Below are 144,179 nucleotides of genomic sequence, written 5' to 3' on the forward strand. Positions count from 1 at the left end.
AAAGCATTTAAAAAAAATATTATTTAAGTAAACTAAAATTGAAATTTCTTGTAAAAAAAAAAACCTGGAAATTTTAGTGTAATATACTGTATGAGGGTAGCACGAATTGCCAAAAATGCGATGCAAGAGAAACTCAAATATACCCTATATTAGACAAAAAGGAGGGCCTCATGCACATTCTAACCAAATTGTCTTGTACTGGTAGTCCTAGACTTATAAAGGCTATTCACTAAAAGCAAAGCCTGCCAAAAATTACAAGCAGGGTCATCAAGGTCACCATTGAAGTTACCAACTGTATTACCTCATTCAAATATTGTGAGAAAAGTATAGTTGTGGTACTCCTACACTCCTAAAAAATATGCAAAGCGCAAAGCCTTCCAAACATTACCAGCAGGGTCATCAATAAATCCTTGAAGGCAACAAGTGGATGGCCTCATTAAAATATTAAGAATGTGAACACCTGTAGCAGGCAAATTTGGGTTTTTATTTCAAACTAACACAATACGTTCTATATTGTATTTGACAATAGTCAACTTTTTTTAACAAAAATATTTTGTGAACAGTACCAAGCAGTTTTTTTTTTTAATTTTGAGCCACCGTAGGTTTACACAAAGCATGGTAAACTGTATGCATGAATCATTGAATCTATAAATATTTTGGAAAAGTTTATATTTAGAGTTTACTATGCCGGCGAAATGTAAGAAGAACTGTGTTAGAGTACATGGATGATGAATTGAATCCCTAAAAAGATTTGGAAGGGTTTTTATGAGTTTAACCCTCCATCAGGAACAACTTATCTGACAGGTGCAGCTCTTATAGTTTCATTTCTCCCTCTTCAGATAGTCAGGAAATTCCCCACCCCCCAATACCTTCCTGACTCCATGCTTTGTGAAACCTGATATCACAGTTGTACAGTTGTACTGCATCGATACAGGAGAGCAGATATAACTGTGCTGGCTTCTCAGACACATTGTTACCAAACAAGTCACACTATATTAGATTGGTATTTTAAGTTTTTAGTCATCACAATTGTTATTTTAGTTTGTTTTATGGATGGATAGTGTAGAGTTTATGGATATTGCATAGAAATGAGTAAAGCTTTCTTACAAATGAAAGTGTGCTTCTCAAGCACATTGTTCCCTAACACATATTCTCTCTCTTGCTTCAGGTTATCTGCTGAAATGGAGAGGAAAATGTCTGATTTGTCAAAATTCTTCATGTTGATGAAGTGGAGATGTTGTTAGATGATGGTGATGCAGACCCCACACTGCATGAGGATTTAGGAGAAGAAAGTGAGATCGATTCTCATGATGAGGTTGAATTGATTTTGAAACAAAGCAAGATGGTGAAATTAATGAGGATGAAAAAGTTATAGAAGCATTTTACATGGGAAGAAACAAATGGAGCAATAAGCCACCCATACAGACTAAACGTAGAGAACCTCAAAACATTCTCACTCATCTTCCTGCAGTTAAAGGAACAGCAAGTTATGCTAAAATTGCAGCTGAATGCTGGAAACGTTAATTCACAGATGACATTCTGGACTCCATTGTCTCATACACAAACCGATATATAGACATTACAATAGACAAGTTCATCTGCAACAGAATCATAAAGCCCACAGATAAAATATACTGCTCAAAAAAATAAAGGCAAAACTAAAATCCCACATCCTAGATATCACTGAATGAAATATTCCAGTTGTAAATGTTTATTCATTACATAGTGGAATGTGTTGAGAACAATAAAACCTAAAAATGATCAACATAAATCACAACTAATATCCTACAGAGGTCTGGAGTTGGAATGATGCTCAAAATCAAAGTGGAAAATGAAGTTACAGGCTGATCCAACTTCAGTGGAAATCCCTCAAGATAAGGAAATGATCCTCAGTAGTGTGTGTGGCCTCCACGTGTCTGTATGACCTCCCTACAATGCCTGGGCATGCTCCTGATAAGGCAGCCAATTGTCTCCTGAGGGATCTCCTCCCAGACCTGGACTAAAGCATCTGCCAACTCCAGGAAAGTCTGTGGTGCAATGTGACGTTGGTGGATGGGGTGAGATATGATGTCCCAGATGTGTTCAATCATATTCAGATCTGGGGAACGGGTGGGCCTGTCCATAACTTCAATGCATTCATCTTGCATGAACTGCTAACACACTCCAGCCACATGAGGTCTGGCATTGTCCTGCATTAGGAGGAATCCAGGGTCAACAGCACCAGCATATGTTCTCACAAGGGGTCTGAGGATCTCATCTTGGTACCTAACAGCAGTCAGGCTACCTCAGGCGAGCACATGGTGGGCTGTGCGGCCCTCCAAAGAAATGTCACCCCACCCCACACCATTACTGACCCACTGCCAAACCGGTTATGCTGAAGGATGTTGCAGGCAGCTGATCACTCTCCACAATGTCTCCAGACTCTGACACATCTTCACATGTGCTCAATGTGAACCTGCTTTCATTTGAGAAGAGCACTGGACACCAGTGGCAATTTTTCCAATCCTGGTGTTCTGTGGCAAATACCAAACATCTTGCACGGAGTTGGGCTGTGAGCACAACCCCCATCTGTGGACATCGGGCACTCAGATCATCCTCATGGAGTCGGTGTCTAACCGTTTGTGCAGACACATGCACATTTGTGGCCTGCTCCAGGTCATTTTGCAGAGCTATGGCAATGCTTCTCTTGTTCTTCCTTGCACAAAGGCTGAGGTAGCAGTCCTACTGCTGGGTTTTTGCCCCCCTCCACGTCTCCTGGTGTACTGGCCTGTCTCCTGGTAGCACTTCCAGTCTCTGGACACTACGCTGACAGACACAGCAAACCTTCTTGCCACAGCTCGCATTGATGTGCCATCGTGGATGAGCTGCACTACCTGAGCCACTTGCGTAGGTTGTAGAGTCCGTCTCATGCTACCACGAGTGTGAAAGCACAACTAACATTCAAAAGTGACCAAAACATCAGCCAGAAAGCATTGGTACTGAGATGTGGTCTGTGGTCCCCACCTGCAGAACCACTCCCCTATTGAGTGTGTCTTGATAATTGCCAATAATTTCCATCTGTTGTCTATTCCATTTGCACAACAGCATGTGAAATTGATTTTCAAACAGTGTTGCTTCCTAAGTGGACAGTTTGATTTCACAGAAGTTTGATTTACTTTGAGTGATATTCTGTTGTTTAAGTGTTCCCTTTATTTTTTGAGCAGTATAGAACTGAGGTCTTTTTTGGATTGTTATACCTTAAAAAAGAAACCACTCAAAACAAATAATTCAGGATCCTAGAAACAACCAAAAAACCAAATACAACAAGGATCCTTAAAATATAACTTTTAATAATTAAAGCTAAAAACTGTTTGTTCCAATATGTGAAACATAGGTATTTAAAAAAATGCAGCTCATGAAAGCCAAATGCGAACTAACTTGCCCTTTCAGGTGCCCTATTCCTGGTCCCTACCTGACAGCGGAGGTTGGCACCCTAAGTTTCTGCGGTAGGCGCCCCCGCTCCTCGATGACTGGCCCTAGTAGCCCTAAATAAACCCTATATTCCCTAGAAGAGACATACCAGATATCACTACCCCAGAAAAAATGAAAAAAATATAAAAAATAAAAAAAAATACACAAATTAGAATAGAAAAAAATCAAAAAAATAAACATAGCAAAAAAAACACAAAATTGTTGTTTGCCAGCAGACAAAAAAGTCCCTAAGAGGAAATAGTACAAAGTCACACCCCAATGGGTAAAAATACCAATGTCTTGTTTATCCACAAAATATCAGCGGGCCACTCCATCCTACATTTATGCTTTAAGAAAAACATGTAGTTCTGCAAGTCCAAAAGTTTCTCAAAAGTCAAATGACTCCCAGATGTATGATGTTCTCAATAGGACAGTGGCCCACATCAGCACAGAGACATCCCAGCGAAAAACAGGACCACCAGAGCAGGTTAAAAATCTGTCCAAAAACACCCCATCCAGCTCCGTTAGTCTCCTGCTGGGATATCCTTCCTATTCTGCCCGACACGTTTCCCCCCCGTTAGAATCCTGGGGGTTCATCAGGGGACATGGATCAATGCCACAGAGATATAAAGGTGCAGGATACCTGCACCTTTATATCTCTGTGGCATTGATCCAGGATTCTGGAGAAACGCGTCGGGCAGAATAGGGAGGATATCCCGGCAGGAGACTAACGGAGTTAGATGATCGTATAACCACCCACAACGCCTCTGGGACACAGATGAGTAGAAGCGTTTGATACAGCATTGAACTATGGGGTGTTTTTGGACAGTTTTTTAACCTGCTCTGGTGGTCTCCTGTTTTTCGCTGGGATCTAAAAACCAGATGGTGAAGGGAGGAGTGCTCAATCAGTAAACTAACATAGAAATGACAGAAAAATGACTGGCACATCCAAACTAGTGTGAATAGGTTCATACCAGGAGCAGCTACCTCCATATATAATAGCTTACTGACTGAGCACTCCTCCCTTCACCATCTGGTTTTTAATTACATCTAATCACACTTGGTTCCGGCCAACCCATATGTAGGCTTTGCTTAGAGAGGTGTCCATATTCACCTAAGCATGCAGACATTAGCCTTCGGTAAGTGTTCACATTTGGACAGGGAGGTCAGGTACCCATCAGTTTAATGAGACCACCTTGACGATGGTTGATGGGCTCACACTATTTGGCCAAATTCTGTGCTAAGCGTCTCAAAATTTTTTTCCTAATGTTCAAAAATCCATTTAACTATTCATATTTCATGTATTTCATATTTAATAATAATAATAATAATAATCTTTATTTTTATATAGCGCTAACATATTCCGCAGCGCTTTACAGTTTGCACACATTATCATCACTGTCCCCGATGGGGCTCACAATCTAGAATCCCTATCAGTATGTCTTTGGAATGTGGGAGGAAACCGGAGTGCCCGGAGGAAACCCACGCAAACACGGAGAGAACATACAAACTCTTTGCAGATGTTGTCCTGGGTGGGATTAGAACCCAGGACCCCAGCGCTGCAAGGCTGCAGTGCTAACCACTACGCCACCGTGTTTTGGCACGATAGAGTGCAACCTTTTTTTGTATATTATATATGGAGGTAGCTGCTCCTGGTATGCACCTATTCACACTAGTTTGGATGTTCCAGTCGCTTTTCTGTCATTTCTATGTTAGTTAAAACATGATTGGATAGATTTATTACCTTTAGCATTTCTTTTTCTGTGATTGTTTCTTGTCCCTGAAATTGTTAGGACGATTTGACCTTTTGACCATTGGGGTCATTCACTGTAGGCCTGGAGTCTTCTTGAAGATCCTCCTCTCCTGGTGTCAAGCGTTTGCCTAAAAAACTCTCTCCACATTCTCCTTCTGAGATAGTCGAAATGCTTGATTTTGACACTGAACGATTTCTTTGTTTAAAAGTTCTGAATTTCCAGCGGTAAACTTTATTTGCCTGATAATCTCCAAGGTCTCTTTGGAATTCTTTGACTTTATTTTGTTAAATTTCAACTTCCCACTTATCAAGATCTTGTTCTAATGTCGTATCAAATTAGTTACTGAACTTGTATTATTATTTTCCCCAAAAGAACCAAATAGTGTCATCCATTGATGCCATTGGGGAGTGTTCTGCCCATTAATGTGCAGCAAGATAATTCACAATGTAGTACCAGTTGTCACCATTAGAGGTCGTTAGGTACCCATTTGTCCTGTTCCTGTATTCAGGAGCATTTCTCTTTAAGCCCTGTGTTGTAGCCATTTTCCTCCGGTGAGCATTCGTGAACATTGTATTACTTATACACTATGTGCCACATACAGAGCTCCTGTGTATAATGTCACTAGTGATCGCTGTATTACCTGTAAACTGACATTATAGACAGAGCTACTGTGTATGATGTCACTGGTGATCCTGCATTTTTGATGACCAGCAAAGCAAAATTGACAGCTGGGACTGCAACCCTCAGGTGTCAGCAAGGCTGGTTATCAGGAATAGAGGGGTTCCCACTCTGAATTTTTAAATTATTTAACTAAATAATATAAAAAAAGTCATGGGGTCCCCCCATTTTCGACAACCAACCAAGCTAAAGCAAACAGCTGGGGCTGCTATTCTTAGTCTGATAAGGGGCTATGGACATTGGCCCACCCAGCAAACAAATAGCAGCCCAATGTGAGGCTGTGGGCTGCTATTTTTAGGCTGGAGGAGCAGTATCTATGCCTGAGAATACCAGTCCCAGCTTTCTGTTTTAGTTTGGATGGTTGTCAAAAGTGGGGGAGACCCGCAGCCAATTTTTAAATTATTTAATTAAATAAATTTAAAAAAATGGTGGGAACCCCTCTATTCTTGATAACCAGTCTTGCTAACGCTGTCAGCTGAGGGTTGTAGCCCCCAGCTGTGAGTTTTACCTGGCTGGTTATCAAAAAAAATTGGAACCCACATAATTTTTTTAATTTAGTAATTTATTTAAAATCTCACGATGCGGCACTGAGCTCAGAGATCACTGCAGTTCACTGTGTGAAATTTCTTTTGCATCTTGGCACCATCCACATTGAAAACTCTTCATCCCAACACATGGATTATGGAGTGCGACAGAATAATGAACAGGTGAGGGATATTGTTGGTTTTTTATTTATGTTTTATTACAGGAGAAGAGGGATTCAATGGAATGGGTGTTAAGTGAGCATAACTGTGTATGTTAATTTTTAATAAAAAAGTAATTTACCTGAAATAACACATCATCAGAGGTGGCAAAAGAAGCAGGGTGTGTGACAATGTGATAGCAAAAACACCCTACAGCTTCTATCGCTAACCTCAAACAAATTATCATCAAAAGGTTGGTGTTGGTGTCCCTCACCTTGCTTCTCTCACTGCATCATGATGGCGATTCTTTTGAAAGTGGTAACAGAAGCTGTGGGGGTGCAGCAACCCACTCCGAATTTTTCACTTACTTCTAATGACATTTTATTTCAAATAAACAGGCAATGGGACAGAATCAGAGACTGTGGCGGCAGCTAACTAAGGAAGTTGTAACAGAAGTGTGGTGTCGGTTATGGAATCTGCTGTCCCTTCTCTATCACCCCCATTTAACAAGATAGGGTAGATAATTATAATGGGTTTTATAGGTACCTGACAACTAGTGTTGAGCATTCCGATACTGCAAGTATCGGGTATCAGCTGATACTTGCTGTATCGGAATTCCGATACCGAGTTCCGATATTTTTGTGATATCGTAAATCGGTATCGGAGTGTGCGGTGCGTATGGTTCCAAGGGTCTGAAGGAGAGGAAACTCTCCTTCAGGCTCTTAGATTCATATTAATGTAAAAAATAAAAAATAAAAACAAAAAATATGGCTATCCTCACCACTCCGACGAACCCTGGCTGTCACCGCTGCGAGCATCCGCCTTCGTTCCTGAGACTGTAGTGAGTGAAGGACCTTCGATGACGTCACGGTCAGGTGAGCGGTCACGTGAGCGGTCAGGTGATTGGTCACCTGACCATGACGTCATCGAAGGTCCTTCACTCTCTGCAATTCTCAGGAACGGAAGCGGACGCTTGCAGCGGTGACAGCCAGGGTTCTACGGAGGGGTGAGTATAGCCATATTTTTTATTTTTATTCTTTATTTTTTACATTAATATGGATCCCAAGGCCTGAAGGAGAGTTTCCTCTCCTTCAGACCCTGGGAACCATTGAGGATACATTCCGATATTTGTGTCTCATTGACTTGTATTGGTATTGGGTATCGGTATCGGCGAGTTCCGATATTTTGCCGGTATCGGCCGATACCATCCGATACCGATACTTTCAAATATCGGAAAGTATCGCTCAACACTACTGACAACCCCTTTTATGATCTTTGCTTGTTCATGAAAGTGCAGTCTGCGGCATAAACAGGCTTTTAAATGTCGACCAATGCCAATGCCTGTTGTTTTATGGACACAGTTGGCCAGTGTAAAAAGCACACCTTGGTCAACTACATGATGCAAACAGTATGTAATGAGTTAATCCTCAAAGCCACAAAAGGAAATGTTTACAATAGATTTATCGCCTAAATGGAACTTTTAATTACAACTAATAACTTGGAATTTAACATTGTTTAAGAATGTAATTTCAACAGCAGTTTGTGATATTTCCTTTTCCTTAATTGACACTGTCTTAATGAGCCTAGATAAACACAAACCTGATATCCCAGAACTGTGAACAGCCTTTTTAGAAGTAATAATGTACATGAAAGAAATGGAAATAATAATAAGGAAAACATATTCAGCGCTACTAATTTCCATGGAAACAATTTGGCAGCTTCATACATAAACTGAAAAGCTATTAGGAAACAATTGGTTTGTTAAGAGAATGTTAATTATTAAATATCACAGGAGATTTAACGAAATGTGCCAGTTTATGCCAATTACAGCTTTGTAATGGTTTTGCTAATTATCTGTCATTGGAGGCTTGGCTGAGCATTCTACTGCCTGTGGAATAGTCTGCTCACAAATATTAGGATTGACAGCTAAAATTGTAGAGTAGAAAAAAATTGTTAAACAATGAATGAAAATGTGCACCCAACCAAACATTCAAGTTGGAATTACAGTTCATTGTATATCTTAATATTCATTCATTCATCCTTAAATAATTTACTAATCAGTAATGTATGTGTAATATATGTGTAATAAGTACATTCAACTACTTATTAGTTGCCGACTTCTGCCATTTCCAGCACTGCTCTGGGCCTCTCCTGCATCACGTGACTACAGTTCTTTTCACCATGCTAATGCTGAAGACCGATATGTAAACCTACGATACCTTTGTTCGGGGTTTCATATACTTATAATTGCTTAAATGACCTTGCTCCATGCAGAAAATGCTGTGTAAGCCAGCAAGTCCTAACTCTGATCATGTGATGAAGGAGAGCAAGAGAACAGAGCTGGAAATGAGAGAATATGGTGACTAGTAAATTATTCACTGCACTCATTAAACAAGTTGCTTCTCTTAATTCAACTCTAAAATGCCTCTTATAATGAAAATTGCAGTCTCAAAATTAATCATAACTAGAGTCGACTCTTTAGTACCTAGTGGAATGTCATTTGTACATTAATACCTAATGCAAGTGTCACGGCGGAAGCGCGCATGCACTACTCACTGTGCTCACTGCACTGCTTCTTCCCTTGTCAGACCACCATACTGAGTCCTTATGCAGCTCTTCCAAACCTGCTTTCTCCACCTGGCTATAGGGAGGAATTGCATGAGTGAGCCAATCTCAAATTCGGCATAAACCTTGCACATTCAGATTCATGTTCAGATTCCTAAACATTTTCCTCAAATTCGGAAAATTCAGCTGAAGCTGGATAAATGATCATGTGTCACAAATGCTTTTAGTACTTTTGCTATCTTAGTGGTGCTGTATAATGACTGAGGTTATGTGTTTGATCAGGAGAGGGGTGGAGACACATCTGTGGCGTGTCAGACTGTTAAGGCCCCTTCACATTAAGCGACGCTGCAGCGATACCGACAACGATTCGGATCACTGCAGCGTCGCTGTTTGGTCGCTGGAGAGCGGTCACACAGACCGCTCTCCAGCAACCAACGATGCCGGTAACCAGGGTAAACATCGGGTAACTAAGCGCAGGGCCGCGCTTAGTAACCCGATGTTTACCCTGGTTACCTTCCTAAAAGTAAAAAAAACAAACACTACATACTTACCTACAGCCGTCTGTCCTCCAGCGCTGTGCTCTGCACTCCTCCTGTACTGGCTGTGAGCACAGCGGCCGGAAAGCAGAGCGGTGACGTCACCGCTGTGCTTTCCGGCTGACCGACGCTCACAGCCAGTACAGGAGGAGTGCAGAGCATAGCGCCGGGGACAGACGGCTGTAGGTAAGTATGTACTGTTTGTTTTTTTTACTTTTAGGATGGTAACCAGGGTAAACATCGGGTTACTAAGCGCGGCCCTGCGCTTAGTTACCCGATGTTTACCCTGGTTACCAGTGAAGACATCGCTGGATCGGTGTCACACACGCCGATTCAGCGATGTCAGCAGGGAGTCCAGCGACGAAATAAAGTTCTGGACTTTCTTCAGCGACCAACGATCTCCCAGCAGAGGCCTGATCGTTGGTCGCTGTCACACACAACGATTTTATTAACGATATCGTTGCTACGTCACAAAAAGCAACGATATCGTTAACAATATCGTTATGTGTGAAGGTACCTTTACTCTTTTTTATTTTTAATTAACTTAATGTGTGGAGATTCCGGCAGGCAATCAGGGCACAGAAGCCATCCACAATGTCCAGGCACAAGAGATTATGTCATTGCCTGCCAAAGTCACATGTCACTTTCCATATAAAAAGCGGACATGTGGCTCGGGCACCATTTTATGAGTGTAACAGCGTAGTGAGGATGCTGCTGCTGTAAGTAGTTAGATAGCTAGCTAGAAGTTTTATTCTCAGCTAGTTCAGATAGATAGGATTCGGTGTCAAATTGACGCTCCAGCATAAAAATCTAGAGTGCTAATTCTGTGTTGCAGACACAAGTCGCCACTTCAGCATATAGATCCATAGTGCTGCTGATTATGTGGTGCAATGACTAGTCGCCACTACATCATATAAAGCCTTTGTGGTAATTGTGTGGTCCAGCCACCAGCCAACATTTCACCATATCAATCCTTTGTGCTTATTGTGTGGTCCAGCCACCAGTCCACATTTCACCATATCAATCCTTTGTGCTAATTGTGTGGTCCAGCCACCAGTCCACACTTCACCATATCAATCAATCATTTGTGCTAATTGTGTGGTCCAGCCACCAGTCCACATTTCACCATATCAATCAATCATTTGTGCTAATTGTGTGGTCCAGCCACCAGTCCACATTTCACCATATCAATCAATCATTTGTGCTAATTGTGTGGTCCAGCCACCAGTCCACATTTCACCATATCAATCATTTGTGTTAATTGTGTGGTCCAGCCACCAGTCCACATTTCACCATATCAATCAATCATTTGTGCTAATTGTGTGGTCCAGCCACCAGTCCACATTTCACCATATCAATCATTTGTGCTAATTGTGTGGTCCAGCCACCAGTCCACATTTCACCATATCAATCAATCATTTGTGCTAATTGTGTGGTCCAGCCACCAGTCCACATTTCACCATATCAATCAATCATTTGTGCTAATTGTTTGGTCCAGCCACCAGTCCACATTTCACCATATCAATCATTTGTGCTAATTGTGTGGTCCAGCCACCAGTCCACATTTCACCATATCAATCATTTGTGCTAATTGTGTGGTCCAGCCACCAGTCCACATTTCACCATATCAATCATTTGTGCTAATTGTGTGGTCCAGCCACCAGTCCACATTTCACCATATCAATCAATCATTTGTGCTAATTGTGTGGTCCAGCCACCAGTCCACATTTCACCATATCAATCAATCATTTGTGCTAATTGTTTGGTCCAGCCACCAGTCCACATTTCACCATATCAATCATTTGTGCTAATTGTGTGGTCCAGCCACCAGTCCACATTTCACCATATCAATCATTTGTGCTAATTGTGTGGTCCAGCCACCAGTCCACATTTCAGCATCTAAATCCTTTGCGCTGATTGTGTGGTCCAGCTGCTATTCCACATTTCTGAATATAAATCTGTTGTGCTAATTCTGTGGCTCAGAAATACTATCTCAGCAAATAAATACTGATTGTTAACAGTGATGAGCGAATATACTCGTTGCTCGGGTATTTGTTAAGCTACGTTCACACTAGCGTTGCGCCGCCCTGCGTCGGCGACGCAACGCGCGACGCACGGAAAAACGCGCGCAAACGCGCGCAAAAACGCATTAAACCGCACCTTACACCCATACGGCCTTAATAGGCTTAGTGGCGCACGTCACTGCCAGGGGGTCAGCCCAGCTACAAAGTCCAATCCATAACAAACGTCATTGTACCGAAACGTCGCCGCAGATATCAGATTAAATCTGTAAGTCATTTTTCACTGACCGGTGTGGCGCTGTCTTCTTCTTTGTTATGGATTGGACTTTGTAGCTGGGCTGACCCCCTGGCAGTGACGTGCGCCACTAAGCCTATTAAGGCCGTATGGGTGTAAGGTGCGGTTTAACGCATTTTTTTTGATTTTTACGTGTTGTGGGTCCTGTTTTACCTGCACCTTTCCCCGGACTTGTTATGGATACATATGCTAGTACGAGTGGCAGTGAGCTAGCATCTGCCTGTTTTTATTATACTGATGAAGATGCTGCTAGAATTATTTCAGACGCTGGAGCAGACAATTCGTTTTTGAACCAGCCTTCACCTGTGATGCTGAAAAACAGGTGGGAGATTGAGAATAAAAAACTTATCTCATTAGAATTGCATGCCGGGACATTGGTGGAATACTATAAGGCGAAGAGAATCCCTAGGGGATTAAGGCCTAATGTGAGACCCACCCTAATGCCAAATAACACCCAATTTTGTGCCAAGTTTGAGGCCATTGGTAATAAGTATGCATTTGACATCATGCTGCTTAATATAGAGTTTTTAAAGAAGGAAATTGAGTCCCTTAAAACTAAGGTGGAAGAGATTAAGAATAGTCTCGTACCATTAGTTTCTATTACGGACTTTAGCTCAATTAACTCTAAGATCGAAGAGAACCTTTTGAAATATCGGACCGGATTGGAAGATACTAAGAGGTCCAAGTGGTTCAGAGATCTTGAGGACTATAACAATGGCAAAATATATGGCTGGCAATTCAGAAATTCTTTACCTAATAAAATGAAGTCGGGCCCTGGGCGGTCCAAGAATCACCCTAGGAGGTGGGGAAGACCTCAGAAACAATCAGCCCCACAGAACTCATTTGGGTTCACAGGTGGGGAATCGGACTCTACGGATGATGGTGTTGCTGCAAGCATTGGTCCTGTCGGTTTTTTAGCCAAAGAGGCGGGACCTATATCCCAAGGAAGCGCAGTGGCCACAGGGGTGGCAGGAGACACAAGAAAAGGGAGCCAAGGCTTGACAACGAGATCCAAGGGGAGGACGAAGTGAGTGCTCCGACATCCTTGGTGGTAAATATATCTTCACTTTCCCTCTCAGATATCCAGATTAAGCTATTATCTAAGGGATTATCGTTTTGTCCTACCAGTCGGATTGACTGGTTTACTCTGGATAATGACTTGTTCTCTTTCTTTAGACGGTTGAGACTATCTTTGTTTTTCTCAGGTAAGGAGGGTGTTGTGTCCTCGACTCCATTGGAGGGCCTTTCACTCAGCAAATTGGGTCTCCACAACAAGAGTGATTTTGTTCCTCCAGAACATGACCCTGTTGTTGAGACGTTTTCTAAATTTGTTAAGGCTGATATTGCCAAATTGAGGAAAAGTAATTTGAAATTTGGTAAATCCAATTTAATGTTTGCTGAGCGTAAGGAAATTGGAGCACTGAGGAAGAACAAATCCATCACCATCAAGCCAGCCGATAAAGGCGGGGCTTTGGTGGTGATGGATACCTCTCAGTATGTTAGTGAGATAAGGTCACAACTTTCTGATGGTGATATCTATGAGAAGCTACGTGTGAATCCTGTTCAGGAATTTAAACTAGAGTTAGAGGCAATCATTGATGAGGCCTTAAGTATGGGTATTATTGATGTCAAATTGGCAAAGTTTTTGAAGGTTGAGCATCCAGTAGTCCCCATATTATATACATTACCTAAGATCCATAAGGATCTGCGGAGACCTCCTGGCCGACCAATTGTGTCGGGCAGGGGGTCACTGAGTAATAAGGTGGCTATTTTTCTTGATCAGCTGTTGAGGGATTTTGCTGTGTCTACCCCTTCATATGTAAGGGACACCAGTGATTTCATTAAGTCCCTTGAAGGAATACATGTGGTTGAGTCCACGTGGTTGGTTTCTTTTGATGTGTCTTCCCTTTATACTTCCATCGAACATGCCAGGGGTTTGTATGCCGTCGGTGTGGCGCTCGCCGGCTCTGACATGGCCCCGAGCTGTATACGGTTCATCCTGGCGCTGCTGGAGTTCATTCTGGGGAGGAATTTTTTTCTCTTCGGTGATGATTACTTCCTGCAGCGCCACGGGACGGCCATGGGGTCCAATGTGGCCCCCACATATGCTAATATCTATATGGCCGTTCTGGAGGATGAATACGTGTACAGTTCACGTTTTTGGTGCCATGTCAGGGGTTGGCGACGCTACATCGACGACATTTTCCTGGTATGGGATGGGGATAGGGATGAGCTCGAATCCTTCCTTATCCATCTGAACAGTGTCCACCCTGGCCTTGGTTTTACCATGGAGTGTTCTCGGGACAGGATCCAGTTTCTTGATACCTGTGTTTACAAGACTGGGGGTTGTTTACAGACTGATCTATATGTCAAGGAAACGGATAGGAACAATCTTCTTTACTTCTCCAGTGAGCATCCACGCAGGATGATTGAGTCCTTGCCTTGGAGTCAGCTGTTGAGGGTGAGGAGGATTGTTTCCTGTGAGGACTCTGTAGACGATAGATTGGAAGAAATGTGTTGTAAATTTTTATCAAGGGGATATCCTAGGGTTGACCTTGAGAAATTTAAGCAGCGGGCTTTGGTTACCAGACGTGAGGATCTTTTGGTTCCGAAGGATAGGATTGAGAGAAATAAAAGAATCCCATTTGTGAGTACGTATAATCGCTTGAGTTCTAGGATCTCGGGTATTATACGAAAACATTGGTCCCTGCTGAACAAGGGTCATTCTAATGTTGTTGAGTTTCAAACACCTCCATTATTTTCGTATAGGAGGAACAAGAACTTGAAGGATGAATTAGTTTCTTCTGATATCGGCAGCTCAAAAAGGGATTTACAGATGACATTGAGCCGACCTAGTCTTGGTAATTTTCCGTGTTTGGGTTGTGCTAGTTGCAGTAACATGCTCAAGGGGGCCTTTTTTTGTCACCCTTATACCGGTAGAAGATATGATATTAAGAGGCGGTATACGTGTAGGAGCAGTTATGTTGTGTATGTCTTGACCTGCCCTTGTGGTCTTTTCTATGTGGGGGAGACTGTTGTGAATTCTGTGGCTGAATTCACTCCTGTGGTCACAAGTGGTACTGCAGCTTCTGAGCTTCCTCCCTCAGGTGTTCTGGTGAGCTCGTTAACTGCTTCATTACTTAACTCCGCCTGATGCTGCTATCCTTGCTCCTTGTCAATGTTTCAGTGTTGGATCTGAGCTTCTCCTGATTGTTCCTGTGACCTGCTGCTCTGTATAGCTAAGTGCTTCCTGCTCTGTGTTCACTTTTTTTTTTCCCCTAGACATTTGGGTGATTCTGGACACAGGTGTGGACATGGATATTCAGGGTCTGTGCTCTTCAATGGATAATCTCGTTATAAATGTACAAAAAATTCAAGATACTATTGATCAGAAATCTATGTTAGAACCAAGAATTCCTATTCCTGATTTGTTTTTTGGAGATAGAACTAAGTTTCTAAGTTTCAAAAATAATTGTAAGCTATTTCTGGCCTTGAAACCTCATTCTTCTGGTAATCCTATTCAACAGGTTTTGATTATTATTTCTTTTTTGCGCGGCGACCCTCAAGACTGGGCATTTTCTCTTGCGCCAGGAGACCCTGCATTGAGTAGTGTCGATGCGTTTTTCCTGGCGCTCGGATTGCTGTACGATGAGCCTAATTCAGTGGATCAGGCTGAGAAAAATTTGCTGGCTTTGTGCCAGGGTCAGGATGATATAGAAGTATATTGTCAGAAATTTAGGAAATGGTCAGTACTCACTCAGTGGAATGAATCTGCGCTGGCAGCTTTGTTCAGAAAGGGTCTCTCTGAGGCTCTTAAGGATGTCATGGTGGGATTTCCTATGCCTGCTGGTTTGAATGAGTCTTTGTCTTTGGCCATTCAGATCGGTCGACGCTTGCGCGAGCGTAAATCTGTGCACCATTTGGCGGTACTGCCTGAGGTTAAACCTGAGCCTATGCAGTGCGATAGGACTATGACTAGAGTTGAACGGCAGGAATACAGACGTCTGAATGGTCTGTGTTTCTACTGTGGTGATTCCACTCATGCTATTTCTGATTGTCCTAAGCGCACTAAGCGGTCCACTATGTCTGCCGTCATTGGTACTGTACAGCCCAAATTCCTTCTGTCCATTACCTTGATATGCTCTTTGTCGTCGTTTTCTGTCATGGCGTTTGTGGATTTGGGCGCTGCCCTGAATCTGATGGATTGGAATTCCATGTCGGTATCCAGCTGGGGTTGTCAGGGGGTACATGGTGATGTTCCATTTTTGTCTATTTCGTCATCCACCCCTTCTGAGGTCCCAGAGTTCTTGTCTGATTATCAGGATGTATTTGAAGAGCCCAAGTCCGATGCTCTACCTCCGCATAGGGATTGTGATTGTGCTATCAATTTGATTCCTGGTGGTAAATTCCCTAAAGGTCGATTATTTAATTTATCCGTGCCCGAACACGCCGCTATGCGCAGTTATGTGTAGGAATCCCTGGAGAAGAGACATATTCGCCCATCGTCATCACCACTGGGAGCAGGGTTCTTCTTTGTAGCCAAGAAGGATGGTTCGCTGAGACCGTGTATTGATTACCGCCTTCTTAATAAGATCACTGTTAAATTTCAGTATCCCTTGCCATTGTTATCTGACTTGTTTGCTCGGATTAAGGGGGCTAGTTGGTTCACTAAGATAGATCTTCGTGGTGCGTATAATCTGGTGAGAATCAGGCAAGGAGATGAATGGAAAACTGCATTCAATACGCCCGAGGGTCATTTTGAGTATCTAGTGATGCCGTTCGGACTTGCCAATGCTCCATCTGTGTTTCAGTCTTTTATGCATGATATCTTCCGTGAGTATCTGGATAAATTCCTGATTGTTTACTTGGATGACATTTTGATCTTCTCAGATGATTGGGAGTCTCATGTGAAGCAGGTCAGAATGGTTTTTCAGGTCCTGCGTGCTAACTCTTTGTTTGTGAAGGGATCAAAGTGTCTCTTCGGTGTGCAGAAAGTTTCATTTTTGGGGTTCATCTTTACCCCTTCTACTATCAAGATGGATCCAGTTAAGGTCCAAGCCATCCAGGATTGGATTCAGCCGACATCTCTGAAAAGTCTGCAAAAGTTCCTGGGCTTTGCTAATTTTTATCGTCGCTTCATCTTTAATTTTTCTAGCATTGCCAAACCATTGACCGATTTGACCAAGAAGGGTGCTGATTTGGTTAATTGGTCTTCTGCTGCTGTGGAAGCTTTTCAGGAGTTGAAGCGTCGTTTTTGTTCTGCCCCTGTGTTGTGTCAGCCAGATGTTTCTCTTCCGTTCCAGGTCGAGGTTGATGCTTCTGAGATTGGAGCAGGGGCGGTTTTGTCACAGAGAGGTTCTGATTGCTCAGTGATGAAACCATGTGCTTTCTTTTCCAGGAAGTTTTCGCCCGCTGAGCGTAAATATGATGTGGGCAATCGAGAGTTGCTGGCCATGAAGTGGGCATTCGAGGAGTGGCGTCATTGGCTTGAAGGAGCTAAGCATCGCGTGGTGGTATTGACTGATCATAAGAACTTGACTTATCTCGAGTCTGCCAAGCGCTTGAATCCTAGACAGGCCCGTTGGTCGTTATTTTTTGCCCACTTCGACTTTGTGATTTCGTACCTTCCGGGCTCTAAAAATGTGAAGGCGGATGCTCTGTCTAGGAGTTTTGTGCCCGACTCTCCGGGTTTATCTGAGCCAGCGGGTATCCTCAAGGAAGGAGTCATTGTGTCTGCCATCTCCCCTGATTTGCGGCGGGTGCTGCAAAAATTTCAGGCGAATAAACCTGATCGTTGTCCAGCAGAGAAACTGTTCGTCCCTGATAGGTGGACTAATAAACTTATCTCTGAACTTCATTGTTCGGTGTTGGCTAGTCATCCTGGAATCTTTGGTACCAGAGAGTTAGTGGCTAGATCCTTCTGGTGGCCATCTCTGTCACGGGATGTACGTACTTTTGTGCAGTCCTGTGGGATTTGTGCTAGGGCTAAGCCCTGCTGTACTCGTGCCAGTGGGTTGCTTTTGCCCTTGCCGGTCCCAAAGAGGCCTTGGACACATATTTCGATGGATTTCATTTCTGACCTTCCCGTTTCTCAAAAGATGTCAGTCATTTGGGTGGTCTGTGATCGCTTTTCTAAAATGGTCCATCTGGTGCCCTTGGCTAAATTGCCTTCCTCCTCTGATTTGGTACCTTTGTTCTTTCAGCATGTGGTTCGGTTGCATGGCATTCCTGAGAATATTGTTTCTGACAGAGGTTCCCAGTTTGTTTCAAAGGTTCTGGCGAGCCTTTTGTGGTAGGATGGGCATTGACCTATCCTTTTCCTCGGCTTTCCATCCTCAGACTAATGGCCAGACCGAACGAACCAATCAGACCTTGGAAACATATCTGAGATGTTTTGTTTCTGCAGACCAGGATGATTGGGTGTCCTTTTTGCCGTTGGCTGAGTTCGCCCTTAATAATCGGGCCAGCTCGGCTACCTTGGTTTCTCCATTTTTTTGCAATTCTGGGTTCCATCCTCGTTTCTCTTCAGGACAGGTTGAGTCTTCGGACTGTCCTGGTGTGGATTCTGTGGTGGATAGGTTGCAGCAGATCTGGACTCAGGTAGTGGACAATTTGATCTTGTCCCAGGAGAAAGCTCAACTTTTCGCTAATCGCAGACGCCGTGTGGGTCCCCGACTTCGTGTTGGGGATCTGGTTTGGTTATCTTCTCGTCATATTCCTATGAAGGTTTCCTCTCCTAAATTTAAACCTCGTTTTATTGGTCCGTATAGGATTTCTGAGGTTCTCAATCCTGTGTCTTTTCGTTTGACCCTCCCAGACTCCTTTTCCATACATAATGTATTCCATAGGTCGTTGTTGCGGAGATACGTGGCACCTATGGTTCCATCTGTTGAGCCTCCTGCCCCGGTTTTGGTGGAGGGGGAATTGGAGTATATTGTGGAGAAGATTTTGGATTCTCGTGTTTCTAGACGGAAACTCCAGTATCTGGTTAAATGGAAGGGTTATGCTCAGGAAGATAATTCCTGGGTTTTTGCCTCTGATGTTCATGCTTCCGATCTTGTTCGTGCCTTTCATGCGGCTCATCCTGGTCGGCCTGGGGGCTCTGGTGAGGGTTCGGTGACCCCTCCTCAAGGGGGGGGTACTGTTGTGAATTCTGTGGCTGAATTCACTCCTGTGGTCACAAGTGGTACTGCAGCTTCTGAGCTTCCTCCCTCAGGTGTTCTGGTGAGCTCGTTAACTGCTTCATTACTTAACTCCGCCTGATGCTGCTATCCTTGCTCCTTGTCAATGTTTCAGTGTTGGATCTGAGCTTCTCCTGATTGTTCCTGTGACCTGCTGCTCTGTATAGCTAAGTGCTTTTTGCTTTTTTGTTGCTTTTTTTCTGTCCAGCTTGTCTTTTGTTTTGCTGGTAGCTCTGAGACGCAAAGGGTGTACCGCCGTGCCGTTAGTTCGGCACGGTGGGGTTTTTTTGCCCCCTTTGCGTGGTTTTGCTTTAGGGTTTTTTGTAGACTGCAAAGTTCCCTTTACTATCCTCGCTCTGTCCTAGAATATCGGGCCCCACTTTGCTGAATCTATTTCATCCCTACGTTTTGTCTTTTCATCTTACTCACAGTCATTATATGTGGGGGGCTGCCTTTTCCTTTGGGGAATTTCTCTGGGGCAAGTCAGGCCTATTTTTCTATCTTCAGGCTAGCTAGTTTCTTAGGCTGTGCCGAGTTGCCTAGGTAGTTGTTAGGCGCAATCCACAGCCGCTTTTAGTTGTGTTTAGGATAGGATCAGGTGTGCAGTCTACAGAGTTTCCACGTCTCAGAGCTCGTTCTTGTATTTTTGGGTATTTGTCAGATCACTGTGTGCGCTCTGATCGCTAAGCACACTGTGTTTCTGGATTGCCTTCATAACACCTGTCATTAGCAAACATAACAGGAGACCACGATGGAGGTCAGGGCGAGAATTAGCAAACACAAGAGCACGATTAGAACGAAGTTGTTGGATTTACCTGTTCCGAGGCACTTTCATGATAAGGGACATTCGGTCAATCAACTAAGGTATAGGGTGATTGATGATGTACCAGTGATGCGCCGGGGTGGTGATCGTATTACCCTTTTGAAAAGGAAGGAACTAAGGTGGATCTTTGAGCTGGATACCCTACACCCTAGGGGGATGAACTTGGACTATCAACAAAGTTGTTGTCTCTAGTGACCTGTTTATATTTCTTGCAGTATTCTTCAGGTATATTGTTTTTAACCATCTTTGTTATATATATTTGCTATATCTAAATAAGTTTTGTAATTCTGTATGTGTATGATGTATCTGTATTAGCAATGATGGGCTCTATCAGACCAGCTATTTGAACATGATTGACAATTCCCCCGATATTTAATATTCTGTGTTCATTATATGACTTGCCCCCCCCTCATATTCCCCCTCCACTCCCCCCCCCTTTTTTTTGAGGGGAGCTATTGTACTACTTGGTGTGTCCATGCATGATGCACTTGTTAGTTCACTGTGCTTGGTTCACACCAGGGAGACAAATTAGCATATATGGAGAGGTCTATTGTAAGTTGGAGGAATTTATCTTCTATGATGCAGATATTTTGCATTTTTGTCAGTATATGTTGGTTAGATCTGAGATATAGGTGCTGTTAGGATACGGATGTTATTGTCCCTGTATAGCTGATCAAGCAACTGCTGCTCGGAGATGGTGAATCTGTGCAATGCTGTTACAGTTTAAATATAATGTTTAAGGCTACGTTCACATTGGCGTTCCACTAATGTGCGTCGCTGTTGCGTTTTTTTTTTTTGTTTTTTTTTGTTGCGTTTTCCGACGCGTGCGTCGTTTCCGGCACTAGCGTCGGACGCAGGAAGGTGCAACAAGTTGCATTTTTCGTGCGTCCGATTTTCGTCGAGGGGCGGCGCATGCGTCGCAGGGCGCAGCGTTTTTGCGTGCGTTTGCGCGCGTTTTTTTGTGCGTCGTGCGTTGCGTCGCCGACGCAGCGGCGCGCAGCGCTAATGTGGACGTAGCCTAAGGGATTTGTGTTATATTATATATAGCTGCTTTTTTCCTAATTATCTCATGAGTCTCAGCTTTGAATCAATAGACTTTTTTATATTGCCGGATTGCCATATATTATGGAGAAGTATCTACAATCGTCAGCGCATGGAAGTCTTGTGGGACATGGATGTCACTGCCCCTGTATGGCTGATCAAGCAACCGCTGTTGGAAGATGGTGAATCTGCACAGTGCTGTTACATCTGCGGACTTCTTCTTGGAATTTGTCTGTGTTATACGCAGGAGAGATCACATTGGACTTACATGGCTATTGTTTTTACCCCTGCGATCATGTGAAGGACGTTCGAGTATTTGATTGGACGACGGTTACCATGGCTTCATTCTGGGGGTGGAGTTATGTCCTGGAGTTTGTGGCCATCATGCTCAGTGGGGTTTTATTGCAGGAATGAACTGGACTTGCGCAGCAATCTTATCCACCCCTGCGTTCACATGACTCTTGATCGACTTCCAATTGGATTATGGCCGTGATGACATCATTCGGAGGGTTGGCCTGTATCCTAGCTACGGGGCATGCTACTGATCTATTGGAGGACTGCGGTTTGTTTATATCACCATGTGGGGGATCTGGATTACATTGTAGTGGGCTGGTTCTTTGGATTTTTGGCAATCAGGGCTAGTATGTCTTTGTTAGATGATGCAGCATTGTTTCTATGTGTTTGTAATGTATTTTCTATATATGTAAATGTATTTATGTGTATTCATTTGTGTTTACCTTTATGGTGCTATACTCCTATTGGTGGATTATGTAATGAGGGGTGGTGCTAGTAGTATATAATGGTGGTTGGAACATGTGTCAGACTGTGCTTGATAAAGGTCATTGTACCGAAACGTCGCCGCAGATGGCAGATTAAATCTGTAAGTCATTTTTCACTGACCGGTGTGGCGCTGTCTTCTTCTTTGTTATGGATTGGACTTTGTAGCTGGGCTGACCCCCTGTCAGTGACGTGCGCCACTAAGCCTATTAAGGCCGTATGGGTGTAAGGTGCGGTTTAACGCATTTTTTTTTATTTTTAATTGTTAATTTAGTGACAGACGACTGACAGGTCTGGGCCTATGGTTGTGAAACAGCTGGTTAAAAGAGGGGAAGGGTATTTCCAACATGAGTGGGAAAAAATGAGACAGTGGTGGAAGGGGGAATATGCGTGGTGTATATGGGGTAGGTGAGTCGGTCACAGTTCGGTAAATCATCGCGTTTCCACTAATGCTACTGTATGACTGTGGCTAGGATAGTGGTGCCTCATAATAAGCGAGTGACACGGGGGATGTGTTTGATGAGGGGAGGGGTTGTGGACAGGTTAAAGGAGTGTCTAAAGAGATTTCAGGAGCAGTGCACACTTTTTTTTACTTTTTTTTCTTCTCTTAACTTTATGTGTGTTGATTGCGGCAGCCAATTAGGGCGCAGAAACCATCCACAACGTCATGACACAAGGTCATGACACAGATTGGTTGTCAAAAATGACATGTCCCTGGCCATTTTGTTTTGCTGGTGTCATTTGTTCAAAGTCACAGTGCAGAGAGGTAGCTCATGTGCTTGTGCTGGTGCTGCTGAAAGTGATCTTGTCCTGTGTGAAACCAATCTTCCAGCAACGAAGTAGATTGTGAAAAACTGTGTGGCAGCTTCCGGAAGTCCCATTAACTACTCCAAATCATTTGTGTGACGTCGGGAAGACGTGAACAAGAGTGGACCCTCTGGGTCACGGCACTGAGGATCCAACGGGCGAGCGAACCTGGGAACAACCCCTATACCAGGACTGTGAGGAGCAGGCCCGAGGGAGTCAGATGCCGCAACAGCTGGAAGCAAGAGGGACGGCTCAAGAGAGAAAAAGCACAGGACGAAGTAACAGCGATGCTTGAGTCAGAGGGGAATAGGAATACGGACAAAGCCAAATAACCTGGACGGAACAAGGAACAGGCCAAAAGCATGTATGGAATACACACGATAATCAGGTGCCGCCATAATGGCGGAACTGCCTGATATATCCTGTGCTGAAGGCTGATTGGGAGGCAGGGACTGCTGGGAAGGAACAGAAGTGGTTAACTGCAGGGAAGAGCGCGCCCGCGACCTAAGGGGTTTGCAAGGAGCTGACACAGGTCGGGAGAAAGGATGAGAACGTGCAGCATGCTGAGGCCCCCTAGTGGCTGCAAGGGAGGACGGAGGAAGCACGCGACGCTGGAAGGAAGGAGACGGAGCAGAACCCCCGGGAACAGCAGCGTCAGAGATGGCAGCGAGGCGTCCAGAGCGGCGAGGAGGAAGCGAGAGAACGGACCCTGGAGCAGGAGTAACGACAGTGCGACGCCTGGAGAGGTAAGTAGCGGCAGAAGCAGAGGAAGTAGCAGCAGAAGCAGGCGTAGCAGCGGCCATGACAGTTTGTGAGAAAACTGTGTTTCAGTGGCAAATCAGCAGGCCAGATTTCCACTTAAAAACCATTAGGCCTATTATAGTGGTGCAATCACGAGGCCCAATTAGCTACTCCAAATCGTTCGTGCTAAAGCTGTGTTTGTGTGGCAAATGAGAAGGCTATATTTCCACTTCAAAATCGTTAGGCATGACAGTGTTGTTCAGGTACACTTTCTAAGAAAATAAATAGTGATTATTCATTTAGTGACAGGTGACTGACAGCTGTTGGCCTAAGGTTGTGAAACAGCAGAATACAAGAGGGGAAGGCTATTTACAACATGAGTGGGAAAAAGGAAGGCCATGATCGAAGTGTGAATAGGCTTGGTGTTTGACATGTACGCGGGTTAGGTGTTAATGTGAATGAAAGCTTAAGTGAGTAAACACCGTCTCATCTTATCCAAAGACCACTGACAACATCTGTTACTGGCCGGGCTACTCGACTCCCTTTCTTTGGCAGCTGCACAGTGGTACGCCTTGTAGATGAGGCTCAGAAAGTGCATCTGCTCCAGTGGATGGCAAGTGCTGCATTAAGTGGCCTCTCCTCCTCTTTAATATGACAAACAGGACAATCCTCAGTAGTGAGATCAAATTACCCTTGTTTCCCTACTCGTCAAAACTTTCCAAACGCCCAGCTGATTGTGGGGAAACTCAGACTGGCTACTCTAGAGAGCTGTTAAAACATTGTATTCCATGAGCATCACAGGTCTTCTCTGTAGAATTACAGAATCCAGAGTAGGAAAGCATATGCACCGATGCCAAAAAAATTTTCATAATGCATCCGTGGCTCGACAAAGTAGGGTCCGAACAGAATCCAGATCTTTGTCACGAGACGTTAACCACCAAGGGTTGAGGTGACCCTGATGAGAGTCAGATAGATTAGATAGAAATTATGATGAAAGTTAGGTGGTCTACACTTTCAGAGAACAGCTAGATGCCTTTATTCGTCAGGACACCACCAGCAGTGCTGAAGACATGTTCTGAGGGAACTCTGGCTGCCGAGCATGACAAAACCTCCAAGGCACTACAAGCGAACTAAGGCCACCCTTCCAATTTTGAAGACCAAAATTCAAAAGGATCTATACATCCCCGATGGCATTGATATTGAGCTCCAGGTACACCTGCACCATCCTCTCCAGTCATTTACAACGTGTCAGACTCTGTTCTGCCAGTGCACAGATAGGTCTAAATAATGTGAGAATTGACTCATAGTATTTGCTTATGCCACTTAAACTGCTACTGCCACTGCTGCTAATGTTTTTTTATGGAATAATAAAACACAGCAGTATCCTATATAAGCCAAAATATATGCAAACGCTGAAGACATTGAATCTAAACTGTGTTATTAATCAGTAAGTTATTGTTAGGGCCAGCGGAACGCACCAAGAAAATAGAGATGTTTATTATAAATGGTGTGTTCGCAGCCTGGGGTCCACCATGCAGGAGGAACCTGCTGCTAGCGAATGGCGGCACTGTTAGGCGGCATAGGCATGCTCTGTTACTCCACAGAGTAGCCATGAAAGGGAAGCACTGCGCCCTGTTAGCCTCACAGGAGCACAAGCTTACTGCCAAGCTGACACCAGTCAGTGGTTATGCAACATGCAATCTCCTCACCGGAGAAGCCGGTATTCTAGAGGCTTATTTCAGCCGGGTCCCTGAAAACACTCATACAATCTCCTCACCGGAGGTGCCGGTATTCTAGGGGCTTATTTCAGCTGGGTCCCTGAACACACTCATACATAACAACACTGGCGCAAAGCACATATATGAATTGATACTAGTGCATGGCCGTGCGGCCATGCGAGCCTTAAATAGTTGCAGCACATTTAGGACCTTTAAAAGAAGGACCAATGGAGAGCTGCAGTACCTGAGCATGTGACCCCAGATCTCCACTGAGAGATGTTGCCCTGGGCATGCTCAGAGTACAAAGCAGGATTTAGTCCTAGCACCTACAAGGACCTTAGCTGCAGTATCTGATCATGTGACCCTCGATCTCCACTGAGAGATCTTACTCTGGGCATGCTCAGAATGTGAAAAGCAGGACTTAGCCCCAGAAGCATCCGCTCGCCGCTGCCCAGCACTGACTTCAATGGCAGAAGCAGGAAATGCATCAGTAACTCTTAGCACAGAGTCAGACTGAGCGAGACGCTGGGATCGACGTCTCCGCTGAGCAGGCTCCACTGTGGCAGGAGAAGAATGGGAGACCGCAGCGGAGATGGCCCGAGATTCCCCCTGTGCAGAGGCAGGAACTCGACCCCTAACAGTTATGCTTACAAAAATGAAGGTTCTTAGTGCATAAATTGGCCAATTCATATATGCCTATCAACCATAGCAAGGTGACCTCCATCTGATGGGTCTTATTCTACTGTACATAACTTTTTTGAGCTATCAGCCTACAGTTAAATGGACAAGCATGTGTCTACAGGGCTATGAGCCTATAATTTAAATAGGTAACAAAAACTGATTAAAATCACCTGCTGGTGAATGGGAGAAGTTCAGATTCAGGCTGGAGGCAGTCACACCTCCAATAGTAAAATAATAGAGATAAAACCTGACCAGCACTAATGTTTTTACGATGATGCCTTGACATTCCCGGGCAGGACGTCTAGAACTGGGATTCACACTGTGTGCATTACTGTTGTCTTAGGGAAAACCACTGTTAAGATTGTCAAAAAACGTGTTTTGATTCTCCAGCATGTGCGCATCTCTTTCCTGGGGGTTAAGCATCTGGCTAAATTTACTCTTCTACCATGGATCTAAGCCTAAAAATACAAGCATAATGTTGAAGATAGTGGAGCAAGAAGGCACTCATATGTCAATTGCTTCCATGAGGTCAAAGTCCATGGTGTATTAGTGGTGGGACAACACTCAAGGTTGCTTCCTTCATCCCTTGCCGCCAACTACAGACAACAGAGAGGGGATCATTATTAGGGTTGAACGAAACGGATCTGTCATTTTCATAAGTCGCCAACTTTTGGCAAAGTCGGGTTTCATGAAACCCGACCTGATCACTGTGTGGGGTCGGCCACGCGGTACACGACTTTCGCGCCATAGTCGCGTTTCAATGATGCAAAAAGCGCCATTTCTCAGCCAATGAAGGTGGACACAGAGTGTGGGCAGCGTGATGACATAGGTCTCAGTCCCCACCATCTAAGAGAAGGGCATTACAGTGATTGGCTTGCTTTCTGTGGCGTCCCAGGGGCTATAAAGGGGCGTGCACACCGACCGCCATCTTACTGCTGCTGATCTGAGTATAGGGAGAGATTGCTGCCGCTTTGTCAGAAGCAGGGATAACGTTAGGCAGGGTACATTAACCCCCAAACCGCTTGTGCTGTAGCGATTTCCACTGTCCAACACCACCTTTTGTTTGCAGGGACAGTGGAGGCTACATTTTTTTTCCTCAGTGCTGTAGCTCATTGGGCTGCCCTAGAAGGCTCCCTGATAGCTGCATTGCTGTTTGTACGCCGCTGTGCAAGCCAACTGATTTTTTTCAAAGCACAAATCCTGTTGCTCCTTCCTTTCTGCACAGCTATCTTGTTTGTTTGTCCACACTTTTGACTTTTTTGTGCAGCAGTCCACTTCTTGTTATTGCTGCCTGCCATACTTTGCTGAGATTACTGCAGGGAGATAGTAATTGTAGTACAGTCCCTTTTTTTTTTCGTTATATCTCTTCAAGCCACTTTCTGCCACAGAAAATATACTCTAATACAGTGGCCCAGATTTATTCACTAGTCTCCCTGAAGAAAAAAAAAAAGGGTGCAGATTAAAATTGGCAAATCCTCATCAGTGGCAGTCCTGTGTGTGGCATCTGTGTCTCATATTCTGGCACAGAAAACATACAAACTAACAGTGGGCCTGATTTCATGCCAATTCTCCCATAAATAAAAAAAAAATAGTGGGAGATTAAGATTGACAATTCTGCCTCAGTGCCAGTGCTGTGTGTGGCATCTGTCTCTAATTTTGTGCCACAGAAAGCCTAGTGTGTAATACTGGGCCAGATTTTTTTAAAATTCTCCCAGGAAAAAAAATAGTAGGAGATTAAGATTGGCATTTCTGCCTCAGTGCCAGTGCTGTGTGTGGCATCTGTCTCTAATTTTGTGCCACAGAAAGCCTAGTGTGTAATACTGGGCCAGATTTTTTTTAAATTCTCCAAAGGAAAAAAAAAAAGTGGGAGATTAAGATTGGCATTTCTGCCTCAGTGCCAGTCCTATGTGTGGCATCTGTCTCTCATTTTGTGCCACAGAAAACCTAGTGTGTAACACTGGGCCTGATTTCTTGACAATTCTCCCACAATAAAGTTACAAAAAAAGTGGGAGATTAAGACTGGCAATTCTGCCTCAGTGCCAGTCGTGTGTGTGGCATCTGTCTTTCATTTTATGCCACAGAACATATACTGTATAAGAGTGGGCCACATTTCTTCAATATTCTCCCAGAAAAAAATAAAAAGGGGGAGATTTCTATTGGTAGTGTCTGCATCTGCGTCAGTGTTATGAACAGGTGATTCAGAACCACAATGGACCTAGTGGTTAAGAGCACACAAAGTGACCTGATAGCTACCAACATAGGACGAGCTCTGAGACATGGGAACTCTGCTGACCGCAATCCCTAATCCTATCATACCACACTAGAGGTAGCCGTGGATTGCTCCTAACGCTCCCTATGCAACTCGGCACAGCCTGAGAAACTAGCTAGCCCTGAAGATAGAAAAATAAGCCTACCTTGCCTCAGAGAAATTCCCCAAAGGAAAAGGCAGCCCCCCACATATAATGACTGTGAGTTAAGATGAAAATACAAACACAGAGATGAAATAGATTTTAGCAAAGTGAGGCCCGACTTACTGAATAGACCGAGGATAGGAAAGATAGCTTTGCGGTCAGCACAAAAACCTACAAACAACCACGCAGAGGGGGCAAAAAGACCCTCCGCACCGACTAACGGTACGGAGGTGCTCCCTTCTGCATCTCAGAGCTTCCAGCAAGCAAGAAAAACCAATATAGCAAGCTGGACAGAAAATATAGCAAACAAAAAGTAACACAAGCAAAACTTAGCTTATGCAGGGCAGACAGGCCACAAGAACGATCCAGGAGAGAGCTAGACCAATACTGGAACATTGACTGGAGGCCAGGAACGAAGAACTAGGTGGAGTTAAATAGAGCAGCACCTAACGACTTAACCTCCTCACCTGAGGAAGGAAACTCAGAAGCCGCAGCCCCACTCACATCTACCAGAGGAAGCTCATAGACAGAACCAGCCGAAGTACCACTCATGACCACAGGAGGGAGCTTGACCACAGAATTCACAACAGTACCCCCCCTTGAGGAGGGGTCACCGAACTCTCACCAGAGGCCCCAGGCCGACCAGGATGAGCCAAATGAAAGGCACGAACCAGATCGGCAGCATGAACATCAGAGGCAAAAACCCAGGAATTATCTTCCTGACCATAACCCATCCACTTAACCAGGTACTGGAGTTTCCGTCTCGAAATACGAGAATCCAAAATCTTCTCCACTATATACTCCAACTCCCCCTCAACCAAAACCGGGGCAGGAGGATCAACGGATGGAACCACAGGTGCCACGTATCTCCGCAACAATGACCTATGGAATACGTTATGGATGGAAAAAGAAGCTGGAAGGGTCAAACGAAAAGACACAGGATTAAGAACCTCAGAAATCCTATACGGACCAATGAAACGGGGCTTAAACTTAGGAGAGGAAACTTTCATAGGAATATAACGAGATGACAACCAAACCAAATCCCCAACACGAAGTCGGGGACCCACACAGCGCCTGCGGTTAGCAAAACGTTGAGCCTTCTCCTGAGACAATATCAAATTGTCCACTACATGAGTCCAAATCTGCTACAACCTATCCACCACAGCATCCACACCAGGACAGTCAGAAGACTCAACCTGCCCTGAAGAGAAACGAGGATGGAAACCAGAATTGCAGAAAAACGGCGAAACCAAAGTAGCCGAGCTGGCCCGATTATTAAGGGCGAACTCAGCCAAAGGCAAAAAGGACACCCAATCATCCTGATCAGCAGAAACAAAACATCTCAGATATGTTTCCAAGGTCTGATTGGTTCGTTCAGTCTGGCCATTTGTCTGAGGATGGAAAGCCGAGGAAAAAGACAAATCAATGCCCATCCTAGCACAAAAAGCTCGACAAAACCTCGAAACAAACTGGGAACCTCTGTCAGAAACGATGTTCTCCGGAATGCCATGCAAACGAACCACATGCTGGAAGAACAATGGCACCAAATCAGAGGAGGAAGGCAATTTAGACAAGGGTACCAAATGGACCATCTTAGAGAAGCGATCACAAACCACCCAAATGACCGACATTTTTTGAGGGACGGGGAGATCCGAAATAAAATCCATAGAGATATGTGTCCAGGGCCTCTTCGGGACTGGCAAGGGCAAAAGCAACCCACTGGCACGAGAACAGCAGGGCTTAGCCCGAGCACAAATCCCACAGGACTGCACAAACGAACGCACATCCCGTGACAGAGACGGCCACCAAAAGGATCTAGCCACCAAATCTCTGGTGCCAAAGATTCCAGGATGACCAGCCAACACCGAACAATGAACCTCAGAGATAACTCTACTCGTCCATTTATCAGGAACAAACAGTTTCTCCGCTGGGCAACGGTCAGGTCTATTAGCCTGAAATTTTTGCAGCACCCGCCGCAAATCAGGGGAGATGGCAGACAAAATTACCCCCTCTTTGAGAATACCTGCCGGCTCAGGCAAACCCGGAGATTCGGGCACAAAACTCCTAGACAGGGCATCCGCCTTCACATTTTTAGAGCCCGGAAGGTACGAAACCACAAAGTCAAAACGGGAGAAAAACAGCGACCAACCAGCCTGTCTAGGATTCAACCGTTTGGCAGACTCGAGATAAGTCAAGTTCTTGTGATCAGTCAAGACCACCACGTGATGCTTAGCTCCTTCAAGCCAATGACGCCACTCCTCGAATGCCCACTTCATGGCCAGCAACTGTCGATTGCCAACATCATAATTACGCTCAGCAGGCGAAAACTTCCTGGAAAAGAAGGCGCATGGTTTCATCACCGAGCCATCAGAAATTCTTTGCGACAAAACTGCCCCTGCTCCAATCTCAGAAGCATCAACCTCGACCTGGAACGGGAGCGAAACATCTGGTTGGCACAACACAGGGGCAGAAGAAAAATGACGCTTCAACTCTTGAAAAGCTTCCACAGCAGCAGAAGACCAATTGACCACATCAGCACCCTTCTTGGTTAAATCAGTCAACGGTTTAGCAATATTAGAAAAATTATTGATGAAGCGACGATAAAAATTAGCAAAGCCCAGGAACTTTTGCAGACTCTTCAGAGATGTCGGCTGAGTCCAATCATAAATGGCCTGAACTTTAACAGGGTCCATCTCGATAGTAGAAGGGGAAAAAATGAAACCCAAAAATGAAACCTTCTGAACACCAAAGAGACACTTTGACCCCTTCAAAAACAAAGAATTCGCACGCAGGACCTGGAACACCATTCTGACCTGCTTCACGTGAGACTCCCAATCATCCGAGAAGACCAAAATATCATCCAAGTATACAATCAGGAATTTATCCAGGTACTCTCGGAAGATGTCATGCATAAAGGACTGAAACACTGATGGAGCATTAGAAAGCCCGAATGGCATAACCAGGTACTCAAAATGGCCCTCGGGCGTATTAAATGCTGTTTTCCATTCATCGCCCTGTTTAATACGCACAAGATTATACGCACCACGAAGATCTATCTTGGTGAACCAACTAGCCCCCTTAATCCGAGCAAACAAATCAGACAGCAGCGGCAAGGGGTACTGAAATTTGACTGTGATTTTATTTAGATGGCGGAAATCAATACAAGGTCTCAACGAACCATCCTTCTTGGCCACAAAAAAGAACCCTGCCCCCAATGGCGACGACGAGGGGCGAATATGACCCTTCTCCAAGGATTCCTTTACGTAACTCCGCATAGCGGCGTGCTCAGGTACAGACAAATTAAACAGTCGACCTTTAGGAAACTTACTACCAGGAATCAAATCGATAGCACAATCGCAATCCCTATGCGGAGGTAGGGCACCGGACTTGGGCTCATCAAATACATCCCGGTAATCTGACAAGAACTCTGGGACCTCGGAAGGGGTGGATGATGAAATAGACAGAAATGGAACATTACCATGTACCCCCTGACAACCCCAGCTGGACACAGACATTGATTTCCAATCCAATACTGGGTTATGGACTTGTAGCCATGGCAACCCCAACACGACCACATCATGCAGATTCTGCAACACCAAAAAGCGAATATCCTCCTGATGCACAGGAGCCATGCACATGGTCAGTTGGGTCCAATACTGAGGCTTATTCTTGGCCAAAGGCGTAGCATCAATTCCTCTCAATGGAATAGGATGCTGCAAGGGCTCCAAGAAAAACCCACAGCGCCTAGCAAACTCCAAGTCCATCAAATTCAGGGCAGCGCCTGAATCCACAAATGCCATGACAGAAAAGGATGACAAAGAGCAGATCAAAGTAACGGACAAAAGAAATTTCGACTGTACCGTACCAATGGTGGCAGACCTAGCGAAACGCTTAATACACTTAGGACAATCAGAGATAGCATGAGTAGAATCACCACAGTAAAAACACAGCCCATTCCGTCGTCTGTGTTCTTGCCGTTCAGCTGTGGTCAAAGTCCTATTACATTGCATAGGCTCAGGTTTATGCTCAGGTAATAGCGACAAATGGTGCACAGTTTTACGCTCACGCAAGCGTCGATCGATCTGAATGGCCAAAGACATGGACTCATTCAGACCAGCAGGCATAGGAAATCCCACCATGGCATCCTTAAGGGCTTCAGAGAGACCCTTTCTGAAAATTGCTGCCAGAGCACATTCCATTGAGTGAGCACAGACCACTTCCTAAATTTCTGACAATATATCTCTACCTCATCCTGACCCTGACACAGAGCCAGCAAGATTTTCTCTGCCTGATCCACTGAATTAGGTTCATCATAAAGCAACCCGAGCGCCAGAAAAAACGCATCAATATCACATAATGCAGGATCTCCTGGCGCAAGGGAAAATGCCCAGTCTTGAGGGTCGCCACGTAATAAAGAAATAATGATCTTTACTTGTTGAACTGGGTCACCAGAGGAGCGGGGTTTCAAAGCCAGAAATAGTTTACAATTATTTTTGAAATTCAGAAACTTAGCTCTATCTCCAGAAAATAACTCAGGAATAGGAATTTTAGGTTCTAACATAGGATTCTGAACCACTAAATCTTGAATGTTCTGTACACATATAGCGAGATTATCCATCAAAGAGGACAGACCTTGAATGTCCATGTCTACACCTGTGTTCTGAACCACCCTGATGTAAAGGGGAAAAAAAAAGACAAAACACAGTGCAAAGAAAAAAAAATGGTCTCAGAACTTCTCTTTTCCCTCTATTGAGAAGCATTAGTACTTTGGGCCTCCAGTACTGTTATGAACAGGTGATTCAGAACCACAATGGACCTAGTGGTTAAAAGCACACAAAGTGACCTGATAGTTACCAACATAGGACGAGCTCTTAGACGTGGGAACTCTGCTGACCGCAATCCCTAATCCTATCATACCACACTAGAGGTAGCTGTGGATTGCTCCTAACGCTCCCTATGCAACTCGGTATAGCCTGAGAAACTAGCTAGCCCTGAAGATAGAAAAATAAGCCTACCTTCCCTCAGAGAAATTCCCCAAAGGAAAAGGCAGCCCCCCACATATAATGACTGTGAGTTAAGATGAAAATACAAACACAGAGATGAAATAGATTTTGGCAAAGTGAGGCCCGACTTACTGAATAGACCGAGGATAGGAAAGATAGCTTTGCGGTCAGCACAAAAACCTACAAACAACCACGCAGAGGGGGCAAAAAGACCCTCCGCACCGACTAACGGTACGGAGGTGCTCCCTCTGCGTCTCAGAGCTTCCAGCAAGCAAGAAAAACCAATATAGCAAGCTGGACAGAAAATATAGCAAACAAAAAGTAACACAAGCAAAACTTAGCTTATGCAGGGCAGACAGGCCACAAGAACGATCCAGGAGAGAGCTAGACCAATACTGGAACATTGACTGGAGGCCAGGAATGAAGAACTAGGTGGAGTTAAATAGAGCAGCACCTAACGACTTAACCTCCTCACCTGAGGAAGGAAACTCAGAAGCCGCAGCCCCACTCACATCTACCAGAGGAAGCTCATAGACAGAACCAGCCGAAGTACCACTCATGACCACAGGAGGGAGCTTGACCACAGAATTCACAACACGTCAGTCCTGTTAGTGGCATATCTGTCTGCCACTGAAGCTGTGTACTGATATACATTGGGCCTGATTTTCCCTGCAGTCTCACCCACCTATAAAGGGATATATAAATCCAACAGAAGTTTGAGTTCACCATGTAACTGGTTTTACAGTAACAAATAGCGTTAGTTTGGTTACGTTTTTAAAACAATGAAGAAGTCTGGTGGAAGAGGTCAGGGCCGTGGGCGGTCATTGCCAGCAGGTAATGATGGTAGTGTTGGTGGAGCATCAGGTGGTCGTGGGAAAAGCAATATAGCACCTAAGTCTTGAGTTGTTGAGCCAGGTTCGTCGTCTGGCTACAAAAGACCTCGAACGCTCCCTTTTCTGGGAGTAGGAAAACCGCTTTTAAAGCCGGAGCAGCAAGAACAAGTTTTGGCTTTCCTTGCTGACTTATCCTCCAGCTCTTTCGCCTCCTCTTCTTAAACTGCTAAATGTAAAAGCAGTGCGTCGTTAGTAAATGTTTACGGTCAGGGACAAGTCGCTTCCTTGTCTTCTTCACCAAGAACAACAGAGAAGGATGCGTCAGGCGACACAACGGCTTACTCCATGGAGCTCTTTACACATACCGTTCCTGGGTTAGAAAGACAATAGTTAACAGGCCATGCCCATTACAAGTTGAATCGGACATGGAGTGCACAGATGCACAGCCACAGCCAGATTACTATGCTGTTCCTTTGACTCAGACCAGAGCATTGCCCTCGCAGTGCACTGATCCAGAATCAGACCCTGATGAGACTATGGTGCCCCGTCACGAACGCTATACCACCAGCTTACACGGTGACACAGACGAAGTTGCACACGAGATAGAAGAGGAGGTCATAGATGACCCAGTTGTTGACCCCGATTGGCAGCCATTGGGGGAACACGGTGCAGGCGGAAGTAGCTATGAAGCGGAGGAGGAGGAGCCGCAGCAGGCATCAACATCGCAACAGGTTCCATCTACCGGGCCCATATCTGGCCAAAAACGCGTGGCAAAACCAAAACCAGTTATAGGACAGCGTGGCCATCCGGTTAAAGAAGCTCAGTCTGCAATGCCTGAAAAGGTATCCGATAGTAGAAAGAGTGCAGTCTGGCATTTTTTTAAACAACATCCAAATGATCAGTGCAAAGTCATCTGTCAAAAATGTTCAACTACCTTAAGCAGAGGTCAGAATCTTAAAAGTCTAAATACAAGTTGCATGCATAGACATTTAACCGCCATGCATTTGCAAGCCTGGACCAACTACCAAACGTCCCTTAAGGTTGTAGCACCCTCGGCCAATGAAGCTAGTCAGCAACGCTACATTTCTTCCCTCACTGTAAGCCCACCATTTCCCGCACTACCTGCAGTAAATGTGCTGGTTTTGTCGCCAGGCTAAAGCAGTCAGGGAATCATCAGGTTTGTGGTAGGAAACACTGCATGTAGGGAACCAGCAAGAATACCATCTCCAACCCTCTCTTAGTCTTCCATGTCCACCGGCACCCCCGCTAGTTCCACGATCTGCAGCTCTCCAGTCCAGCTCACCCTACATGATACTCTCGTTAGGAAAAGGAAGTACTCATCCTCGCATCCGCGAACACAGGGTTTCAACGCCCACATTGCTAGACTAATCTCATTAGAGATAATGCCCTACCGGTTAGTTGAAAGCGAAGCTTTCAAAGCCCTGATGGACTACGCTGTACCACGCTATGAGCTACCCAGTCGACACTTCTTTTCGAGAAAAGCCATCCCAGCCCTCCAACAGTATGTAAAAGACCGCATCGTCCATGCACTCAGGCAATCTGTGAGTACAAAGGTGCACCTGACAATAGATGCATGGACCAGTAGGCATGGCCAGGGACGTTATGTGTCCATCACGGCACACTGGGTTAATGTGGTGGATGCAGGGTCCACAGGGGACAGCAATATTGGGACAGTTCTGCCTTGCCCACGGTCTAGGAAACAGTTGGCTGTAGGCGTTCACCCCCCCTCCTCCTCCTCATCGTCCTCCTGCAGAAGCGAGAGCTCGTCCACAGACCGCAGTCACACGACCACTCCATCCGCAGCTGCCACTGTTGCACACAAGGTGTCCCATTATGGGACAGCTAGTGGCAAGCGTCAGCAGGCTGTTTTGGCAATGAAGTGTTTGGTCGACAACAGACACACCGCAGAAGTTCTGTCCGAGTTCTTGCAGCAAGAAACTCATTCATGGCTGGGCAGTGTACATTTTGAGGCAGGCAAGGTAGTGAGTGATAACAGAAGGAATTTTATGGCTGCCATAGCCCTTTCCCAACTGAAACACATTCCTTGCCTGGCTCACACCTTAAACCTGGTGGTGCAGTGCCTGAAAAGTTATCCGGGGTTACCCGACCTGCTCCTCAAAGTGCACAGACTTTGCTCGCATACACTCCAGCCGTATGCAGAACCATCAGCGGTCTTTGAACCTCCCCAGCATCGCTTAATCATCGATGTTGCAGCAAGGTGGAACTCCACACTGCACATGCTTCAGAGACTGTGCGAACAGAGACATGCTGTTATGTATTTGTGGGAGGATACACATACACGAGCAGGTGGTTGGATGGCAGACATGGAGTTGTCAGGTGTGCAGTGGTCGAAGGTACAAGACCTGTGTCAAGTCCTTCAGTGTTTTGAGGAATGCACATGGCTGGTTATTGCAGACAATGCCATAATAAGCATGAGCATCCCCCTAATGCGTCTGCTGATGCAAAGTTTGACGCACATAAAGGAGCAGGTGTCTGCAGTCAAGGAAGAGGGAAGCCTTGATGACAGTCAGCCATTGTCTGGTCAGGGCAGTCTACAGGACGAGGTAGCGGGCAAAGAGGAGGAGGACAAGGAGGATGATGGGGATGAGTATTTTTTGAATGAGGAAGCTTCTCCGGGGCCAATAGAAACTAGTGGCGTTGCAAGGCCGGGTTCAGGTTTTTTGAGGGAGACAAGTGACGTAGATTTGCCTGAAACTGCCCCTCAACCCAGCACAACTGAAGATTTGACAACTGGAACTTTGGCCCACATGGCGGATTATGCCTTATGTATCCTCAAAAGGGACCCATACATTATTAAAATGATGACCGATGACTAGTGTTGAGCGATACCATCCGATATTTGAAAGTATCGGTATCGGATGGTATCGGCCGATATCCGAAAAATATCGGACATCGCCGATACCGATATCCGATACCAATACAAGTCAATGGGACACAAATATTGGAAGGTATCCTCTATGGTTCTTAGGAATGAGCGCGTTAATGACCTTCGATGACGTCACGGCTTGTGATTGGTCACGTGAGCGGTCACATGACCGCTCAGCGACCAATCACAAGCCGCAACGTCATCGAAAGTCCTTAACGCGCTCATTCTTAGGAACGGAAGCATGGCGGTTGCAGCGGTGACAACCAGGGCCCGTCCGAGGGTAAGTATATCAATATTTTTTATTTTTATTCTTTATTTTACACATGAATCTTAATCCCGATACCAATTCATGATATCACAAAAATATCAGAACTCGGTATCGGAATTCCGATACCGCAAATATCAGCCGATACCCAATTCTTGCGGTATCGGAATGCTCAACACTACCGATGACGATTACTGGTTTTCCTGCCTCCTTGATCCTCGCTACAAAGGCAAATTGCAAAATATTATGCCACATGAGAACCTCGAACAAATATTAGCAACCAAACAAGCAACTCTTGTAGACCGTTTGATTCAGGCATTCCCAGCACACAGCGCCGGTGATGGTTCTCACACGAGCTGCAGGGGGCAACAGGGCAGAAGTGTTAGAGGTGCACAAATCACAAGTGGCGTTGGACAGAGGGGTTTTCTGACCAGGTTGTGGAGTGATTTCACAATGACTGCAGACAGGACAGGTACTGCAGCATCAATTCAAAGTGACAGGAGACAACATTTGTCCAGTATGGTTACTAACTATTTTTCATCCCTTATCGATGTTCTCCCTCAACCGTCATTCCCATTTGATTACTGGGCATCCAAAATAGACACCTGGCCTGGATTGGCAGAATATGCATTGCAGGAGCTTGCTTGCCCAGCAGCTAGTGTTCTATCAGAAAGAGTATTCAGTGCTGCTGGTTCAATATTGACCGAAAAAAGGACTCGTCTGGCTACCCAAAATGTTGATGATCTAACCTTCATTAAAATGAACCACTCATGGATTTCAAATTATTTTGCCCCACCTTTCCCGGCTGACACCTAGCTTTCCTATGAAAAGGTCTTGCTTGTGGACTGATCTTACAGACTGTTCCAATCTCTTAATTTGCAGCAGCTGTTTGTCCAGCATACGACATGTTTACACCTCCCTAAAGGGGCTAACTCCCCCCACGGGGCCGTGGTCTCGCCACTTGGCGCAAGCACCCGTGAGAGTGCCGTTTGTCTGAAGAGGTGGGTGTGCCCGCTTTTGGACGACGGCACTGCCACTGGGTCCCTCAGAGTACAATAAAGTGTCTCTGGTGGTGGTGGCGCACACCCAACGCCAGACACACTGTTGTAACATGAGGGGCCCTGGGCCTGTACTGCCGGCCACAAGAGAGTTCCCCCCAGCTCAAACAGTGCTCTATCACTTGCAAAATTATCTCTCACAGCTCCACCAATGTTTAGTCTATGCGCTGACATCCTTCAATGCCTGGCACTGACAATACCAATTTCTTGACATGTATGATGCTAGTTAAAATAGTCAGGGTCAGTGTCCTATATTGACACCAGTAAATACTTAGTGCCAAATTACTATGTCTGAAACTCAGCAGAGGAGCCCACCCCTGTACCTAAGTAAGCCACCTTTTTTGGGGGGTTTTGTTGTTTTGCGAGACATTAACATCTATTTATTTTTTGGGAGTACTAACTGTGTCAGACACTCCTTCCAATCGTCCTCCGCTGACCACACCAATGCTGCTTGTGTACCCCTGCCACATAATCGAAGGCGCTTTGAGCCTATTTTTTTAAATTTTAGGCCTACTAAGTGTGTCTGCGGTCCATCCTTCAAATTGTCCTCCACTAACCACACCAATGCTGCCTGTGTACCCCTGCAAGATAATTCAAACAGCTTTTAGCCTATTTTTGAAAATTTTAGGCCTACTAAGTCTGTCTGCGGTCCCTCCTTCCATTTGTCCTCCGCTGAGCACACCAATGCCGACCGTGTACCCATGTAACTTTTTTCAACCTGCAGTGAGCCTACTTTGTGGTGTAAGGCCCACTAGCAGTATCTGTCTGCGCCACTTAATACAGCTGTCCTACTCTAAAAAAAAAAAAAAAAAAAAAAAGGCTGGTTTTCAGCCTGTCAGAATTATAAAACTACATTGAGGCCACAAGTTTCGTTGTGGTCTAACAAACTGAGTCTTCCGCTCCAAGGTGTTCTCTATGTTGCCTCTCCCTCGCTTCTATGTTGAATCAATTATCAGGTTTTCAGCCTATCGGAATTTTACAACTGCAGTGGGGCTACTAGTTGGGTTGGGGCCTACTAACGGTGTATGAAACAACACTGCATTAGGCCTACAAGTTGGGTCTGGGATGTAGAGACCGTGTCTGCCGCTCTAAGGTGTTGTCCAGGTTGCCTCTCCCTAGCTTCTATCTTGAAGCTCTTGTTAAGTAGTTGTTGAAACAACACTGCATTAGGCCTACAAGTTGGGTCTGGGTTGTAGAGACGGTGTCTGCCGCTCCAAGGTGTTCTCCAGGTTGCCTCTCCCTAGCTTCTATCTTCAAGCTCTCGTTAAGTAGTTGTTGAAACAACACTGCATTAGGCCTACAAGTTGGGTCTGGGTTCTGCAAATGGTGTCTTCCGCTCCAAGGTGTTCTCCAGGTTGCCTTTCCCTAGCTTCTATCTTCAGGCTCTCGTTAAATTGTTTTTAATATAACACTGTATTTGGCCTACTTGTTTTGTTGGCCCTACTAACGGTGTCTGCCACTCCTTGATGTTCTCCTACACTGAACAAACCAGTGCCGCCTGTTTACTTCTGTTACCAATTTTGAACTGCATTTAGCCTACTTACTGATTTGGGCCTACTCACTGTGTCAGCCTCTCATTACAGTTGTACTCCACTGAACAAAGCAATGCGCCCTGGTTAGTCCTGTTACCAATTTTGAACTGCATTTAGCCCACTATATTCTTTGGGCCTATATCTGTGTTTCCTCCTCATCCTGCTCATTGCCCAGCCAGTGATAGATGAGTCTGCTGGTACATTGACCCAGAAAGCTACATTCCCCGTGCACGCTACACAGCAAGAATGTGACCCTGCTGAAAGTCAGGTTCCCCTTCCCGCATACCATACCACCTTACACGGGGACAAAGAGGAAGGTGCAGATGAAAGTGCAGGTTCCTTCATCAGGTGGGGGGAAAACTCGTTGGCGACATCACTGGCACAGGGCCCCTCATAGTACGCAAAAGTGTTTCTGCCGGTGGGAGGTGCCCCCGCCGTGCAAACACACCGCCGTACTTTGAGGGGCCCTGCGCCAGTGCCAATGCCAACGAGTGGGCCCCCCCTGCTTGCTCAGGATCACAGCACTTGCAAAGTTTAAATACTTACCTCTCCCTGCTCCACTGCCGTGACGTGGTCCAGATTTCCTGGGCCCACTAAATACTTGAACCAGCCCTACCCCCCACAACTTTAGCCAAATGACCCCCAATTTCCAATGCCTTACTATTATTATAAGGTAAATTAAGATTGACAAGCTTCAGTAACAAGACTGGATGTTTTTGCCATTAAAATGGGCACTGTACGTGTTTTGCTGGCCTGCACTCACTGCCGACTATGCTTCCCCATTGACTTGCATTGGGTTTCGTGTTTCGGTCGATCCCCAACTTTTCGCGATAATCAGCCAATTTCACTCCACTCGACTTTTGAGATAGTCGGGTTTTGCGAAACCCGACTCAACCCTAAAAAACTAAAAGTCGCTCAACCCTAATCATTATCATCTTAATCTCCTGACTGTTGCACTTCCATCACCTCATCCATTTGTTAATCAGGTCCTGTACATTCCCTAACAGTTGGTCTAGTACCAGGAGTCCCCCTCGATCACTGTAGGCAACCCTCCTATGGCACCTTCCTGTGCCACAGCAGTCCAGAAAGTTGAGACATTATTATCCCTTCTGCATCCTCCTCTGCTTCCACCTCTTCATCTGGGACCACTACCTCCTCTCCCAGGCTATTCAAAATGTGCTCCAGCATGTAGATGACCAGAATAGTTATGCTGATGAAGACATCATCAGCGCTAAATATCTAAGTAGCCATTTCAAAATTGTGAAGAAGGGTGCAGAGTCCTTCATCTGTGCACACTCCATAAGCGTGATTTGCACCATGTACGTACTGTGTTGGCCCCCGCTATTCAAAATGACATACTGCACAATGGCTTGTCGCTGCTTCCACAGTTGCTGCAAGATGTGCAGAGTAGAATTCCAACATGTTGGAACATCGCAAATCAAATGGTTAACTGATAGGCTGAAAGACATTTATGTAGCAGTACATGTCAATTACCTGTGGGGTGTGATCAACAGAAGTGAGCACACAGCGACCATGCTTTCTGCAGCCATGCATCCATGCCGGGTAAGTGGCAGATACAATTCTGTACCACTAGGTTGAGAACGTGAGCCATAAAAAGCCAAGTGTGTACGGTTGCCAGAGTGTAGGTTCACCTTCAAGTTTGCCCAATTATCACACACAGGCTTCCAAAGCTCCAGGTTCAGTGGAGTCGGCCATTGCTCTAACTTCACCTGGATAGCTGTCCATAACTCCCGAGCAGTGTGACTGCAATCTCCATGTCATATTAATTTGAACACTTCCTGAATGCGGTGAGCACAGGCTGTGCATTTCAGAGGTGAGGGATTCTCTCTGCACTGTTGAAACGCATGTCTGATTGAGGGAGAGGTTTAAGGAGGCTCTATTGCAGATGGAGGAGCCATAAGCAGTGGAGGAACTGTTAGAAACAGAGGTTTGACCCCCAAGCCTTGGAGATTCAAAGATTTCTGGAGCAGACCCTTGACTCCTTGCCCCACAGCCACCAGTGCCCAATCAGTGAGATGTAATGCCCCAGCCCATGTTTTCTTGTCAAGGTGTCAGTAGTGAAATGCACCCTGGCAGACATAGATTATTTAAGGGAATGGGTGATGTCTGCGAAATGCTGGTGTAAAGCAGGCACGGCTTTCTTAGAGAAGTAATTGTAACTGGGCAACTGTTGCTGAAGGACTGCAAAGGTAATTAACTTTCTGAAATAATCTGTATCCACCTGGCGGAAAGGTAGCATTTCCATGGCCAATAGATTGGAAATGGTGGAGTTCAAGCTCTTAGCTTTGGCATGTGTAGGAGGAAACATTCTTTTACATGACCACAACTGCAGGAACGAGGGCTGGCTGCTGTGCTAAGACAGAATGTATGGAGAGAACAGGACAAACTGCTGGACTGTGAGTGAGGTGCAGCAAGAGATGTTATGGTAGATTTATAAAGATCTGCTGTGCTAGGTGACACCAAAACAGCAGTCATATCCTCTTACAAAATAGCTTACAGGCTCTCACTCACACTGACAGTAAGGGGTAAACAAAGTGGAGTTTCCGCTGGCAGTGAGAATTCTTGGCACAGTGATGGATGAGGAAAAAGCAACAGATGTGGTTGATGGGACGACCGGTAGTTGGCGAGGAACGCTTGTTTGCATTTTAGCAGAGTGAGATTCCAGCACTAAGGCATGTTGATAGCCCATGTGCCGGTTCATGCATGTAGTCATCAAATTGTTGCCTCTACTGACTCATTTTTTGCAAAGTCTGCAGATAACATGAGTTGGGTCATCCTTTGCTGTCTCAAAAAAGGCCCTGGCTAGGCATTCCTTGCAGCTTCTGAAAACTCGCAACCGCTGCTGGCCACAGCCAGAAATGTGGCTGAGAATGCAGTCCTTGTCGTGGTTGCATCACTTCATGTATGTGCGGGGGTTGACAAGGGTAATTGGGATACCACCTCTGAGGATTGCACTGTGTGTGATGTTAAGTTGGAGAAAGAGGAAGAGAGACCCTTGACACTCGCAGGATGCACATGCTCTTTCTGGCCCTCATCTACAAGGCATACCACTGTGCGGCTGCCAAAAAAGGAAGTTGAGAAGCCCATCCAGTAGCAGATGTTGTCAGTTGTCTTTGGATAGGGCTAGACAATATTTGTTCAGTAGAGCTTTCAGTAAAAATACCACCTAACCCACGTACACGTCGAGCACCAAGCCTATTCCACCTTCCACCATGACCTTACTTTTTCCCACTCATGTTGTATGTACCTTTCCCGTCTTCTATCCTGCTCTTTCACAACCCTAGGTCCAGACCTGTCAGTCACCTATCACTAAATGAACAATTACTATTTATTTTCTGAGATAGTGTGTCTGAACAACACTATTAGCGCTAACAATTTTTATTAGCAAATGGGGCCTTCTGATTCCTGACTGCAACACAGTTTTAGCCCAAATGATTTTTATTAGCAAATGGGGCCTCCTGACTGAACCCCAATATTAGGCTAAACTATTTGGATTAGCAAATTATGCCTCCTGACTCCTGACTGCAGCACAGTTTTATCTCAAACAATTTTAATTAGCAAGTGGGTCCTCATGTCTGAACCTTAATATTAAGTCTAATGATTTTGATTCGCAAATGGGGCCTCCTGATTCCTGACTACAGCATAGTTTTAGCCCAAACGATTATGAGTAGGAAATGTGGATTCCTACATGCTCAACACTATTAGCACAAACTAGCTAAATGCTCGAAGATCAATTCCACATATGACAGGATCTTATCTTACTAAATGACGAGTTCATTTGCAGTAGCAGCAAGAGCTGCCTCTCTGCACTGTAAGGGTATGTGCACACGTTGCGGATTTGCCTGTGGAATTTTCTGTGTGGATTCTGCATCTCTTGGCAGAAAACGCAGGTCAAAATCGGCGTGTTTTTTATGCGGCTTTTGTGCGTTTTTGTTGCGGATTTACTGCAGATTCTGTGCAGATTTCATGCCTTTTTACCCCTGCGGATTTCTATTATGGAAAGGGTGCAGAAACGCTGCAGATCCGCACAAAGAATTGACAGGCTCCTTCTTTTATTCCCTTGCGTTTTCCATGCGGAATTTTCTGCACAATTAGCACAGCATTTTCTTTTCCATTGATTTACATTGTACTGTAAATCCCTTGCAGATCTGCAGCGTTTCTACGTGGAAAAAAACACTGCGGATCCGCAGGAAATCTGCAGCATGCGCACATAACCTTACGCTGAGAAAATGGCGTCAGCAAAGCAAGATGTCAGATTTTTATATGGAGAGGGACGTTTGACTTTGGCAGCCTATCACAGAAGCCCTTGAGTCATGACGCTGAGGATGGTTTCTGCTCGCTGATTGACTGCAGGAATGTAAACACATTAAGTTATTAAAAAAAATGCACTCCACGGCTCCTTTGACCTATACACACCTCCTCCCCTCAACAAAATGTACCCAAGAAGATGTAATATGTTTTGGATGAGCAATATAGTATCAAAAAATTTGAATACTTTTTTTAGGATTATATACCAACAAAATGTACTCAAGAATAGAGATGAGCGCATATTTCAGTGTTTGGTTCGCATTACGTTTGCCAAATTTGCAATATTCACCGATTAATTTGCAGCAGATGGACACCCAACCAGGAGTGTTCAAATTTAAAGAAATGAGGGCCTTACACCACAGAAACTGACATCAATTTCACCACAGAAGAAATAGTATAATAGGGACTGACAGGTCTTCCACTACACCCAATCCAGCAGATGGACACCCAACCAGGAGTGTTCACATTTCCAAAAATTATTGGCAGACACCACCAAAGTGGCATCAATTTCACCACAGTAGGAATGATATAATAGGGACTGACAGGTCTTTCCTTACACCCAATCCAGCAGTGGACACCCTACAAGGAGTGTTCTCATTTTAAGAAATGAGAGTCTTACACCACAGAAGTGGCATCAATTTCACCACAGTAGAACTAGTATAAAAGGACTGACAGGTCTTTCACTGTACCCAATCCAGCAGATGCACACCCTTCAAGGTGTGTTCACATTTAAAGAAAAATGGAAGTTAGGCGGTCTACAATTACAGGGGATAGCCGGATGTGCTTATCCATCGGGACACCACCAGCAGCGCTGAAGACAAGTTCTGAGAGAACGTTGGCTGCCGGGCATGATAGAACCTCCAAGGCATGTGAGATGAGCTCAAACCACTCCTCCATTTTTGAAGACCAAAATGTGAAAGGATCTAAACCCTCCCTGATGGTATTGATATTTAGTTCTGGATACTCCTGCACCATCCTCTCCATTCGTTCACCACATGTAGGACTTGGACTCTGTTGTGCTTCTGCATAAGTTGGTCTAAAAAAATGTCAAAGGATTCATAGAAATTTCTTATTCCACATTCACCACTGCTGCTTGATGAATTGACGGGCTGGAGTTTGGAAGTCTACAGCTTTATTGAAAACTGTGTGCTTCACTGCCGTCTTAGGGAAACGCTCTCTTAGGCTTTGTGCTCATATTGAGAAATACTGCTGAAATGTCAGCATCATTTCCGCAACTCCCTGCCGCGGGTAAAATGCATGAGGAATTTGCATGCTTTTTCCCGCAAAACACAAGCGTTTTGAAAGCGTTTTTACCTTGCAAAATGCTTGCGCTTTTCAAAGCAATTTGAAGCATCACTTGGAAAAGTGATTGACAGGTTGGTCACACTTGTCAAGCTTGACAAGTGTGACCAACTTTTTACTATTGATGCTGTCTATGCAGCATCAATAGTAAAAGAATGTTAAAAATAATTAAAAAATAAAACATATGGTTATTCTCACCTGCCTACGGTACCTGATCTCCTCAGCGACGTTCCCAGTATGTTCTGTTCCCAGGGAAGCTTTGCGCAAAGGACCTTTGTGATGTCACGGTCACATGACTGCGATGTCATCTCAGGTGATTTGCGCAGTGCATTACTTGGAACAGAAACAGCCGACCGTACCGCTGTGTGCCAGGAGGACTCAGGGGGCCATCAGAAGGTAAGTGTATCCCTAATTTTTATTTTAATTCTTTTTTTTTACAGGAATATGGTACCCAGGGCCTGGAGGACAGTTTCCTCTCCTCCAGACCCTGGGTACCATCCGCACATGAAGCGGTCACTTTTGATAGTTCAGCATTCTCGGGTTCCTTTCTATAGCAGGAATCATCTGACAAAATTTGATTTTATAATGTAGATCTAATAAAGTAGCAACCAAGTTGTCAGCATTACTCCTAATCATAACAATACGGGCAACATGTTGCAGATAATGCAAGAAGAAGGCACTCATATGTCGGGCACAACCATGAGGTCCGAGACCATGCTGTGCTGGAGACTGGATAACAATGAGGCTTGTTTACTCCATCCCCTCCCACCAACCATGAACAACAGAGAGGGGAGTATTATCCTCTTCATCTGACAGTTGCTCATACATCTCTTCCTCCTACATTTTGTCCTCGGATCTTGCACCTTTGATAACTGTTGATCTGTTATCACCAGCCCCCCTCGGTCGCAGTAATCCACCTGCCTGTGTGATGACCGTCTTGAACTTAGAGTCAATGTTATCCCTTCAGCAGTCTCCTCTGCTTCTTCCTCTTCTCCTGGGACCATCATCTCCACCCACAAGCTATTCAAAGTCTGCTCCAGCATATAGATGACTCGAATACTGATGCTGATGGTGGCGTCGTCAGTGCTAACCATCTTAGTAGCCATTTCAAATCTGTGCAGAAGGGTGCAGAGGTCCTTAATCTGTGCCCACTCTGTAAACGTGATATGCGCCACGTCTGTACTGTGTTGGCTCAGGCTATATGACATGACATACTGCATCAGGGCTCGTTGCTGTTGCAACAGTCACTGCAACATGTACAGAGTGGAATTCCACAATGTTGGCACATCACATATCAATCTGTTAACGGCATGTACAAAGACCTATGTCTCCATGCAAGTAGATGAGCAGATGGGTGCGAACAGCAGAAATAAACACACAGCTTACGTGCTTTCTGGAGCAGCTCATCCAGGTCAGGATAGTGGCTGAGAAAATGCCTCGTCGGAGGGCCGCCATCAGGTTTGCATCGTTATCGGACATGGCCTTCCCTGGATGCAAGTTCAGCGGAGATAGCCATTGATCATATTCAGCCTGGAGAGCTGTCCACAACTCTTCAGCTGTATGACTGCGATCTCAAAGGCATATAAATTTTGAAACTGCCTGATTGCGGTGAGCCCTGGCTGTGCAGTATGGAGGTGGTAGGGGTTCGCTATGTACTGTTGGAATGCATATCTCGTGAAGGCAGAGGTAGAGGCCTAGAAGAGATAGAGAAGGCAGAAGCAGTGGAGGAAGTGTTAAATGTAGAGGTTTGGCCTGCAAGCCTTGGAGATTCCAAGACTTCTGAAGCAGTGCCTGTCCCCACAGCCACCAGAGTTGCCCAGTGCCCAGTCAGTTAGATGTAACACCCTTGGCAATGCTTACTCATCAAAGTGTCTGTGGTGAAATGCACGGGTGATGCTGTCTGCGACATGCTGGTGTAGCGCACACAGGTTTAGACAAGCACTTTCTCCCTACAATATGAAATGTCACAAATCTTTGCAATGTCATCAGTGTGCCGAGCCTGGTGGGGCACGTCCTTTTATAATCCCTGATAATGTCAGACGGCCAGCCAATCACAGTAATGCCACAACCAAGATGGAGACCAGAGCAAAAATAAATATAAAATAATACAAATTTATTGGCAATTGTTAAAAGGATAGAAACAATGAAAGTGAAAGATGACATCAGAGTACCACGTCATGTCAGAAGGTGTAGAAAATATGATGCCACCATGCAAAAAAAGAGAAACAATCAATCAATTATGTATAAAAATATATATACGATACATACACTTACATACACTATAATCAAAATTTATAAAATATTTGACTCAATGTAGAATGTTATGATTATAGATGAGGGCTATATGTAGAAAATCTCTTAATATCCAGTCATAGTGAAAGATAACATATTGAGCATATGTCCTCCTTAAATGAAATCCAAAAACATTTTTGCAGAGATGTAATTAGGACGCAAAAGAATTCAAAATGGCAACAGAATTATAAATAGTACCGTAAAATGTATAGAACTATTGGTACAGCCTATCATTATATAGACCACCATATCAAATAAATTCAATGAAATAGTCACAAAAAAGTCCATATAGTAAAGTGCAAAATGCTATATTACAATCTACCATGAAACATATAACCACAGTGGAGTGTCCCCCAAATAAGGGGACCAAGAGGGAGTACGTATGTAAATAAAGGTATAAGTGCCTGAAGTTTTAAAAGGAAACCCTCTAATAGTTAATGGAACTGTTAATTAGCATACAGATGGTAGATATGGTAGACATGAGTGGTCTGAGACCCACCTGCTGTAGACGTGGAGAGGAAAGAGACCCCAACGCGCGTTTCACCCACTGCTTCTTCATGCCCCCCATTTCTCTTTGGTTTTGTTATCTAGTTATATCGCTGAGCGCATTTACCTTATGGCCCCTTCTTTGGTTTACACAACCAAGATGGCTGCGACATTACAGTGACTCACAGGAAATCCCTGCATGCTTATTGGCTGCATAACAGAGGCCAAAGATGCAGAGCAGGCATTCAAGTTTAAACCCAAGCACCGCCCATTGCTAGTCAAGTAACCAGCACATCCAAGCACCATGATTCTCAAGTGATAAGCGAGTATCACCAAGCATGTTCTCTCATCCTTAGTGTTTAGACTTTTACTTCTAACTCCGTGGCTGGACAGACGTCATAAATATTTTCATTGTCTGTCAGGCAATTAAGGGCTGGAGAAGAGGTCGTGAGGAGTGCAAATCGGCCAGTTTAGATATTCCACTCCTTCTTGGTGGTCATTTAACAACTGTGTTGCTTTGTTTGTACATAGGCTGACTTGCAACAGTAGTCCAGCGGTTTGCATAATGCTTCATACCACTATAACCTGGCCAATTATGCCTTACATCTGAGAGTTTCCTCTCCTCTATATTTAAACAGACATAATATACTGTATATCAGGAGAACAGATTGGTCCTCTGAATACAAAACAATATATAGTTTGTCTATGTTTTTCCTGTAATATAAATATATATAAATATCCACTACTGGTTAGCTTTGCCCTGTGGCTAATTTCTAATATGAATGCTTGAATTATTCTATTGTATTCATTACTGCACCTACAGACTATAACAGAAATCTCAAGCTCACCTTCCCCAGATGTACAGATGAGTATAAGCCACATTTGTACTTGTAGAGAAGACAAAGTGATATGCAGCGGGCATAATATAGCTGACACCCTGTTACATCAGACATAATCGCATCTGAAACACAATACACAGAATCCATACAACGCAAAAAAAAAATCCCAAACAAGTTGAAGACTCTAATATATGTTAAATGTGCATAATGTATAAATAAAAATAAGAATATAGGAAAGAAAAGAAAAGTATATACAGTGGCATGCAAAAATTTGAGCACCCCTGGTCAATATTAATGATGCTGTGAACAAATAAGAAAATAAGATGAAATGATCTCTAAGAAGGCCAAAAGTTAAAGATGACACATTTCCTTTGTATTTTTATAATAATCTTTTATTTTATATAGGCAAAAATATATACATATGCTTTCATCTTATCAATTTTAAAAATTACTTTTGCAAGCCATTACATTTGTGATGGTATTAAATTTTTCGTCAGCACATTGACTGTTCCACTATACTGTGGGCCAACACGTTACAATATTGACTGGCATGTTACATTCCATTACCTGCATTATAAATATGCTGTATATACTATATATATTAGTATATATATAGTAAACAAAAAGGGAAACAGCACAAAAATAAGTAAAAAAGAGGACTTTAATGCCCTGTGGCGTGGCAAAGTTTCGGATAAAACAAATCCTTTCTCAAGGCTTGAAAAAGGATACCATATCCGAAACATTGCCACGCCGCAGGGCATTAAAGTCCTCTTTTTTTACCGTTTCCCTTTTTGGTTACTGTCTGGAAGGCCATTCGAATGCTGGTCAGGGAAGTGGCACCCTTTAAGGTATTTTTTCTGTTGCTGTTCTTCCTCTTTTTCTACACACACACACACACACACACACACACACGAGTAAAAAGTAAACAGCACACAAAAATAAAAAAATGTGGACTTTTAATGCTTGAACGGCGTGGCAATTTTGTGAGGCAAAATTTTAACCCCGCGCGTTCCAATTCACCAAACAATTTTGCCCCTATCTACATAATGGGGAAAAAAGTGAAAGGAAAAGTGTTGGAAGCGTCACAGCTACAGCAACAAATTTTTGCACAGTCACACGTCTGGACCCTGAGAGCGTCATAGGCTACGTTGTGAGGTGAAATATTAACCCCGCGCTTTCCAATTCACCAAACAATTTTGCCCCTATCTACATAATGGGGAAAAAGTGAAATGAAAAGTGTTGGAGGCGTCGCAGCTACAGCAACAAAATTTTGCACAGTCACACGTCTGGACCCTGAGAGCGTCATAGGCTATGTTGTGAGGTGAAATTTTAACTCCGCGCTTTCCAATTCACCAAACTATTTTTACCCTTTCTACATAATGGGGAAAAGTGAAAGGAAAAGTGTTGGAGGCAAATTGACAGCTGCCAGATGTGAACAAGGGGGACTTAAAGAATGAGAGCGATGGTGCCAAAGAGTATATACTGTACAGTTGCTAAGGTGGAGCCCCGACATGGGATACTCACCACACACGGGGATATGAACACACACACAAAATGCGCCACACACTACCACGTGCTTGAACACATATACCACCCTCAGCACACATTTCACCACACATACACCAACCTCGCCACATAAAAGTCGAAACACAAAAGTCGCCGCTCAAAACTCACCACGCGCAAAACTCGTCACATGCAAAAACTAGGCTCACGCAAAACTCGCCACAAGTGCAAAACTCACCTCATGGAAAACTCGCCACACGCAAAACTTGCACATGCGAAAAAATTGCCACATGCACAAAATTTGCAACACATGCAAAAATTGCCTCACACAAAACTTGCACATACTAAAAAGGCACCACACATAAAACTCACCACGTGCAAAACTCGCCATGCGCAAAACTTGCTGCACACAACTTGCTAAACTAACCTGTCACATGCAACTCGACACACAAAAAGTTGCTACACGCATGTTGCCACACAAAACTCATCTCACAAAAGTCGCTACATGCATGTCGCCACACACAACTCAACACACACAACTTGACAAACGAAACTCGCCCTAAAACACACACAAGTCTGGTATTAGACTTCAAAAATAAAAATCTGATTAATAAGCAGACAAACTACAAGAGCAACAAATGTACCATATAGGAAATACGGCAGCTGTCAGTCACATGACCTGTCTATTATGTGTATGTGTGAGCTAATATATACTGCCAGAGGGAGGGCTTCCTGTTGGCTGGGGATTTATCAGGCTGCCAATTTATCTTACAAATACTGAGGTAAAAATACTGAGCAAATAACGTGTTAACAAGGTCTAATACAGGAGATCACACAGGTATATACTATATACAGGGGAGATGACACACAGATATATACTATATACAGGAGAGATGACACAGGTATATACTATTTAAAGGAGGAGATGACATACAGGTACATACTATATACAGGAGGAGATGACATACAGGTATATACTATATACAGGAGGAGATGACACACAGGTATATAGTATATATAGAAGATGACATACAGGTATATACTATATACAGGAGGAGATGACACACAGATATATACTATATACAGGGGAGATGACACACAGGTATATACTATATACAGGAGGAGATGACATACAGGTATATACTAAATATAGAAGGAGATGACATACAGGTATATACTATATATAGGAGGAGATGACATACAGGTTTATACTATATATAGGAGCAGATGACATACAGGTATATACTATATATAGGAGGAGATGACATACAGGTATATACTATATACAGGGGAGATGACAGCAGGTATATACTATATACAGGTGAGATGACATACAGGTATATACTATATACAGGAGATGACATACAGGTGTATACTATATATAAGGGAGATGACAAACATGTATATACTGAGGTGAAAATGAGAGGTGTGAGGTGAAAATGAAAAGGTGTGAGTGCAAAATGAGAGGAGTGAGGGAAAATAGTGTAGTGATCGGAAAATGACAGATGTGAGGTCGAAATGACAAGTGTTAGGCGGGAATGAGAGGAGTGAGGGAGAAAATGAGAGGTGTGAGGGAGAAAATGAGAGATGTGAGGGGGAAAATTAAAGATGTGATTGGGAAAATGAGAGGCATGATGGGAAAGTAAGAGAAGTGACGTGCTATAACTAACCACAGATATTTACTATGCCCAGGCAACGCCGGGCTCTTCAGCTAGTATATATATATATATATATATATGTATATAATGTGTATAGCACAAACCTACTGGCAATTTCCCTTTAGTCCTATCAGCACTCCCCGATCACAGGTTCCTATTCCTTTCATGCAACCCTAGCCCAATTAGTGGCCACAGGAAATGATGGCTGTGTCAGTATACGGGCCCCGGCAGACAAGCTTATGAAAAATGAGTTTCATCCAGAAAATTTGAATGATTTTTGTTCTTAATTTCATCCCATTTTCATCTACAGTAGGTATCCATTTTTAGCATCCATGTGACATGGTTTGATGTTTGAGTAACATCCATAGGCAAATCTGTTTTTTGTACTTCTACACTAAAAATGTACACAAGCAAACATAGTTACCTAGGTTTATAATAGAAAAACAACTGTAAAAATAGTCAGTCACTAAAATGTTCTGTGTGGATCCAATTTTTTTATGCACCCAAAGACGTAAACTAGTGAGACTATACACGGTATATAGGGATCAGGCATATTACTGATGGTAGGAGCCGTCCTGTAGATATAGTATATAGGGGTATACACGGTATATAGGGGTTGGGCCTATCACTCATGGTAGGAGCCGTCCTGTATATAGGGGTAAACACGGTATATAGGGGTCAGGCCTATCACTCACAGTAGGAGCCATCCTGTATATATAGTATACTAGATTGTGGCCTGATTCTAACGCATCGGGTATTCTAGAATTTGCATGTCCCCGTAGTATATGGACAATGATGATTCCAGAATTCGCGGCAGACTGTGCCCGTCGCTGATTGGTCGAGGCAACCTTTATGACATCATCATCGCCATGGCAACCATTATGACATCTACGTCGATACTGTGCCCGTCGCTGAATCAGAAACGTGGGATAGCAATATATTCAAGGCTATGGATGCGCAAGAAAGAAATCAGATCTCACACGGACCCTCAGAGTGGAGGCCAATGTCTACGAATAGATTACTATTATAAGGCTAGTGAACTGTATGCAATCATTTGTTTATGAACCTGTATGAAAACTGATCGCATGATGAAATTTGGACCATATTTCAAGCGCTCATCTGCAGGCACTCCCATACTGACAATTGTCATGCACAAGAGTACAGGAATATTGCAGTGTATGAGAACAGCTAACAAAGTAAAAAATATAGAAATCACATAGCAGAAGTTAGCAAAAATGTTAAAAAAAAGTCCAATAAAATTTGTAAAAATGTAACACAGAAAAAGCAGAAAATAATTGTGCAAAACTGTTTTGCCTCTGAAATTACAGTATTTAGTTGAACAGAAAAAAAGGTAAAAAAGAAATACAAAATACAAATGCATTGACATTGTCATATCCATAACCATCTGAAGAATAAAACTGTCACATTAATTATCCCATATGGTGAACAGTGAAACTGCGAAATGTTGAATAAAAAGTAGTCCAAAAATGTATTTTTTTCTTCAAAATTATATGAAATAAAATGTGATTGAAAAGTAATTTTTAAAAAATGGCATAATTCAGAATATCGACATGTACCTCAAAGAACAAGCCCTCACTCAGATCTGTCAGACAAAAAATATAAAAGTTGCAGCTCTCAGAATATGGTGATGCAACAACACATGATTTGGTGCAAAATGCTGTTTATAGTGTGCAAAAATAGCAAAGCATAAAAGTAACCTAAATAAATCTGGTACTACCGTAATCATAATGAACCAAATAAAAAAAGAACAGTTTTACTGCATGGTGAATGGTGTTAAAAATATCAAACAATTGGTGAATTGCTGGGTTCTGATCATTTTGTATTTGAATAATCTGAAGAAGCGATCATAAAACGTTAGATACCTACAGGGCTCACTCACACTAGTGCAATGTGAGAATAAATTGGATTATACTTGGACCGATGTTATTCAATGAGGAGGTGCAGATCTGCATATTTTTTCTCAGCTCTATTCGGCGCGAGAAAAAAATTGCAGCATGTTGCGGTTTCACTCCAAAATCTAATGGGTGTGAGAAAGAAATCGGATGCCATATGGACCATCCATATGGCATCTGATTTTTATGGATACATTATAACTCCATAGCACAGGAATCGCAACTTGTCCTGTAAACGGACAGCACTAGGATGACAAGTAAGAAAAAAAATCAAGTTCTGTCTGGCAAAAAATAAAAAATGCTAAAACTTTCCAAATATGACCATGAAAATTGTTTTAAATAACAATTTGTTATTAGTATGCAAAAGTAGCAAAACAAAAAAATCTATATTAATCTGGTACAGGTGCTTCTCACAAAATTCGAATATCCTCAAAAAGTTAACTTATTTCAGTTCTTCAATACAAAAAGTGAAACTCATATATTATATAGAGTCATTAGAGACAGAGTGATCGATAATGATGTTTGAGTTTTCATTGACTGTAAGCCATAATCACCAACATTAGCAGAAATAAACACAAGAAGTAGATCACTCTGTTTGTAATGACTATATAATATATGAGTTTCACTTTTTGTATTGAAGAACTGAAATAAATTAACTTTTCGATAATATTCTAATATTCTGAGAATAAAGGTGTTTTATCACTTCAACTGCACAGCAATTCCTTAACTGCTGTTTGTTTGTTCATTCTGTGTCCCAAAATTCAGAAAAAGGGTATGTGCAGACGGCATCATTTGGACACTGACGCAATCACTGAGTTCTCCCAAAGTTTTCCTGAGGTGTCTTTCCTTGCCACTTTGCTGTGATTCTTCTGATGGCTGCTCTGGCAGCGGCTTTCATTTTATGCTGATAAACATAACAAGTCGCTCAAAGAATTAACTTGCCACTTCTTTTAGCGACATAAAAGCAGATTGGAGAAAGGTCAGGTTTTGGTACTCTACATGAACTTTAGTCCAAAGTTGGGTTGTGATACGAGAACCCAAACCCCATTTAAAACAATGAGGACCACAGTTTTTGAGCTGGAAAATTCTATCTCTCTGTCTGCCTCTGCAATAGACTTCTCCATCTCCAGGAATTCCGAACATTGCAATGGATTTCCAGGAGAAGTCTGTGTTCAGCGTTTAGCACTGGACACTAATTGTCCGGTACGAACCCCAAACTTTTAAGTTTTGGTTCTTTCATCTCTAAACATGAGCACATCAATGTTGATTTCAAATTGTTGTACATTATATTCACTTTGTGAGGTGCTTTTGTGGTGCTTTTTCTAGGAGAATTTGAGTAGAATCTGCTTGAAAAAAAAGATTGTGTGCCCATACCTAAGGCTAGGATTACATTTGTCCTTTGCACTACACAAAGCACTTACCACTTTACTAAGTGGTAAGTAAGTGGATTACTAAGCACTTACTCTCTTGAGATGGATTTCCATTAAAAAATCCAAATCAGAACTATTCACCATAATGGGGTAGGTGGAGTGTCTTTGTCAGGCCAGTTTTTGCGATGTCCATCTTCTTAGGCATCTTTTTAGCACACAAAAGTGTGGTCAACCATATTTGTGTGTATGCCTAAAAATATATTGACACTCCTGAAAGAGAAAAAAGACAGCTGCCTGATTATAGTGAATGGCTCAGTGAGTAGTTTCATCTGAATCCTATTTTTGAGCATTTAGATGGAAGTTCTAGTGTAAGTGCTCAGCTAAAAGAACAGAGTAATTGTGAAACTAGCCCCTCACAGTGATCAAAATGTTATGTAATTCCAAACTGTCTGAATAAACATCACATCATCCCACAAAAAAGCACCCCTCCTTGGCCATCATTTGTCAATGGAAGTGAAGTAGTTTCCATAACAAAGGTAGCTCAAGCTCTGTAAAAGTGAAATGGCTACTCCAAAACATAAAATCCAGCTAAATCTGTGCTCCTAAAGGTACCGTCACATTAAGCGACGCTGCAGCGATCTAGACAACGATGCCGATCGCTGCAGCGTCGCTGTTTGGTCGCTGGAGAGCTGTCACACAGACAGCTCTCCAGCGACCAACGATCCCGAAGTCCCCGGGTAACCAGGGTAAACATCGGGTTACTAAGTGCAGGGCCGCGCTTAGTAACATAGTAACATGTAACATAGTTAGTAAGGCCGAAAAAAGACATTTGTCCATCCAGTTCAGCCTATATTCCATCATAATAAATCCCCAGATCTACGTCCTTCTACAGAACCTAATAATTGTATGATACAATATTGTTCTGCTCCAGGAAGACATCCAGGCCTCTCTTGAACCCCTCAACTGAGTAACCCAATGTTTACCCTGGTTACCATTGTAAAAGTAAAAAAAAAAACACTACATACTTACATTCCTGTCACGTCCCCCGGCCTCAGCTTCCCTGCTCTGTGTAAGCGCGCTTGCCGGAAAGCAGAGCGGTGACGTCATCGCTGTGCTTTACTTTACGGCCGGCCGGCGCTGACACTGGGGGACGCAGGGAAGCTGACGCTGAGGAACGTGACAGGAATGTAAGTATGTAGTGATTTTTTTTTTACTTTTACGCTGGTAACCAGGGTAAACATCGGGTTACTAAGCGCGGCCCTGCGCTTAGTAACCCGATGTTTACCCTGGTTACCAGTGAAGACATTGCTGGATCGGCGTCACACATGCCGATTCAGCGATGTCTGCGGGAGATCCAGTGACGAAGTAAAGTCCTGGACTTTCCCCAGCGACCAACGATCTCCCAGCAGGGGCCTGATCGTTGGTCGCTGTCACACATAACGATTTCGTTAACGATATCGTTGCTACATCACAAAAAGCAACGATATCATTAACGATATCGTTATGTGTGACGATACCTTTAGTCCAAATGCTTTTCCCTGAGCCCCACAGTGTGTGTACAGTGCAGTTGGCATCTGCCGCATATTAAAATACTAATATAAATTACTTGCGTTAGTTGGGAGCTTTGTTGCATATTTTGCATTGGGGCTCAAGTCTCGTCATAGTCTTCCTGTAAGGCATTGCTGTAGTGGAAGAAGCCACTTTACAATTTATGTGGTGCTTGTCTCTAAGAACACAAGTGGGGCACAAAATATTGGGCACTAAGCTGGCACACTTATGATTTTCACTTTGCAACATACACACCATGTTTTTTTTTCTGGAAAACACATATAGGGCCAAAATAGACATTGCACCTTTAGATAAAACCATAGAGGGATTACATTTCTAAAGTGGGGTCATGTGGGGGGGCAGTTCTACTGTTCTGGCACCTAAAATGCCTTACAAATTGAGACCCAAACTATGCCATCAATTCCTGAATTCCAAAAGTAAAACACTCTATTTCCTTCTAAGCCCTGGTTGTGTATCTAAACAGTAGTTTCTGGATACGCATAGAGTATCATCATATTCTGGAGAAATTACGTGGCAAACTGTGGGGTTCAATTTATCTATTACCATTTTCAAATTGAAAAATTTGACTTTATTATAACATTTCAGTGGTAAAAAATGTTTTTTTTTTATTATCTTGCACAATATTTTATAACATGATGTGATACCACTGTATATTAACTTTAACCCCTTTACCCCCAAGGGTGGTTTGCACGTTAATGACCGGGCCAATTTTTACAATTCTGACCACTGTCCCTTTATGAGGTTATAACTCTGGAACGCTTCAATGGATCCTGGTGATTCTGACATTGTTTTCTCGTGACATATTGTACTTCATGACAATGGTAAAAATTATTTGATAGTACCTGCGTTTATTTGTGAAAAAAACGGAAATTTGGCGAAAATTATGAAAATTTCGCAATTTTCCAACTTTGAATTTTTATGCAATTAAATCACAGAGATATGTCACACAAAATACTTAATAAGTAACATTTCCCACATGTCTACTTTACATCAGCACAATTTTGGAACCAAAATTTTTTTTTGTTAGGGAGTTATAAGGGTTAAAAGTTGACCAGCAATTTCTCATTTCTACAACACCATTTTATTTTAGGGACCACATCTCATTTGAAGTCATTTTGAGGGGTCTATATGATAGAAAATACCCAAGTGTGACACCATTCTAAAAACTACACCCCTCAAGGTGCTCAAAACCATATTCAAGAAGTTTATTAACCCTTCTGGTGCTTCACAGGAATTTTTTGAATGTTTAAATAAAAATGAACATTTAACTTTTTTTCACAAAAAATTTAATTCAGCTCCAATTTGTTTTATTTTACCAAGGGTAACCGGAGAAAATGCACCCCAAACATTGTTGTACAATTTGTCCTGAGTATGCCAATACCCCACATGTGGGGGTAAACCACTGTTTGGGCGCATGGCAGAGCTCGGAAGCGAAGGAGTGCCATTTGACTTTTCAATGCAAAATTGACTGGAATTGAGATGGGACGCCATGTTTCGTTTGGAGAGCCCCTGATGTGGCTAAACATTGAAACCCCCCACAAGTGACACCATTTTGCAAAGTAGACCCCCTAAGGAACTTATCTAGAGGTGTGGTGAGCACTTTGACCCAACAAGTGCTTCACAGAGGTTTATAATGTAGAACCGTAAAAATAAAAAATCATATTTTTTCACAAAAATTATCTTTTCGCCCCCAATTTTTTATTTTCCCAAGGGTAAGAGAAGAAATTGGACCCCAAAAGTTGTTGTACAATTTGTCCTGAGTACGCTGATAGCCCATATGTGGGGGTAAACCACTGTTTGGGCGGATGGGAGAGCTCGGAAGGGAAGGAGCGCCTTTTGACTTTTCAATGCAAAATTGACAGGAATTGAGATGGGACGTCATGTTGCGTTTGAAGAGCCACTGATGTGCCTAAACATTGAAACCCCCCACAAGTGACACCATTTTGGAAAGTAGACCCCCTAAGGAACTTATCTAGAGGTGTGGTGAGCACTTTGACCCACCAAGTGCTTCACAGAAGTTTATAATGCAGAGCCGTAAAAATAAAACAAAATTTTTTTCCCACAAAAATTATTTTTTTAGCCCCCAGTTTTGTATTTTCCTGAGGGTAACAGGAGAAATTGGACCCCAAAATTTGTTGCCCAATTTGTCCTGAGTGCGATGATACACCATATGTGGGGGGAACCACTGTTTGGGCACATGGGAGGGCTCAGAAGGGAAGGAGTGCCATTTGAATGCAGACTTAGATGGAATGGTCTGCAGGTGTCACATTGCGTTTGCAGAGCCCCTAATGTACCTAAACAGTAGAAACCCCCCACAAGTGACACCATTTTGGAAAGTAGACCCCCTTAGGAACTTATCTAGATGTGTGCTGAGCGCTTTGACCCACCAAGGGCTTCACAGAAGTTTATAATGGAGAGCCGTAAAAATAAAACAAAAATTTTTTCCCACAAAAATTATTTTTTAGCCCCCAGTTTTGTATTTTCCCGAGGGTAAAAGGAGAAATTCGACCCCACAATTTGTTGTCCAATTTGTCCTGAGTGCGCTGATACCCCATATGTGGGGGGGAACCACTGTTTGGGCGCATGGGAGGGCTCGGAAGGGAAGGAGCTCCATTTGGAATGAGGACTTAGATGGAATGGTCTGCAGGTGTCACATTGCATTTGCAGAGCCCCTAATGTACCTAAACAGTAGAAACCTCCCACAAGTGACACCATTTTGGAAACTAGACCCCCTAAGGAACTCATCTAGATGTGTTGTGATAGCTTTGAACCCCCAAGTGTTTCACTACAGTTTGTAACGCAGAGCCGTGAAAATTAAAAAAAAAAATCTTTCCCCCCAAAATTATTTTTTAGCCCCCAGTTTTGTATTTTCCCGAGGGTAAGAGGAGAAATTCGACCCCAAAAGTTGTTGTCCAATTTGTCCTGAGTACGTTGATACCCCGTATGTTGGGGGAAACCAACGTTTGAGCGCATGGCAGAGCTCGGAAGGGAAGGAGCGCCATTTGGAATGCAGACTTAGATGGAATGGTCTGCAGACGTCACATTGCGTTTGCAGAACCCCTAATGTACCTAAACAGTAGAAACCCCCCACAAGTGACCCCATATTGGAAACTAGACCCCCCAGGGAACTAGTCTAGATGTGTTGTGAGAACTTTGAACCCCCAAGTGTTTCACTACAGTTTATAACGCAGAGCCGTGAAAATAAAAAATCTTTTTTTTTTCCCACAAAAAATATGTTTTAGCCCCGAGTTTTGTATTTTCCCAAGGGTAGCAGGAGAAATTGGACCCCAAAAGTTGTTGTCCTATTTGTCCTGAGTACGCTGATACCCCATATGTTGGGGTAAACCCCTGTTTGGGCACACGGGAGAGCTCGGAAGGGAAGAAGCACTGTTTTACTTTTTCAACGCAGAATTGGCTGGAATTGAGATCGGACGCCATGTCGCGTTTGGAGAGCCCCTGATGTGCCTAAACAGTGGAAACCCCCCAATTATAACTGAAACCCTAATCCAAACACATCCCTAACCCTAATCCCAACAGTAACCCTAACCACACCTCTAACCCTGACACACCCCTAACCCTAATCCCAACCCTATTCCCAACCGTAAATGTAATCTAAACCCTAACTGTAACTTTAGCCCCAACCCAAACTGTAGCCCTAGCCCTAACCCTAGCCCTAACCCTAGCCCTAACCCTAACCCTAGCTCTAGCCCTAACCCTAGCCCTAACCCTAACCCTAGCCCTAACCCTAGCCCTAACCCTAACCCTAACCCTAGCCCTAACCCTAGCCCTAACCCTAGCCCTAACCCTAACCCTAGCCCTAACCCTAACCCTAGCCCTAACCCTAGCCCTAACCCTAGCCCTAACCCTAGCCCTAGCCCTAACCCTAGCCCTAACCCTAGCCCTAACCCTAGCCCTAACCCTAGCCCTAACTCTAACCCTAGCCCTAATGGGAAAATGGAAATAAATACATTTTTTTAATTTTTCCCTAACTAAGGGGGTGATGAAGGGGGGTTTGATTTACTTTTATAGCGGGTTTTTTAGCGGATTTTTATGATTGGCAGCTGTCACACACTGAAAGACGCTTTTTATTGCAAAAAATATTTTTTGCGTTACCACATTTTGAGAGCTATAATTTTTCTATATTCTGGTCCACAGAGTCATGTGAGGTCTTGGTTTTTGCGGGACGAGTTGATGTTTTTATTGGTAACATTTTCGGGCACGTGACATTTTTTGATCGCTTTTTATTCCGATTTTTGTGAGGCAGAATGACCAAAAACCAGCTATTCATGAATTTCTTTTGGGGGAGGCGTTTATACCGTTCCGCGTTTGGTAAAATTGATGAAGCAGTTTTATTCTTCGGGTCAGTACGATTACAGCGACACCTCATTTATATCATTTTTTTATGTTTTGGCGCTTTTATACGATAAAAACTATTTTATAGAAAAAATAATTATTTTTGCATCGCTTTATTCTCAGGACTATAACTTTTTTATTTTTTTGCTGATGATGCTGTATGGCAGCTCGTTTTTTGCGGGACAAGATGACGTTTTCAGCGGTACCATGGTTAGTTATATCTGTCTTTTTGATCGCGTGTTATTCCACTTTTTGTTCGGCGGTATGATTATCAAGCGTTGTTTTTTGCCTCGTTTTTTTTTTCTTACGGTGTTTACTGAAGGGGTTAACTAGTGGGCCAGTTTTATAGGTCGGGCCGTTACGGACGCGGCGATACTAAATATGTGTACTTTTATTGTTTTTTTTTTTTATTTAGATAAAGAAATGTATTTATGGGAATAATATTTTTATTTTTTTTTTCATTATTTTGGAATATTTTTTTTTATTTTTTTTTACACATTTGAAATTTTTTTTTTAACTTTTTTACTTTGTCCCAGGGGGGGACATCACCGATCAGTGATCTGACAGTTTGTACAGCACTCTGTCAGATCACTGATCTGATAGGAGTGCAGGCTGCTTCACAGTGCCTGCTCTGAGCAGGCTCTGTGAAGCCACCTCCCTCCCTGCAGGACCCGGATCCGCGGCCATCTTGGATCCGGGGCTGGAGGGAGCAGGGAGGGAGGTGAGACCCTCGCAGCAACGCGATCACATCGCGTTGCTGCGGGGGGCTCAGGGAAGCCCGCAGGGAGCCCCCTCCCTGCGCGGTGCTTCCCTGTACCGCCGGCACATCGCGATCATCTTTGATCGCGGTGTGCCGGGGGTTAATGTGCCGGGGGCGGTCCGTGACCGCTCCTGGCACATAGTGCCGGATGTCAGCTGCGATAAACAGCTGACACCCGGCCGCGATCGGCGGCGCTCCCCCCGTGAGCGCTGCCGATCGCATATGACGTACTATTGCGTCCTTGGGAAGTAAAGCCCACCCCACATGGACGCAATAGTACGTCTAATGGCAGAAAGGGGTTAAGGGGGGCATGTCCAGCAGCACAGGGAGGCAGACGTGTAACTAATCAACTCCGATTCTCCTTGGCTTTAGAGCAGCTCAAACTGGCACATGTCAGCCTCAAACTACATTGTAAGTTTGGCTACAGTTCTGGTACCCCAACCGAACTTTGGAGTAAAGTTTGGGTCGATCACCAGAACCCGAACTTCTGCTCGTCCACTCATTCCCACTCTTAAACTTACAAAGTTTTTCCTAGCATCTGAGGAAACCCAAAATGGTGCCTGCAGAGCATACCAAGATGCTCCTTCACTTTCAATCAAAGCATAGTCTAGCATCTCCAATGAAGTAAATGACTCCTTCTCTGTCACACACCAGCTACTGATGCTGGCAAACACTGCAGGCAGCTGAGCTTCCATCTCATTGATGGGAGGGTATGCAGACTAAGCCTTCAACACCACCGAAGGTATGCCAGAGACAGGGACAGGCCCTGACATCCCATCTTTCCTGCTGACCCGATAGTCCTGGAATACTCAAGCACGCAGCAATGAGTGCTCAAAATTACACAATTTACTCAATCAGGTCCTATGACAGAATCCATCATACAGATCCTCATAGCAAAACTAAAGTCCTCAATTTTTTAAAAATATGCAATATGCCTTTAATAATTTACCAAAAGAAATCTCTTCTTTAGGAGACTGCACAACTCATGTGGAAACAAAATGGCAGAGATAAGATCTGTGTATGGTTGACTTAGTTTCTGCCACAGAGGAGGAAATAAACACTGTTAACCACTTCCCTGCATATGCCATACATGTACTGCTCTGAGGTAACTGCATTCCAGCAAGCAACAGTACAGCTACAGCATCACGATCACGCGACTTCACGCTGAGTGCCTCGGCGATTTGCTGCAGATTTCAGCTCTGTGTCACAGCTGACACCCCGCAGCAATGCCCACGATCGGTGCCTGCACAGATCATGGTCATTAAACCCCTCTGATGCCACTGTCAGTGGTGACAGCGACATAGAGGAGAAACGCGCAGCGAAAGAGTTCCCGGCATGCTTCCATCAGGACAACGCGATGCAATCACGTTGTCCTGATGCTCTCCATGGAGATCACCGGCCATAAGATGGCTGCAGGGACATTTAGGGAAGGTGGCGTGTCAGTGCCTGCTCAGAGCAGGACCTGAGACGCCTTCTTCCGTGTCTGTCAGACACTGATGTGATATTCTGTATTGATGTGCACTGCATTACAGATCAGTGATCTGATGATATACAATAATATCCCATGTATGGGACAATGTAAAAAAAGTTAAAAAAAATATTAAAAAGTGTAAAAATATTTTTTTATAAATCCCCAAATGAAGAAATAAAAGAAACAAATATTTTTCCAATGAATACATTTATTTATGCAAATAAAAAAAAAAACAATAAAATAATACATATTTGGTATTGCAACAGAATAAAGCGATACAAAATTATTTTTTCTATAAAATAGTTTTTGTTGGGTAAAATCGCCAAATCGCATTGACCCAAAGATTAAAGCTACCTGAACAGTATGGCAACACCCGGAACGGTATTAAAAAAAAAGCAATTTCTGAAATGATGATTTTTGTTCATTCTATCTCCCATAAATCTGAATAGAAAGCGATCAAAAAATGTCATGTACCTGAAAATGGTGCCGATAAAAATGTCAACTCATCCTGCAAACAGCAAAGCCATAAAATGACTCTGTAGGCCAAAATATGGAAAAAGCATAACTCTCACAATATGGTGATGCAAAAACTAGGTTTCACAATAAAATGCACCTTTAAGTGTGTAACAGCAGCCAAAAATAAAAACTAGAAGAATAAAGTCCTCTAATAACTTATACCGCACAAGGAATAGCATGAAAAATAAATAAAACCTACTCTTCACATGCTGTTGATTTTTTCATTCTGCCTCCCAAAAATCGCAGTAAGGCTCGGCGCACATTTATCCTGTGCTCTGTGCTGAGCGCTTCCATCGGGGTTTCCGTGTAAATCTTTGAAATATGTGATTCAGATGGAACCCCTGGTGGAAGATTCCCTATAGTGAGGCAGATGGAGGCACTATGGATACCATTGAACCTGTGAGCCAGCAGTGTCCGTCTTTTTAGGATTGCATAAAAGTGCTGTTGGAAAGTTTTGTGCACTTCTGAAAAGAAGGACACAGCTGAACAGAGGCCAGATGGAGTCCAGAGTAACTCTGCTGCCTTATTATTATAGTGAATGGATTCCTTGGGGTTTCCTCTGATTCATTTCACTCGGAGATTTAGATGGAAACTCCAACGTAACTACTCAGCGTTGAGCACCGGATAAATGTGATCCAAAATGTTATGTAAAATGTTCCCAATAAAAGCTTCAACTCAATCCACAAAAAGCAAACCCTCACTCAGGTCCATTTTATGTTAACGGCAATGTAGGGGCTTCCACGTTACTGATAGCACAAAGGCTCTGGAAAAGCGAAATGGTTCCTCACCCCCAAAAGAAATTCAGCAAATTCTCCCAAATCCAAATGCCCCCCTCCCTTATGAGTCCCATTGTGCCTAAACCACATTTAGTACTCACATGTTTGGCATTTCTGCATTGATGAGAGCCCGCCTAATTTTCAGGTGCGTGTCTCCAGAAGCATGAGCTATTCATAATGTACTGGTCACTACAATGGCAGTTTGCAATTTTCACTGAGCAACATCCACTGCTGCTTGTTTTTGGAAAACGCCCATAGAGTCAAAATTGTCACTACATCTGTAGATAAATTCTCAAAGAGTTAATATTTCCAAAATGTGGTCCCTTTTGTGGACGAATTCTGCTTTTTTAACACTTAGGGACTCTTTATATGGAATCCGGAAACTTGGAAAATCTGCTTTCCAGGACGTAAATAGCGTTCCGTCCCTCTTGAGTCTCTCCGCATGGCTAAGTACTATTATACAGCAACATATGGGTTATTGCCATGTTCATTAGAAATTGTGGGACAAATTTTGGCGACAATATTATCCATTTCCCAGTATGAAAATTTAAAACTTAAGGCTAAAACACAATCTTGGTGGTAAAAATGTAAATTATTTTATCTTCACTACTCAATGGCATAAAAGTCTGTGGCACACCTGTGGTGTCAATATAATAATTGCACCCCTAGATGAATTTGAGAGGTTTACATTGTAAAATGGGATCACTTTTGGGGGTTCTGCTATGTTGGCACCTCAGTGGTACTGCCAAAGTAACATGACACCTTCAAACAAGTGCAGCAAAGTCTGCACTTTTACTGTATATGGCGCTTCTTCTCTTATGAGCTTTGCACTGTGCCTCAAAATTAGTTTTCAATGACATATGGGCTATGTCTCAGGAGAAGTTGCACAAAATTTTGGGGTCCATTTTCTCCTTTTACCCTAGTGAAAATAAAAAAAAATTGGAGCTAAAAAAGATTTTGTGGGAAAAATGTGTTTTTTTTTATTTTTATGGCTTAACGTTATAAACATCTGTGAAGCACCTGGGGGTTCAACGTGTTCAATACACATCTTGATAAGTTCCCAAAGAGGTCTAATTTCCATAATGGTGTCACATTTTGGGGTTTTCCACTGTTTAGGCACTTTAGGGAGTATCCAAACTCGGCATGGCATTTGCTAATTATTCCAGCAAATTTTTCATTTAAAAAGTCATATGCTTCTCTTTCCCTTCTAAGCCCTACCGTGCACCCAAACTGTTGTTTTTATCCACATATTGGGTATCTGCACACTCAGGAGAAATTGCACAACAAGATGTATGGAGCAATTTCTCGTTACCCTTAAAGGGACACTGTCACCTGGATTTGGAGGGAACAATCTTCAGCCATGGAGGCGGGGTTTTGGGGTTTTTGATTCACCCTTTCCTTACCAGCTGGCTGCATGCTGGCTGCAATATTGGATTGAAGTTCATTCTCTGTCCTCCATAGTACACGCCTGCGCAAGGCAAGATTGCACCTTGTGCAGGCATGTACTACGGAGGACAGAGAATGAACTTCAATCCAATATTGCAGCCAGCATGCAGCCAGTGGGTAAGGAAAGGGTGAATCAAAAACCCCAAAACCCCGCCTCCATGGCTGAAGATTGTTCCCTCCAAATTCAGGTGACAGTGTCCCTTTAAGGAAATGCAAAATTAGGAGCTAAAAAATTTATCAGGAAAAAATGTGATTTTTTTTATTTTCACGGCTTCATGCTATAAACTTTTGTGAAGCACCTGTGGGTTCAAGGTGCTCAATATACAGCTAGATAAGTTCCTTAAAGGGTAAAGTTTCCAAAATGAAGTCACTTGTTGAGGGTTTCTACTGTTTAGGTACATCAGGGGCTCTGCAAACATTACATGGCATTCGCTAATTATGCCAGCAAATTTTCCATTCAAAAAGTGAAATGGGGCTCCTTCCCTTCTGAGCCCTGCTGTGTGCCCAAACAGTAGATTTCCCTCACATATCAGGTATAGGTATGCTCAAGAAAAATTGCGCAACAAATTGTATGGTCCAATTTCTCCTGTTACCCTTGTGAAAGTACAAAACTTGTAGCTTAATAAGATTTTTGCTTGAAAAATTATTTTTTTTTATTTTCACCGCTTATCATTATAAACTTCTATGAAGCAACTGGGGGTTCAAAGTCTTCAATACACATCTAGATAGGTTCCCTAAGGGGTATAGGTTTCAAAATGGTGTCACTTGTTGGAGGTTTCCACTGTGTTTAGGCACATCAGGGGCTCTCCATACAAGACATGGCATCCACTAATTATGCCAGCAAATTTTCCATAAAAAAAAATGGTATGGCGCTCCTTCCCTTCCTAGCCCTGTCGTGTGCCCAAACAGTAGATTTTGCCCACATATGGGGTATTGGCATGTTCAGGAGACATTGCACAAAAAAATAGAATGGTCCATTTTCTCCTGTTACCCTTGGAAAAGTAAAAAAATTAGGTCTAAAGGAAAATTTTTGTGAAAGAAAAGTAAAGGTCCCAAAAAATAATGGTTTTGCAAATTTTGTTGTAAAATGAGAAATCGCTGGTCAAATTTAACCCTCATACCATCCTAACAAAAAAAAATTATGTTTCAAAAATTGTTCCGATGTAAATTAAACATGTGGGAAATGTTATGTATTAACTATTTTGTACGATATGACTGATTAAAGGACATAAAAACAAAAAGTTTGAAAATAGGGAAAAGTTTTAAATTTTTGCCAAATTTCATTTCTTTCACAAATAAATGCAAGTCATGTCAAATAAATATTAGCACTAACATGAATTACAATATGTCATGATTCAGTGGGATCGATTGACGCGTTCCAGAGTTATAACATCTTAAAGTGACAGATGTATGAATTGTAAAAATTGGCCTGGTCAGGAAGGTGAAAACAGGCTTTGGGTCAAAGTGGTTAAGCTGAAATTTGCAGATATTGAAGACAGATCACATAGTAATAGCATTTGCCTAAGGGTCTGTTAAAACAGATAAGACCTATAACTTTCTTGTGGGCTTCTTTTCTAGCCTCTGCCATGATGCATCTCAATAAGACTTGGTAATCAATTGTGCTCACTACGGTTGAGCGAAACGGATCGTTCATTTTCAAAAGTCGCCGACTTTTGGCAAAGTAGGGTTTCATGAAACCCGACCCGACCCCTGTGCGGGGTCGGCCATGCGGTACGCGACTTTTGCCCCAAAGTCGCGTTTCAATTACGTGAAAAGCGCCATTTCTCAGCCAATGAAGGTGGACGCAGAGTGTGGGCAGCGTGATGACATAGGTCCTGGTCCCCACCATCTTAGAGAAGGGCATTGCAGTGATTGGCTTGCTGTCTGCGGCGTCACAGGGGCTATAAAGGGGCGTTCCCGCCGACCGCCATCTTACTGCTGCTGATCTGAGCATAGGGAGAGGTTGCTGCCGCTTCTTCAGAAGCAGGGATAGTGTTAGGCAGGGTCCATTAACCACCAAACCGCTTGTGCTGTAGCAATTTCCACTGTCCAACACCACCTTTGTTTGCAGGGACAGTGGAAGCTACATTATTTTTTTTCCTCAGCGCTGTAGCTCATTGGGCTGCCCTAGAAGGCTCCCTGATAGCTGCATTGCTGTGTGTACGCCGCTGTGCAAACCAACTGCTTTTTTCAAAGCACAAATCCTGTTGTTCCTTCCTTTCTGCACAGCTATCTTGTTTGTTTGTCCACACTTTTTATTTAATTTGTGCAGCAGTCCACTCCTTATTGCTGCCTGCCATACCTGGCTGAGATTACTGCACAGAGATAGTGATTGTAGGACAGTCCCTGTGTGTTTTTTTTTTTTTTTAATTCTCCCTAAAAAAAAAGCTGTGGGAGATTAAGATTGGCATTTCTGCTCGAGTGCCATCCCTGTGTGTGCCATCTCACATAGTGGGCCATAGAAAGCCTAATTTTTTTTTCTGTTTTTTTTTGTGGGGTTTCTAAATTCTCCCTGAAAAAAAAAAACAGTGGGAGATTAATATTGCCCTTTGGGCTTGTGTGCCAGTCCTGAGCGTGCCATCTCTCTGTCAAATAGTGGGCCATAGAAAGCCTATTTATTATGTTTTCATTGGTTTTATAAATTCTCCCTGAAAAAAAAAAACAGTGGGAGATTAATATTGCCCTTTGGGCTTGTGTGCCAGTCCTGAGCGTGCCATCTATCTGTCAAATAGTGGGCCATAGAAAGCCTATTTCTTTTTTTTTATTGGTTTTATAAATTCTCCCTGAAAAAAAAAAACAGTGGGAGATTAATATTGCCCTTTGGGCTTGTGTGCCAGTCCTGAGCGTGCCATCTCTCTGTCAAATAGTGGGCCATAGAAAGCCTATATGTTTTTTTTTTTTATTTGGTTTCTAAATTCTCTCTGAAAAAAATCACTTTTTTTAATTTGTTTTCTAAATTCTTCCTTAAAAATCATTTTTTGGGGGTTTCTAAATTCTCCCTGAAAAAATAAAAAAGACAGTGGGAGATTAATATTGGCCTTTCTGCTTGTGTGCCAGTCCTGACTCCTGGGTGTGCCATCTCTCTCTCTCAGATAGTGGGCCATAGAAAGCCTATTTGTTTTTGTTTTTTATTTAGTTTCTAAATTCTCTCTGAAAAAAATCACTTTTTTTAAATTTGTTTTCTAAATTCTTCCTTAAAAATCTTTTTTTTTTTGGGGGGGGGTTTCTAAATTCTCCCTGAAAAAATAAAAAAACAGTGGGAGATTAATATTGGCCTTTCTGCTTGTGTGCCAGTCCTGACTCCTGGGTGTGCCATCTCTCTCTCTCAGATAGTGGGCCATAGAAAGCCTATTTGTTTTTTTTTTATTTGGTTTCTAAGTTCTCTCTGAAAAAAAATCACTTTTTTTTATTTGTTTTCTAAATTCTTCCTTAAAAAATCATATTTTTTGGGGGGTTTCTAAATTCTCCCTGAAAAAATAAAAAAAAACAGTGGGAGATTAATATTGGCCTTTCTGCTTGTGTGCCAGTCCTGACTCCTGGGTGTGCCATCTCTCTCTCAGATAGTGGGCCATAGAAAGCCTATTTGTTTTTGTTTTTTATTTGGTTTCCAAATTCTCTCTGAAAAAAATCACTTTTTTTTTATTTGTTTTCTAAATTCTTCCTTAAAAACTCATTTTTTGGGGGGGTTTCTAAATTCTCCCTGAAAAAATAAAAAAAAAACAGTGGGAGATTAATATTGGCCTTTCTGCTTGTGTGCCAGTCCTGACTCCTGGGTGTGCCATCTCTCTCTCTCAGATAGTGGGCCATAGAAAGCCTATTTGTTTTTTTTTTTTATTTGGTTTCTAAATTCTCTCTGAAAAAAATCACTTTTTTGTTTATTTGTTTTCTAAATTCTTCCTTAAAAAATCATTTTTTGGTGGGGGTTTCTAAATTCTCCCTGAAAAAATAAAAACAGTGGGAGATTAATATTGACATTTGTGCTTGAGTGACAGTCCTGCGTGTGTGGCATCTCTCTCATTTGGTGCCAACAAAAACAGAGTGTGTAACATTGTGCCTGCTTTTCCTTGCGGTCTCACCCACCTGTAAAGGGGTATCTAAATCAAACTGAAGTTATAGCTCACCGTGTAAGTTGTTTGACAGCAACAAATGCCATTAGTTTGGTTACGTTTTTAAAACAATGAGGAAGTCTGGTGGAAGAGGTCGTGGCCGGGGGCGTTCATTGTCAGCTGGTAGTGGTAGAGCATCAGGTGGTCGTCGGAAAAAAAATATTGCACCTAAGTCTGGAGCTGTGGAGCCAGATTCGTCATCTGGCTACACAAGGCCTCGAACGCTCCCTTTTCTGGGAGTAGGAAAACCGCTTTTAAAGCCGGAGCAGCAAGAGCAAGTTTTAGCTTACCTTGATGACTCAGCCTCTAGCTCTTTTGCCTCCTCTTTTGAAACTGGTAAATATAAAAGCAGCGCGTCGTTAGTGGATGTTCACGGTCAGGGACAAGTCGCTTCTTTGTCCTCTGCAGCAAAAACAACAACAGAGAAGGACGCAGCAGGCGACACAACGGTTACTCCATGGAGCTCTTTACACATACCGTCCCTGGCTTAGAAAGTAAAGCATTTAACAGGCCATGCCCATTACAAGTTGAATCTGACATGGAGTGCACTGATGCACAGCCACAGCCAGACTGCTATGCTGGTCCTTTGACTCAGACCACAACATTGCCCTCGCAGGGTACTGATCCAGAATCAGACCCTGATGAGACTATGTTGCCCCGTCACGAACGCTCTACCACCGACTTACACCTTGACACAAAGTTGCGCACGAGCTAGAAGAGGAGGTTATAGATGACCCAGTTGTTGACCCCGATTGGCAGCCATTGGGGGAACAGGGTGCAGGCGGCAGTAGTTCTGAAGTGGAGGAGGAGGGGCCGCAGCAGTCATCAACATCGCAACAGGTTCCATCTGCCGGGCCCGTATCTGGCCCAAAACGCGTGGCAAAGTCAAAACCTGTTGGAGGACAGCGTGGCCATCCGGTTAAAGCTCAGTCTGCAATGCCTGAAAAGGTATCCGATGCTATAAAGAGTGCAGTCTGGCATTTTTTTAAACAACATCCAATTGATCAACGCAAAGTCATCTGTCAAAAATGTTCAACTAACTTAAGCAGAGGTCAGAATCTGAAAAGTCTCAATACAAGTTGCATGCATAGACATTTAACCACCATGCATTTGCAAGCCTGGACTAAGTACCAAACTGTTGTGAATTCTGTGGCAGAGCTCCCTCCTGTGGTCACAAGTGGTACTTCGGCTGATTCTATGAGCTTCCGTTGGTGGAGGAAAGTGGTACTGCGGCTTCTGAGTTTCCTTCCTCAGGTGATGTGGTGAAGTCGTTAGGTGCTGCTCTATTTAACTCCACCTAGTGCTTTGATCCTGGCTTCCAGTCAATGTTCTAGTATTGGACTTGCTTCCTCCTGGATCGTTCCTGTGGCCTGCTGCTCTGCATAGCTAAGTTCCGCTTTTGTTATTTTTGTTTGCTGTTTTTTCTGTCCAGCTTGCTTATTTGGTTTTTTCTTGCTTGCTGGAAGCTCTGGGACGCAGAGGGTGTACCTCCGTGCCGTTAGTTCGGTACAGAGGGTCTTTTTGCCCCCTTTGCGTGGTTGTTTGTAGGGTTTTGTGTTGACCGCAAAGTTACCTTTCCTATCATCGCTCTGTTCAGAAAGTCGGGCCTCACTTTGCTAAATCTATTTCATCTCTACGTTTGTCTTTTCATCTTACTCACAGTCATTATATGTGGGGGGCTGCCTTTTCCTTTGGGGTATTTCTCTGAGGCAAGGTAGGCTTATTTTCTATCTTCAGGCTAGCTAGTTTCTCAGGCTGTGCCGAGTTGCATAGGGAGCGTTAGGCGCAATCCACGGCTGCCTTTAGTATGGTTGGAGAGGATTAGGGATTGCGGTCAGCAGAGTTCACACGTCTCAGAGCTCGTTCTATGTTTTTGGGTTATTGTCAGGTCACTGTATGTGCTCTGACTTCTATGTCCATTGTGGTACTGAATTACCTAATCATAACACCAAACGTCCCTTAAGGTTGTAGCACCCTCGGCCAATGAAGCTAGTCAGCAACGCAACATCCCTTCCGGCAGTGTAGGGCCACCATTTTCCGCACCACCTGCAGTATCTGTGCAGGTTTCTTTGCCAGGCCAAAGCAGTCAGGGTCAGGGAATCACCAGTTTCGTAGTAGGAAACACTGCATCTAAGGCACCGGCGGCAACAATACCATCTCCCACCGTCTCTTAGTCTGCCATGTCCACCGGCACCCCCGCTAGTTCCATGATCTCCAGCTTTCCAGTCCAGCTCACCCTACATGAGACTATGGTTAGAAAAAGGAAGTACTTAGCCTCGCATCCGCGTACACAGGGTTTAAATGCCCACATAGCTAGACTAATCTCGTTAGAGATGATGCCCTACCGGTTAGTTGAAAGCGAAGCTTTCAAAGCCCTGATGGACTACGCTGTACCACTAGTGTTGAGCATTCCGATACCGCAAGTATCGGGTATCGGCCGATACTTGCGGTATCGGAATTCCGATACCGAATTCCGATACTTCCCGCGTATCGGATACCGGAATCGGAAGTTGCCGAAATTCAAACAGCACGCAGCAGCCAATGAGGAATGAATTGAAGTGTGGGCATATCCTGTTTAACATGGTGGGCATGTAACTACTGGCAAGGCTGTGATTGGATGCTGAAATGATGTCACTCAGCACTATAAAAAAAACGCTGCCGCCATTTTGCGCTCACTCTGCTGTGATTTCAGTTAGGGACAGGACGCTGTGTTCTAACTGAGGGCCAGTTGAGATCGCTGATTGCTTTATTTTCCTTTCCAAAGGCTAATTTAGCAAAACGCTGTGTGTTCTTCACTGTTCACCTTGCTCTTGCCTTGCAGCGCTGTTTTAACAGCGTTCTGCAAGGTCTCTCTGTGTGTGTGTGTGTGCAGCTCACTCTGTAGTCTGTGTGCAGCCATATACCCGGTTGTATTCAGCTCAAGGGGGGTTCACACTGCCTCACACAGTTGTCCTTTTTTGCTCCTAGTGCAGCCTGCTGCACATTTTTTCTCAAATTTCCTATTAGTGTTTTTCCACCCGTCTCCAGCTAAATTGTGGAAAAACACTACATAGGATAACCTAGAGGGGGTTTTTTCGGGCCTTGCAGCGCCGTTTACGGCTGTCTGCACGGTCTCGGTGTGAGCGCAGCTCGCCCTGTAGTCTGTGTGCAGCCATAGCCGGTTGGATTCAGCTCAGGGTTTGTTACTGCCTCATACCTTGAGAAAAATTTTCCTTTTTTTCAACTAGTGCAGCCTGTTGAAAAATTTTTAAAAAAATTCCTATTAGTGTTTTTACACCCGTCTCCAGCTAAATTGTGGAAAAACACTACATAGGATAACCTAGAGGAGGGTTTTTGGGCCTTGCAGCGCCGTTTACGGCTGTCTGCACGGTCTCGGTGTGAGCGCAGCTCGCCCTGTAGTCTGTGTGCAGCCATAGCCGGTTGGATTCAGCTCAGGGTTCGTTACTGCCTCATACCTTGAAAAAAAATTTCCTTTTTTTTCAAATAGAGCAGCCTGTTTAAAATTTAAACAAAAATTTCCTATTAGTGTTTTTCCACCCGTCTCCAGCTAAATTGTGGAAAAACACTACATAGGATAACCTAGAGGAGGGTTTTTGGGCCTTGCAGCGCCGTTTACGGCTGTCTGCACGGTCTCGGTGTGAGTGCAGCTCGCCCTGTAGTCTGTGTGCAGCCATAGCCGGTTGGATTCAGCTCAGGGTTCGTTACTGCCTCATATTTTGAAAAAAAATTTCCTTTTTTTTCAAATAGAGCAGCCTGTTTAAAATTTAAAAAAAAATTTCCTATTAGTGTTTTTCCACCCGTCTCCAGCTAAATTGTGGAAAAACACTACATAGGATAACCTAGAGGAGGGTTTTTGGGCCTTGCAGCGCCGTTTACGGCTGTCTGCACGGTCCCCGTGTGAGTTAAACTTGCTCTGTAGTCCGATTTGCAGAAAAAAAAAAAAGTAAAGTTCACCAAACACCACTTAACACTTGTGTAGGCCACATTTGAAAAATAATAAAGTTTAGTCCACACTTTACAACATTAGTGTTTCTTACACCTGTTAGGAGGAGCATTTCAGGAATAAGCACACTAAGGCCTTAGTACTTTTCTGCTTATCTTTATCTGTCAACCAAGATGAAGAGGGCAGGGAGTAAGGCACGTGGGCGTGGGCGTGGGCGCGGAGCAGGGAGAGGACGTGGTGATTCTGTGCCTGCTGCGGCCACCGGTGACTCGTCGTCACTCAGTTTCAGCAGGGAACAGTCCTTCATGCGCAGCTTTGTCGGAAAGCGCCGTGCACCGCTGCTGCGTGAAGATCAAATTGAAGCCGTTGTTGGGTGGATGGCAGCTAACGCCTCGGCATCGACTTCAGTTAGAGCCACGTCCTCTCAGGCACAGAGCACTGGAGAGCAGCCATCTGTCTCTTCACCACCTGCCAAATTGGCCAGGCAGTCAGAGAGCCCAGGACAGGAGCCGTCTCTACTTCTGTTCTCTGAATCTCTTGGCTTGGAAACAGGGGGCCAGCCAAGCAGCATAGGAGAAATGGAAGAAGAGGCAGTGTGCAGTGATGCCCAACAGCTTTGTCTCTCTGACTCTGAAGAGGCGGGTGGGCCAGTGCCTGCGGTGACCACAGCGCAGTACGCATCTGATGATGAAACTCAGGTGCCGCTTTCTGGTGCGTACTGTGCTGCCGAGACTACACAGGAGGAGCAGTTGGTGGCAGAGGGTAGTGGAGATGATGAGGTCCTTGACCCATCGTGGCGTGAGGAACAGGAAGGTGGTGGGAGCAGCTCAGAGGAAGAGATTCCCCTTACGGGCCAAAGAGGGAGAGGGAGGGGGAAGACTGCGGAGCCTGTAGCCTCCATTTTTGCGCCCGTTAGGAGCCTGTCTCTTTCCAAAGCCAAAAAGGGCGCTCCCAAGACTTGCAGTGCCTGGTCCTTTTTTGACACAGTTGCAGATGACATTTGTTTTGTCAAATGCAAGCTGTGTCATCAGAAAGTCAAAAGAGGTAAAAGTGTCAGCAACCTCAATACCACAAATATGTGGAAACATGTGCGGACCAGGCACGCGGTGGAGTTACAGAAACACAGTGAAGACGTAGGCCAACCAACAGCGGCAGCTACCACCTCTTCAGCTCGTGTTGCCTCTTCCTCCACTGTTGTCCAGACACCTCGTGTAATTCCACCCACAGCACCACCTTCCCAGTCATCCTCACACTCCCAGTCTACTCTACAGCCATCGGTAGTACAGGCATGGGAGAAAAGGCGGGCATTCTCGGCCAACCACCCCCGAGCACAGGCTCTGAATGAAGGCATTGCCAAACTGTTGTCCCTGGAAATGCTCTCATTCAGGCTGGTGGAGACTGATAGCTTCCGTGACTTGATGGCATTGGCAGTCCCACAGTACAAGGTGCCCAGCCGCTTTTACTTCAGCAGGCAAGCTGTCCCTGCCCTGCACAGGCATGTTGAGGGAAACATAAAACATGCGCTACTGAACGCCGTCAGTAGCAAGGTCCACCTCACCACCGATGCGTGGACCAGTCAGCATGGACAGGGGCGATACGTTTCCCTCACTGCCCATTGGGTTAATGTTGTTGAGCCAGGTACAGATCATGCGAGTGGCGCAGGACGTGTCCTGCCCACTCCAAGGATTGCAGGAATCCAGTCTGTACGCATTGACTCCTCCTCAGACACAAGTTCCTCAGAATCATCTCTGCAGGAGCCGTCACAGTCCACCTCCCGTGAACGTTTACCTATGACCGACATGAGCACAGCCGTGGCCAAACGTCAGCAGGCCGTCTTGAAACTAGTTTCATTGGGGAATCGAAGCCACACAGCGCAGGAGCTCTGGAATGCCATCAAGAAGGAGAGCGATGTGTGGTTACTGCCAGCGAATCTCCAGCCAGGCATGGTAGTGTGTGACAATGGCCGAAATCTGGTGGCAGCTTTGGCCCTTGGCAACCTCACTCACATCCCATGTCTGGCACATGTGCTCAATTTGGTTGTGCAGAGTTTTCTGAGGGACTATCCGGATCTTGATGCACTGCTGCACAAGGTCCGCCTAGAGTGTGCTCACTTGCGGCGTTCCAGCTTGGCAAGATCCCGCATTGCTGCTCTGCAGCGCCGATTCTGCCTTCCGGAACACCGCATCATATGTGACCTACCTACCAGGTGGAATTCCACGTTACATATGTTGGAGCGGTTGTGTGAGCAGCAGCAAGCAGTTATGGAGTACCAGCTGCATCAGGTGCAAAAAAGTCGCAGTCAGCGCCGATCACACTTCACAACCACAGAGTGGGCCACTATGAAGGACGTCTGCCTGGTTTTGCGTCCTTTTGATTATTCCACGCGGATGGCAAGTGCAGATGATGCACTAGTCAGCATGACTGTCCCCCTTATCTGCCTGCTTCAGCAAACTTTGCAAGGGTTAAGGGATGATGTTGTGGAAGAGGTGGAGGATGAGGAGTCACCTTTTCCATCAGCTTCTGGACAGTCAGCGCCACGTGGTTCCTCACAAAGGGGTACGCAGGGGCCACTTTGTGAGGAGGATGAGGAGGAGTCAATGGAGGAGGAAGAGCTCCGTCCAGAGGAGGGAGCGACACAATTGTCCAGTGGTCAGTGTGTACAGCGAGGGTGGGGTGATGACGAGCGGACAGAGATCATGTCTCAAGCAGGGGACAGCGTTTCTGGGCCAGTTGGCAGTCTGCAGCACATGGTGGATTTCATGCTGCAGTGCCTGAGAAACGACCGCCGCATCGACCACATTCTCAACATGCCTGATTATTGGGTGTTCACCCTCCTCGATCCTCGCTACCGGGACAACGTCCAAAACCTCATCCCAGCGTTGACCCGGGAGCGTAAAATGCGGGAGTACCACGACACACTGGTGAATTCCATCATCTTCTCCAGTCCAACTGAGAGGAGTGCTGCTAGTGCTTTACAAAGCAGCTCAGTGCGTCGAGGCAGTGGGGGAGGCTCTGCCCAAAGAGGGAGCAGAAGCAGTGCCTCTGCCCAAGGCAAGCCCAGTATGGCACAACTGTGGCAAACTTTTGTGTGCCCGCCCCAAATGTCTACACCATCACCGGTGGCTCCAGTCAGCAGGAGGCAACGGTTCCGTCAGATGGTGACAGACTACATGGCTTGCCCTCTTACTGTACTCCCAGACGGCTCTTCCCCGTTCAAGTTTTGGGTCTCTAAGCTGGATACATGGCCAGAGCTAAGCCAGTATGCATTGGAGGTGCTGGCTTGCCCTGCGGCTAGTGTCTTATCGGAACGTGTCTTTAGTGCCGCAGGTGGTGTACTAACAGACCGTCGCATGCGACTATCCTCCGATAACGTTGACCGGCTTACTTTCCTGAAAATGAACCAGGCCTGGATCTCGCAGGAATTTGCCACTCCTCTGCCTGATTAAGTAATTGGGTGTCATCCAGGTCTCCTGCTGTGTTCATCTTTCTACCACCTGAACTGCTATTCCTGGGCTCCAACACCGCCAGTTGCGGCTCAGAAGTGCAGGCTGCACAGTAAAAACATACGACCCAGTGTTATTGGGTTTCAGTAACGTCAGCTGATCCCCAGCTGTGTAGCCGCCAATGTGTCCTGCGACCGCCACGCTGGCACAACATCCTAAATGGAAGGGAACCTGTACCCCCCCCCCGTCATTTGTTACTGAAAGAGCCACCTTGTGCAGCAGTAATGCTGCACAAGGAAAAGGTAGCTCTTTTAGTTTAGCTCCTTGCACACGCAGAACTTAACACTTATAAAATGTGTTCACTGATACCGTTATACTGTCCCGGAGCTGGGACTTTCCTTCGTAATGTGACGCAGCACAGCCGTCATTCCTACCCCCTTGCTGCCATGCGCTGCCTCCTCAACGTTGTTTTAAGCTGTCACGGAGGCTGCGCTGTTCTGTTATCCCTTGGCCATGCCCTATTTGCGCTGCCTGTCTTCTGACATAATTTGGTGTCAGGCTGGCTGCGCCTGTGCGGCCGCGCTGCCCGAGATCCCGCCTCGCAGTGTCTTCTGATTGAATCACACTGCGGGCCTGGGATCCATGGGCATGCGCAGTGCATATCTTCCCCTCGGGCTCTCGCTCATCTCCCTCCGCCTTCTTTAGACTGTGCGCTGTCAGCTGATCCCTAATAGCATGCCACGGCCGTGACACCGCACAGTCTGAAGAAGAGGGAAAGAGGGGAGTGAGAGTCGAGGATATGCACTGTGCATGCCCATGGATCCAAGGCCCGCAGTGGGATTACGTTAGATGACACTGCGAGGTGGGATCTGGAGCAGCGTGGACGCACAGGCACTGACAGCCTGACACCAAATTATGTCAGAAGACAGGCAGCGCTAATTGGGCATGGCCAAGGGATAACAGAACAGCGCAGGCTCCGTGACAGCTTAAAACAACGCTGAGGAGGCAGCGCACGGCACCAAGGGGATAGGAATGACAGCTGTGCTGCGCCCCATTACGAAGGAAATTCGCACCTCCGGGACGGTTTAACGGTATAAGGGGACACATTTTTAGTGTTTACTTCTGTGTTTGCAAGGAGCATAATTAAAAGAGCAACCTTTTCCTTTTGCATCTTGCTGCACAAGATGGCTCTTTCAGCTACAAACGTCTTGGGGGGGGGGGTTAAAGGTTCCCTTTCAACTTGCTCCAATCAGGCTTCGGCCTACACTCTGTTCCTCTGCTCCTCCTGCTGTCCCTGGGCTCTAACACCGCCAGTTGGTGCCTGGAAGTGCTGTCTGCACAGTCAACAGTCGCTCCTCTGTTATTGGGGTTCAGTAACGTCAGCTGATCCCCAGCTGTGTGTGCGGCAATACCTCCAATCTGCTCCTCCTGCTGTCCCTGGGCTCTAACACCGCCAGTTGGTGCCTGGAAGTGCTGTCTGCACAGTCAACAGTCCCTCCTCTGTTATTGGGGTTCAGTAACGTCAGCTGATCCCCAGCTGTGTGTGCGGCAATACCTCCAATCTGCTCCTCCTGCTGTCCCTGGGCTCTAACACCGCCAGTTGGTGCCTGGAAGTGCTGTCTGCACAGTCAACAGTCCCTCCTCTGTTATTGGGGTTCAGTAACGTCAGCTGATCCCCAGCTGTGTGTGCGGCAATACCTCCAATCTGCTCCTCCTGCTGTCCCTGGGCTCTAACACCGCCAGTTGGTGCCTGGAAGTGCTGTCTGCACAGTCAACAGTCCCTCCTCTGTTATTGGGGTTCAGTAACGTCAGCTGATCCCCAGCTGTGTGTGCGGCAATACCTCCAATCTGCTCCTCCTGCTGTCCCTGGGCTCTAACACCGCCAGTTGGTGCCTGGAAGTGCTGTCTGCACAGTCAACAGTCGCTCCTCTGTTATTGGGGTTCAGTAACGTCAGCTGTTCCCCAGCTGTGTATCCGGCAACGTGTCATGCGACCGCCACGCTGGCACAACTAAAATGTAAGGGGACCTGTCCCCCCCCCCCTAGGCGTTTGTTACTGAAAGAGCCACCTTGTGCAGCACTAATACTGCACAAGGAAAAGGTCGCTCTTGAAAGTATGCTCCTTGCAAACGCTGAAGTACACACTCATGTAATGTGTCCCCTCACACCGTCCAACCGTCCTGGAGGTGGGACTTTCCTTTGTAATGTGACGCAGCACAGACGTCATTGCTACCCCCTTGGCACCGTGCGCTGGCTCCTTAGCGTTGTTTGATTCCGTCATGGACCCTGCGCTGTTATGTTATCCCTTGGCCATGCACAGTTTGCGCTGCCCGTCCTCTGACATCATTTGTTGTCGTCCTGGCTGCGCCTGTGCGTCCACGCTGCCCGAAATCCCACCTCGCAGTGTTGTCTAATGTGATCCCACAGTGGGCCTGGTATCCATGGCCATGCGCAGTGCATATACTAGCCTCTCACTCCCCTTCTTCACGCTTCTTCAGACTAGGCGGCGTCAGCTGATCCCTTATAGCATGCCACGGCCGTGACGCCGCACAGTCTGAAGAAGCAGGAAGGAGGTGAGTGAGAGGCGATGATATGCACTGCGCATGCCCATGGAACCCTGGCCCGCAGTGGGATTACATTAGATTACACTGCAAGGTTGGATCTCGGGCAGCTTGGACGCACAGGCACTGCCAGCCTGACACCTAAATGATGTCCGAAGACGGGCACCGCTAACTGTGCATGTCCAAGGGATAACATTGCAGCGCGGGCTCCGTGACAGAACCAAACAACGTTGAGGAGGTGGCGCACGGCACCAAGGGGGTTGGAATGACGGCTGTGCTGTGTCACATTACAAAGGAAAGTCCCACTTCCGGGACGGTTTGACAGTATGAGGGGACACATTATATGAGTGTGTACTTCAGCGTTTGCAAGGAGCATAATTTTAGGAGCCACCATTTTCCATGTGCAGTATTACTGCTGTACAAGATGGCTCTTTCAGCAACAAATGCCTGGGGGGGGGTTAAAGGTTCCCTTTCAACTTGCTCCACTGCAGGCTTCGGCCTACACTCTGCTCCTCTTTGATTCCCTGGGTTTCAACACTGTCAGTTGCCACCTGGAAGTGTTGTCTACACAGAAAAAACACTAGCTGATGTGTCAGTGGGGTTCAGCACCGCCAGCTGTTCCCCTGCTGTGTAGTCGGCAACGTGTCCAGCACAAGCCACGTTGGCACAACAGACCAAAAGCTGCCACCAGTGCAGGCTTCGGCCTACACTCTGCTCCTCTCCTCCTCCTGCTGACCCTGGGCTATAACACCGCCAGTTGTAGCCTGGAAGTGCTAGCTGCACAGAGAAAGACAACCGCCAATGTGTCAGTGGGGTTCAGCACCGCCAGCTGTTCCCCTGCTGTGTAGCCGGCAACGTGACCTGCAAACGCCACGCAGGCACCTGAACTGAAATTGAAGGAAGCCTGCCCCCCACCCCCAGGTGTTTCTATGTATAACAGCCACCTTGTACAGCAGTACTGCTGCATTTGTACAAGGTGGCTGACTTTTTCTCCTTGCCCACGTGGAACTCAACACGTACAAAATGTGTCTCAGTAGAGACCATTACATTGTCCCTGAGGTGTGACTTTCCTTTTCAATGACACGCAGCACCCCCCTTGGTAGCGCTGCCCGTCTTCTGACATCATTGGTTGGCTGGCTGTGCCTGTGCGTACGCCCTGCCAAACACAACGCCCCTCGTTGTCTCATTTATTTTGACAGCGAGGGTGTGCTTGATGGGCATGTGCACTGCATATGTTCGCCTGTCTTCACTCCCCTCCTTCCGCCTTCTTCAGACTATGCGGCCTCATGGCCGCGGCATGCGATAAGGGATCAGCTGAGGCCGCACAGTCTGAGGCAGGTGTAAGGACATGAGTGAGCGGCGAACATATTTACTGCACAAGGCCATGAATTCTAGACCCGCAGTGTGAATTTTAGAAATCACACTGTGGCTCTGGGATTCATGGCCATCGCTAACCGCACCGGCCAACATGAAATGAGGTCAGAAGACGGGCAGCGCTCACAGGGCATTGCCAAGGGATAACACAAGAGCGCAGACTCCTGTACAGCAAATAACAACGCTCAGGAAGCAGCGCCCAGCACAAAGGCGTTATTTTTCGACACCTGTGCTGCGTGTCATTAAAAAGACCAGTCACGCCTCCACTACAGTTCAACTGTATACTGGGCTAAATTGTGTACGTCTTTCATTCTGCGTGTGCAATGAGCAAAATGTAAAGAGCAACCTTTCACTGGTGTAGCATTACTGTTGCACAAAATGTGGCTCTTCTACATTTAAACACCTGAGGGTGGGTTAAAGGTGACCTTTGAAATTGGTTCAATTAGGCTGCGGCCTACACTCTGCTCCTCTCCTCCTCCTGCTGACCCTGGGCTCTAACACCGCCAGTTGGGGCCCGGACGTGCTAGCTGCACAGAGAAAAACACCAGCCAATGTGTTAGTGGGGTTCAGCACCGCCAGCTGTTCCCCTGCTGTTCAGCCGGCATTGTGTCCAGCACAAGCCACGCTGGCACAACCGACCAAAAGCTGCCACCAGTGCAGGCTTCGGCCTACACTCTGCTCCTCTCCTCCTCCTCCTCATGCTGACCCTGGGCTCAAACACCGCTAGTTTTTGCCCGGAAGTGCTAGCTGCACAGAGAAAGACACCCGCCAATGTGTCAGTGGGGTTCAGCACCGCCAGCTGTTCCCCTGCTGTGCAGCGGGCATCGTGTCCAGCACAAGCCACGCTGGCACAACCGACCAAAAGCTGCCACCAGTGCAGGCTTCGGCCTACACTCTGCTCCTCTCCTCCTCCTCCTGCTGACCCTGGGCTCAAACACCGCTAGTTTTTGCCCGGAAGTGCTAGCTGCACAGAGAAAGACACCCGCCAATGTGTCAGTGGGGTTCAGCACCGCCAGCTGTTCCCCTGCTGTGTAGCCGGCAACGTGACCTGCAAACGCCACGCAGGCACATGAACTGAAATTGAAGGGAGCTTGCCCCCCACCCCCAGGTGTTTCTATGTATAACAGCCACCTTGTACAGCAGTACTGCTGCATTTGTACAAGGTGGCTGACTTTTTCTCCTTGCCCACGTGGAACTCAACACGTACAAAATGTGTCTCATTAGAGACCATTACATTGTCCCTGAGGTGTGACTTTCCTTTTCAATGACACGCAGCACCCCCCTTGGTAGCGCTGCCCGTCTTCTGACATCATTGGTTGGCTGGCTGTGCCTGTGCGTATGCCCTGCCCAACACAACGCCCCTCGTTGTCTCATTTATTTTGACAGCGAGGGTGTGCTTGATGGGCACAAGCAGTGCATATGTTCGCCTGTCTTCACTCCCCTCCTTCCGCCTTCTTCAGACTATGCGGCCTCATGGCCGCGGCATGCGATAAGGGATCAGCTGAGGCCGCACAGTCTGAGGCAGGTGTAAGGACATGAGTGAGCGGCGAACATATTTACTGCACAAGGCCATGAATTCTAGACCCGCAGTGTGAATTTTAGAAATCACACTGTGGCTCTGGGATTCATGGCCATCGCTAACCGCACCGGCCAACATGAAATGAGGTCAGAAGACGGGCAGCGCTCACAGGGCATTGCCAAGGGATAACACAAGAGCGCAGACTCCTGTACAGCAAATAACAACGCTCAGGAAGCAGCGCCCAGCACAAAGGCGTTATTTTTCGACACCTGTGCTGCGTGTCATTAAAAAGACCAGTCACGCCTCCACTACAGTTCAACTGTATACTGGGCTAAATTGTGTACGTCTTTCATTCTGCGTGTGCAATGAGCAAAATGTAAAGAGCAACCTTTCACTTGTGTAGCATTACTGTTGCACAAGATGTGGCTCTTCTAAAGTTAAACACCTGAGGGTGGGTTAAAGGTGACCTTTGAAATTGGTTCAATTAGGCTGCGGCCTACACTCTGCTCCTCTCCTCCTCCTGCTGACCCTGGGCTCTAACACCGCCAGTTGGGGCCCGGACGTGCTAGCTGCACAGAGAAAAACACCAGCCAATGTGTCAGTGGGGTTCAGCTACGCCAGCTGTTCCCCCGCTGTGTAGCCAGCAACGTGTCCTGCAAACGCAACGCAGACACAAAGCTGCCTCCAGTGCAGGCTTCGGCCTACACTCTGCTCCCCCTGCTTACCCTTTGCTCCAGCACCGCTAGTTGGGGCTCTAGGAAGACAATCTTGAATAGGCAACGCATCCGGGTTCCAGCACCGTCTGCTGGTTCTCGCCAGTGTCTTTGTCACGGGTACTCCCTCATGCCCAGCCTGGTTCCAGCACCGTCCGCTGTTTCCGGGTTGTGTCAAGCTCACTGAGACGCCTATGCGTTGCCCCATCGTGGTGCGGTCGGGTTAGCCAACTCCAGGGTGCCTCCAGTTTAGGAGCTTCCTATGTGGGCTGCGTGAACTGGTAGTCAAGGCTGGTTCTGTAGTGCCAGTAGGCCCAGCTCCCCCTGTAGGACTGTTGGGGTTCGGTAACTGCGGCTGCCTCGCGGCCTAGCTGTTCTCTCCTCTCCTGTGGGCCATGGGGTCCACCACCTGGTTCCAGCACCGTCAGCTGGTTCCGGGCCAAGCCTTTGGCTTAGGTGCCTCCTCCTGGGTATCCGAGTTCCGCCATCGCCAGGCGGTCCTTGGTAGTGCTTTTAAGCGCGGGCACCTACAGCTTAGTAACCGGGTTCCAGCACCGTCAGCTGGTCTTCGGTGCCATTGGCTCTTGCACACTGGGGCAGCGCATCTGGGTTCCAGCACCGCCAGCTGGTTCTCGGCAGTGTTCTTGTCACAGGTACTCCCTCGTGCCAAGCCTGGTTTCACCACCGTCAGCTGTTTCCGGGTTGTGTCAAGCTCACTGAGACGCCTATGCGTTGCCCCGTCGTGGTGCGGTCGGGTTAGCCAACTCCAGGGTGCCTCCAGTTTAGGAGCTTCCTATGTGGGCTGCGTGAACTGGTAGTCAAGGCTGGTTCTGTAGTGCCAGTAGGCCCAGCTCCCCCTGTAGGACTGTTGGGGTTCGGTAACTGCGGCTGCCTCGCGGCCTAGCTGTTCTCTCCTCTCCTGTGGGCCATGGGGTCCACCACCTGGTTCCAGCACCGTCAGCTGGTTCCGGGCCGAGCCTTTGGCTTAGGTGCCTCCTCCTGGGTATCCGAGTTCCGCCATCGCCAGGCGGTCCTTGGTAGTGCTTTTAAGCGCGGGCACCTACAGCTTAGTAACCGGGTTCCAGCACCGTCAGCTGGTCCTCGGTCGTGCCATTGGCTCTTGCACACTGGGGCAACGCATCTGGGTTCCAGCACCGCCAGCTGGTTCTCGGCAGTGTTCTTGTCACAGGTACTCCCTCGTGCCAAGCCTGGTTTCAGCACCGTCAGCTGTTTCCGGGTTGTGTCAAGCTCACTGAGACGCCTATGCGTTGCCCCGTCGTGGTGCGGTCGGGTTAGCCAACTCCAGGGTGCCTCCAGTTTAGGAGCTTCCTATGTGGGCTGCGTGAACTGGTAGTCAAGGCTGGTTCTGTAGTGCCAGTAGGCCCAGCTCCCCCTGTAGGACTGTTGGGGTTCGGTAACTGCGGCTGCCTCGCGGCCTAGCTGTTCTCTCCTGTGGACCTTCGGGTCCACCACCTGGTTCCAGCACCGTCAGCTGGTTCTTGGCAGTGTCTTTTGCTCTTGTACCTTCTGCTCCCCATCCTGGTTCCAGTACCGTCAGCTGGTTCCGGGCAGAGCCTTTGGCTTAGGTGCCTCCTTCTGGGTATCCGAGTTCCACCAACGTCAGGTGGTCCTTGGTAGTGCTTTCAGGCACGGGTACCTCCTGCTTAGTAACCGGGTTCCAGTATCGTCAGCTGGACCTCGGTAGTTCCATTGGCTCTTGGACCTTCGGCTACCCATCCGGGTTCCAGTACCGTCAGCTGGTTCTCGGCAGTGTCTTTTGCTCTTGTACCTTCTGCTCCCCATCCTGGTTCCAGTAACGTCAGCTGGTTCCGGGCAGAGCCTTTGGCTTAGGTGCCTCCTTCTGGGTATCCGAGTTCCGCCAACGTCAGGCGGTCCTTGGTAGTGCTTTTTAGCACGGGTACCTCCTGCTTAGTAACTGGGTTCCAGTAACGTCAGCTGGTCCTCAGTAGTTCCATTGGCTCTTGGACCTTCGGGTAGCCAGCCGAGTTCCAGTTCCATCAGCTGGTTCTCGGCATTTTCTCAGCCTTCTTGTACCTTCTGCTACGTTTTCACGTTGAAGACCCTAAAGACGACATCACGGAAGACCACCCCTAAGATGACGACGACGACCCTGGAGATGACGACCCTGAAGACCACCCCGATGACGACGACGGCGGAGACGACGACGGCGGAGACGACGACGGCGGAGACGACGACGACGGCGGAGACGACGACGGCGGAGATGACGACCCTGGAGACGACGACATGGAAGACCGAGAAGCAGAAGAACAAGAGGCTGCAGAACAAAGAGCAGAAGAACATTAAGCATAACACTTAATATCAGAGCAAAAGATATGTAAATTATATGCAGAAGAAGACTAAGCAGTGTATGGGGGTGAGTCCGTTCCTCCTCGTGGTGCCCCTGGATAAAGCCTGATGCTGCAGGCCAAACTGAACGCGGACAAATGTAACTTTTGTGACTGGCAGAACGGAAGGTGTAATCTTCAAACTTTTATAGATAACAACTACGGGAATGCCTGTCACAAATGTGTATATGATGTAAAAGTAAAATAGGAAGAATAATATTAGTTGGATAAAATGAATATGAAGAATGTAATTAAAAAAAAAGATTTAGAAGAAGATGAATAAGGTGAAGAAGTTGATGTCAAAGATGCTGATGATGATGAAGATGAAAGTGTGGGAAAATTTAAAAAAAAAAAAAAAGGGGAAGGGCGTGGAATAGTGAAGCATCAATATTTAAAATAAAAATACATAGTCAATATCTTTGTCAATCCTAACATCTTTAAAAAAATAAAAAATCATGTTATTCTATTTGATTGGGCTACGCCTCTATGACTTTAATGTCTCCGCCACCTCCCCAAATACATCCTGCATTATTCTTAGTTGTTCACCTTCATGTAGAATAAACTTACAAGGAAAGAAAGGCTTTATTTTAATTCCGATATTTTGGTCCCATTGACTTGCATTGGGATCGGATATCGGTATCGGCGATATCCGATATTTTTTGAATATCGGCCGATCCAATCCGATACCGATACTTTCCGATATCGGAAGGTATCGCTCAACACTATGTACCACGCTATGAGCTACCCAGTCGACACTTTTTTTTCCAGAAAAGCCATCCCAGCCCTCCACCAGCATGTTAAAGAGCGCATCGTCCATGCACTCAGGCAATCTGTGAGCACAAAGGTGCACCTGACAACAGATGCATGGACCAGTAGGCATGGCCAGGGACGTTACGTGTCCATCACGGCACACTGGGTGAATGTTGTGGATGCAGGGTCCACAGGGGACAGCAATTTTGGGACAGTTCTGCCTAGCCCACGGTCTAGGAAACAGTTGGCTGTAGCCGTTCGCCGTTCGGTATTAATAAAATACCGCCATTATGGGGCAGCTACTGGCAAGCGTCAGCAGGCTGTATTGGCTATGAAGTGTTTGGGTGACAACAGACACACCGCGGAAGTTCTGTCCGAGTTCTTGCAGAAAGAAACGCAGTCGTGGCTGGGCACTGTAGATCTTGAGGCAGGCAAAGTAGTGAGTGATAACGGAAGGAATTTCATGGCTGCCATCTCCCTTTCCCAACTGAAACACATTCCTTGCCTGGCTCACACCTTAAACCTGGTGGTGCAGTGCTTCCTGAAAAGTTATCCGGGGTTATCCGACCTGCTCCTCAAAGTGCGCGGACTTTGCTCGCATATCCGCCGTTCGCCTGTACACTCCAGCCGTATGCAGACCTATCAGCGGTCTTTGAACCTTATCCAGCATCGCCTAATCATAGACGTTGCAACAAGGTGGAACTCAACACTGCACATGCTTCAGAGACTGTGCGAACAGAGACGGGCTGTTATGTTTTTGTGGGAGGATACACATACACGGGCAGGCAATAGGATGGCAGACATGGACTTGTCAGGTGTGTAGTGGTCGAAGATACAAGACATGTGTCAAGTCCTTCAGTGTTTTGAGGAATGCACACGGCTGGTTAGTGCAGACAACGCCATAATAAGCATGAGCATACCCCTAATGTGTCTGCTGATGCAAAGTTTGACGCACATAAAGGATCAGGCGTCTGCAGCAGAGGAAGAGGAAAGCCTTGATGACAGTCAGCCATTGTCTGGCCAGGGCAGTGTACAGGACGAGGTAGCGGGCGAAGAGGAGGAGGAGGACGAGGAGAATGATGGGGATGATTATATTTTTAATGAGGAAGCTTTTCCGGGGCCACTGGAAATTGGTGGCGTCGCAAGGCCGGGTTCTGGTTTTTTGAGGGACACAAGTGACGTAGATTTGCCTGAAACTGCCCCTCAACCAAGCACAACCGCAGATTTGAGAACTGGAACTTTGGCCCACATGGCGGATTATGCCTTACGTATCCTCAAAAGGGACACACGCATTACTAAAATGATGAACGATGACGATTACTGGTTGGCCTGCCTCCTTGATCCTTGCTATAAAGGCAAATTGAAAAATATAATGCCACATGAGAACTTGGAACTAATATTAGCAACCAAACAATCAACTCTTGTTGACCGTTTGCTTCAGGCATTCCCAGCACACAGCGCCCGTGATCGTTCTCACACGGGCTGCAGGGGCCAGCAGACCAGAGGTGTTAGAGGGGCAGAAATCAGAAGTGGCGTTGGACAGAGGGGTTTTCTGACCAGGTTGTGGAGTGATTTTGCTATGACCGCAGACAGGACAGGTACTGCAGCATCAATTCAAAGTGACAGGAGACAACATTTGTCCAGTATGGTTACTAACTATTTTTCATCCCTTATCGACGTTCTCCCTCAACCGTCATTCCCATTTGATTACTGGGCATCCAAATTAGACACCTGGCCAGAATTGGCAGAATATGCATTGCAGGAGCTTGCTTGCCCGGCAGCTAGTGTCCTATCAGAAAGAGTATTCAGTGCTGCAGGTTCAATATTAACCGAAAAAAGGACTCGTCTGGCTACCCAAAATGTAGATGATCTAACCTTCATTAAAATGAACCACAACTGGATTTCGAAATCTTTTGCCCCACCTTGCCCGGCCGACACCTAGCTTTCCTATGAAAAGGTCTTGCCTGTGGACTATTCTGAATGACTTTTCCAATCTCGTAATTTGCAGCACCTGATTGTCCAGCATACGACATGTTTACACCTCCCTAAATGGCCAAACTCCCCACACGGGGCCGTGGTATCGCCACTTGGCGCCAGCACCCGTGAGAGTGCTGTTTGTCTGAAGAGGTGGGTGTGCCCGCTTTTGGTCGACGGCACTGCCACTGGGTCCCTCATAGTACAATAAAGTGTCTCTGGCGGTGGTGGTGCGCACCCAACGTCAGACACACTGTTGTAACATGAGGGGCCCTGGGCCTGTACCGCCGGCCACAAGAGAGTTCCCCCACCCCCAGCTCAAACATTGCTAAACCACTTGCACAATTATCTCTCACAGTTCCACCAATGTTTAGTCTATGCGCTGACATCCTTAAATTCCAGCCACTGACAATACCATTGTATTGACATGTATGATGGTACTTAACATAGTCCGGGGCAGTGTCCTATATTTACCCAAGTAAATACTTTGCGCCAAATTACTAGGTCTGAAACTCCGCAGAGGAGCCCACCCCAGTACCGAATGATTGCACCCTTTGGTGGTTTCGTTTTGTTGTCATGCGAGAGATTAACATCTATTTATTGTTTGGGACTACTAACTGGCAGACACTCATTACAATCGGCCTCCGCTGACAACACCAATGCTGCCCGTGTACCCCTGGAACCAATTATAAGGTGCCTACAGCCCAATTTTATTATGTTAGGCCTTCGAAGCCTGTCTGCGGTCCGTTTTTTCTACTACTCCTCCACTGACCAGACCACTGATGCCCGTGTACCCCTGGAACCTATTTAAAAGTGCCTACAGCCGAATTTTTTTTATGTTAGGCCTTCAAAGCCTGTCTGTGGTCCCTTCTTTCTACTACTCTTCCACTGACCAGACCACTGCTGCCCGCGTACCCCTGGAACCTATTTTAAAGTGCCTACAGCCCAATTTTTTTTATGTTAGGCCTTCGAAGCCTGTCTGCGGTCCCTCCTTCCACTAGGCCTCCACTGACCTGTCTACTGCTGCCCGTGTACCCCTGGAACCAATTATAAAGTGCCTACAGCCTGTCCAATTTTATTATGTTAGGCCTTCGAAGCCTGTCTGCGGTCCGTTCTTTCTACTACTCCTCCACTGACCTGACCACTGCTGCCCGTGTACCCCTGGAACCTATTTAAAAGTGCCTACAGCCCAATTTTTTTATGTTAGGCCTTCGAAGCCTGTCTGCGGTCCCTTCTTTCTACTACTCCTCCACTGACCAGACCACTGCTGCCCGTGTACCCCTGGAACCTATTTTAAAGTGCCTACAGCCCAATTTTTTTTATGTTAGGCCTTCGAAGCCTGTCTGCGGTCCCTCCTTCCATTAGGCCTCCAGTGACCTGTCTACTGCTGCCCGAGTACCCCTGGAACCAATTATAAAGTGCCTACAGCCCAATTTTATTATGTTAGGCCTTCGAAGCCTGTCTGCGGTCCCTTCTTTCTACTCCTCCTCCACTGACCAGACCAATGCTGCCCGTGTACCCCTGGAACCAATTATAAAGTGCCTACAGCCCAATTTTTTTTATGTTAGGCCTTCGAAGCCGTCTGCGGTCCCTTCTTTCTACTACTCCTCCACTAACCAGAACAATGCTGCCCGTGTACCCCTGGAACCAATTATAAAGTGCCTACAGCCCAATTTTATTATGTTAGGCCTTCGAAGCCTGTCTGCGGTCCATTTTTTCTACTACTCCTCCACTGACCAGACCAATGCTGCCCGTGTACCCCTGGAACCTATTTAAAAGTGCCTACAGCCCAATTTTTTTATGTTAGGCCTTCGAAGCCTGTCTGCGGTCCCTTCTTTCTACTACTCCTCCACTGACCAGACCACTGCTGCCCGTGTACCCCTGGAACCTATTTAAAAGTGCCTACAGCCGAATTTTTTTATGTTAGGCCTTCGAAGCCTGTCTGCGGTCCCTCCTTCCACTAAGCCTCCACTGACCTGTCTACTGCTGCCCGTGTACCCCTGGATCCAATTATAAAGTGCCTACAGCCCAATTTTATAATGTTAGGCCTACTACGCCTGTCTGCGGTCCCTCCTTCCACTAGTCCTCCAGTGACCAGTCCACTGCCACCCGTGTACCCCTGGAACCTATTTCAAAGTGCATACAGCCTACTTTTTTTCTTTAATTTATAATTATAAAGCCCAGATGGACTACGCTGTACCACGGTAAGAGCTACCCAGTCGTCACTTCTTTTGCGAGACAAGCCATCCCAGCCGTCCACCATCATGTAAAAATCCGCATTGTCCATGCTCTCAGGCTATCTAATAGTAGAAAGGTGCACCTGACAACAGATGCATGGACCAGTAGGCATGTCCACGAAAGGTTACATGTCCATTACGGCGCACTGGGTTAATGTTGTGGATGCATGGTCCACAGGGGACAGCCTACTAAGTCTGTCTGCAGTCCCAAATAGAAATTGTCCTCCGCTTACCATACCAATGCTGCCTGTGTACCCCTGGAACATTTTATGAACTCCATTGACCAAAATTTAGGGTTTAAAGCCTACTACCAGTGTCTGCCGCTCCAAGGTGTTCTCCGGGTTGCCTTTTCTGAGCTTTGATCTTCAGGCTCTCGTTTAGTAGTTTTTTTAAATCTAACTGCAGTGGGGCTAGTACTTGGGTTGGGGCCTACTTCCAGTGTCTGCCGCTCCAAGGTGTTCTCCGGGTTGCCTTTTCTGAGCTTTGATCTTCAGGCTCTCGTTTAGTAGTTTTTTTTAAATCTAACTGCAGTGGGGCTAGTACTTGGGTTGGGGCCTACTACCAGTGTCTGCCGCTCCAAGGTGTTCTCCGGGTTGCCTTTTCTGAGCTTTGATCTTCAGGCTCTCGTTTAGTATTTTTTTGTAAATCTAACTGCAGTGGGGCTAGTACTTGGGTTGGGGCCTACTACCAGTGTCTGCCGCTCCAAGGTGTTCTCCAGGTTGCCTCTCCATTGCTTCAATCTTCTGGCTCTCGTTTAGTAGTTGTTGAAAACAACACTGCATGCGGCCTACAAGTTGGGTCAGGGGTGTAGAGACGGTATGTTCCACTCCAAGGTGTTCCCCAGGTTGCCTCTCCATTGCTTCAATCTTGAGGCTCTTCTTTAGTAGTTGTTGAAAACAACACTGCATTCGGCCTACAAGTTGGGTCTGGGTTGTAGAGACGGTGTCTTCCGCTCCAAGGTGTTCTCCAGGTTGCCTTTCCTGAGCTTCTATCTTCAGGCTCTTGTTAAATAGTTGTTAAATGGAACAACTGCATTTGGCCTACTAGTTGGGTTGGGAAACAAAAAGGAACAGGCAGCCATATGGTCCCATAAAAAATAACACTTTATTAAGAAAACATTAAAATACACCAAACACAGAACAGGGGTACAGTAGGGGATGCAAAGGCACCCAAATGGCAATGCAAAACAACAGACCACAACCGGATCCGAGGACCGTGCTGCTATATGATTATAAAGTAGCATGCCATCTCCCCACATGAAAGATAAAGCAATGACCAATACAATAGATGTGGGGCAAGGGTACCCCCTGATGAAGGAGCTGCGCGCTCCGAAACGCGCGTCGGGGTCAGGCCTGCCGTTCCCTGTACCTGTGCTGCGTATTTGGAGGTATGTTATCCGTTATGGATACGTTAAACTGATATGTAACCCTGTATGTGTACTCCCCATATGAGGGCACTTGCCCCACATCTATTGTATTGGTCATTGCTTTATCTTTCATGTGGGGAGATGGCATGCTACTTTATAATCATATAGCAGCACGGTCCTCGGATCCGGTTGTGGTCTGTTGTTTTGCATTGCCATTTGGGTGCCTTTGCATCCCCTACTGTACCCCTGTTCTGTGTTTGGTGTATTTTAATGTTTTCTTAATAAAGTGTTATTTTTTATGGGACCATATGGCTGCCTGTTCCTTTTTGTTTTCCTTAGTGTATTTCTCTTGGCAGCTGGCCCCTTTACTTTCCATATAGCATATTTTTACTCATGGTAATTTTACCTTACTCTTCCATCATTTTGAGTCTATAATATGCTGGCCTCAATGTTATTATTTAGTTGGGTTGGGGCCTACTAACAGTGTCTGCCGCTCCTTGCTGTTCTCCTGGATTCCTGTCCTGAAATTCCATTTTCAGGCTCTCGTTAAGTAGTTGTTAATGTTAGACTGCATTTGGCCTACTAGTTGGGTTCGGGCCTACTATTGGTGTCTGCCGCTCCTTGCTGTTCTCCTCCACTGAACAAAGCTGTGCCGCCTGTTTACTACTGTTGCCAATTTCGAACTGCATTTAGACTAATTACTGATTTGGGTCTACTCTCTGTGTCAGCCTCTCATTACAGTTGTCCTCCACTGAACAAAGCAATGCCCCCTGGTTAGTCCTCTTACCAAATTTGAACTGCATTTAACCCACTTTATTCTTTGGGCCTATATCTGTGTTTCCTCCTCATCCTGCCCATTGCCCAGCCAGTGATAGATGAGTCTGCTGGTACATTGACCCATAACGCAACATTCCCCGTGCACGCTACACAGCAAGATTGTGACCCTGCTGAAAGTCAGGTTCCTCTTCCCGCATACCATACCACCTTACACGGGGACAAAGAGGAAGGTGCAGATGAAAGTGCAGGTTCCTTCATCAGGTGGGGGGAGGAATACTCGTTGGCAACGTCACTGGCACAGGGTCCCTCATAGTACGCAAAAGTGTCGCTGCCGGTGGGAGGCGCCCCCGCCGTGCAAACACACCGCCGTACTTTGAGGGGCCCTCTGCCGGTGCCAATGCCAACGAGTGGGCCCCCCCTGCTTGCTCAGGATCACAGCACTTGCAAAGTTTAAATACTTACCTTACCTTAACTATTATTATAAGGGAAATTAAGATTGACAAGCTTCATTAAGAAGAATGCATGGTTTTGGCATTAAAATGGGCACTCTAGGTGTTTTCCTGGCCCCCACTCACTGCCGACTATGCTGCCCCATTGACTTGCATTGGGTTTCATGTTTCGGTCGATCCCGACTTTACGTCATAATCGGCCGATTTCACTCGACCCGACTATTGAGATAGTCGGGTTTTGCGAAACCCGACTCGACTCTAAAAAAGTCAAGGTCGCTCAACCCTAGTGCTCACAGGTTACCAAAACCTAGGACTGTTCCATCCTCAACACCCAGGGATGTTATTGTGAGATTATACTTTTTTCATGTCAAGGAGAGCATAATGGAAAAAGCTTGTATTCCTCCCTCTCCCAGATTGTTTCAACAACATGACACTGTTTACTGATCTGTCAGATCGTTTGCCAACAGCAAAAAGGGCTCAGGGAGCCTTGCGTGAAGTATAAATGGGAATTCCTAATAAAAATACTAATAAATAACTAAAATTGGATCCAAACATGGTGGGTTAACTCAGGAAGAGTCAATCAAATATACTAAAGACTAGAACTGGATCTGTCGTGTTAAGGCTGGCGGAACACACCAAATAAATGTAAAGATAATAATGAGGTGCCTTTGCAGCCCGGAGTCCACCGTGCAGAGATGGTAACTGCTGCTCGGTAATGACGGACACTAAGTAGCGGTATCGCACTGAACACAAGTGGGTTAACAGCCACCCGGTGTGTAGTTGCGATGGACTCTGTTACCTCACAGAGCTGCTGTACTGCAGAATATTAATACCGTACCCTGTTATCTATCACAGATTAGCGAAATTAGGATTATTTAGTCTAGAAAAAAGACGACTGAGGGGCGATCTAATAACCATGTATAAGTATATAAGGGGACAATACAAATATCTCGCTGAGGATCTGTTTATACCAAGGAAGGTGACGGGCACAAGGGGGCATTCTTTGCGTCTGGAGGAGAGAAGGTTTTTCCACCAACATAGAAGAGGATTCTTTACTGTTAGGGCAGTGAGAATCTGGAATTGCTTGCCTGAGGAGGTGGTGATGGCGAACTCAGTCGAGGGGTTCAAGAGAGGCCTGGATGTCTTCCTGGAGCAGAACAATATTGTATCATACAATTATTAGGTTCTGTAGAAGGACGTAGATCTGGGTATTTATTATGATGGAATATAGGCTGAACTGGATGGACAAATGTCTTTTTTCGGCCTTACTAACTATGTTACTATGTTACTATGTTACAGGGCACAGAGGTATCAGCGCAAGTGTAAGGTCACAAGACTCTGCCCCAAGACGCATGGGTGAGAGTCTATCTATACTGACTAGATGCTCGGCGTCGTGCTAGCGATGCCTTAACAAGCACCAAATATAGAAGCATGCACATGGAGTCACCCTAATAAAGCCTAAACTAAAGCCCTGCACACTGGGTGAGCGCGATGTCGCACTGGTGAACGCCACTAACCTAAGCTAGGTTAGAACCCTGCGCACGGAGTGCGTGCGGTGTCACACTGGAGTACACCTCTAACGGATGCTGAGTATGGTGTACTGTGCTGGCACACACATACCACAATTAGAATATACTAGCACATGACCATGCGATCCTTTTATAGCCGCAGTCCTCCAGGACCTTCCAAGAGGACCAATCAGAGCAGCTTGAGGACCTGGGCAAGTGACATCTGACGACCAATGAGCGGTGGTCTCACGAGCATGCTCAGATGGAGAAAAGCTGGACTTAGTCCCAGGAATGTCTGCTCACCGCTGTCAAATGCTGGTTACTATAGCTGGACCAGAGGTGGCAGCAACAACCAAATGCACAGCATTATCCTGAGCAAGATGCTGGGACCGATGTCTCTGCTGAGCAGGATCCTCTGCGGCTGAGGATGAGTGGGAGACTGTAGAGGACATGGCTCGAGATTCTTCCTGTGCAGCGGCGGGAACTCGACGCCTAACATCTGGCATCCACAAGAACCAGCCAAAAAGACCTCCTCAACGGAAGTATGGTCAATTGCTCCTAGACACAATACCTGAAGCTGCTCATTTTTTGCTTTATTTTTTTTCTCCTCTCAGGCATAAGAAGCAGCATAAAAACACATTGTTCATAGTATACATACTCTGCTTTAAGTTTAGGCTTACCATTTATACCTAGCCGACTCAGGCACGTTTTCTTTTGTTCCAGGTTTTTTTCCCCACTTCACTTTAATTTACATTTACAGCAGGAGCTCCTCACTCCTTAGTCAACTCTAACTTCTTGGACACTCCCAGAAGAATGTTTGCACTTGTTACTGTCTTATGTTCAGTTTCATTATGCTCTGTAACAACGTGTCATCCTCATGCTTAATCCATATGCAAGAGTCCATCTGGTTTCACATTTAACATTCATATATATGTCTATCCAAATCACAGCCACCCTGTAACAATCTATTTTTCTCACAGCCTTTATTTGGTTTATAATTATGGTATTTTAAATGATTTCTATCAATACTAAAGGTCTTAACTCACCCTACAAAACATCATTGATTTGCAGGCAATTCATATGAATTTATCATCACTTGCGTCCTGACATTGACCACCAGAGAGACCATGCTGGAGCTGTAGGTGCTTCCACAGGTAGGTAACTCATATTTTTTTTTATAATTACTTTTCTCTAGTCACTTTAAAAAAAAAATGGTTGTCCCCTTAAAGGCATTTACTTCTTTTTGAATAATCTAAATTAATGTAACATTATACATACTTACACTATACACTTCATCAAATAAAGTAAGCACTTCAAGGCTTAAAGAAATCTTTTAATGAAGTTTATTTTATCCTAGAACCTCCTTAAATGAATAAAATTACCTAATTGACCACAGTGTGCAACTGTGCAGCAATTGAAAGTTTCCCCATTACACATGAATTTTAGGGTAATATTTATTCTAAGAAATAAAGCATATGCATGAATTACAGGCGCACATCTCTGAAGCTGTCTAGATTAGACCTGATTGTATGCTATAATGTCAGAATGCCACCGTATATTAATTTAAACTTTTTTAAAGAAAGTTTGAATTTCTAAAACAATTAAGTATCAGAAAATTGTTAATTTAATTTTATTTTCTCCAAGATCTGTATACCTAAACACATATAGATATAGGAAATAATGTAAATGACATTATCATATAAGCTTTTGAAGATCACAATAAATCCAGTAATGTTTCATAGGGAAACAGTTATGTTGAATGATGCTATTTACCTGCAGATATAGGGTTAAGTTTCAGGTAAACAGCGTTCCAAATTAAGTTCCATAGGTGTGAGCTTATATTAGCATATATGTTTAAGCACTAAACAAAACTTAAAAATAAAATAAAATATTTTATGGAATATGGTGTAATTCATTTATTCATTAATTGAAATGAATAGTCACCTAATATCTATAACAGTGGTCCCCAACTCCAGGCCTCGAGGGCCGCCAACAGTGCAGGTTTTCAGGATTTCCTTAGTATTGCACAGGGGTTGGAATCATCACCTGTGCAGATGATCACATTACCACCAATGCAATACTAAAGAAATCCTGAAAACCTGAACTGTTGGCGGCCCTCGAGGCCTGGAGTTGGGGACCCCTGATCTATAATATAATGCTGGGAGCGTCACTCTGTCCAAAGCCTTTACAGACTACGCAAGCGCAAGCACCTGCGCAGTCTGGACCCCAAAGAGTGACGCATACGGGGATGAGCATTGTGGCCCAGGAGATCACGGTATGCGTAAGCAGTGAGCACTGAACACATATCGTGATCTCCGACAGAGAAGCAGGGATATGCCAGGAGGGTAAGTATGCAATATTTACCTGTCCTCGTTTCACCTCCGTGCACCACTCTGTCTTCCGGGTCCTGTAGCTGTGACTGTTCAGTCATAGGGCGCGCACTAAGCATGTCATCGCGCCCTTTGACTGAACAGTCACAGCCAGAGGACCCGGAAGACTGAGAGGCGCGCTGCAGTGGAACGAGGACAGGTGAATATCGCAAGTGCCTGGGGCCTGAGCCAGTGGTGACTCTGGCACATGACCTCCTTAGGGTGTCGGTGTCCCCGCCTTCTCAGACCCCTGGCACTCAGCACCCAGGGAAGAGAGGTGAATATGTCATTTTTTTTAATCGCAGCAGCAGCCGCATATGGGGCATATTATGCTATGGAGCATCTTATGAGGGTCATCAACCTTTATGGAGCAGCATACGGGGCATATTATGCTATGTTGCATCTTATGCATCCTCTAGGGGCCATCAACATTTGTGGAGCAGCAAACGGGACATAGTATGCTATGGATCATCTTCTGGGGCCATCAACCTTTATAGAGCAGCATACAGGACATATGGATGGAAGCAGCACATGACAGGATGGAGGCACAGGATGAGAGCAGCACAAGACAGGATTGGGTCGCAGGATAGGAGCAGCACATGACAGTATGGGGCACAGGATGAGAGCAGCACATGACAGGATAGGGCGCAGGATGGGAGCAGCACATGACAGAATGGGGCGCAGGATAGGAGCAGCACATTACAGGATGGGGCACAAGATGAGAGCAGCACATGACAGGATGGGGGCGCAGGATGGGGGCAGCACATTACAGAATGGGGCACAGGATGGGAGCAGCACATTACAGAATGGAGGCACAAGATGAGAGCAGCACATGATAGGATGGGACTGTAGGATGAGAGCAGCACATTACAGAATGGGGGTGTAGGATGGGGCGCAGGATGAGAGCAGCACATGACAGAAAGGGGGCACAGGATGGAAGCAGCACATGACAGAATGGGGGCACAGGATGGGAGCAGCACATGACAGGGTGGGGGCACAGGATGAGAGCAGCACATGACAGGATATGGTGCAGGATTGGAGCAGTACATAACAGAATGGGGGCGCAGCAGATTACAGAATGGTGCGCAGGATAGGAGCAGCACATTACAGGATGGGGCACAAGATGAGAGCAGCACATGACAGGATGGGGGTGCAGGATGGGGCAGCACATTACAGAATGGGACACAGGATAGGAGCAGCACATTACATAATGGGGCACATGATGAGAGCAGCACATGGCAGGATGGGGGCACAAGATGAGAGCAGCACACGATAGGATGGAGGCACAGGATGAGAGCAGCACAAGACAGGATTAGGTCGCAGGATGGGAGCAGCACATTACAGAATAGGGGTGTAGGATGGAGGCAGCATATGACAGAATGGGAGCGCAGGATGGGGCAGCACATTACAGAATGGGGGTGCATAATGGGAGCAGCATGTTACAGAATGGGGGCGCAGGATGGTGGCAGCACATGACAAGATAGGTGCACAGGATGGGAGCAGCACATGACAGGATGGGACGCAGGATTAGAGCAGCACATGACAGAATGGGGGCGCAGGATGGGAGCCGCATATGACAGAATGGGGCGCAGGATGAGGGCAGCCCCTTACAGTATGGGGGCACAGGATGGGAGCAGGACATTACAGAATGAGGCGCAGGATGACAGCAGCACATGAAAGGCTGGGGCACAGGATGGGAGCAGCATATGAATAGGACCGCAGGATGGGAGCAGAGCATGAAAGAATGCAGGATGGATGCAGCACATTACAGAATGGGGCACAGGATAGGAGCAGCACATGATAGGATTGGGGCATAGAATGGGAGCAGCACATGACAGGATGAGGGCGCAGGATGGGAGCAGTATATGACAGGATGTAGGCGCAGGATGGGAGCACATGACAGGATTAGGGCACAGGAAGAGAGTAGCACATGACAAGAAGAGGGCACAGGATGGCAGCAGTATATAACAGGATGGGAGCACAGGATGGTAGCAGCACATGACAAGATTAGTGTGCAGGATGGAAGCAGCACATACCAGGATGGAGACTGACATCACAGGGTTGTGGTTGTCACAGTGGCAATGCTTTCCTCATGGGAGAGTGATGTCATGCCTGGAAGCAAAGGAAGATCTCTTTCATCAGGTAAACACAAGCATACAACATGTTCACACTCCAGGCCAGAAGGGGGAGTTCTGATCCAGCTTATGGGAGGCTCCCCTAGATATATATTCTTGTTTGGAGGGAAAGTCAGTCAGAGAGTGGGGGAAAGCCAGAGAAGAGCTTGTCAATAAACGTCAGCTCAGGCGGAGCTGTAATTAAAAAGTATAGCTGAGCAGATGTCGGGGTCTGCAGCTCTTGGCAGAAAGAGAGATAAAGGACTGAGGGGCCGTGCAGCCACGAGAAAGAGCTGCAGCTCCTGGGCAGAGAAAACACAGAAAGACAAACAGATTTGTAGTGAGTGTGTAGGAGAGTGAAGAACAGGTGAGCGACAACAGGGGAGGACAGCTGCAATTGGGCTATCTTCCTGTGAAGCGCAGATACCGATAGCCGGAAGACCGAGGTTGTGAGGGACTCCAAGACTTACAGCAGAAACCGACTGGACAGCTGAACTGCATGTAACCTGTCCGCCCTTATACCCAGGAGACACAGTGGCACATAGAGATTGGGTCATGATAGAGACCCTGTAAAAAGTCTTGAGCCACCTGTCATGCTGGTTAGTGTCCCACCTTTATGGAGGACAGAGAGAACTGTGAGGACCATGCCAGAAGCCATATGCAGTAAGGGACTACAACACCACTGCACTAGTAGGAAGGCTTCTAACTCCACTTGGTAAAGGGAACTCTGAACTTGCTTCCAAGCCGGTCGGACCCTGCCTGTGATCTGATGCCCTGGACTGTGGCTGCCTGAAGTCTTCAGTAAACCAGGTAAAGAGACTGCAAAATAAAAGGGGAGAAGCCAGCGCTGCTTTTGTTCAGAACGCAATACAAAAGTGCACATGCACATATTAATTTCTAGCTGTATATCAAAATGAGACATTTAGCAAGCAATTGATCAATTCTTTGAGCGACCCCGCCATGCCAAGGCAATCTCATAATAGGGTAGTCCTACTCTATGATTTTTATATTCACTGTGCCATTACGGCCTCCTAAATGTGTTGGAAGCAAGACCAGCTGCCAAAACATCACCCCAGCGGACCCCTTTAAGCAGCGTCGGTCCCCCACTGACCAAATACCACAGGTGGCGTCACGAACACAAACTTTATTTCAAACCCCTTTAAAGACTTTCCCTTTTACATTGGCACCCAGGGCTACGGACCTGGTCGCCGCCACTGTGACACATCCACTTTAGTACCTGACCCGGGCGTAGAACGGGTTCAATAGCTAGTATATATAAATATATATATAATGTATATAGAGCACAGCTTATGTGCCCCTGCACATTTATTCAATATTATCAGCTTGCTGGCCTTGTTCTTGTACATTTTCGCATTGTGCATTGGGTGGTGTTTGTGTCCCCTGGACTGTGTACCCTTATCTTCCCATCATTCGAAGACAGGCTTTATTTAGAGCTAAGCCAGATCTTATTTATTTCCCTTGTTTATTTGAAAACTTGTTGGGCACATACAAGATAGATAATAATCACAGTTGAGGGTCCATTCATTTGCGGTCACCTTGTCGCTGGTGCATGGCTGATATGTCTTTTATACAGAAAATGCTACTTAAGTTGCTTTTCATTTTTTGAGTGTGCAACAGTGGTGGAATTCATGCACATTGAAAACAATGTTTTGATATAGTGTATGCATATATTTTATATTTTGGCTGTGGTATTTCATCTGCACATTAATTTAATATTATATGAGTGCTGGCCTTGTTCTTATATAATTTTATAGTAGTACTAGATGGTGGCCCGATTCTAATGCATTGGGTATTCTAGAATATGTATGTATGTATGTATATAGCAGCCACATAGAATATAGCACAGCCCATGTAACACAGACAGCCACATAGTATATAGCACAGACACGTAGTATATTGCCCAGACACGTAATATATATTGCCCAGCCACATAATATATTGCACAGCCACGTAATATATACCACAGCCATGTAGTGTATGGCACAGCCATGTAATATATTGCACAGTCACATAGTATATAGCGCAGCCACTTAGTATATAGCACAGAGAAATAGTATATAACACAGCCCATGCAGTATATAACACAGGCCATGTAGTATATAGCACAGTGATGTAGTATATTGCCCAGCCACGTAATATATACCACAGCGACATAGTATATAGCACAGCCCACATAGCATATAGCACAGAGATGTAGTAAATAACAGCCCATGCAGTATCTAACACAGCCCATGTAGTATATAGCAATGTGGGCACCATAACCCTGTTAAAAAAAGAATTAAAATAAAAAATAGTTATATACTCACCCTCTGTCGGCCCCCCGGATCAAGCTGAGGCGTTTACCGATGGTCCCCGCGCCACTCTGCTCCCAAGAGTGCATTGCAGTCTCGCAAGATGATGGCGTAGCGGTCTCGCAAGACCGCTATGTCATCATCTCGTGAGACCGCAATACATGGACCAGTCACCGGAGCGTTGCGAGGAGCGGGAGAGTCCTCAGTTGGATCCAGGGGGGCCAACGGAGGGTGAGTATATAATGATTTTTTATTTTTTATTTTTTTTTAACATTAGATCTTTTTACTATTGATGCTGCATAGGCAGCATCAATAATAAAAAGTTGGTCACACAGGGTTAATAGCAGCATTAACGGAGTTCGTTACATGGCGGCATAACGCAGTCCATTAACGCTGCCATTATCACTTTGTGAGCGCTGACTGGATGGGATTATGGAGCGGGCACTGACTGCGAGGAGTAAGGAGCGGCCATTTTGCCGCCGGACTGTGCCGGTCGCCGATTGGTCGTGGCCGTTTTGCCGCGACCAATCAGCAACTTTGAATTTCCATTACAGACAGAAAGACAGACAGAAAGACAGACAGACAGACAGAAAGACGGAAGTGACCCTTAGACAATTATATAGTAGATATTAGTCCTAGTCTAGCAAAATATTAGCAATGACAAAGAGAGAGAGTGTTTGGGGGAAATAGAGGCTGGGACATGTTAGGACACAGAATCTGCACAGTGACATGGAAAATAATGGTCTTTTTCATATTAAGTGGATTTTTTTCTTAAATTGGGTGTGTGCATTTTATTTCAGCTTAAGTAGGATACGTAATCTTATGTGCAGGGTTAGACATTTCTCTATATGCAGTCTACATTCTTTACATTTTTTATTTATTTTCACTAAGCGCATTTTGACAATCTGGTGACTTATGTTGACAAGTTAATTTGTGGACAATCCCTAATATATATCTGATATAGAAGGGTGTATTCATGCACAATTAGATGACATCACATTACATTTGCTTGTTGTAAGGAATATATTGTGAAAATAGCTTCACTGTAGTTTCTCAGGTTCTCCTCCCATGTCTTCAGTTTCAGAAACGTTTTGGGTTTGTCATGGATCTCTTTAGAGGGGTGATTTTATCAGTAAATTGCATAGTAAAGAAACAAATGAGTCTGTACATCACTCTTCTTTGGGTCTACTAAGAGAGCAGAGACGAACATTAGTCACATGCACACTTCAGCATCAACATAACAGTGACCGTAAGGGTCTCAGCAACCGGACGCCATAGATAAGAACCTTACACATGTCACACTGACTTGTGAAAAGTTTTCAGAAACTGGAAATACGCATCAAGAAATATTATTGGTGCTGAATTGACCATGAAAGATGAAAAGGATAATATATGTTCATATACAACATTTTCCCGAAGTGAAGCTCAATGGAACATCTACAACAAGCAGGAACCCAGATTTTAAGCATCATTTACTCGACAGAATTCCTCATATTGAGTTCTTTCAGTAGGAGTGCCTCGGGCTCCATAGTCTGGGTGTGTCTGTAACCTCTTCCCTAGAATTGCACTTCTGGCATTGTCTTCATACAATAATATGGATGAAATTGATCCTGTTAGCTATAAAAGAACAAGCTGAAAGCATAACATTTTGACACCTCAAACCAGCTAAAGATTTCTTGATGGCATTTTACAGCAAGTTCTTCTTAAATGGCAGTTACATTTTAAGGTCTAAATCAGGGTTGGGGAATCTTTTGTTCTGCCAAGTGCCATTTGGATATTTATACAATTTTTTGGGGACCATATAAATTTGAGCGCTAATTCTACTCACAAAGTAAGTCCCGATGCTGGCACTGGTGCTAGGATGAAATCCTTCATTGCACACAAATCAGCGTTCAGTAGTTCATTAGTTAACCCCTTCAGTGAACACCTAAAAAAAAAAAAACCTAGGCAAAAAACAATGCTTTATCATCATACCACTGAACAAAAAGTGGAATTACACGCAATCAAAAAGACGGATATAAATAAAAATTGTACCGCCGGAAACGTCATCTTGTCCTGCAAAAAAACAAGCCACCATACAGCGTCATCAGTGACAAAAAAAAAAAAGTTGTAGTCCTCAGGATAAAGCGATGCAAAAATAATTATTTTTTCTATAAAATAATTTTTATTGTATAAAAGCGCCATAACAAAAAAAAAAGATATAAATGAGGTATTGCTGTAATCGTACTGACCCGAAGAATAAAACTGCTTTATGAATTTTACAAAACGCTGAATGGTACAAACGCGCTCCCCCAAAAGAAATTCACGAATAGCTGGTTTTTGTTCATTCTGCCTAACAAAAATCAGAATTAAAAGCGTTAAAAAAGTCATATGCCCGAAATTGATACCAATAAAAAGTCAACTTGTCCCACAAAAAACAAGACCTCACATGACTCTGTGGACCAAAATATGCAAAAATTATAGCTCTCAGAATGTGGTAATGCAAAAATATTTTTTGCAATAAAAAGCGTCTTTTAGTGTGTGACAGCAGCCAAGCATAAAACCCCGCTATAAAAACCTGCAATAAATAGTAAATCAAACTCCCCCCGTTATTGCCGCCTTAGTTAGGGAAAAATAATAAAATAAAAAAAGGATTTATTTCCATTTTCCCATTAGGGTTAGGGTTGGGGCTAAAATTAGGGTTAGGGTTGGGGCTAAAGTTAGAGTTGGAGCTAAAGTTAAGGTTAGGGTTGGGGCTAAAGATAGGGTTACGGTTGGGGCTAAAGTTGGGGTTAGGGTTGGGGCTAAAGTTATGTTTGGGGCTAAAGTTAGGGTTGGGGTTTGGATTACGTTTAAAGTTAGGTTAGGGGTGTGTCAGGGTTAGGGGTATGGCTAGGGTTGGGATTAGGGTTAGGGGTGTGTTGGGGTTGGAATTAGGGTTAGGGGCGTGTTGTGGTTAGCGGTGTGGTTAGGGTTGGAATTAGGCTTAGGGGTGTGTTGGGGTTAGAGTTAGAGTTAGAATTGGGAGGTTTACACTGTTTAGGCACACCAGGGGCTCTGCAAATGCAACATGATGTCCGATTTCAATCCATACAATTCTGCGTTGAAAAAGTAAAATGGTGCTCCTTCCCTTCCGAGCTCTGCCGTGCGACCAAACAGTGGTTTACCCCCATATATGCGGTATCAGCGTACTCAGGACAAAATTGCACAACAATGTTTGGGGTCCAATTTCTCCTGTTACCCTTGTGAAAATACAAAACTGGGGGCTAAAAAAATTATTTTTGTAGAAAAAACAGATTTTTTTATTTTCATGGCTCTGCGTTATAAACTTTAGTGAAACACTTGGGGGTTCAAAGTGCTCACCACACATCTAGATAAGTTCCTTCGGGGGTCTAGTTTCCAAAATGGGGTCATTTGTGGGGGGTTTCTACTGTTTAGGTACATCAGGGGCACTGCGAACACAGCGTGACGCCCACAGACCATTCCATCAAAGTCTGCATTCCAAAACACCACTTCTTCCCTTCTGAGCTCTGCCATGCGCCCAAACAATAGTTTTCTCCCACATATGGGGTATCAGTGTACTCAGGACAAATTGGACAACAACTTTTGGGGTCTAATTTCTCCTGTTACCCTTGGGAAAATACAAACTGGGGGCCAAAAAATAATTTTTGTGGAAAAAAAGCTTTTTATTTTCACGGCTCTGTTTTATAAACTTTAGTGAAACACTTGGGGTTCAAAGTGCTCACCACACATCTAGATAAGTTTCTTAGGGGGTCTACTTTCCAAAATGGTGTCAATTTTGGGGAGTGCCCACTGTTTAGGCACATTAGGTGCTCTCCGAGACATGGCATCACATTTCAATTCCAGCCAATTTTGCATTGAAAAGTCAAATGGCGCTCCTTCCCTTCTGAGCTCTGCCATGCACCAAAACAGTGGTTTACCCCACATATGGGGTATCAGTGTACTCAGGACAAATTGTACAACAAATTTTGGTGTCCAATTTCTCCTCTTACCCTTGGGAAAATAAAAAATTGAGGCGAAAAATCATTTTTGTGAAAAAAATAAGATTTTTTATTTTTACGGCTCTACATTATAAACTTCTGTGAAGCAATTGGGGGTTCAACGTGCTCACCACACATCTAGATAAATTCCTTAGGGGGTTTGATTTCCAAAATGATGTCATTTTCGGGGATTTCCACTGGTTAGGCACATCAGTGGCTCTCCAAACGCGACATGGCTTCCTATCTCAATTCCAGCTAATTTTGCATTGAAAAGTAAAATGGCGCTCTTTCCCATCTGAGCTCTACCATGTGAGCAAACAGTGGTTTACCCCCACATATGAGCTTTCGGTGTACTCAGAAGAAATTGTACAACAACTTTTCAGGTCCAATTTCTCCTGTTACCCTTGGTAAAATAAAACAAATTGGATCAGAAGAAATGTTTTTGTGAAAAAAAGTTAAATGTTCATTTTTTTTTAAACATTCCAAAAATTCCTGTGAAACACCTGAAGGGTTAATAAACTTCTTGAATGTGGTTTTGAGCACCTTGAGGGGTGCAGTTTTTAGAATGGTGTCACACTTGGGTATTTTTTATCATATAGACCCCTCAAATGTGATGTGGTCCTTAAAAAAAATGGTGTTGTAAAAATGAGAAATTGCTGGTCAAATTTTAACCCTTATAACGACTTTTCTATTGCAGACCACAAGAAAACTTCCCTTATCCTCTTCACATGCCCCATTAACCCCTTGGATGTTATCCATCATGAATTTTCCATTTAAACTCTTATCTACGTTACTATCCTCACATTAGTGTGCTTTTAAATGACCATATACAATATGATGAAATAGCGTAGTTAGATAATATTGTATAAATGTAATACAATATGTAAGTATATAAAATATCCATTTATTTTATTCCTGTCTACCAAGTTTTTATTTTACCATAAATATAAAAGAAAAAGAACAGATTCTCACACCAGCTATCATATCCATTAATATGAGATTGATGGAGGTTAAACTTCTGGGATTCCAATCAACTAGTTGATTCATGGGAGTTGGTACTGGTATTAAAGGTCACTGAACCTCACTGCTATGTAAACCAATGGTAATGATTGCAAACATAGGCAAAACTATTGATCTATTAGTGTCTTAGAGAGAAAGTACAAAGTGGCTACAGTCAAGGCAGTAGATAGAACTCTTGGGACCTCATGGCAAAACTCCCAGTGTCCCAAGCCAAAAAATAAAAAAACTACAATATTTTTCAGACTATAAGACCCACTGGACCATAAGACAGACCTCAAATTTTCAGAAGGAAAATGGGAAAAAAAATATTGTGTCAAATGGGGGTCCATCTTACAGTCTGAATTCAGCTTACCAATGAAGGGATTGGCACAGGTGGAGGAGTGGTCACAGGGGTCATTTGGTGGTCCAGGCTGGTGCAGTGGCCTAAGGCAAATTCCATACCAGGCTGGAGCGGTGCTCTGTGCTGGGACAGGGTGATGGCTCTGTGCTGGGGCAGGGGCTCTGTGCTGGGACAGGGACTCTGTGCTCTGGGTCAGGTTCTCTATGCTCCAGGTCATGGGCTCTGTGCTTCGGGACTGGGGCTCTGTACTCTGGGGCAGGGGCTCTGTCCTCTGGGGCTGGGGCTGCTCTCCGGGGCAGTGGCAGCAGTTCTCTGTGCTTCGTGGGGGGCTGCACCGACATTTTGTTAAAGCCCAGAGGCCCCCACTCATCTGTTAATGCCATGTTGCGGTGGCCTCTGGGAACATGGCCTCCAGGAACATGGCTGCTGGGAAGATGGCCACCGGGCCGGGGGCGGCGCATGCTCAGATTCAGATCTCAGCAACGAGATCTTGTCCCGAGATCTCGAGAGACAAGGTCTCGTTGCCGAGATTTGAATCTGAGCATGCGCCGGCCCGGCAGCCATCTTCCCAGTGGCCATGTTCCCGGAGGCCACAGCAACATGACAATAATGGATGAGAGGGGGCCTCTGAGCTTAGACAAAATGCCGGTGGAGCCCCCCACGGAGCACAGAGGGCTGCTGCCACTGCCCTGGAGCACAGCCTACCAGCACACCACAAAGCCCCACCGCACCGCCACAGCCACACCAGCCTGGGAAGGGAGGCTGCATCGGGACCACCGCCGCTGCCACCGCCACAGGATTTATAAGTTTATTGCGACCTTAAGACGCATCCCTATTTTCCCCAAAATTTTTTTAGGAAAAAGGTGTGTCTTATAGTCCAAAAAATATGATAATAAATTATTAATAGCAGACGGGATCATGGCGCATAAGCACAGTCACAGAAGTGCACACCTCCCAAATGTAATATGCCTCTACTGAAGCCCCCATAGAGTATGATTTCCCCAATATACCCCTCACATAGCATAATACCTTACACAAAGAATTCCTTAATACACTTTCCCCATCACGTACTGTATGATGATTGTACACTACCCCAAGCAAAGAAAGATGCATCATTGTATCCTCAATACAGTGACCTCTGCAGCTTGGTTACAATCTAAAGTTCCAACATAGAGTGAATATGCTGGGATGCTGGGAGATGCAGATTGCTATGGGTAAGAAAAACATTGGTCAATATCCACTTGAATAATTTTCCTCATCTCATTCTGTAGTTGTGAACCCCTTTATATTCCAATATCTTGTTAACCCTGTCCCATCTCTTTTTTTAAATGTGTTTGTAAATTTTCTAAATGATTTAATATACTGTACTTAAATGAAAAGGAAAAATGTCTAACTTTCAACTTGTGATCTGTGTTCATGTTCTATTTTGAATAAAACATGGCTATGAGAGATTTCCAAAATATTGCATTCTTGTTTTCTTTACATTTTACAGTGTCCCAATTTTTTTCAAATTTTGGCTGTAATATTTTTATTGCAATTTTCATATGTACAGTTGTGCTCAAAAGTTTAGATACCCCAGCAGAATATTTGCTTTCTTGGCCTTTTTCAGAGAATATGAATGATCACACCAAAACTTTTTCTCCATTCATGGTTAGTGGTTGGGTGACGTTTCCGCACAATCAGTGATGGTTTTGGGAACCATGTCATCTCCTGGTGTAGGTCCTTTATAGATAGATAGATAGATAGATAGATAGATAGATAGATAGATAGATAGATAGAAAATAGGGAAAAAGAACCAACCAGCATTCCTAATGTGAACACGTGCAAGCTGCATCATATAGATAAAGAAGAACACAGCAGCACATGTACATGAATCTAGGCCATGTGGAAACACAGACAAATATTCAATACGAAATATACTTCTCAAAAATATTTTTTCATAAATTTTTTTTTTTTATTTTTTTTTCATAAAACTTAGTTATAGATAAAATGAAGATTCTTAGCACATAAATTTGCCAATTCATGTGTGCCCATCAACCACGGCAAGGTGATCTCCCTCTGATGGGTCCTACTCTACCATACATGCCACTCTTGGGCCACCAGCCTACAACTGTGGACAAAACATGTCACTCTGGGCTAAACCTACAATTTATGGGCAGGTAGAGTTGATTACCACCACCTGCAAGGTCAATGGGGGGAGTGCAAAGATCAGTCAGGATGCAGCCGCATCCATACATCAAATAGAGAAAAAAACCAACCAGCACTCCTAATGTGAACACGTGCAAGTTGCAAGCTGCATCATATAGATAAAGAAGAACACAGCAGCACATGTACATGAATCTAGGCCATGTGAAAACACAGACAAATATTCAATACGAATTATACTTCTCAAAAATATTTTTTCATAAAAATTTTTTCAAATAATTTTTTTTCATAAACTTACAGTTATAGATAACATGAAGATTCTTAGCGCATATATATGTATGACCAAAAACAAAGAGAGAAAAAGAAGAACGGCACTAGATCCGATGGCAGAAAATATATAATACCAAGTCCAATTTCCAATAAAAGGGTGGTGCTTTACACACTCATTGTGGTGCTCAACATCATGTTGCAGTCCATTAGCAGCAAATATAAAGAAAGAAGGAGAGATGTGGCACTCTCCGAGTCGTGTTGTAAAAAAAGTCCTTTATTACTTCGTCACAAGGATTAAGGACATCATTTCAAAAGGCTGGGGGTATGTGCGAGAGTGCGGGGTGACCGAGGATGACAGCCGTTTCACGACGACTGCGCTTCAATGGGTCCACGCACATACCCACAGCCTTTTGAAATGATGTCCTTAATCCTTGCAACAGAGTAATAAAGGACTTTTATTACAACACGACTCGGTGAGTGCCACATCGCTCCTTCTTTCTTTATATATATGTATATGTAGGGGTGGACGGGTGTCCCTGTGTTACTTGCCATCTGTATCAGGTAATCTGCATATATGATGTATTAGCATTGCAGCTGTGGAATATTTATATTGACTACCTAATTGTTATTTATTAACTACCTACTAGTTATTTGTACGGCTATCATTGCCATAGGTGTCGGTGGATGCCACCTTTACTGCATTTTGCACTCTGCACTTTATAGTTCATCTGTATGCAATTACCCCTATCCAGGAATGTACCCTACCTTGGGCTTGTCTTGATGCTGGTGACATCTCTTGTCATCTTTTAGCCCCACTTTGTCTGTTTGTCTGGTATGATATGTTTTATACTCTGTTGATTATAATAAAGTGATACTGTTTTGGGATTATATGACTGCTTATTGGTTCTCTAGATTGTTTAACTATGTTTTGCAGTTATCCATATATCCATACTAAGGTGGTGGGGTGACGGATAGGCATATAGGTTTGTGTATATGTATATACATAGGCCAATATTTCAATTCCGTGATGTTTTTGTTCTCTACCACCGATAATGTACATCAGAATATGGCAGTATATATATATATATATATATATACAGACAGTGGGTAGGGAAATTACTCATACCCCTTTAAATTTTTCACTCTTTGTTTCATTGCAGCCATTTGGTAAATTCAATGCAATCGTGGGAGTAGAGTTCAAAGAGACGAACGGCACCAGGACTCAACAATGCAGTATTGGGAGCGCTGAATCAAATACACCTCTTTAGACCCAGAGCGTGCGGAATCCATGCAGTACTGGAGCGTGGTGCTCAGCATCAATAGCCATAACAGCACAGTGAAACTTTGCACAAGAAAGTAGAAAAATGCGGCACTTACCCAAGGTTGAGAAGTGAATATCTTTAATCTGTCTTTACTCCATGTACAGACTTTGCATAAAAGACAAGCGGAGCCTACGTGGGTGCGGGGAGAGTGAGCTGGACGACGGCCGTTTTGCACAATTAGTGCTTCCACGGGACCATGTGAGCTAAAACCTAAGTCACTTCCTTATAAACAGAACAGACTTAACCTCAATTACTAACATGATTGTTACATTTGGAAAAAAAATAAAATAAAACACAAATTACAATACAAGCTAGCAAAAAACACTTACGATAACTGCATATTTCGAGAACACTATAAAAATATTGCCATATCTCATTTATCATTTAGACCGATCGGTCCTTGGGCACCGGGTTTAATTATCCATTTTGCTTCCTCTCTCAGGAGCAGCTTATCGTGATTACCTCACTGGGGAGGAAATTTAACCATTTCAAGACCGGCAAAACGCATCAGTTCAGGGTTTCCCTTATGATTTTCATGCATATGCTTTATCAAACGTACGGACCCTTTACCTGACGCTATCGAATTATAGTGTTTACGAAATCTTGTTACAAGGGGTCGGATCATTTTACCGATATAGAAATAATTGCAAGGGCACAAAATAACATAGATTACAAATCTGGTTTTGCATGAAATAAAATCCCGAATTCTATGATTAATGCCTCCTATTTTCATAGGATTATCCGTACAATGAAGATGGCAAAATCTACAGTGGCCACATTTGAAATTTCCTACTGGCAAATCTTTTTTTTAGCCAATTATTACAGATAGAGAGAAGTCAGTTATGCACTATTATGGACTAATAAATCTCCAAATTTTTTTGTACGCTTATAAGCAAACTGGGGACTTAATGTGGTGATTTTTGCTAAATCTCTGTCGCTTTGCAGAATATGCCAATTTTTTCTAATTGTCCCATATATCTGCTTATCCATTGCACTATGAATAAAGCTAAATGTGAATTTTTTAAGATTTTTTGTTTTGGATGCTTGGTGTTTTCGTTTATTGTTTATAAGAAGATCCTTCTGCGACAATCTATCTGCGCGATTTTCTGCTTCTTCTAGTATTGCTACAGGATATCCCCTGTTGATAAAGCGAGTTTTTAGATCTGCAACTTGTTCCCCATAAATATCGTCATTATTGTTAATTTTCCTAAGCCTGACCATTTAGCTACAAGGAATACTATTTTTTGTGTGAGATGGATGCGCACTGTTATAATGCAGTAAGTTGTTTTTGTAGCCGAAGGTTTCCAAAACACCTTTGTGTTCATTTGGCCATTATGAATTTCAATTTTTACATCTAAAAATTCTGTTTTTCTGAAACAAGAAGTAAACTGCATGTTCTCAGCATTGGACTCGTTCAGACTCGATACAAAAAGGTAAAGTCTTGCTTTGTGCCATCCCAAATAATGAAAATATCATCTGCAAATGATAACTGTAAATAAGTCTGGATGAATTTTAAATATGGATTATGTATAGAAGTGATATATTTTTCTTCAAAGACGGCTAAAAAAAGATTTGCAAAAACGCACACGACTGGCGTGCCCATCACGGTACCTGTTTTTTGCAGGTACCACTTATCGATAAATTTGAAGGCATTATGGGATAGCACAAAAGTCAAGACTTTCAAGAACCAAAGAAATAAACCCTGGATCTTTACCTGTATTTTCTAGAATTTTTTTAATCGCTTCTATCCCTTGTTGCTGTGGGATCCTTGTATATAACTTACAATAAAAAATCCCCACTTTCTTTCACAAATGATGGAATTTTCTTCAGCAATGGCTTTAATAGCCAATCAAGAAATTGGGACAAGGGCTCTGTTAGAGAATTTTTTCCCGAAATGATCAGGCGGCCGGGGGGTCGTTCCACACACTTGGGGATTTTAGGGATAATATACCAATGAGGGAAGTTAGGAAAATCTGGCAAAAGTTTTTCTGCTCTACCCTTTCTCAGAATTCCATTTTCTACAAATTTTTTTAATAAAGCTCTAAGTTTTTCCTTATATCTCCCTGTTGGATTATTTTCAGGGGGTAAATAGGTTTCCTGATCATTTAATTGTGACAATGCCTCACTGATATAGTATTCCCTACCTTGGGCTTGTCTTGATGCTGGTGGCATCTCTTGTCATCTTTTAGCCCCACTTTGTCTGTTTGTCTGGTATGATATGTTTTATACTCTGTTGATTATAATAAAGTGATACTGTTTTGGGATTGTATGGCTGCTTGGTGGTTCTCTAGATTGTTTAACTATGTTTTGCAGTTATCCATATATCCATACTAAGGTGGTGGGGTGACGGATAGGCATATAGGTTTGTGTACATGTATATACATAGGCAAATATTTCAATTCCGTGATGTTTTTGTTCTCTACCACCGATAATGTACATCAGAATATGGCAGTATATATATATATATATATACAGACAGTGGGTAGGGAAATTACTCATACCCCTTTAAATTTTTCACTTTTTGTTTCATTGCAGCCATTTGGTAAATTCAAAGCAATCGTGGGAAAAGAGCCTTGGTGAGAGGTAAAGAAGAAAGATCACTGTGGCGGAGCTCCAGAGATGCAGTAAGGAGATGGAAGAAAGTTTCACAAAATAAACTATCACTGCAGCCCTCCACCAGTCGGGCTTTTATGGCAGAGTGGCTTGAAGGAAGCCTCTCCTCAGTGCAAGACATTTGACATAGAGTTTTCTAAAAACAGATGAAGGACTCCCAGACTATGAGAAATAAGATTCTCTGATCTGATGAGATGAAGATAGATCTTTTTGGTGATAATTCTAAGCAGTATGTGTGGAGAAAACAAGGCACTGTTCATCACCTGCTCAATACAATCCCAACAGTGAAACATGGCGGTGGCAGCATCATGCTATGGGGGTGTTTTTCAGCTGCAGGGACGGGACAACTGGTTGCCATTGAAGGAAACATGAATGCAGCCAAGTACTGTTTTATCCTAGCTGAAAACCTCTTCAAGAGTGCTCTGGACCTCAGACTTGGCCGAAGGTTCACCTTCTAACAAGACACTGACCCTAAAAACAGCTAAAAGAACAAAGGAGTGGCTTCAGAACAACTCTGTGACCATTCTTGACTCGCCCTGCCAGAGCCCTGACCTAAACCCAATTGAGCATCTCTGGAGAGACCTGAAAATGGCTGTCCACTAACGTTCTCCACTAGGGTTGAGCGAAACGGATCGGCCATTTTCAGAAGTCGCCGACTTTTGGCAAAGTCGGGTTTCATGAAACCCGACCCGACCCCTGTGTCGGCGATCTTCTGAATCTGGTATCGGAATTCCAATCCCGAGTTCCGATATGTTTGCAATATCGGAAATCGGTATCGGAATCCATATTTAAGTGTAAAATAAAGAATTAAATAAAAAATATCGCTATACTTACCCTCTGACGTGCCCTGGTACTAACCAGTAGCCTTTTTTCCTTCGAATCAGCGCTTGCAGGACCTTGCGGTGACGTCGCGGCTTGTGATTGGTCGCGTGACCGCCCATGTGACCGCTCGCGCGACCAATCACAAGCTGCGACGTCACCGCAAGGTCCTGCAAGCGCTGATTCTTAGGAAGGAAGGCTGCCGGAAAGAAGCAGGGCGCGTCCGAGGGTGAGTATAGCGATATTTTTTATTTTAATTCTTTATTTTACACTTAAATATGGATCACAGGGCCTGAAGGAGAGTTTCCTCTCCTTCAGACCCTGGGAACCATTGGAAACCCAATGCACTGCATTGGGTTTCGAGTTTCGTCCGACCCCGACTTTTTATAGGATCGGCCGATTTCACTCGACCCGACTTTTGAAAAAGTCGGGTTTCGTGAAACCCGACCCGATCCTATAAAAGTAAAAGTCGCTCAACCCTATTCACCACCCAACCTGACGGAGCTGGAGAGGATCTGCAAGGCAGAATGGCTGAGGATCCCCAAATCCAGGTATGAAAAACTTGTTGCATCATTCCCAAGAAGACTCATGGCTGTACTAGCTCAAAAGGGTGCTTCTACTCAATACTGAGCAAAGGGTCTGAATACTTACGACTAGTGTTGAGCGATACTGTCCGATACTTGAAAGTATCGGTATCGGATAGTATCGGCCGATACCCGAAAAATATCGGATATCGCCGATACCGATATCCGATACCAATACAAGTCAATGGGACATCAAGTATCGGAATGTATCCTCATGGATCCCAGGGTCTGAAGGAGAGGAAACTCTCCTTCAGGCCCTGGGATCCATATTAAAGTGTAAAATAAAGAATTAAAATAAAAAATATTGTTATATTCACCTCTCCGGCGGCCCCTGGACATCAGCGGGAGGATCCGGCGTCCGGCACGGCTTCTTTCTTCAAAATGCGCGCCTTTAGGACCTGTGGAATGACGTCCCGGCTTCTGATTGGTCGCGTGCCGCCCATGTGACCGCCACGCGACCAATCAGAAGCCGCGACGTCATTCCTCAGGTCCTAAAAGGCGCTCATTCTAGGACTTTAGCTGAGAAATGACGTCGCGGCTTCTGATTGGTCGCGTGGCGGTCACATGGGCGGCACGCGACCAATCAGAAGCCGGGACGTCATACCACAGGTCCTAAAGGCGCGCATTTTGAAGAAGGAAGCCGTGCCGGACGCCGGTTCCTCGCGCAGATGTCCAGGGGCCGCCGGAGAGGTGAATATAACAATATTTTTTATTTTAATTCTTTATTTTACACTTCCGATACCGATACCCGATATCACAAAAATATCGGATCTCGGTATCGGAATTCCGATACCGCAAGTATCGGCCGATACCCGATACTTGCGGTATCGGAATGCTCAACACTACTTACGACCATGTGATATTTCAGTTTCTCTTTTTCAATAAATTTGCAAAAGTGTCTACATATATATACATATATATATATATATATATATATATATATATATACAGAACAGACCAAAAGTTTGGACACACCTTCTCATTTAAAGATTTTTCTGTATTTTCATGAATATGAAAATTGTAAATTCACACTGAAGGCATCAAAATCTGGGGTCTACTGAGCTAGGACCAGTACATGGATCTGCGAAGACCGGGATTTGGTGCAATTTCTGCCCAATTGCCTTCCTGATGATATTGATCAGGACTTTACTCTCACAAGGCTGACATTTTTATTTAAGTATATTTGGGGAATATTATTTCTATTGTGATTTGATTATATCTAAGTGCTGTGATGAAATCTGTAAATTATTGTTATATTTTTCTACATATTCTCTCTAGTAGGGACTTCATCAGAACCTTGACCTCACCTCATACTACAGGTGCTCACCATAATCTTCTTTAACGTTTTATACACTTTTCAAGTAATGGGTGGTAGTTGTTTACCAAACCAGACAGTGGGTAGTTTTTCATAATGTGTAACGCTAGTTCTCATTAACTCCGAAAAAATAAACAAAATCCATAAGTTTGAATAAAACCCTTTCCCCTTCCCTTGCAAGCTAAAGATAGGAAAAAATAAAAAAATCTAAAGAAATTTTAAGTTCGATTTATCAAAATATAAAAATATTTGACCCGATCTTAAGCAGAAAAAAAATCCAAGTGCCGCAATACCGCAAAAAAAAAATGTAAGTAGCAATCAAAATGTCATATCTATTCAAAAATGGTATAAAGAAAAATTATATAAATATAAACAAGCCCTCATACAGCTCTATTGAGCAAAAAATGAAAACGTTGCATTTCTCAAAACATAGTGGTATAATAAAATCATTTATTTTATATTTTTACACATTTCTGATTTTTTTAAATTACTAAAGTAATATTAAAAAAAAACTTTTTGGTATTGCTGTATTTGCACTAATGAGGATAATCATATTGTCAGGTAATTTTTCCCACACAGTACTAAATAAATAATTTTAAAAAAAGTCAGAATTACGTTTTTTTTTTTCACAATTTCACCACACTTGGCTTTTACACTGTACGATGCGTGGTAAAGGTAAAATGAATGGTGTCATTCAAAAGAGCAATTCATCTCGCAAAAAAGAAGCCATCATATGTCAATGTTGACAGAAAAGTAAAAATAAGTAATGGCTCCTGGAAGAAAGGAGAGGAAAAAACAAAAATAGAAATAGATATTGACAATATCAGGAAGAGGTTAACCCCTTAATCCCATATGACGTACTATCCCGTCCAGGTGACCTGGGACTTAATTCCCAGTGACGGGATAGTACGTCATATGCGATCGGCCGCGCTCACGGGGGGAGCGCGGCCGATCGCGGCCGGGTGTCAGCTGCCTATCGCAGCTGACATCCGGCACTATGTGCCAGGAGCGGTCACGGACCGCTCCCGGCACATTAACCCCCGGCACACCGCGATCAAAAATGATCGCGGTGTGCCGGCGGTGCAGGGAAGCATCGCGCAGGGAGGGGGCTCCCTGCGGGCTTCCCTGAGACGATCGGTACACGGTGATGTACTCACCGTGTACCGAGCGTCTTCTCCCTGCAGTCCCTGGATCCAAAATGGCCACGGGGCTGCATCCGGGTCCTGCAGGGAGCACTTCCGGGTCAGGATCAGGCTGCAGCTGCAGCTCTAATCCTGCCCAGCTGTATGTCAGATCACCGATCTGACAGAGTGCTGTGTACACTGTCAGATCGGTGATCTGTGATGTCCCCCCCCTGGGACAAAGTGAAAAAGTAAAAAAAAAAATTTCCACACGTGTAAAAAAAAAATTAATAAATAAATTCCTAAATAAAGAAGAAAAAAAAAATATTATTCCCATAAATACATTTCTTTATCTAAAAAAACCCCCAAAAAACAATAAAAGTACACATATTTAGTATCGCCGCGTCCGTAACGACCCGACCTATAAAACTGGCCCACTAGTTAACCCCTCCAGTGAACACCGTAAGAAAAAAAAAAAAAACGAGCCAAAAAACAACGCTTTATTATCATAATGCTGAACAAAAAGTGGAATAACATGCGATCAAAAAGACGGATATAAATAACCATGGTACCTCTGAAAACAACATTTTGTCCCGCAAAAAACGAGCTGCCATATAGCATCATAACCAAAAAAATAAAAAAGTTATAGTCCTCAGAATAAAGCGATGCCAAAATAATTATTTTTTCTATAAAATAGGTTTTATCGTATAAAAGCGCCAAAACATAAAAAAATAATATAAATGAGATATCGCTGTAATCGTACTGACCCGAAGAATAAAACTGCTTTATCAATTTTACCAAACGCGGAACGGTATAAACGCCTCCCCCAAAAGAATTTCATGAATAGCTGGTTTTTGGTCATTCTGCCTCACAAAAAATCGGAATAAAAAGCGATCAAAAACTGTCACGTGTCCGAAAATGTAACCGATAAAAACGTCAACTCGTCCCGCAAAAAACAAGACCTCATATGACTCTGTGGACCAAAATATGGAAAAATTATAGGTCTCAAAATGTGGAGACGCAAAAACTTTTTTGCTATAAAAAGCGTCTTTTAGTGTGTGACGGCTGCCAATCATAATAATCCGATATAAAAAACGCTATAAAAGTAAATCAAACCCCCCTTCATCACCCCCTTAGTTAGGCTAGGTTCACATTGCGTTAATGGGTTAACGCTAACGGACAGCGTTGCACGGCGAAAATGTCACAATTAACGCCGTGCAACGGGTCCGTTAGCACACCCATTGACAGCAATGTGATTTTCAGGTGTAGCGCATCGCTAGAGCGTGCCATTTTCGGCTCGCGCTAGCAAGGTGCCGTTCTTTTGTGGCACACCTCGGACGCTGCTTGCAGCATCCGCGGCGCGCCCGAGGTCCGATCCCCGATCTTCCAGAGCGGGGACGTTAACGCGACCACTAAACACGACACCTAAAAAGACATTGCGTTAGCGCAATCCGCTAGCGCTAAACAGATTTCCCTAACGCAATGTGAACCTAGCCTTAGGGAAAAATAATAAAATTAAAAAAAATGTATTTATTTCTATTTTCCCATTAGGGTTAGGGCTAGGGTTAGGGCTAGGGTTAGGGTTAGGGCTAGGGTTAGGGCTAGGGTTAGGGCTGGGGTTAGGGTTTGGATTACATTTATGGTTGGGATTAGGGTTGGGATTAGAATTAGGGGTGTGTCAGGGTTAGGTGTGTGGTTAGGGTTACAGCTGGGATTAGGATTAGGGGTGTGTTTGGGTTAGGGTTTCATTTATAATTGGGGGTTTCCATTGTTTAGGCACATCAGGGGCTCTCCAAACGTGACATGGCGTCCGATCTCAATTCCAGCCAATTCTGCATTGAAAAAGTAAAACAGTGCTCCTTCACTTCCGAGCTCTCCTGTGCGCCCAAACAGGGGTTTACCCCAACATATGGGGTATCAACGTACTCGAGACAAATTGGACAACAACTTTTTGGGTCCAAGTTCTCTTGTTATCCTTGGGAAAATAAAAATTTGGGGGGCTAAAAATCATTTTTGTGGGAAAAAAAAAGGATTTTTGTATTTTCACGGCTCTGCGTTGTAAACTGTAGTGAAACACTTGGGGGTTCAAAGTTTTCACAACACATCTAGATAAGTTCCGTGGGAGGTCTAGTTTCCAATATGAGGTCACTTGAGGGGGTTTGTACTGTTTGGGTACATCAGGGGCTCTGCAAATGCAACGTGACTCCTGCAGACCAATCCATCTAAGTCTGCATTCCAAATGGCGCTCCTTCCCTTCCGAGCTCTGCCATGCGCCCAAACAGTGGTTCCCCCCCACATATGGGGTATCAGCGTACTCAGGACAAATTGGACAACAACTTTTGGGGTCCAATTTATTCTGTTACCCTTGTAAAAATACAAAGCTGGGGGCTAAAAAATCATTTTTGTGAAAAAAAAAAGAATTTTTATTTTCACGGCTCTGCGTTATAAACTGTAGTGAAACACTTAGGGGTTCAAAGTTCTCACAACACATCTAGATAAGTTCCTTGGGAGGTCTAGTTTCTAATATGGGGTCACTTGTGGGGGGTTTGTACTGTTTCGGTACATCAGGGGCTCTGCAAATGCAACGTGACTCCTGCAGACCAATCCATCTAAGTCTGCATTCCAAATGGCGCTCCTTCCCTTCCGAGCTCTGCCATGCACCCAAACAGTGGTTCCCCCCCACATATGGGGTATCAGCGTACTCAGGACAAATTGGACAACAACTTTTGGGGTCCAATTTATTCTGTTACCCTTGTAAAAATACAAAGCTGGGGGCTAAAAAATCATTTTTGTGAAAAAAAAAAGAATTTTTATTTTCACGGCTCTGCGTTATAAACTGTAGTGAAACACTTAGGGGTTCAAAGTTCTCACAACACATCTAGATAAGTTCCTTGGGAGGTCTAGTTTCTAATATGGGGTCACTTGTGGGGGGTTTGTACTGTTTGGGTACATCAGGGGCTCTGCAAATGCAACGTGACTCCTGCAGACCAATCCATCTAAGTCTGCATTCCAAATGGCGCTCCTTCCCTTCTGAGCTCTGCCATGCGCCCACACAGTGGTTCCCCCCCACATATTGGGTATCAGCGTACTCAGGACAAATTGGACAACAACTTTTGGGGTCCAATTTATTCTGTTACCCTTGTGAAAATACAAAACTGGGGGCTAAAAAATAATTTTTGCGAAAAAAAAAATAAAATTATTTTAACGGCTCTGCGTTATAAACTGTAGTGAAACACTTGGGGGTTCAAAGCTCTCAAAACACATCTAGATAAGTTCCTTAGGGGGTCTAGTTTCCAAAATGGTGTCACTTGTGGGGGGTTTTAATGTTTAGGCACATCAGGGGCTCTCCAAACCAACATGGCGTCCAATCTTAATTGCAGTCAATTTTGCATTGAAAAGTCAAATGGCGCTCCTTCCCTTCCGAGCTCTGCTATGCACCCAAAAAGTGGTTTACCCCCACATATGGGGTATCGTCGCACTCAGGACAAATTGCACAACAACTTTTCTGGTCTAATTTCTTCTCTTACCCTTGGGAAAATAAAAAATTGGTGGCGAAAAGATCATTTTTGTGAAAAAATATGATTTTTTATTTTTACGGCTCTGCATTATAAACTTCTGTGAAGCACTTGTTAAGTCAAAGTGCTCACCACTCATCTAGATAAGTTCCTTAAGGGGTCTACTTTTCAAAATGGTGTCACTTGTGAGGGGTTCCAATGGTTAGGCACATCAGGGGCTCTCCAAACGCAACATGGCGTCCCATCTCAATTCCAGTCAATTTTGCATTGAAAAGTCAAATGGCGCTCCTTTCCTTCCGAGCTCTGCCATGCGCCCAAACAGTGGTTTATCCCCACATATGGGGTATCGTCGCACTCAGGACAAATTGCACAACAACTTTTGTGGTCTAATTTCTTCTCTAAAGGTACTGTCACACTAGACGATATCGCTAGCGATCCGTGACGTTGCAGCGTCCTCGCTAGCGATATCGTCCAGTGTGACAGGCAGCAGCGATCAGGCCCCTGCTGGGAGATCGCTGGTCGGGGAAGAAAGTCCAGAACTTTATTTCGTCGCTGGACTCCCCGTAGACATCGCTGAATCGGCGTGTGTGACACCGATTCAGCGATGTCTTCACTGGTAACCAGGGTAAACATCGGGTAACTAAGCGCAGTGCCGCGCTTAGTAACCCGCTGTTTACCCTGGTTACCAGCGTAAAAAAACAAACAGTACATACTTACATTCAGCTGTCTGTCCCTTGCCGTCTGGTTCCTGCACTGACTGCTGGCCGTAAAGTGAAAGCAGAGCACGGCCACAGCTGTGAGTCACCGCTGTGTGACTCACCACTGTGCTGTGCTTTCACTTTCACTTTACGGCCAGCAGTCACTGCAGGGACCAGACGGCAAGGGACAGACAGCTGAATGTAAGTATGTACTGTTTGTTTTTTTACGCTGGTAACCAGGGTAAACATCGGGTTACTAAGCGCGGCCCTGCGCTTAGTTACCCGATGTTTACCCTGGTTACCGGGGACCTCGGGATCGTTGGTCGCTGGAGAGCTGTCTGTGTGACAGCTCTCCAGCCACCAAACAGCGACGCTGCAGCGATCCGGATCGTTGTCGGTATCGCTGCAGCGTCGCTAAGTGTGACGGTACTTTTACCCTTGGGAAAATAAAAAATTGGTGGCGTAAAGATCATTTTTGTGAAAAAATATGATTTTTTATTTTTACGGCTCTGCATTATAAACTTCTGTGAAGCACTTGTTGGGTCAAAGTGCTCACCACACCTCTAGATAAGTTCCTTAAGGGGTCTACTTTCCAAAATGGTGTCACTTGTGGGGATTTCAATGTTTAGGCACATCAGGGGCTCTCCAAACGCAACATGCATTCCCATCTCAATTCCAGTCAATTTTGCATTGAAAAGTAAAATGGCGCTCCTTCCCTTCCGTGCTCTGCCATACGCCCAAACAATGGTTTACACCCATATATGGGGTATCAGCGTACTCAGGACAAATTGGACAACAATTTTTGTGGTCCAATTTCTTCTCTTACTCTTGGGAAAATAAAAAATTGGGGGCGAAAAGATAATTTTTGTGAAAAAATATGATTTTTTATTTTTACGGCTCTGCATTATAAACTTCTGTGAAGCAATTGGTCGGTCAAAGTGGTCACCACACATCTAGATAAGTTCCTTAGGGTGTCTACTTTCCAAAATGGTGTCACTTGTGGGGGGTTTCAATGTTTAGGCACATGAGGGGCTCTCCAAACGCAACATGGCGTCCCATCTCAATTCCTGTCAATTTTGCATTGAAAAGTCAAATGGCGCTCCTTTCCTTCCGAGCTCTGCCATGCGCCCAAACAGTGGTTTACCCCCACATATGGGGTATCAGCGTACTCAGTACAGATTGTACAACAATGTTTGGCATCCATTTTATCCTGTTACCCTTGGTAAAATAAAACAAATTGGAGCTGAAATAAATTTTGTGTGAAAAAAAGTTAAATATTACTTTTTATTTAAACATTCCAAAAATTCCTGTGAAACCCCTGAAGGGTTAATAAACTTCTTGAATGTGGTTTTGAGCACCTTGAGGGGTGCAGTTTTTAGAATGGTGTCACACTTGGGTATTTTCTATCATATAGACCCCTCAAAATGACTTCAAATGAGATGTGGTCCCTAAAAAAAAATGGTGTTGTAAAAATTAGAAATTGCTGGTCAAATTTTAACCCTTATAACTCCCTAACAAAAAAAAATTTTGGTTCCAAAATTGTGCTGATGTAAAGTAGACATGTGGGAAATGTTACTTATTAAGTATTTTGCGTGACATATCTCTGTGATTTAAGGGCATAAAAATTTAAAGTTGGAAAATTGCGAAATTTTCTAAATTTTCGCCAAATTTCCATTTTTTTCACAAATAAACGCAAGTTATATCGAATAAATGTTACCACTAAAATGAAGTACAATATGTCTCGAGAAAACAATGTCAGAATCGCCAAGATCCGTTGAAGCGTTCCAGAGTTATAACCTCATAAAGGGACAGTGGTCAGAATTGTAAAAATTGGCCCGTTCATTAACGTGCAAACCACCCTCGGGGCTTAAGGGGTTAAAGAACATCATTCTTTTAAACAAAAAGAAAGCTATAAAATCACCGATGAAAACACTTTCAGTACCACAACAATAGTACAATGGTAAGAAACCTAAAAGTGTACAGTTCTTACTGTAGTTCCTTAACAGAGAATCCCGAACTACCAGAAAGTAACTTTACACGTTTTGCAATGTTCTACTTTAGTGATGACCAGGAAAGGTGTGGTGAACATATATTGTGTTTTATTCTTATTCACCTGCAAGCTTTGAGGGAAGCTGGTCACATCCTTGCTGCTCTCTTCTAATGCACATCATACAGGTATGGGATATGAGCTATATGTACAAGTGACTGGTAAACCACATGAAATCCTGTGTAGAGTATAGATCGCCATATGATTTATTAATGTTATATACTGTTCATGCTCTTTGTTTTATTTTACAAATGAACAAATAAAGCAGTTTATACAGGATGGATAGATTATTAGATTATTTGATCTTTCTGAATTCTAATGTCAGGGTTCGGTTTGCTTTTGGTTCATTACTTAATTTATGATGTCACCATTAACATGGTATTTATTGAGTCAGTAGTGTATCGTACAAGGACGTAGAGCTCTTTGCAATTAATTTAATTCAGACATATATCTATAAGTATAATCATATAAGTATAATCAGATATACATTAACAATCCACCTGTCAAGCTCTTCTTTTATAATAGTAGTTTTAAAGCTTGAGCTGAAGGCAATCCCTGATCTTAGCTGATTCAGAATTCTTGAGGGTGTTGACATATTACTCACATTCGATGTCATTCAGATTTCACAAAAACTTGAAAACAGCTATAGTGACCTTGATCATTTTTCCAGCCATGTGCCCACATTTATTCAGTTAAATGGGTTATCCGGGACTTTATCTACGATGGAACTAAAGACTTATTGGCAGGTAGTTGCCAACCAGCTGCTTGTTCTGCCAAGTGCCAATCTCTCCAGGCAAAGATTGGTCACTGACTGGTTCTGGTAGTTAGTCTCCTGTTGCCTTTGCGGTTTTAACATGACCAGGAGTAGATGCCATGCCTAGGTTCTCATTTTCCACACCCCAACCCAACACATTACATGAAAATGTGGGTTCTAGCTAGGTGTATGTGCTGTCAATCCCTGGGTGATACACTTCTGCAATCTGCATGCTGATATTGAGTTGGGAAGCCAGGACCAAATGGTATGAAGATGAAGAAAGGAGAACAAAGTCCAAACATAAACTTGTATTTACTGCTCATGAACATGATTAAGATTACATACATGAAATAGAAGGCAAAACACTTTATTAAAGCTTCATTTGTAGCATGCAGAGATAGGCACTTCATGGTTACAGTTGGTGGTGCTTCACTTTCCTCACAGCACTCAACAGTACAGCTCACTAAATTGGAATGTATAATCTTCCCTTGTGAGGGCCACATGGGTCGAGGTGTAACTCTATTGCCCTTACAGCTACTCCCAGTTTACAACTGACTAATGAGGACCCCACTTGCTGAGGTACATTGGTGCAACTTCTTAACAATACTTTGAAAGTCCACTTCTCTTCATAGGAGAATTCATGCCCCAATATGGTGACCATAGCTTCCTTCCAATACAGACAACTGTCAACTTATGTTTGATTACTTCCACTCTCATTCCCCCTTTAGTGGGTCATCTGATTCCCATGGGCAAAGTTCTGCACCTTTTAGATAGCCTTTCTAACCAGACACAAGGCTCTCATACTGCCTCTCTCCTGAGCTCTGTTCTTTCTCTTTAACCCCTTTCTGACCTCGGACGGGATAGTACGTCCAAGGTCAGAAGCCCCTCTTTGATGCGGGCTCCGGCGGTGAGCCCGCATCAAAGCCGGGACATGTCAGCTGTTTTGAACAGCTGACATGTGCCCGTAATAGGCGCGGGCAGAATCGCGATCTGCCCGCAAATATTAACTAGTTAAATGCCGCTGTCAAAAGCAGACAGCGGCATTTAACTATCGCATCCGGCCGGGCGGCCGGAAATGATGGCATCGCCGACCCCCTTCACATGATCGGAGGTCGGTGATGTTTGTACCTTGTAACCATAGAGGTCCTTGAGACCTCTATGGTTAATGATCGCCGGTAGCTGTGAGCACCACCCTGTGGTCGGCGCTCACAGCACACCTAATTTTCTGCTACATAGCAGCAAACAGCAGATCACTGCTATGCAGCAGAGGCGATCGTGCTGTGCCTGCTTCTAGCCTCCCATGGAGGCTATTGAAGCATGGCAAAAGAGAAAAAAAAATTTAAAAAAAAAATGTGAAAAAAAAAAAGAGTTTAAATCACCCCCCTTTCGCCCCAATCAAAATAAATCAATAAAAAAAATCAAATCTACACATATTTGGAATCGCCGCGTTCAGAATCGCCTGATCTATCAATTATAAAAAGCATTAACCTGATCACTAAACGGTGTAGCGAGAAAAAAATTCGAAACGCCAGAATTACGTTTTTTGGTTACTGCGACATTGCATTAAAATGCAATAACGGGCAATCAAAAGAACGTATCTGCACTAAAATGCTATCATTAAAAATGTAATCTCGGCATGCAAAAAATAAGTCCTCACCCGACCCCAGATCATGAAAAATGGAGACGCTACGAGTATGGGAAAATGGCACAATTTTTTTTTTTTTTTAGCAAAGTTTGGAATTTTTTTTCACCACTTAGGTAAAAAATAACCTAGTCATGTTTGGTGTCTATGAACTCGTACTTTTCAAAAACCTGACCGGCACATCCAAACATAGACTCAGTGTGAACAGGTGCTGAACCCAGAGTCGCCAACTCGTATATAGTTAAGTAAATAAGGCAGCACACTGCAGCGCTGAAATATGCAAACTTGAAACACGAAATTTGAACTGCATTACTGCATTAGAAATATGAAAAATGAGAGCGTTTAGCGCATAAAAATGGCCAATTTTATGTGTACCTGGTAGCCCCTTTACGGCATCTCTCTTATACCAGGTCCTACACTTGCCTTACCTCGCTGAGAATAAACGTCTCCATATGTATGGGTACATGTGAAACCTCTTCCTAGACTAAAAATCTCTCTCTCTGTGGAGGGGTATTGGACCTGCTGTAATTAAAACACCTGTGGCTAGGAGGCGGAGTGCACGATCAGAAGGCTAGAGAATACATTTCAAAAACCTGACCGGCACATCCAAACATAGACTCAGTGTGAACAGGTGCTGAACCTAGAGTCGCCAACTCGTATATAGTTAAGTAAATAAGGCAGCACACTGCAGCGCTGAAACATGCAAACTTGAAACACGAAATTTGAACTGCATTACTGCACTAGAAATATGAAAAATGAGAGCGTTTAGCGCATAAAAATTGCCAATTTTATGTGTACCTGGTAGCTGTTTTGAACAGCTGACATGTGCCCAGAACATCCAAGGGTGGAATTTTGCGCCATTCAAAATAAAACAATAAAAAAATCAAGCCTACACATATTTAATATCGCCATGTTCAGAATCGCTCGATCTATCAAAATAAATGGATTAACCTTATCGCTAAACGTCGTAGCGAGAAAAAAGTCAAAACGCCAGAATTAGCGATCAAAAGAACATATCTGCACCAAAATTGTATCATTAAAAACGTAAGCTTGGTACGCAAAAAGTAAGCCCTCAACCAACCAGAGATGACGAAAAATGGAGACTTTAGGGGTATCAGAAAATGGTGCAATTTTTTTTCGCAAAATTTGGAATTATTTTTCACCATTTAGATAAAAAATAACCTAGACATGTTTGATGTCTATGAAATCGAAATGACCTGGAGAATCATAATGGCAGGTCAGTTTTAGCATTTAGTGAAAATAGTAAAAAAGCCAAACAAAAAACAACTGTGGGATTACACTTTTTTATGCAATGTCACGGCACTTGGAATTTTTTTCTCGTTTTCTAGTACACGACAAGGTGAAATCAATAGTGTTGTTCAAAAGCACAACTTGTCCCACACAAAACCAGCCCTAACATGGACATATTGATGAAAAAAAATAAAAAAAAGTTATGGCTCTGGGAAGAAGGGGAGTGAAAAATAAAAACGCAAAACCGAAAAAGCTCCGGGGATAAGGGGTTAATATACAAAAGAGTCATGTGTCATGAATTGTTAGAAAAGAGAGAATTTATGATATTATTCCATTACAGCATTTTCCACACAGTTTCACAAGTATATTTATACTGTTATGAAAATTATCAAATAAATCGTAACTAAAGGTTTGTGAAAATTTGTCAAATATAATACAGAGTAAAAATCTTACAATGGACTTACAATGGATGGAAGTGAGAAAGAATTAATACATGCATTAGGGAGTAAAGATGAGGAGAGGAATAAGTGTGTCCGAACTCAATTATTCATGGGAATCCAGAAAGTGTCCCAAGGTGAACATATTACATTACTTTTCTCAACCCTGTTTTCATTTGTAGCAGTGCGATATTCATGATTTCCAAAGTCTTTGATCCTAGTACATAGGTCTAGTAAAGACGAAGGAGTTACATTGCACTTAAATCACATACATTGTTGTCCTTCTGAATTTCATGAAAAGGGGTTTTCACTGGTGAATAAAATTATCCGGTCAATACAAAATAAAACATAATGAAAGGTCATTAAATAGACATGAGCAGATCGATCTGTGGAGATGAGATTCCTGAATTTCACTGTTCCACGCAAATTCAGACAATTTTAGAATTGTTTAACAAAAAACCTTGCAAACTAATGTAATTTTGCATGGCTGTACTAGCTTCCCCATAACTCCCCGCAGCTATGATCTCTATCAAATTATCATACTTTGTACATTGATTGTCAGTTAGACATCAGTGTTCCCAGTGGAGCAAGGTCGGCTACCAGCCTGTCACTTTCAAATGGCAGAGTAGGTTGCCATCTCCAGATTACGCTAGATGAGGTTGATATACATGTCATATTAAATGCCATCAGATGTCCCTCATTCTCTACTTCTCCAATTATCTGCTTATCACCACTCTTTTTCTTCTCTTTCTTTTTTCTACTTTCACCCTATATTAAGATTCGTTCAATGAAATATTTTGAGAAAATTTGGCGAAGCCAGAGAATTTAAATTTTAGATGATCCCCACATCTCTCCCATTAAGGATTCCTAATTCCTGGGATCTCCAGCTACTGAGGTGTCCCAAATACTTTTAATTTTTTCACAGCAGAGATGCTTTACCCACTCTTTATCTGCAAGCTCCTCTATTCAGATTCATTCTCTCCATTAATGATGGTTCTATTTTTTATAGTGGACCTGTCACCAATCTTGAAATAACAATATTGGAAAAGCTTTTTTCATACCCAAGTCACTATGAAAGAAGCTTTACAATGGACCATGATTGCACGCTGTGAGAATATAATATGACCATTTTATAGACAACACATAATAGATAGAGTTTAAGTAACTATTTTTCCTAAAAAAAAAGTTGTCTTATAAGAAAGTGTCCTGTATAAATATCTATTTTTAAACCCTTAGGCCATGTTCACACCATCCTTTTTTTAATGCGGAATCGCCGCGATTTTCCCGCTGCGGGTCCGCAGCTGTTTTCCATGCAGGGTACATTACAATGTACCCTATGGAAAACAGGAACTGCTGTGCCCACATTGCGGAAAATCGCGAAAAAAGCCGCGCTGAATAGCCGCGGTAAAAAAGAAGTACCATGTCACTTCTTTTTGCGGAACTGCAGTGGTTCTGCACCCATTGACCTCCATTGTGAGGTCAAACCCGCAGTAAAACCCGCAGATGAAAAATATATCTGCGGGTTTTACTGCGGTTTGTGGTGCAGAACCGCTGCAGTGTGGCTGCCCCCTGTGCCCCAATCCCACCCCCCCATGCTCCGATGCCACCCCCCCGTGCTCCGACGCCCCCCCGTGCCCTCATCTCCCCCCCTTATACTTACCCGGCCTCCCGGTGTCCGTCCGGCCGTCTTCTCCCTGGGCGCCGCCATCTTGCAAAATGGCGGGCGCATGCGCAGTGCGCCCGCCGAATCTGCCGGCCGGCAGATTCATTCCAAAGTGCATTTTGATCACTGAGATATAACCTATCTCAGTGATCAAAATAAAAAAAATAGTAAATGACCCCCCCCCCCTCTTTGTCACCCCCATAGGTAGGGACAATAAAAAAATTAAGAATTTTTTTTTTCCACTAAGGTTAGAGTTAGGGGTAGGGTTAGGGGTAGGGTTAGGGGTAGGGGTAGGGTTAGGGGTAGGGTTAGGGGTAGGGTTAAAGGTAGGGTTAGGGTTAGGGTTAGGGGTAGGGTTAGGGATAGGGTTAGGGTTAGGGGTAGGGTTAGGGTTAGGGGTAGGGTTAGGGTATTTTCAGCCATTTTAACCCTAAAAAACTTCCTAGAAAACACACAGACTCTGCATAGAAAACTGCATAAAAAAACGCATCAAAAAACGCACCAAAAAAGCACCAAAAAAGCACCAAAAAAGGACCTGCGTTTTCTGCCAAGAGCTGCGGTTTTTAGTCCTGAAAAAAAAGGAGGGAAATCAGGAACGTGTGAACATAGCCTTACCATTTTTGCAGTTTGCTTTATTTGAAAATACATTACTTTTCTCTCTAAACAGCTAATCTGTACATCTGTTTTCTACCTTTAATTCCTGTGATGTTTCTTTCAAGTCCCAGCATTTACTGGAGATTCAAAAATGGGACATCATCAGGAAGATGGCCCTGCAGTCACTCTTCCATAGCCAGCAGTGATGATAGAAGCAAGGGGAGTGAATGCAGCACTGTTGTCTGATGACGATCCATCTATGGGCGGTGACAGAAGCTGTGGGGCAATGCTGTGGTCACTTCTCCCTGCTTCTTTCACTGCAATTTGGAATATTATCATCAAGAGCGGTGGTGAAAGAAGCTATGGTAAGTTACAAATGCCTGCCTCTTTCACTGTGATTGATTTGGGATGTCATCAGGAGGCGTGGTGAAAGTAGTTATGGTAAGTCGTGAGTGCTTGCTTTTACTGTAATTTATTTGGGGGTGGTGATGAAAGAAGCTGTTGTAAGTGATTATTGCTCCAGTCCTTGATGACATCCTTTTTCTGGGTGTGTGATTGAAGCTGTGGGAAAGTAACTGCAGTGCCCTCCTCCTGATGATGTATCATTTGACGATCCCCAATGACTGCCACAATAACTGAATATTTGAGTGTGCATAACTATTCATGCACCCTAAAGTAAGTTCTTTGCAATGCCTCTTTTTGTGGCAAATAAAGCTTCAAGTCACTTTAATTAAGTCTCTATGAGCTTTCCCCATTTTGCTACTAGATTTGTGCCTACTCCTGAAGGTAAAACTGCTCCAGCTTCAAGTTAGATGATTTCTTTTGGAGAACAGCAAACTTCACGTTTGACCATAGATTCTCAATTGGATTAAGGTCTGGGCTTTGACTAGGCCACTCCAAAACATTTACTTGTTTCCCTTAAACCACTTGAGTCTTGCTTTAGCAGTATGCTTTGGGTCATTGTCTGGTTGAACGGTGAACCTCCATCCAAGTCTCAAATCACTGACAGACTGAAACAGGTTTTGCTAAAGAATATTCATGTATTTCACACTATCCATCTTCCCCTCAACTCGCACTATTTTCCCTTGTTCTGCTGCCAAAAACATCCCCATAGCATGATGTTGCCTCCATCATGTTTCACTATGAGAATGGTGTTCTGGGGGTGATGAGCTTTGTTGGTTTAGCGCCAGACAAAGAATTTATCTTGGTGGCCAGAAGTTCAGTTTTGGTCTCATCTGGCCATAGCACCTTAATCCATACATTTGGGGTGTCTCATACATGTCTTTTGGCAAATTCAAAATGTGCCTTACAATTTTCATCTGTAAATCAAGGCTTTTTTCTGCCCACTCTTCCATAAAGGCCATCTTTATGGATATAGTTTATTGTGGTTACATGGACAGATACTCCAGTTTCTGTTTGAAAACTCTGCAGCACCTTCAGGTTCACCTTTAGACTCTGTGCTAACTCTCTGATTAATTCCCTTCTTGCTCTGGCCAGAGAGTTTTGGTGGGTGGCCTCTCTCTTGGCAGGTTTGTTGTGGTGCTATGTTTGTTCCATTATATGATAATAGATTTGATGGTGCTTCGGTGGATCATCAGAGTTTGAGATTTTTTTTATAACCCTACCCTGACTTGTACTTCTCAATAATTTGTTCCCTGACTTGTTTGGAGATCTCCTTCATCATGGTGAAGTTTGGATTGTGGTGCTTCTTGCTTAATGATGCTGCAGCCTCTGTGGCCATTCAGAATAGTTGTATATATGCTTGCAGACCATGTGACACGTATCTCTCCGGTGACGAGTGCAAAAAATTCGATTTGTCTCTGGAAGAGGAACTTTCCAAGTGGGAAGTGGAAATTCAAAATAAGAAAACTAAAAAGTATTTACGAGACCTTGAGGATTACCAACTTAACCGAGTCTATCGGTGGCGTCAAAAACCACCTAAAAACAATCTAGATCTCAATCAATTTCCAGCCTATCCACAGCCTCAGAAGGAACATGTGGAGACCATTTTTTAGACAGGGGACCCACTCCCATAGATGGCGGACCAGGCCCCGGCCCTCATCCACGATTCTCCCTCACACTGGCAGCCAAAAAGAAAAGACACCAATACAATATGAGAGACAAGAAAACCAAGAGATTTTAAAGGTAATAAATTTATCTCAACATACCTTAACTAAACCTCAATCAGAGGTTCTCTCTTTAGGTCTCTCTTTTTCGCCCACTGAGGGCTCTGACAGCTTTACCCTGATTAAGGACTTAGAATTGTTCGCCAGAAAATTAGTGCTGAAAAAGTACTTTGCTCCTAAACGTGATCCTTCCTTGTCGACTATTGACTTACAGGTTTTGACTGACCTGGAAGGTCTGGAGGCCGAGAATGTTCAGAACGATTCCTCTTCAGTACCTACATTCTTACACCGGCGTTCACAATTTTTCCCCCCTTGTCCGCCTGCCCCTCAGTGGAAATTTTTGTCAAATTGGTTCGTGAGGAGCTTAAGAATCTGAATCCTGTCGTTGGTTATGATAACCTTACCCCTCCTTTAAGGAAAGCTATCAAAGAACTTAGAGCTATGGAAGACATAGTGATTAAGCGGGCCGACAAGGGGGGAAATGTTGTGATCTTGCCGGTGTCACTTTATGAGGCTGAGGCTTTTCGTCAGCTTCAGAAATCTGAACATTATAAAAAACTCGATTCTATTCCACTTTCCACATTCCGGCGGAAACTTGAGAGTCTCTTGGATGAAGGGGTAGAGTGCTCAGCAATTACCAACCAAATGAGAGAGGCCCTCTGTCCTGACTTTCCCATTGTCCCTACGTTTTATCTACTGCCTAAGGTTCACAAGGACCCCGCATGCCCCCCGGGCAGACCTATTGTCTTGGGCATGGGGGGTCTTTGTGAACCTTCGTACCAATTTATCGACTTCTATCTTCAGAAGTGTGTGGATACCCTCCCATCCTTCGTTCAGGACACGACTGATGTCCTGAGGAGGATTGACGGTCTTGTGCTCGAGGAGGACAGGTGGCTTGTCACTTGCGACGTGGAGTCCCTGTACACGTCGATAGGCCACAGCCACGGGATGCGGGCTGCCAAGTTTTTCTTGGATATGACTAATTTAGGACCAGAGCTCATCAATTTCATCTTAGAGCTGTTACAATTTATACTCACTCATAACTTTTTCGTGTTCAAGGACTGCCCCTTCCTACAGCTCCAGGGCACGGCAATGGGGGCATCTTGTGCGCCCTCCTATGCGAACCTGTACCTGGGGCTGCGGGAGAGGGATACTGTCCTTGACACACCTGGTCACAGCTCCGTCATCTCGTGGCTGCACTATATCGACGACATTTTCTTCATCTGGCAGGGCTCCACGTCGCGTTTGGACACATTTCTAAGCCACCTAAAATCTAATCCTTTAAACATCAAACTCACTTGGACATATAGTCAAAATTTGGTTAATTTTTTAGACCTGACTATTTCAAAAACTCCTGAAGGATTTATTACCACCGATGTCTTCCGTAAGAGCACCTCCATGAATGCGCTCCTCCACTTCTCTTCGTCACACCCACCTAAATTGAAAAGCTCTATACCAGTGGGTCAATTTTTGCGGATGCGTCGCATTTGCTCTGACGATGGCGCGTTTCATAAACAGGCGGCCGATCTCACATGGCGTTTCAAAAACAGAGGCTATAAGTATGCAGACATCAATAGGGGTTATTCCCGTGCCTTACATTCTGACAGACCCTCTCTGCTGGCAGGTCGGCCAAAGAAGTCTTCTAAAAGCACCGACTCAGCACCACGATAGATCACTCAATTTAATTCAAACTGGTCAGCAATCAACGACATTTTTAGAAGACATTGGCCGATCCTTCTCGCGGACAGAGATCTGTCTAGCCAAATAACTCCCTACCCACTTATCACATGGCGCAGATCCCGTACACTGGGTGACGTGCTGTGTGATAGTCACTATGTACCCCCGAGGGGTAACCTCTTTGGTACTAGCCTGAAGGGTCCTCCTTGGGGTTGCTTCACCTGTGGAAATTGTTCTGCCTGCAGATATATCTGCAGGACAAAAGAATTCTCTAACTCTGCTTGAGACAAAATCTACAGGATAGTACATCACATTACCTGCAACCCGAAGGCCATTGTTTACTATGCCCAGTGCCCCTGTAACTGGATTTATATAGGCATGACCACAAGATCCTTTAAAGTCCGTGTTCAGGAGCACATCGGAGACATCAACAATTCAGCGAAGTGTCCTGACCCTGCCCTATTAAAATCCATCCCCAGGCACTTTCTTGAGGCTCATAACAGCAGCCCTAAAGGCCTCATTTTTCGAGGGATTGATCATGTCTATACAGGGATCATGGGGGGCAATATCAAACAGAGACTCCTCCAAAAAGAGACACGTTGGATGGTCACGTTAAATACGCTCTCACCCTTTGGCCTCAACGAGGCCATCAGCTTCAAGTCTTTTTTTGTAAAATTGAGCTTTCTTTTAACATTGTGTTAGGCTTGGGGTTATTTTATTATTATCTTTCATGTCTATTTAGTGTTTTCTGTCTTTCCGTTTCGTATCATTATTTGTTTGTGGTCTAGATTGACACTAACTTGCGTTGCTATCTTATTTTGATCTAGATATCACCTTATCTCACTTTTTCATTCCGTCCATCATCGGGAGGTACCTATGGAGGATGCTTTAATGTCTAATCCTTTTCCTGGATTTATGCTCCATCTTTAATTACGTTGATCTATGAACCGGGACTATTCATGGCGCATTTATACTCCTTTTCGCCCTAATTTCCCGGACTGTTCCGTGAAAGACTACAGGCGACATTGTAACGGAAGTCATCTCCAGCAATAATATTTTTATATATACGTTTGTTACCTCTGCACCTACGGAGTTTATTGTGTTATGTTGCACTGCTTTCCTGTTTATAGATTCATTACCGCAGGAATCATCTACAGCGGCAGTAGTCCAATCGATATGTCCGACGTAACGTGATTGTTCAATTTTTTGTATCTTTTTTTTTATATAGCCGGTATGGGGGTCACTGCATGTGTGGGCTTATGCCTACACATGTTTCTATTTATATGGGCTTTTCATGTGGATATTAATCGGATTATCTATTATTATTTTATCTTTTAATTACTTTTTCCGTTAATTAATTATCTGCATTTGTAACAACTATTCAGTTATTTTTATTATTACTTTTTGTCCCATATCACAGTTATCTATGCGCAGCTGTCATCTGCTGCAATGTGCCAGACATTTTATCCTTTTTCATTCTATCTAGGCGCTTTATACATGCACTTATCTATCCTCTGTAGCGCTTATGCTTATTGTTTGGACTATTCCATCCATGGGCGGGACTATTGACCAGTTCTTGCCCTCGTACTGTTATACTTAGCCAATTCTGTCAGCGGTGCGGGATCGTATGTTGTATAAGGTGAGCAGCGGTTCAGTTCACCGCAACTTTTCATACCCTCACTCCTGCATATTTACCTGGTATTCACCTTCTGTACCTCCTTGTCGCTTCTGGTCTGCGCGCACCTCAGACATGCGCTGTGGTTCCCTGGGCGGCTTTGTGAGTTGGTCGCGTTGCTATGGGGATGAGCGGAGATGACGTTCGTTCGTCCTCCCGCCCATGTCCTGTGACGCGCGTCTCGCTCGGCGGTCCATGGTTAACCACATCATTCTGGGCGGTGCGCCGATTAGACCATTAGTCCACTCAATCCACTACATATACCCCAGCCTTCTTTTTAATGGCCACGCCTCCTGACGAAGCCATTCAGGTGAAACGCACGTCGAGGTTCTTTCCGCTCTGCCCGCAGCCCCCTGCTTCAGATCGCAATCATGTCTCAAGGTAACAGCGTATGACTCTCAGTTTATCCACTGTATCTGCAACGTCGCTGCCTTTACCCTGATAACTAAAATGTTTGGGAGACTACGATAGGGGTGTACTGATCTCTTACTTCCTGTGCATATTTGGGAGTACTACCCCAGAGTACCATCTCATATCTATGGGTCTGCAGGCAGAGTAGGACGCTCTTATTTTCTTCATGTTATCTTTTTGCATTGTATTTTTACCATCTATTACATGCCATTTTTTAACTGTTCCTCTTCAATACCCGTTTTTGTCTCAATTACGTTACTTCTAATAATTACCTGTTTTGTATATTTGATACTTTAATAAAGCTTGATTGGTATATACTTCTGCTGTGCCTCTATTTTTTATGCATAGACCTCTGGTCTATGACCCTCTCCTTGATGACCCTGTGGATCTAGGTTTTATTCATGGGTCTGGTGCGGGTATTTTTAGGTTTATATGTTCAGGCCTATAGGTATGCCCCCTGTTGGCCGAGAGGGCACCACTGTTTAGGTTTTTTCATGTAAATATAGAGAAAATGGTGTGCACTCAGGTCAAGGACAAATGAGGTGCTGGTAAACTGACCATGTGGTTCAATCAATAGCAGAGAAAATTACCGCACACTCAATACTGGTATTGTGCTGAAAAAGGTATATGCCAATTTTATTTTAGAAAAAAATAATAATACAAAAAATGATAGTAGCCATATAAATTGAGGTAGACAATGAACCCGAACCCGACGTTTCGACCCTCCCGGGTCTTATTCATGGGGTTACTGGAAAGGCAAAGAAACCGTATAAATAACAGTGTCATATATACAAAGAGAACGGCATAACTGTACACAAAGAATATACATACAAAATAACCAACCAAAGGGAAAGGAGGGGGAGAAAAATAAAATAAAATTGGCATATACCTTTTTCAGCACGATACCAGTATTGAGTGTGCGGTAATTTTCTCTGCTAGGTTTTTTCATGTGACACTTAGATTGCACACAGGTGGACTTGCTGTTACTAAGCATGTGACTTATGAAGGTAATTACTTGCACGAGAAATTTTTAGAGGCTTCATTGCGAAAAGGGTGAATACATACTGTATATGCACATGCCAATTATTATTTATTTGATCCAATTAATTTAATCTATGCCAATATTTTTATCACTCCACTTCATCAACTTATACTATTTAATGCTGATGCATCACAAACAAATCAGATTATAAACATATTTAAATACTGGTTGCAATGTAACAAAATAGTTAAAAAGCCGAGAGAGTGAATATTTTCACAAGCCACTGTATGCATTGGACAACCCCTTTGACAATACATAGATTTTTAAGTTATATTTTATCCACTTAATATGGTACACATTTATAGGCCTAAGGGTAATATTTTTTATCAAATTTACTTGGATTTTGACAAATAGTTATGATCTTTTTTTTAATGCTTTGAGATGCTAAGTAATAAAGGAAGGTTTTCGACCTAACATTTTTTAGATTTAGCTTAAGATATCACAAAAGTTTGTGGAGAGAACATGTACTAACTCTTGTGCTGTGAGCACATAGCAGACCCTATCAGAACTGACATAACTCCTTTAAGATACTCTGGTTGCTGGTAGTGAACGGTCACTACTACTAAATCTAATGATACTTAATAATCTGTTTCTATTATATTGGGATCACATATAACTCTCGGTTATAATTTGCAATGTCCAATTATATAAAGATCTGAACACCAGTTCATTGAGAAAAACTTGCAAATATCAAACCCATTAAACAGATGGAAAGATTAGATAATGAAGGGTGAAGATGCTGTAGGACATTCTATAGGCTGCTCTCACAGCTGGTATCATTAGGAGGTATGAGGGAACTGATGTGTAGTTGGGCCGTACTGTTAGATTGCTGAGGGAAATTTCAGATCATTTACCAGACTGTTTAAACACTTAACTAATGTGCATATGTCCTTTTGCGCCATAGTTATGTATTTTAATTTCCAGAGATCTCATGAAAGGGAATTAGAGTATATTACCAAATGTATCGTGAGACAGTATTGATGAAGTAATGCTATGTTAAGATTAAGAACTAATTATTTATGATTAGGCAAATGAAGCTAATAATTACAATGGTGGTGGAGGAATTGACATAAAAAAAGTTTAAAAATTGATTTTTATTATACTCAATACGATGCAATTCATACAAATGGAATAATTGACTTAGATGTTCTTAAGGATTTAAACTACATTACAGCATTACAGCACAGGATTTTTCGGATGTTCTGTTTTCTTCTGTACGCATAACAGTAATCTCCATCCATAGCGGAAAAGGTTCAAAAGTCTTATCATACACTGAGGTCTACTCATTCTAAGTCAATGAAAAAGATTGTCCCACTAAATTTCCTTCTATGCAAGCAAGAGAATCTCCTTTCTCTTGTCTGATGTTGACATTTTACAAGGGGTCTTCAATTCAGTTTGCAATGATCTTTGTTTCATAGGTGAGATCTTCAAGCATTGATACTTGTACCTAAAAACACAAATGACCTGAATGGCATGGCTCAGGCAGCATGTGTTAGGTCTCGAGTTCCCGCTTCTGCACAGGGGGAATCTCGAGTCATCTCCGCTGCGGTCTCCCATTCTTATCCAGCCGCGGTGGAGTCTGCTCAGCAGGGACGTCGGTCCCAGCGTCTTGCTCAGTCTCACGCTGTACAGAGAGTTACTGCTGCTTCTTCAGCTTCTGCCATTAAAGTCAGTGCTGGTCAGCAGCGAGCGGACTTCTCTGGGACTAAGTCCTTGTCTGCACACACTGAGCATGCCCAGGGCAAGATCTCCCGTTGGAGATCGAGGGTCATGTGCTCAGGCTCTGCAGCACATTCCATTGGTCCTCTTGGCAGGTCTTGGAAGGGCAAAGTTTCTGTGGCCACTTCCTGTGCTGCAACTATATAAACTGCGCATGACCGCACGGCCATGCGCTAGTGTACAATTGTTAATGTGTGTATGTTGTGAGTGCAAGTCGTCCTTGGATACCCCTACCCTATTGAATGTCTGTTCGCGGAAGGTGTATGGTTGCTATCTAGCGCCCGACTTAGCCTACAGCACGAATCACACATTACAGCGTCCAGTTGCTGTGACCGCCAGTACGGCACCGTGCACTTCCTCTGTGCTTTCCTTACCCAAGCCTGGTTGGTTAGTGGCGTTCATCAGTGTGGCACCGCATGCACTCTTGTGCCTTAAAATCGTTATTTGGTTTCCTTACACACCCAGTTGCGGTGTTATGCCAGCAAGGGTCTAATCGGACTTCAATCCTAGTTGGGGTTGAGTTCGCTGACTACTTGCTCGCGCTCTATGTGCGGTACCGCGGTCCTGTGACGCAACAGGATCGCTTCCTTCACGTTGGGTGAAGTTTAACCCACGTGTGTATACTTATGAGTACCGCCATATAGTCCGTCGTTACTTGGCAGCAGGTTCCATCTCTGCACGGTGGACCCCGGGCTGCGAACGCACCATACTCTATCTGTCTTAATATTTGGTGCGTTCCGCTAGCCCTAACATTACACTAGCGCCAGGGTCTGGCTAGTAATGACGGACAAACAGCAATCGTTGCGGTATATCCAGCAGCTGGAGGGTAGGTTGGCGGCTCTTGAGAGCGCAACCTCAGCTGTGGATGTTACCGCGGTTGCTGTACAGGCTGCTAGCGTGGCTGCAGCAACCCTGTCCATTGCCACCCCTGCTCCGACATTTTCTCGCCTCCCGCTGCCAGAAAAATTTTCTGGTGATAGCAAGTTTTGTAGGGGATTTGTGAGTCAGTGCTCTATTCACCTCGAGCTCCTGGCTGCACGTTTTCCCACAGAGCGGGCTAAGGTGGGATTTATAGTGTCTCTCTTGTCGGACAGGGCGTTGGAATGGGCTACGCCGCTGTGGGAGCGTGGCGATCATGTGGTGCAGAGTGCTCCGCTGTTTCTGAGCACTCTGAAACAGGTCTTTTTAGGACCTCAAGTCACCCATGATACGGCGCTCCAACTGCTGGCATTAACTCAGGGTGAGGCCTTGGTCAGTCAATTCGCCGTCCAATTCCGCACTTTAGCTTCTGAGCTGGATTGGTCGGATAAAGCTCTTATCCCCATATTTTGGAGGGGCCTGGCTGACCACGTTAAGGACGCTCTGGCCACTAGGGAGATTCCTGCCACACTGGAGGAGTTAATAACTTTCTCCACTCGAATTGACCTCCGTTTTAACGAGCGGAGGTTAGAGCGAGCCCAGTGTAGGCAGAGGTTTCGGCTGGCTCCTACCTTCGCCAAACTTCTGGAATCCCCGGTCCTGGTTCCTGAGTCACATGAGGCCAGGGAAGTGTCACAAGCGGGATCTAAGTCCCGCACCGCTTGTGCACTCAAGGTCTGTCATGTTTGCCAGCAGTCAGGACATCTAGCCACCAGATGTTCTCAGCGATCGAGGAAACGTCAGCGTTTAGTGGTAGTAGGTGGAGGTATACTAAACACGGCGACGTTTGCCTCTAAATTGTCCTTTAAGGGGACAATTACTATAGGCTCATTCTCCCACTCGGTAGAGCTCTGCGTGGATTCTGGGGCGGAGGGCAATTTTATGTCTTCTGCCTTCGCCCAACGTCACGCAATACCCCTGGTTATGCTAGCTCAACCAGTAACGGTACGAGTGGTGAATGGGTCGGCACTGCCCTCACAGATAACACACCAGACCATCCCTTTTACTCTGTCCATGTCACCATCTCATCAGGAGATTATATCTCTGCTCGTCATTCCTGAGGGAATTGATGAGGTCCTGTTGGGAATACCTTGGCTACGGTACCACTCTCCTCATATCGAGTGGTCCTCTGGCAGAATCCTGGGATGGGGCGAATCTTGTGGGGGTAGGTGTCATGATCCCAATGGCAGGGGATCACAAAAGGACAAGCACACAAAAAACAGAACAAGCTCTAGGGTGATGGAAACTGAGCTGACCGCGATCCTGAACCTAATTCACAACACTAGCAGTAGCCGGGGAACGTGCCTACGATGATTCTAGACGTCTCGCGCCAGCCGAAGGACTAGCTTCCCCTATTAGAAGAAACAAAGACCTCTCTTGCCTCCAGAGAAACACCCCACAGAAATAGCAGCCCCCCACATGTAATGACGGTGAAATGAGAGGAAAGCACATACGTAGTAATGAAAACAGATTCAGCAAAATGAGGCCCGCTAAAACTAGATAGCAGAGGATACAAAAGTGAACTGCGCGGTCAGCGAAAAACCCTACAAAAAACCATCCTGAAATTACCTGAACTCATGTGCCAACTCATGGAACATGAGGAGTAATATCAGCCCACTAGAGCAACCAGCAACAAGGAATCACATAACTGCAAGCTGGACTAAAACAAAAATAAAGCAAAACGTGGAACAGGAAAATCAAAAACTTAGCTTGTCCTGAAGATTACAGAAGCGGAAAGCAGAGGTAACAAGACACACTGATTACATTGATCACCGGCGAGGAAATGACAAGAAAGCCAGGTTAAATAGGAAACTCCCATATCCTGATAGAACAGGTGGACACCAGAGACCGCAGAGAACACAAGTCACCCAGTACCATCTGCAACCACCAGAGGGAGCCCAAAAACAGAATCCACAACAGTACCCCCCCCTTGAGGAGGGGTCACCGAACCCTCACGAGAACCACCAGGGCGACCAGGATGAGCCCTATGAAATGCACGGACCAAATCAGCAGCATGAACATCAGAGGCAACCACCCAAAAATTATCCTCCTGACCATAACCCTTCCACTTGACCAAATACTGAAGTTTCCGTCTGGAAACACGAGAATCCAAGATCTTCTCCACAACATACTCCAATTCTCCCTCCACCAGCACCGGAGCAGGAGGCTCAAGCGAAGGAACAACAGGTACCTCATACTTCCGCAACAACGACCGATGGAACACATTATGAATAGCAAACGATGCCGGGAGATCCAAACGAAACGACACAGGGTTAAGAATTTCCAAGATCCTATAGGGACCGATAAACCGAGGCTTGAACTTAGGAGAAGAGACCTTCATAGGAACAAACCGAGAAGACAACCACACCAAGTCCCCAACACGAAGTCGAAGACCCACGCGGCGACGGCGATTAGCAAACTGCTGAGCCCTCTCCTGGGACAACTTCAAATTGTCCACCACATGACTCCAAATCTGATGCAACCTATCCAGCACCATGTCCACTCCAGGACAATCAGAAGGCTCCACCTGACCAGAGGAAAAACGAGGATGAAACCCCGAATTACAAAAGAAAGGAGAAACCAAGGTAGCAGAACTAGCCCGATTACTAAGGGCAAATTCGGCATGCGGCAAAAAGGTAACCCAGTCATCTTGATCAGCAGAAACAAAACACCTCAAATAAGTTTCCAAGGTCTGATTAGTTTGTTCCGTCTGGCCATTTGTCTGAGGATGGAATGCAGACGAAAAGGACAAATCAATGCCCATCTTAGCACAGAACGTCCGCCAAATTCTAGACACAAACTGGGATCCCCTGTCAGAAACAATGTTCTACGGAATCCCATGCAAACGAACCACGTTCTGAAAAAACAGAGGGACCAACTCAGAGGAGGAAGGTAACTTAGGCAAGGGGACCAGATGAACCATCTTAGAAAAGCGGTCACACACAACCCAGATGACGGACATTTTTTGAGAGACAGGGAGATCCGAAATAAAGTCCATGGAAATGTGCGTCCAAGGCCTCTTCGGGATAGGCAAAGGTGACAACAATCCACTGGCCCGAGAACAGCAAGGCTTAGCCCGAGCGCAAACTTCACAAGACTGCACAAAAGAACGCACATCCCTCGACAAGGAAGGCCACCAAAAAGACCTGGCCACCAAGTCTCTAGTACCAAATATTCCAGGATGACCTGCCAACGCAGAAGAATGGACCTCGGAGATGACTCTACTGGTCCAATTACCCGGAACAAACAGTCTTTCAGGCGGACAACGATCAGGTTTATCCGCCTGAAACTCCTGCAAAGCACGTCGCAAGTCTGGGAAGACAGCCGACAAAATCACCCCATCCCTAAGGATACCAGTGGGCTCAGAATTTCCAGGGGAGTCAGGCACAAAACTCCTAGAAAGAGCATCCGCCTTCACATTCTTTGAACCTGGCAGGTATGAAACCACAAAATCGAAACGGGAGAAAAACAGTGACCAACGAGCCTGTCTAGGATTCAGACGCTTGGCAGACTCAAGGTAAATCAGATTTTTGTGATCAGTCAAGACCACCACACGATGTCTAGCACCCTCAAGCCAATGACGCCACTCCTCAAATGCCCACTTCATGGCCAAAAGCTCCCGATTACCAACATCATAATTCCGCTCAGTGGGCGAAAACTTTCTAGAAAAGAACGCACATGGCTTCATCACCGAGCAATCGGAGCTTCTCTGTGACAAAACCGCCCCCGCTCCAATCTCAGAAGCATCAACCTCAACCTGAAAAGGAAGCGAAACATCTGGCTGACGCAACACAGGAGCAGAAGAAAACCGGCGCTTAAGTTCCTGAAAGGCCTCCACAGCCGCAGGAGACCAATCAGCAACATCACCACCCTTCTTAGTCAGATCCGTCAAAGGCTTAACAACACTAGAAAAATTAGTTATGAAACGACGATAAAAATTAGCAAAGCCCAAGAACTTCTGTAGACTCTTAAGAGATGTAGGCTGCGTCCAGTCACAAATAGCTTGAACCTTGACGGGATCCATCTCAATAGTAGAATGGGAAAAAATATACCCCAAAAAAGAAATCTTCTGGACTCCAAAGAGACACTTTGAACCTTTTACAAACAAAGAATTGGCCCGCAGGACCTGAAACACCTTCCTGACCTGCTGAACATGGGACTCCCAGTCATCAGAAAAAACCAAAACATCATCCAAATACACAATCATAAATTTATCCAGATATTCACGGAAAACATCGTGCATAAAGGACTGGAAGA

This window comes from Ranitomeya imitator, chromosome 8 (assembly GCF_032444005.1).
Source record: "Ranitomeya imitator isolate aRanImi1 chromosome 8, aRanImi1.pri, whole genome shotgun sequence".
Taxonomy (NCBI): Eukaryota; Metazoa; Chordata; class Amphibia; order Anura; family Dendrobatidae; genus Ranitomeya; species Ranitomeya imitator.